Source organism: Schistocerca serialis, chromosome 4 (genome assembly GCF_023864345.2).
Source record: "Schistocerca serialis cubense isolate TAMUIC-IGC-003099 chromosome 4, iqSchSeri2.2, whole genome shotgun sequence".
NCBI lineage: Eukaryota > Metazoa > Arthropoda > Insecta > Orthoptera > Acrididae > Schistocerca > Schistocerca serialis.
Genome location: NC_064641.1, coordinates 357,502,574 through 357,646,752, shown reverse-complemented (window position 1 = coordinate 357,646,752; position 144,179 = coordinate 357,502,574). Strand labels below are relative to the sequence as shown.

At 42.0% G+C, this 144,179-nt stretch overlaps 1 protein-coding gene across 1 annotated transcript; it reads right to left on the bottom strand.

Annotated features, from left to right (window-relative positions):
* Positions 1-23,710: 23,710 nt before the first annotated feature.
* LOC126474458 (uncharacterized) lies at positions 23,711-142,031 on the bottom strand. Its single transcript, XM_050101931.1, has 3 exons — positions 142,004-142,031; positions 76,917-77,178; positions 23,711-24,407 (listed from the first exon to the last, which is right to left on the bottom strand). The coding sequence occupies exons 1-3, from the start codon at positions 142,029-142,031 to the stop codon at positions 24,170-24,172; spliced, it is 528 nt and encodes a 175-aa protein (XP_049957888.1). The 3' UTR covers positions 23,711-24,169.
* Between the last annotated feature and the right edge of the window lie 2,148 nt (positions 142,032-144,179).

Below are 144,179 nucleotides of genomic sequence, written 5' to 3'. Positions count from 1 at the left end.
TATTCTTAATTAACATGATCAGTTTAATTGGAAACTGACTGTAGGTGTTACTGTCTTACTAAATTACCACACCGTTTCTTTATCAAACATATTTTGAGCTGTCAGTTATAACGTGTAACTCAGAAATAATTACCACAAACACTGCTCAGCTGACATTTATCTACAATTAATCTGCCTGATTACATATCTGCTCTTAAAGTTATTGCAATCTTCTTACTTAAGCTAAGTCTCAATTTCCAATCCTGCCACCAGTTTCATGCCTTATCACTATTTCTGTGCCACTTCTCCACGCATCTTAATACTTTCAGTTAATCAAAAGTAAAAAAAAATAATAATTATCCAACATTTCAGCCACACGTTATTCCGTTTTCTATTTGATCATTACATATTCCATTAGGCAGTGGTCAGGTCTGAAAGCAGCTGACAGTCTTATTGACGCTCTCAATGGCTGAATTTATACTTTTCAAATCGTTCCTATTTAGTATCCGAACATTTCATATCCTCTGACACGTGCCAATTTAAATTTACCATTGTAGTTTCCGGGGGGGGGGTACGTCCCTGCTGTTTACTTCTACAGCTATATGGATAATCTTCAAATCAATTTAAATGCCTGGCAGAGGGTTCATCGAACCACATTCACAATTCTCTATTATTCCAACCTCGTAGAGTGCGCAGGAAGAACGAACACCTACATCCTTCCGTAGGAGCTCTGATTTCCCTTATCTTATCATGGTCATCTTTTCTCCCCATGCAGGTCAGGGTCAACAAAATATTTCCGCATTCGGAGCAGAAAGTTGATGACTGGAATGTCGTGAGAAGATTCCGCCGCAACGAAAAACGCCTTGGTTTTAATGATGTCCACCCAAAATCCTGTATCATTTCAGTGACACACTCTCCCTTATATCGCGATAATGCAAACGTGCTGCCCTTCTTTGAACTTTTTCGATGTATTCCGTCAGTCCTATCTGGTAAGGATCCCACACCGTGCAGCCGTGTTCTAAAAGAGGACGGACAAGCGTAGTGTAGGCAGTCTCCTTAGTAGATCTGTTACATTTTCTAAGTGACCTACCAATAAAACGCAGTCTTTGGTTAGCCTTCCCCACAACATTGTCTGTGTATTCGTTCCAATGTAAGTTGCTCGCAATTGTAATTCCTAGGTATTTAGATGAATTTACGGCCTTTAAACTTGACTGATTTATCATGAAACCGAAGTTTAACGGTTCCTTTTAGCACTCATGTGGATGACCTCACACTTTTCGTTATTTAGGGTCCATTGCCAGTTTTCGCACCATATAGATATCTTTTCTAAATCGTTTTGCTGTTTGTGATCTGATGACTTTATTAGTCGATAAACGGCAGCGTCATCTGCAAACAACCTAAGACGGCTGCTCAGATTGTCTCCCATATCGTTAATATAGATAAGGAACAGCAAAGGGCATATAACACTACCTTGGAGAACGCCAGAAATCACTTCTGTTTTACTCGATGACTTTCCGTCAATTACTACGAACTGTGGCCTCTATGACAGGAAATCACGAATCCAGTCACATAACTGAGACGATATTCCATAAGAACGTAATTTCACTACAAGCCGCTTGTGTGGTACAGTGTGAAAAGCATCCGGAAATCCAGAAATACGGAATCAATTTGAAATCCCTGTGTTTCGCAAGAACGATGTTTTCTAAATCCATGTTGACTGTGTGTTAATAGAGCGTTCGAAATCCTGCTGCATATCGACGTTAACGATATGAGCCTGTAATTTAGTGGATTCCTTCTACGACCTTTCTTGAGAACTGGTGTGAAGTGTGCAACTTTCCGGTCTTTGGGTACGGACCTTTCGTCGAGCGAACGGTTGTGTATGATTGTTAAGAATGGAGCTAATGCATGAGCATACTCTGAGAGGATCCTAACTGTTATACAGTCTGTACCAGAAGACTTGCTTTTATTAAGTGATTTAGTTGCTTCACTACTCTGTGGATATTTACTTCTACGTTACTGCTGAGGTCATCGGTCTCTAGACTTACAAAGTACTTAAAGTAACTTATGCTAAGAGCAACACACACATCCATACTCGATGGAGGAGTCGAAACTTCTGTGGGAGGGGTCGCGCAATCCGTGACAAGGCGTCTCAAACAGCACTGCCACTTCGCGCGGCGTCATCTGTTTGACCTGCCCTGTCAGTGATTACTTCTCAGGTGAAGAACATTATTTTCTGTTATGAGTCTACAATCCGTGCCATCCGCTCATTTTCTAGTTGCTTCTTGTCCTTTGCGTCAGTCGTTTCGTGTATGGAATTTCAGCGGAATGCACCTTCTGTCGCAGTATTTTCTTGCACAAAATTTGTACTTAGATCTTCTCAGATATGTTTGAAATCATTAGAGAAAGCTTTTCCCATCTCTGAAAATTTAGAATTCATGTGCCCTGTGAGCTATATCTCTCAAGGATCTGCATTGTTCTTTTACACTGCGTGTAACTTCATAAACAGTTCATTTCCTGTCAGAGTTCTGGACTGATGAGTTACCTGTATCCTGTCTCAGTCTTAAATTTCCTTCTGAACTAACCGCAGTGTAACTGATTTCAACATTTGCTTCATCTGAACTCACCTTCGTTTGTTACTGACTTTAAAAAGTCAACATCTAATTTCACTCGTTAGTTTCAATATCCTCTCCGTCAGACTAAACAACACACTCACCCTAATTTCCCCCCAAAATCAAACAGTAACGAGATCAACACAACGCTGATATGTAACGCCGCAGTGGAACAAATGACACAGAATATCAAACACAGGAGATCGCACATGAAACTGAGCTTCAAATGAAATCCACATCCGGACAATCTACAGCATACAGTCATGTATTCTGTCCACAAGTCTATTGGTAATCACTTGCCGAGCCATTACATTAATTAACGTTAATATCAAACACAAGTTCCGTTGTTTTAGGAAAACAAAGTACGGTACTTTCAGACAAAATAATCAGCAATGGGACGTTAATAAGAATGCTTGTCCCAGACTGGGTCCCATTTACGAGTTGATCAACTTTTGGCATTCATTAAATATATTAAAATGCACTTAAGTGTGCCTTTTGCATATTAAATAAAAGTATTTGGAGGGCCAGCTGCAATAATCTGAGTAGATTAGGCATAAATATTTCAAAAGGTTCTCAGACCACAGTCGCAGTGTTCCACATCCACAATGGATAAAAGTCTTATAAATATTTCATTCTATAAATAAATGTCTACTGGACCTCGGTTACATAAATACACTCATTTTCATTAAAGACAGAACATCTTGAACGACCAGAGGTAGGACCATCATATTCATAGGGCGCCTGCTGTACATTATTATGTTCTCCAGAAATGATTATCATTTGAACTACGTCGGCCCGCGTGATCAAGATCAACATCTATATCGCGGCGCAACACCACGTACCGCTAACATGTGCCTGCGGCTCTCGTTGTCGCTATAAATCGAAGGTAATGGATCGGTGCGAATGGAGCAAACGTGCTGGATGCATCGCAGACGTCTGCGTTAACCGTACCGTCAAATCAGTGAGATCGAAAGAGGTTGCATTATTGGCATCAGAGAATGTGATGCATCCATCCGGGAAATTGCTGCTCCTGTGGACGAAGAGTTTCTACAGTGCAACTGGTGTGTGCAGAGTGGTTCACAGAAAGCTGGAGACTATGATGAGATGGATCAGGTAGCAGCACCCAAACCCCCCTTCCCGAGAAGATCGACACCTCATCCGAATGGCATTGCCGGACAGATCTGCTCCTCCTCGGCTCTGGTGCAAGATTGGAACAGTGTAACACATCGCACACTATCAGTGGTTACAGTCCGTCGCCGTTTATTATGGCATGGGTTAAGTGCACGTCGTCCACTTCTGCGGCTGTCTCTGACAAATGTGCAGAAGCGTGCTAGACAGCAGTTGTGTATGGAACGACGTCGCTGGGGACAATAATGGCATTAGATGGTGTTTTCTGACGATTCCAGGTCAGAAAGTGATGGCTGCATTTTGGTTCGCAAAAAAAATGGTTCAAATGGCTCTGAGCACTATGGGACTTAACATCTATGGTCATCAGTCCCCTAGAACTTAGAACTACTTAAACCTAACTAACCTAAGGACATCACACAACACCCAGTCATCACGAGGCAGAGAAAATCCCTGAGCCGCCGGGAATCGAACCCGGGAACCCTGGCGTGGGAAGCGAGAACGCTACCGCACGACCACGAGCTGCGCAGCAGACAGGGGTGGCGGCATCAGAGTGACAGCATTAGCACAAGACATACGGCACAAACTCAAGGTCTATTGGTGCGGGGTGCTATTGGATACAACCACAGGGCACTGTGACCAGTGTGACCTACGTGAATGACATCCTGCCACCGTAGCCATACCCTGTTTGCACAACACCCCAGACGCCAGTTTGCGGCAAGACTATGCACGACCACATGTTACTGCATGAATACGTGCCTTCCTGTTGTCGCAGGATGTCAGCCTTTTGACCTGGCCCGCTAGATCACCACACTTGTTGCCAATCGTAAATTTGTGGGATATGCTGAAAAGACGGGTGCAGCGCTGTGACCCAGTGCCAACCACCATAGATGAACTTTGGAATCAGATAAATGTAGCATGGATAGCTATACCACAGGACACCATTAGCGCCTTACAGCCATCGATGCTATCACGCATGGATCAAGGTCAATGGCGGACCATGTACGTAAAAGGCAACGGAACACATGCTGATCCGAGGTGACTGAAATGCTAGTATTTTCTGCAGAACATACTAACGTACATGTCCTGTGAATTTGGATGTCCTACCTCTAGTCGTTCAAGATGTTCTGTTTTTCCTGAACATGAGTGTACAATTCACTCGTGAAAAGGAAATAATAAAGAGCCCGTTATTAATAACGAGGTTGTGAGGCTGATCACTGGGGTTTTCTATCGTGGTTGCTTTGAGATTAACGCATAATGTAATGAGAGAGTTGTAGCGTATTTTATCGGGCGGTAGTGGCGCTGTTGTCGGCGAAGCTGATGGCGTGTGGCAGTCAGCTGATCATATCCCCCGGCAGAGGCCGCGGACTCGGTGCAACGGAATGTGTGTCTTTCGGCAACAACCGGAACTGGATGTCCAGCGTGTTGACAAAAGAGGCTCGGAGGCCTTGTCACTAGCCTCTCGCCAGGAAGTGTCCGCTTTGCCGTCTCGACGACAAGTGTCCTTCGTCATTTCTGTGAAAAGTATCTCCAGGGCGATTCCTTTGTGTTCTCTGGACCTATCTCCCTTACCCATCTGGCCACCTTATGTCCGCCTTATGCCCAATCAAATTATTGTTCGAGATCCTTGTGAAATATTTTGAACCATCCACAATTCCCATAACAAAAAAGGAAGCACACACGTGTACGTTATTGCAGATTTACTGCACAAACTGCTCGTTGTCAGTTAAGAATGTATGTCCTGTGTCCTCTCGACTCGACCATTTGTCACCTTCCCCTCTGTTGACATTTCCTTCCGTTACAGCTTGACAGTGTGTTGGGTACAAACAATTCCTTCAGCAGAAGAGCACTCTCAGAGGCTAAAAACAGCGTTTATAACAATTGTCCCCTCACCTGGCAAAACGCATGTGGTCCGTTAAACACTGACATCCTGCGTCTTGCGGATAAGCTTAGTTTTCACCTTCACCACTTTATCTGACGACGTGTCCTTTCTATGCACTCTATATTTCGTCACAGACGTTACCCAAAATACCTGAAGAGAACTGAAAAACAAAACAGTGATGTGTGGACTGTGGACAGCTTGGACCACAGTGTGATATGCACTGACATGCAACAGATGAGGAAAGCTGCATGTTGAAAGAAAAAAGCATTTATGACACAGGTATAGAATATTGTGTAATGTATTGAACAAGGTAAGTAAGAAGCTGTGATTACGAGTTCCAATTGTATCTGTCGACGATACATGGAAATTTAGGAGATGGAACCCAGAAATATTCGCAGGAAGAGCGACAGCAGAAAAGATGGCAGGACCGATATGAAGGGATACTACAGTTGAAGATCAATTAAACAAAGAGGAGTCACACAAGACGACACAAGAACATCGAACTGTGGGTGTATATACACTGAAGCGCCAAAGAAACTGGTGCAGACATGCGTATTCAAATTCACAGATATGTAAACAGGCAGAATACGGCGCTGCGGTCGGCAACGCCACCTAGAATAACTCCAAAAGTATGATACTAGCTGAAAAGTTTGTGTAACAAATGTTGCATGGGACAACAGGGGCCATATTATGACGTTGCTTTTTTGTTGCTAGATGGAGTCGCGCCAGAGATATGAAGGCCCGATGAAAAAGTTTCTGTTTGAAAGCGTTGCTGCAGTGTGTACGCAACGATGCACGACTCCGATGCGGGTATATCAGCACCGACAAATAGGCAAGGGATTAGTGTGGCATTCGTGTCTTTCCAATGTGCGTACGGTAAATAAGGAAACGTGAACTACGGCGACATTATTACTGGATACGCCCAAACAGGACCAACGTGCTGTTATTTTTGTACTTGGCTGCCGAAGGATAAACACCGGTGGACATCCACAGCAGAATTAAGACTGTGTTGCAGTTAAGGTCAAATGAAGGGGAAACTGCGACAAGAGATGCTGCTGCTTCATGACAGCGCAAGTCCCCATATCGCAAATCTGGTAAAAAAAAGTTACGCAAAGTAGGATACGCTCGAGCACCCGCCCTAGAGTCCTGATCTCTCCCCATTCGATTATCACGCTTTCGGTTCAAGAAAAAAGATCTTGAAGGTTGACGATTCTTGTCGGACGAGAATGTGCAGCAGGCAATTACAGATTTCTTCACGCAGCAGGACACGGTGTTTTAGCCCACAGGGATCTTCAGCCTGGTGCGTCGGTGTAATGTTTGTCTCAGTTATATTTAGATTAAAGTTCAGTCTTGATCACGTTATGTCTGTTTTAATGAGTAACCGGTTTCGGTTTTTTCTATAAAACCATCATCAGACCCATTGGCTCCCTTGGGTTGGTAGGTGGAGCTCTCCTTGCTGCTGTGCAGTCAACTGCACAGCAGCAAGGAGAGCTCCACCTACCAATCCAAGGGAGCCAATGGGTCTGATGATGGTTTTATAGAAAAAACCGAAACCGGTTACTCATTAAAACAGACATAACGTGATCAAGACTGAACTTTAATCTAAATATAACAATTAATTGATCACTGAATTCCAAAAATGTTTACCAAAAAAGTTTGTCTCAGTGCTCATGAGCGATTATGCCTGATTGCCATACCGATTCTGGACTGCACGACCTTCGAACGCAAACTATTTGATCACCATTTACACACACATAAAAAAGTTTTGCATCACCCAAGTTCCCAGAACTCCTGAAAATAGACGTTGACTGTGGATATTGTATCACAGACACAGTCCCTTTGACAGTTCAGAGATGTCACTAAACCCAGCCGCGCGGGATTAGCCGAGCGGTCTTAGGCGCTGCAATCATGGACTGTGCGGCTGGTCCCGGCGGAGGTACGAGTCTTCCCTCGGGCATGGGTGTGTGTGTTTGTCCTTAGGATAATTTGAGTTAAGTAGTGTGTAAGCTTAGGGACTGATGACCTCAGCAGTTAAGTCCCATATGATTTCACACACGCACTAAACCCGCCCAAAGATGTAAACAACCATTCATTAGCAGCATCTATTAGACAGAGGTGGTCCGACAGGCCATCAGTTCCAGTCATTCCACCAGGAAGGAGGTACACGGCTCGTATGGTCTGTACTTGACCTAGACGGTCAATACCGCGGTTCAATCGCGTCTACATTGTTACTTTTTGCCAGGATGGGCTCTCAACAAGGGAAATGTCCAGGCATCTCGGAGTGAACCAAAGCGATGTTCTTCGGACATGGAGGAGATACAGAGAGACAGGAACGTCGAGGAAATGCCTCGCTCAGGCCGCCCAAGGGCTGCTACTGCAGTGGATGACCGCTACCTACGGATTAGGGCTCGGAGGAACCCTGACAGCAACGCCCCATGTTGAATAATGCTTTTTGTGCAGCAGCAGGACGTCGTGTTACGACTCAAACTGTGCGTAATAGGCTACATGACGCGCAACTTCACTCCCGACGTCCATGGCGAGGTCCATCTTTGCAACCACGACACCATGCAGCGCGGTACCGATGGGCCCAACAACATGCCGAATGAATTAGCATCACGTTCTCTTCACCGATGAGTGACGCTTATGCCTTCAATCATACAATCGTCGGAGACGGTTATGGAGGCAACCCGGTCAGGCTGAACGCCTTAGAGACACTGTCCAGCGAGTGCAGCAAGGTGAAGGTTCCCTTCTGTTTTGGGGTGGCAATATGTGCGGCCGACGTACGCCGCCGGTGGTCCTGGAAGGCACTGTAATTGAATGCCATCCTCCGACCGATAGTGCAACCATATCGGCAGCATATTGACGAGGCATTCGTCTTCATGAACGACAATTCGCACTCCCATAGTGCACATCTTGTGAATGACTTCCTTTAGGATAATGACGTCTCTTGACTAGAGTGGCCAGCATGTTCAGACATGAACCCTATCGAACATGCCTGCGACAGATTGAAAAGGTCTGTTTATGGACGACGTTACCCACCAACGACTCTGAGGGATCTACGCCGAATCGTGGTTGAGGAGTGGGACAATCTGCCGGCTGGTGTGGCCAAGCGGTTCTAGGCGCTGCAGTCTGGAACCGCGCGACCACTACGGTCGCAGGTTCGAATCTTGCCTTGGGAATGGATGTGTGTGATGTCCTTAGATTAGTTAGGTTTAAATAGTTCTAAGTTCTAGGGGACTGATGACCTCAGATGTTAACTCCCATAGTGCTCAGAGCCATTTGAACCATTTTTAGTGGTACAATCTGGACCAACAGTGCCTTGAAGAACTTGTGGATAGTATGCCACGACGAATACAGGCATGCATCAATGCGAGAGGAGGTTCTACTGGGTATTAGAGGTACCGGTGTGTACTGCTGTCTTGACTACCACCCAGGAAGGTCTCGCTGTTTGTTGGTACAACATGCAATGTGTGGTTTCCATGAGCAATAAAAATGGCGGAAATGATGTTTATGTTGATCTCTATTCCAATTTTCTGTACAGGTTCTGGAACTCTCGGAACAGAGGTGATGCATAACTTTTTTTGGTGAGTGTAATACGCTTTGATGCGGTAAAAAAGTTCCATATGCGTAAAATTTTGCTAACGAGGAAGTGACAAATGAAAGGAATTAGTCAGTGCAGGGAATCGACAATTTGGTGAGAGATGGATGAGAACGTGTTGTTTAATCGGTGAAAACAGAGAGATAGACGCTTTTCTTTGCAGTAAAAAGCAGAACATTGAGTGTGGAAGAGAGAATTGCGGTAGTTGATGGATGAAGCGGTTTACACATATAGAAAAGAGAAGAATGCAGATTTTTCCAGAAAACAATTGTAGCAGCATTGTTGCAGTAAAAGACAAACTTTCGAGAAGAAATACGATTTTGATATTTTCAGTGAAGAAGAGGAGTTGCACGAGGCGCCGATTACAAGAAAAGAATGCGCCATAGCTAAGATTTCAAGAATGTACAATTTTGCGATGTATCTACACAGAAGGTGAGACGATTATCTGGACATCGATTGTATCAGAGGAACTGGTCGTCACCACAGAATGATGAAGATCATGATTCAGCGCTGTCAACAGTTACCAGCTTTATGTTGGTTGAGGAGAGACTGAACTATCGTGGAAATAGGGACTTTGTTGGAAAAAGTGGCTATTATTGATTATTTGGTTTTCGAAAGAGTAACTGTGAACAGATTTGCTATCATTATTTTTATCTGATGTGAGTACTAAAGCGTTAGTATGAATGAAAATATAAATAGTGAATATATAGATAAAGCCAAAGCCACTCTGCTACAATATCTCGTTTCATAGGCGTCTAATGTGAATAAAACAGTGTTCACATTTTGGCCCTAGAACATCCCATTTCCATACCCTTCCACAAAAATTTTTAATATTTTGACTGTGAGAGTTCTACAATGCTACAGAACGTCGTAGCGGAGCGTGAATTACTTTGCTTTTATAAACTAATTTATTCATCAACAAGATAGCTCCACGCCATTTTATCTTCTTTCCGTTGATGGCCAAACATCTGCATTATGACGCCTCCAACGATTGTCAGCTACAGTTGCAGCATCCCAGGTGAGTCAAACGAAAATTGGACTGATTCATCTCTGGTGCCAGACATTGTTTTCGACCTCTTCATAAACATTTATCTCGCAGTAGACCCTCCGCTCGAAAATTAACTGAAGGTAAGGAGATGTAAAGGACAGTAAAGGTTAAAGACAGTTATGCAAAAGAATAATAATTAGGCTAAAAATACTTTGTTTTACATTCAAACCTATATTCCCTCACAGTTAAAAGTTGTTGTCACTCAACTCAACTTGACTATGACAGCACACATGCTTGACTATATAATACCAAACAGTAGAATAATTTTTTTTGCCTTTAGAGGGGTGGGTAATACTGTAATTTCGAACTAGGTTTGTAAAGACTTCCATTTGTAATTGTTCAAGATCACATAAGCTTAATGAAAATTAAGCTTGACTGACATATACACAACCACACGCAGTAGTATTTCGATGGACAGTCCCTGTTGATAACTTCGTTCAAATTTCGATATAAAGTACAGTTTGCTCCATAAATGCCAATAATTTACTTTGGGGTCGTACACTCTTAATTCCGTAAGTAAACGAAGTGCTACATATCTTGACACACAATGATTCAGTAGAACCAAAAGAAACATTTTACCTTTCCAAGTTGTTATATAACCATATGGCATTGTGATTTCATATTTGTACCTGCTCTAATGTGGATGTAAATGTGATAAGTGTGTATGTGTGTGTTACATCGCCGGTCATAGACAAAAGCAGGAGTGAGGCTAGCGGTACATAGAACGGGAAGCTATATTTAAACGAGACAGATGGAAATAATGTAAGTAAACTCAATTGTTTCAAAAGAAATCGACATAACTGTTAATATACTACTGGCCATTAAAATTGCTACACCAACAAGAAATGCAGATGATAAACTGGTATTCATTGGACAAATATATTATACTAGAACTGACATGTGATTACATTTTAATGCAATTTGGGTGCATAGATCCTGAGAAATAAGTACCCAGAACAACAACCTCTGGCGGTAAAAACGGCCTTGATACGCCTGGACATTGAGTCAAACGGAGCTTGGATGGCGTGTACAGGTACAGCTACCCATGCAGCTTCAACACGATACCACAGTTCATCAAGAGTAGTGACTGGCGTATTGTGACGAGCCAGTTGCTCGGCTACCATTGACCAGACGTTTGCAATTGGTGAGAAATCTGGAGAATGTTCTGGCCAAGGCAGCAGTCGAACATTTTCTGTATCCAGAAAGGCCCGTACAGGACCTGCAACATGCGGTCGTGCATTATCCTGCTGAAATGTAGGGTTTCGCAGGGATCGAATGAAGGGTAGAGCCACGGGTCGTAACACATCTGAAATGTAACGTCCACTGTTCAAAGTGCCGTCAATGCGAACAAGAGGTGACCGAGACGTGTACCCAATGGCACCCCATACAATCACTCCGGGTGATATGACAGTATGGCGATGACGAAAACACGCTTCCAATGTGCGTTCACCACGATGTCGCCAAACACGGATGCGACCATCATGTCCGCAGCTCGTGGTCGTGTGGTAGCGTTCTCGCTTCCCACGCCCGGGTTCCCGGGTTCGATTCCCGGCGGGGTCAGGTATTTTCTCTGCCTCGTGATGACTGGATGTTGTGTTTGATGTCCTTAGGTTAGTTAGGTTTAAGTAGTTCTAAGTTCTAGGGGACATGACCATAGATGTTAAGTCCCATAGTGCTCAGAGCCATTGAATTGCGACCATCATGATGCTGTAAACAGAACCTGGATTCAACCGAAAAAATGACGTTTTACCATTCGTGCACCCAGGTTCGTCGTTGAGGACACCATCGCAGGCGCTCCTGTCTGTGATGCAGCGACAGGGGTAACCGCAGCCATGATCTCCGAACTGATAGTCCACGCCGCTGCTAACATCGTCGAACTGTTCGTGCAGATGGTTGTTGTCTTGCAAACGTCCGCATCTGCTGACTCAGGGATCGAGACGTGGCTGCACGATCCGTTAGAGCCATGCGGATAAGATGCCTGTCATCCCGACTGCTAGTGATACGAGACCGTTGGGAACCAGCACGGCGTTCCGTATTACCCTCCTGAACCCACCGATTCCATATTCTGCTAACAGTCATTGGGTCTCAACCAACGTGAGCAGTAATGTCGTGATACGTTAAACCGCAATCGCGATAGGCTACAATCCGACCTTTATTAAAGCCGGAAACGTGATGGTACGAATTTCTCCTACTTACACGAGGCATCACAACATAGTTTCACCAGGCAAGGCTGGTCAACTGCTGTTTGTGTATGAGAAATCGGTTGGAAACTTTCCTCATGTCAGCACGTTGTAGGTGTCGCCACGGCCGCCAACCTTGTGTGAATGCTCTGCAAAGTTAATCATTTGCATATCATAGCATCTTCTTCCTGTCGGTTAAATTTCACGTCTGTAGCACGTCACCTTCGTGGTGTAGCAATTTTAATGGCCAGTAGTGTACATTTATCCGACTGTGGGATAAGACGGTCAGGGCCTTCATGGCAAAGTGCTTGCGGATGCCAGTGCAAACATAACTGTACTCAGGCGTGCAATTCTTCGTTCGAAGCAAATCGACAGCCACGAACGTCTTTCTTCAGGGCTCCAAAAACGTGGAAACCACATGGCTAGGGATTGGGAATGTATGGAGGATGTGTAACGGCTTCCGAAGGAAACTTTTGCCACGTAGTCCATACGAAATAGGCAAGTTGTGGTCCCGCTGCAGAAGTTTCTCTGGGAAGCCTTTAACCATCCTTCATACAGTCCCTATTTCTTCTCATGTGATTTACATATTTTTGGAGCTCTAAAGGAAGATATTTGTGCCCATTGATTTGCTTAGAACGAAGAGGTGCACGCAGGGGTACAGTCATGGTTGCGTGCCGGCCGCTGTGGCCAAGCTGTTCTAAGCGCTTCATTCCGGAACCGCATGACTGCTACGGTCGCAGGTTCGAATCCTGCCTCGGGCATGGATGTGTGTGATGTCCTTAGGTTAGTTAGGTTTAAGTAGTTCTAAGTCTAGGGGACTGATGACCTCAAATGTTAAGTCTCATAGTGCTCAGAACCATTTTGAACCATGGTTCCGTAACCAAACATTCTTCCATGTAGGCACTGACCGTCTGGTCTCACAGTGGGATAAATGTATTAACAATAATGGCGATTATTTCTGAAATAATGAACTGTTAACTTACATTTTTTCATCTGTCTCGTTCTAATTTAACTGCTACTTATAGTTTCAACAGAACCATTCGACTTGAATTGAATTATTTTAGTGAAACTGCAGCGAGTGATTGTTACTGACAGTGGCAACATGTAGTCGTTCTAAGATATGTCGAAGATATTCAGGCATACGAAACCAGTAGTACAAGATGCTTAGACAATCAATCGGTATCAGGTCATCATGTAACGATATTTTAATCATTTTAATTGCTATCAATAGTGACAGAGAGAGCCAGTGGTCATTATAACTCCATTAAGTTGTATTTCAGTGTTATTTAGTCGAGGTTTTACCATATTATTTGGTCCTAGTTATTTAGGCAGGCATACAGTTTCAAGTAATTATGCGTACACTTTTTTACGTTTTTCTATCTGTTTCAAACTCACAACATCATTCTATTTTGCTTCCTCCCCCTTTCTACACTTCAATGACTTTTAGTCTCATAATGCAGATACACAGAGCCCCATAGCCATGCTACTCATTCCACGTTCATCATGATCATGATCATGATCATTTACATCTACCACCCGTCTCATCATTACACCATAACCGCAGCTCGTGGTGTAGTGGCTAGCTTAGCTGCCTCTGGATCACGGGGTCCCGGGTTCGATTTCCGGCCGGCCAGATTGGGGATTTTCTCCGCCCGGCGACGCGGTGTCTGTGTTGTCCTCATCATTTCTTCATCATTCATGAAAGTAGCGAGATTGGACTGAGTAAAGATTGGAAATTTGTAAGGGCACCAATAACCGCGCAGTTGAGTGAGCCACAAACCAATCATCTTCATCATTACACCACAGAGAATTAACATTATCATAGTCATTATATTCTAATATCGTCTAAAATCTTTAAAATCACCTAAACAGTTTAAAAAATTATAAAAGTTTGATTTTTAAAAAACTTCATTTATTTTCATCTGATTTTTTAAAGTCTTATAAAAACTAATTAAGTACCAGCTATATAGGCCACATATGCGCTTTTTTATTTCCCCCTTAAAACAGTAATGCTGGGTTAATGCAGTATAGACGTTTGCCGAGTGATGGAACTGTGGCTGCAAGTTGGGGATAATCATTTTATTAACTGTTTTGGAAATCAGTTTACTGGCCAGGGGTGGAGTACGTGAGGGACGGGGTGCGAACATAGACAGCAACATAACAGTGGCCTGGGCAGCAAGATACGTACCGATAGTGTTACACGGGCGAAAAGAAGATTTAAAATAAGCTTGTAAAGCATCTTTCTTTATCTTGTGTCCTTTCCATATTAAGTTAAATCTCTATTGCGACAGGGCAGACTAATTAACATTAATTTTGAACATAACATTGTTTGACTTACATGAAGGTTATCTGGGTATCAGAGACGTAGTGAATATAAATGTACTTTTGTAATACTGTGTATCGAAAAGTTATTTTATTCAAGGAATTCATCGTTTCTGTAGATATATTGAGGACTAAGAGACTGTGTGGTATCTTCTTTACAGTTTATTACTTGCTGTGCAACTTTTTTAAAATCAGTGTTAACAGAAATGGAGAGTGATGATTTTTCCTTGATTGTGGTGGATTACTATTTACGTTATCATACACCCGGAGCGGTGGAATTTTGCTATTGTAGGAAGTAGAAAAGTATTTGCAATCAAAATTAGGCCTCTAGTAAGACAATCTTACTGTCGTTTCACTGGCACGAGTAGCTGGCATTGTCTAAACTTCACAGTTCATTGGTGGTGGTGCAGCTGCGGGGAAAAGCTTCGACAATGCCAGTCACTCCTGTTGGCGAAACGTTAGGAAAATTATCAAAGAAACATCAGCCGAAGAACCGGAGACAGAAGCCAACAGGCAATTTGAGAAGTGTCAACGACAGCCTCAAGAATTTAGTGCCCCAGTAAGACTTTATGTACTGCATCTGTTGGTATAATGGGGGAATTTCATGTTAGGCCCCTTTTTTTATCGACGATTCACTCAAGCCAGAATAGCAGAACTGATATTATAAGAGTAGTGCGTTCTCAGGTATTGGAGGCTCGACTTCTATTGTCTATCCCAGTCCATGCGTATATACGAATACCGCCACACTCGTATGTACACACGTCAACAAAAGTTTCGCGTCACCCCTTTATTTCTAAATTAATGACACAGAAAAAAGTGGTTTCGACCCATGCTTATTTATTCATTTGCATTAAGTCGAAATCACCAGATCAAAAAAGCAAACATTTATGTAACGCAAGTATCGTCTGTTTCTCATTTTTTTTCAAAGCGCTCCTAAGCAACGTCAGCACAGGCTGAACTTCCGCTTGCTCGCCTGCAGGGTTGAAACTGTCGTAGCGTAACAAAGATGAGACCACGAAGCCAGCCAGCCCTGTCCAAATTCTAACACTCTTCAATAGCGATTAACAGAAATGATTTCAAGCGTTCCCCAAGGTAATGTTATAGGCCCTTTGCTGTTCCTTATCTATATAAACGATTTGGGAGACAATCTGAGCAGCCGTCTGCAGATGACGCTGTCGTTTACCGACTAATAAAGTCATCAGACGATCAAAACAAACTGCAAAACGATTTTGAAAAAATATCTGAATGGTGCGAAAAGTTGACCCCAAATAATGAAAAGTGTGAGGTCATCCACATGAGTGCTAAAAAGAACTCGTTAATCTTCGGTTACACGATAAATTAGTCTAATTTAAAAGCCGTAAATTCAACTAAATACCTAGGTATTACAATTACGAACAAGTTAAATTGGAAAGAACACACAGAAAATGTTGTGGGGAAGGCTAACCAAGGACTGCGTTTTATTGGCAGGACACTTAGAAATCGTAACAGACCTACTAAGGAGACTGCCTACACTACGCTTGTCCGTCCTCTTTTAGAATACTGCTGCGCGATGTGGAATCCTTGCCAGGTAGGACTGATGGAGTGCATCGAAAAAGTTCAAAGAAAGGCAGCACGTTTTGTATTATGGCGAAATATGGGAGAGAGTGTCACAGAAATGATACAGGATTTGGGCTGGAAATCATTAAAATAAAGGTGTTTTTCGTTGCGACGGAATCTTCTCACGAAATTCCAATCATCAGTTTTCTCCTCCGAATGCGAAAATATTTTGTTGACACCGACCTACATAGGGCGGAACGATCACCACGATAAAATAAGAGAAATCAAAGCTTGTAGGGAAAGATATAGGTGTTCATTGTTTCCGCGCGCTATACGAGATTTTAATAATAGAGAATTGTGAAGGTGGTTCGATGAACCATCTGCCAGGCAGTTAAATGTGATTTGCAGAGTATCCATGTAGACGTAGATGTAGATTATTCGTAAGTCATGCAGACTACGTGCTCGGCTAAAGACAGCTCGTTTCAGTCGATGCCACATATGTTTGGTTGGGTCCATGTTCAGTGAACAGACAGGCTTCTCCATTCTGGTGGTGGTGGTAATTTCCTACGGGACCAAACTGCTGAGGTCATCGGTCCATAGGCTTACACCATTCTGGTGATTCTTGGTCCTAGCAATCTGAAGGTACGTTCACGAGAACAGCACAATGAGCATGCGAGTTGTCATCCATTGTCTGCAGAATCTCGTCCCTGTACCGTAGAGCAGTGACGGCTCTGAGCACTATGGAACTTAACATCTGAGGTCATCAGTCCCCCAGAACTTAGAACTGCTTAAAGCTAACTAACCTAAGGAGATCACACACAACCATGCCCGAGGCAGGACTCGAACCTGCGACCGTAGCGGTCGCGCGGTTCCAGACTGAAGCGCCTGGAACCGCTCGGCCACACTGGCCGGCCTAGAGCAGTGACATTGCCCTCAACGACGACGAGGGCGTACAGTACCCCCATATAATGCCACTCCAGAACACCACTACGCCTCCACCTTGTTGCACATTGTGGTGCACAGTGTTGGAGGCGTTCGATATTATCGGGTTGTCTCCAGACAAGTTGTCTGCGATTATCAGCGTGCATACAGATTCGAATTTCGTCTCTAATGAAAACGGAGTCCATGGTGTTATGGTGTAGGAGGTGGAGCTCGCCATTTTTGTCAGGAATGGAGACTGGTATCGAGTAACCTTCTCCTAACAGTTTAATACGACACTTGACATCCTGCAGCCTCTTTGGACGCCGAATACAGTTCTGGAAGACTCAGCCCAAAGTTCCTTTGACTCAAAAGAACGCGGGCGGTCTGTGCGGTGCTAGTCGTCAACGCTACCATCAATGGTAAATGATTCCAAGGCCTCACCACAGCTCTCTGACTCCGGTGCACACGTCCAGCAACTTCACTGGATGACAAGCCTTCTGTGCGGTATGTGATGGTGCGGACCTGATCATTGGTCGCGATTGGCCTTCCTGGCGTGATCGATGTTCACTCTATTATTCCACAGATGTCCCTAACGCATCCCTACTAAGTTTTACTTTCAATTGAAATGCTGCAACCCTTTCGAGTGCGGCATTATACCCGTAGATAGCAGTCATGGGAACTGGGGGCGCAGCCCTGAATCCTCCCGCGGTCAGAAAAATGGTACCGAATCCTCCCAAGCCCGCAAGCGTCTGAAAAACGATGGGATCGAATCCTCCCATTTGAAGCAGGCAGCAGTTCCAAACGTTATGAATACTCCAAGCAGGCAAAGGAAACCATACGAACTTACAGAAGAAGATGTAAAAAATTTCCGTGTGGATTGTATGTTTAAAAGTTTTATCTTTTATCTTATTTAGATATTTATTTTTAGAAACTGGAATCATTTATAGCCTTGATTTCTTCATAATTAATTTATTAAAATAGCAAATCATGGTTTCGCAATATATATTCTATCTCAGTGTTCATTTTATGAATTATGGCTACAAATCAAATATGTGTTATTTTCTAATAAACACTTCGTCCAGTCTGTGGTTTCCACTTTCAGCGTGTTGATAACAACATGAACACCTGCAGCGTTCGTGGGTAGTTTTGGCAGAATTTTGCGCCTAGCTTTGTAAATATATTTACGAAAATTGTTGACATCTCTCGTAGTTATATCTTGCGTATCTTCTCCTTTTAACTTCTGGTAAATTATTTTTGACGGTCTCTCACAAATATCTTCTATGGCTTTTCACTTTAGGTCAGAAATGGTTTCTTGCCTCTGAATTTTGTTATGAGGCATTTCTTCATGATTGTGCTCTTCTTGACACTCCACGACATCCAGCTCCTCAATAGAAATAGTTTTAACAAAATTTCTGCGGCCATTAATGTTGCACGTCCATCGCGCTAGACCAACTTTCAGCAGTTTTTGAAAACCGAAGGTGTTACCTTTCAGAACCAACGTTTTCCTTCCCTTCCTACTTACTGAAACTGTAAGCTCGTCTGAGGACGTGTTCACTCTACAACGATCTGCCACCAACTGCGAAGTGGCCGCAGGCAGCTGTGGTTACTAGCGCACACAATGCTCTGTCGCATTGTGTCAGTTTGGGAGGATTCGGTCCTGTTACCTGCTTACCTACCTCATTTCTGGAGGATTCGGGGCTGCGCCCGATCGGTGCAGGAACACACCTGCATGGCGGTTAGGGCTGAAGCAAAAGTTTCGTTGCTGTATGTATAAATTTTGGCCATGCAGAATCTAGGGGAAGACCTGACGCTCACGATTGAGAACAATAGCAGCGGTTTACCAGTACTGGGGCCGTCTGGGTGACAGCTGTGAGTGCGCCGGTGTAGCCTACGTAGAGCGCACGCAGTGCATTCAGATATTTCGGGAAGCCGGGAGTCCCGCTGAGCTCTGAAAACTCGGCGCCGCTGTTGGCAGTTAGCGGACAACAGGCGCTACGCGCCTCCAGGACGCCGGTTATTCCGGGCGCACTATTCTGGAGCTTCATTCACGCGTGTCCTGCCCGCTCCCATTTGGCTGGCGCCGGCGCCGCGCCACGCCGGGCCGAGCCACTGCACGCCACTGGCGCCACTGTACGCTACTGGCGCCACTGCACGCGTCTCGTGGCGCAGCATAGGTCGACACCGCAGCCACCAGCACTGCTGCAGTGCCTCCGCCGCGGGGCGCGTGAGCACTGCAGGCAGCATCTAACCAACTTACAGCTTTGGAAGCTGTCCGAAGTTGACACCACGTCCCCGGATCTACATCTGCACCCCACAAACCACCTCTCATACCCCCTTCTACCCTATTTCCTGATCCATTCATGAATGGCACGATGAGTGAATGACTGTTGGTAAACATTCTTCTAAGCTGTAGTTTTTCGTTGTAGTCATTTCGCAAGACATTTATAAGAGGAAGTAATTTGTCGCCCTACTCTTTCTGGAGCCGACCGTGATGACCGAGCGGTTCTAGGCGCTCACTCCGCAACCACACGACTGCTACGGTCGCAGGTTCGAATCCTAACTCGGGCATGGATGTGTGTGTTGTCCTTATGTTAGGTAGGTTTAAGTAGTTCTACGTTTTACGGGACTGATGACCACAGATGTTAAGTCCCGTAGTGCTCAGATCCATTTGAACCATCTTTCTGGAACGTGCTCTCGCAATTTCAATAGTAAACCAGTCCTTGATCCACTATGTCTCTGCTCCGCGGGGTACCCGCGTGGTCTAGGCGCCTTGTCACGGTTCGCTCGGCTGCCCCCGTAGGAGGTTCGAGTCCTCCCTCGGGCATGGGTGTGTATGTTGTCCTTAGCGTAAGTTAGTTTAAGTTAGATTAAGTAGTGTGTAAGCCTAGGGACCGATGACCTCAGCAGTTTGGTCCCATAGGAACTTACCACAAATTTCCAAAAAACTACCCCTCTCTTGTAACGTCTGCCACTGGATGTAGTTGAGCTCTGTTATGTTTTCGCACTCCAGTGACGAAACGTGCCTCCCTTCGTTGGATCCTCTCTATCTTTGCCGCTAATCCAACCCGGTAAGCGTCCTCGACTGACGAGCAGTACTCAAAAATCGGTCGAACGAGTGCTTTTCAAGCCACATCTTTTGTGAATGAATTACGTCAAGCTTCTTCCAGTGAATCTCAGCCTGGCATCTGCTTTTAGTATCATGTTATCATTCCATTTCCTATTGCTCCTTACGGTTACTCCTAGGTACTCTACAGAAGATAGTGCTCGAGTGATTTGTCACCAATAGTTTAATAGTACACTAGTGAATTTATTCGTTTGTGTACGCGCATTACGTTACACAGGGTGAGTCGGGAATAAAGGTACATGCTTCGAGGGGTGATAGTATTAGCGATTTTGAATGAAAAACGTCATATGAACACATGTCATGTTCCCAACAGTTTTCAAGGAAACTAATGAAAAACAACGGGAAACAGGACAAATGTAGGTGATGGTAAAAAATGAAACACTGTGATCCATTGTTTTGTTAACTTGTGTACACATCCTCGTAAAAGATGATGTTCAAAATGTCCGCCGTCAACTGCGATGCAGCTCTTGCAGACATCTGCTGTGTTGATAATCTGCGCTCATTCCTTTACTTGAGCACAAAACTATAGGCCGGCCGAAGTGGCCGTGCGGTTGAAGGCGCTGCAGTCTGGAACCGCAAGACCGCTGCGGTCGCAGGTTCGAATCCTGCCTCGGGCGTGGATGTTTGTGATGTCCTTAGGTTAGTTAGGTTTAACTAGTTCTAAGTTCTAGGGGACTAATGACCGCAGCAGTTGAGTCCCATAGTGCTCAGAGCCATTTGAACCATTTTTTTGAACAAAACTATAAAATATGAGCGAGAAATTCCTCCTTTGTGTCCACTCTGCACCTGTGGATTTCTTTCTTAGCCAACTGCACAGATAATAATCTAATGGAATAAGATCGAGTGATTTGACGTACTGTAAACACTAACGGTCCTCTCACAAAAAAATGGCTCTGAGCGCTATGGGACTTAACTTCTAACGTCATTAGTCCTCGAGAACTTAGAACTACTGAAACCTAACTAACCTAACGACATCACACATATCCATTCCCGAGGCAGGACTCGAACATGCGACTGTAGCGGTCGCGCGGTTCCAGAATGAAGCGCCTAGAACCGTTTGGCCACCCCAGCCGGCGGTCCTTTCACAAATCCTTGGGTTACCTGAGTTTGTCTCCAAGGAAGTCCTAGATTTTTTCGCTAAACAACAGTGCGAAACTGTATCAAATGCCTTCCTGAAGTCAAGGAACACGGAATCAACCTAGGCGCCGATGTTTACGGCGCTCTGGACTCGTGGACGAACAGAAAAATAAGTGTTTCGCTAAATCTCTGTTTGCAGAATCCATTTTGATTTTTATAAAGGGGACTTAGTACGGGTTGCACTAAATATCTACGGTCGGACGACTTGTCTGGAGAAGCGCTAAAACATTATACGCCCACACGTTCTCGTCAGTCAGTGCAACTGCATTAAAGACACTGCAGTAGTTCCTGAAATTAGCATTCGCAGACAGACAAAAAAATGCGGCGGGAGATTTTGATTTATGATACAGAATCTATAGAAGAGGAAGATATGTTTAGATTATGGCAATACTAATTTTGTGTGGCTCAATACCTGGTGCATGTCTTTCAATTGAACGCTGTGTGTGTGACTTGCGTGACCCTAACCTACTCTAGTATCCAATTGCGGAAAGGGAGCCTACTGTTTAACGTGGAATTCATACCACTTGTTGTTTCTGCCGAAATTGTACGTCACCTATATGTGGAAGCAAGTTTAAAAGGCAAACTGAAAAACCGGCGTTCCGATGAGAATTCTGTATCTGTAGCTTTCGTTTTTCAGACATGCACTTTACCAACCCGATCACAACCCGACTTAATATGTCTGTATGTATGAATTCAATTAGTAGATGACAATGAAATCGTTTTTGCAGAGATGGGAGAATTTAATTCATCATTGTTCAGCAAGTTTGTACGATATTTTTATAAAGTATACACACAAACATTCCTTGTGACTCAGTCTACCTATCAGTGAAAAATATACAACAATAACTAAACAAATTTCTGAGAACACGGACAAACGGAAATTACAACAGGGATTTGAATCTACGAATGGTGTTCAATAAGTAATGCAGTAATTTTTATTTCTCGACCAGTTTCAGTTTAAAAAATGCGGAATTTGTTGAGGAACACCGTGAAATATCACCGCTTCAGCCCCTATAGTTTCATGAACTTCCGATAGGTGGCGGCGCCATCGTGGCTTTCAAAATGGCGTCTGTAACAGAGGTGCGTTCCAAGCAGAGAGCTGCCACTGAGTTTCTTTTGGCGAACAACCAGAGCATCGCCGATATTCATAGGCGCTTGCAGAATCTCCACAGAGACCTGGCAGTGAACAAAGGCACGGTGAGTCGTTTGGTGCGGCGTCTGTCATCATCACAATAAGGTCGCGCAAGCTGTCCGATCTCACGAGTGACTCTTAGAAACTTGGAAAGTGCAGACACTCTCATCCGAAGTGATCCACGGATCACAGTCAAACACCTCGGTGGTCACTGGATGTCTCTGTTGGTAGAGCTGTACACTCGTCCACCAGTGGGGATACTCAAAAGTGTGTTGCCGCTGACAGAAGACCATGAGGAGCAACGAAGTTCTTCCCCACCCGCCCTACAGCCCGCATCTTGCACCTTCCGACTTCCATCTGTTTGGCTCAATGAAGAATGCACTTGGCGGGAAGCAGTATATGGATGATGGGGAAATTACTGTTGCAGCAAGACGTTGGCCCCGACGTCGACCAATAGAGTGGTACCATGCGGGCATTCAGGGCTGCCAGCAAGGTGGCGTAAAGGCGTCTGATATGCCCGCTAAACCCGCTGGGCGAAACAGGTTATTAGGATTGTGGAAAGGGCCAAATAGGTTGGGATCAGTTTCACCTTCTAGTCGTAATTTATTGTAATTTAATAACACTTTTAGAACCCAAGCGGCACATAGCCGGGCCTTTACCGAATGCAACTCTTTCGCGGCTGAAGGCCTCCAAACAAGAAATCTTAACAAATCAACAAGATAAAAATCCAGTTAAGATAGCAATAAAATAATTTAAAAGCAAACATCACAGCAACCAACATATGCAAGGTGCAATACCAAAGGCTGAATGCCACAATTTAAGTTTCAAAATTTTAGAATATATTACCATACACTTTTAAAAGTAGAAGGCCACAATGTTTAAAAACAAGAAATCTTAAAATTCAATAAGATTAAAATGCAATTAAAAGGCAAATAAAATAAATAAAAAAGATCAAGGCAAAGCAGATAGAACAAACATATGCAAGGTGCAATACCAATGGCTGAAGACCACAATTAAGTTTCAAAATTTTAAAATATATTACCATAATCTTTCAAAGGCAGAAGGCCGCAATGTTTAAGCTTGAAAGATAAATTAAAGAATTTATTTTGCAATATTTTTAAGAAAAAAAAGATAACCATAAGCCTTAAATTTTAAGCAGCTGAAAACAGTTAATTAAACACCGGTGCCACTCAGAAGCCTCCAGGGAGATCGGTCTGCCCTCGTTCACTTAGGCGAGACAGGTTGTGAGCCCAACTACACTTGATCTGTCGGAACCCAACCAGGGGACAGCCACGGACTGATCGACACAACGACTTGCTTCCCATCAATCAGTACATGAGAACTCAGACAGGAAAAATTACAAACGTGATAATCCACATTGGAGTATGTATTAGCTGTCAAAATTACACACCACGTTGGACAGCGACAACAGGTGAGGAAAGGACGCTGCCTGAAATTACGTTAGTAGCCAGGGCAGGTAACCGGAACACTAACGCCCACTAGCCAGAAAATTCCGCTGGTACACTCGAATTGTAGTCAACCAAAATAGTTAATTGCACAGCATGGCGGCTAAATTTCAGCAGCAGAAACACTCGGTGTTCCTCACAGGAAAACCTCCCCAACAGCAAACCACCGAAACGAACCACCACAGCATGAATGGACGTGGCTTGGGTAGTTGAAACCATTGCTCAACTTTGACGTCCTGGGTCGGCGAACCATGAAGCTCGTAGCGATCGGACATCTCCATACGCGCTCCGACACTGCGCAGGGACTGCCAGCGGACCCAGCCGACTGCACCGCGCGGAAGTACACTCCTGGAAATTGAAATAAGAACACCGTGAATTCATTGTCCCAGGACGGGGAAACTTTATTGACACATTCCTGGGGTCAGATACATCACATGATCACACTTACAGAACCACAGGCACATAGACACAGGCAACAGAGCATCCACAATGTCGGCACTAGTACAGTGTGTATCCACCTTTCGCAGCAATGCAGGCTGCTATTCTCCCATGGAGACGATCGTAGAGATGCTGGATGTAGTCCTGTGGAACGGCTTGCCATGCCATTTCCACCTGGCGCCTCAGTTGGACCAGCGTTCGTGCTGGACGTGCAGACCGCGTGAGAAGACGCTTCATCCAGTCCCAAACATGCTCAATGGGGGACAGATCCGGAGATCTTGCTGGCCAGGGTAGTTGACTTACACCTTCTAGAGCACGTTGGGTGGCACGGGATACATGCGGACGTGCGTTGTCCTGTTGGAACAGCAAGTTCCCTTGCCGGTCTAGGAATGGTAGAACGATGGGTTCGATGACGGTTTGGATGTACTGTGCACTATTCAGTGTCCCCTCGACGATCACCAGTGGTGTACGGCCAGTGTAGGAGATCGCTCCCCACACCATGATGCCGGGTGTTGGCCCTGTGTGCCTCGGTCGTATGCAGTCCTGATTGTGGCGCTCACCTGCACGGCGCCAAACACGCATACGACCATCATTGGCACCAAGGCAGAAGCGACTCTCATCGCTGAAGACGACACGTCTCCATTCGTCCCTCCATTCACGCCTGTCGCGACACCACTGGAGGCGGGCTGCACGATGTTGGGGCGTGAGCGGAAGACGGCCTATCGGTGTGCGGGACCGTAGCCCAGCTTCATGGAGACGGTTGCGAATGGTCCTCGCCGATACCCCAGGAGCAACAGTGTCCCTAATTTGCTGGGAAGTGACGGTGCGGTCCCCTACGGCACTGCGTAGGATCCTACGGTCTTGGCGTGCATCCGTGCGTCGCTGCGGTCCGGTCCCAGGTCGACGGGCACGTGCACCTTCCGCCGACCACTGGCGACAACATCGATGTACTGTGGAGACCTCACGCCCCACGTGTTGAGCAATTCGGCGGTACGTCCACCCGGCCTCCCGCATGCCCACTATACGCCCTCGCTCAAAGTCCGTCAACTGCACATACGGTTCACGTCCACGCTGTCGCGGCATGCTACCAGTGTTAAAGACTGCGATGGAGCTCCGTATGCCACGGCAAACTGGCTGACACTGACGGCGGCGGTGCACAAATGCTGCGCAGCTAGCGCCATTCGACGGCCAACACCGCGGTTCCTGGTGTGTCCGCTGTGCCGTGCGTGTGATCATTGCTTGTACAGCCCTCTCGCAGTGTCCGGAGCAAGTATGGTGGGTCTGACACACCGATGTCAATGTGTTCTTTTTTCCCTTTCCAGGAGTGTAACTTCACTCCTCCGCAACAACCGACCAACTGCTCTCAGAATGCCGACAACATTTAAAATAAACGTCAGTGGAACTAACGCCAACAGCACATACAACCTGACAAACACTGCACGAAAACCTGAACGATACCCAACAGTAACTAAGCACACATGAAGACAAATCGGGAGTCGATGCACACACACACAGCCGACTCATGAACGATCGGCGAGCCAAAACGCGTCGTCCGGTAGGAAGACCGGCCGACGATCCACCAAGACCGTGGCCCCGCTCAAGTGATGCGTGGTGGCAATGGTCGGACGAGCCATGTTGACGCAGAACTCACTGCTTCTCCAACCCGACTGCACTAGCGCCGCAGTGCAACTCCCCGACTGGCAGGTCCGGACTGTGCTCCAGACACGTTCCAACTGACTGGTAGCCCGATCTCGCGACTCGAACTCGCAAACCGAACTTGCTTACTACAGACAACAACCGGGAAGTAATAGCGGTCGAGCATAGATACTACGAGAGGGGATATATCGATACGCGCTGCTAGCTCCGGCCACGGTCAGGCAAAGCATCAACTCAGTGACAGTAGTAATTTAAATTAACATAGTGAGGTGGAAGTACGTTAAAAACAGGGTGTAAAATAAATGATGGCGGGAACACGAGCCACGCACGGCTCACCGTCGTATTGAACGGAGATTCTGTTGAAAAATAGGGTTTTTAAACCAAAAGACTGGAAATAATATGATGTATAGAAATCCTGAATAAAACCAACCTGCTTTCAGAAAGGAAACGTATTGCATTATTAATTTAATGCCTCTTGTATATGCGTGTAGGTAATTAGAAAACGAAAGAAGGTAAATGATTTTCATCGCCCAAAAACGTCATAATGCGGCTTTCTGGTCATTTGCGAACGGGCTCAACTTACTGGATGGAGAAAATAAATTGCCAGGTAAATCTGGGGAGATTGTGTGAAATAGAGCAAAATTATCCAGATAACCATAAGTCAGAATTGTTTAGTGGAGCTAAGTACATAAAACATCAGGCTTGTAAGTGTGTGCATTTAAAGTAATTTGCCCCAGATAATAGGGTGTGTTTCTGCGGGGAGGGGTGGGGGTCTGGGAGAAATTATTGAGAGATATTAACTTTCGACTACAGTAAACAGTGTCATTGGACGTAGGTTGCAATAATTATGTAAAGATGAAAAGACTTGTCCCTAGAGTAGCGTACAGATCTGCTTGAAACCAGACGTCACACTAAGAATTACAACAATGACAAGCGTGAACTACTACTTATATTTAACCATCAATTTGTGTTTACACAGTCCCTGTACATATCTATGCAATCTCGTCTCAGGTTGGCTCTAGTTGTATCAATCGCTAGATGATACACTACTACTGTAAAACTAAGGACTTTCTTTTGAAATAAACATATCATTTTCCTCTGTGAATGTCTTAACTAATGATTTAGGTTTTAGACTGCATATCCACTTCATGCCTATGCACAAACGATCGTTATTACAAAGTGAATGCGATCTCTGATTTTGCGATTTGATGTTTTCCCTGCTTCTTTATAACTTATGGAATTCTCCAGTGTTTGCCCACAACACGTCCAAGACGGTCTAACCAAGATGGTGGCCTACGTCTAACAAGGAGACCATCGAGCAATCGGAGTTTTATAATTTATTACATTTATGGGGCTTGAAGTTCAGAATTAAAATATGAATCGTCAAAACCTGTTCGATTCAGCTCTAAACAATTGTCGAAAAAATCGACTTTGAAGATCTGCGAAAAACTAGAGGACCTGTAATTTTCTAAATTGAAGGTGATTTTCACGATGGCTGTCCGATGCCACAAAATGAAACTGACTATGTTCATCTGTAAACTGAGGCTGATTTGTTTACCATGAACATGTTGCAAAACAGTTGTGGATATCCCACAAGTAAAAATTTATGTTATTATATTATAAAACTGACTAGTCATCGGTACTGGCAGTACTGTGGAATGTTTGACATTGCCATATAGTGAACAGTTGCTTGCTCCAAAACTGCAGGTCTATGGAAAAGGATAAAATTTAAATCAGTAAGTTTGCTACCAACGATTGTTCAGAAATAAACAACACAAAAATAATGAACATGGACGTCAAAGCTTTTCCAGCATCCAACACAAGAACATTCACATGGTTCATATGTTGTTTTATAAACAACATCTTAAACGAGAGTCCATAAATAAGTCCATAAATGACAAATGTAGGAGGAAAAACAAAAAAAATCCTCAACAGCAAATGGAAAAGAGCCGAGTCCTTACCATTTATACATGATATTTAAATACTCAGTGTAAAAGTTTGTGATTCCTGTTGCTGAATAAAATCATATTAAATTAAGTCAGTAGCATTGGGGAGTGGTAACTGGAGAATCAATGGATCGCTGGTTCGAATGTGGCTATGGTGTGAATTTCTTTTCATTATATTTTCTTCATTCATTTCGAATACCCACATAATCTAAAATAAAATTCATGAAATATGTGATAATTATCATATATATAATATCTTATGAAAAACGCACATCTTCTAGTCTTATTACACACTGCATTCAAAATTATTAATTATCGATATTATATAAGAGACTGTTAATGAAGATGTTTTAAATTTTTTAAAATCATTGTAAATTTATTGACAATCTTTCATAAGATATTGATTGAAAAGTTATACTCGTTTTTGCAATGAAAACTAGAATTTTGCACAAGGTATGTAATTAGAAACAAGAACATTAACATTTCTCGTTAAAAATAGTGATTATATACATGTTAAATAGCAAATCTTTGATGAATTTTATATTTAAATGTGTTGTAGGTATTCGAATGGAACGAAAAAAAATAATATAAAAAAGCAAAGACCATAGCCAGACTCGAATCAGCGATCCATTGCTAATCTGATATGCATTCTCCAACGCTTCTGAGTGAGACACACCCCCTGTAATGATAAAGCATTTTCATTTTAGGGCATTAAGGGGAGTTAGAATGGAAAAATTTTTTCACGTTTTTGGATTTTTATCTCATTATAAAATTTGCAATTTTCAGAATAAAATGATATATATATATTTTTTTAATATAATCTACACCGGTTGAAAATGTTACAATTTTTACGTGCGTTACTTCAAGATCTAATAAAATCGGTATTTTTTAATATAGAAGGCTGTGGACTGCTGTGTTATAAAGGTTAAATTACGTGTTGTATTGGTAGCGCTGTCAAAAACAGTATTGTATCGTTTCATAGGATAAACACGCATTGTATGTCGAAGTGCTAATGTTTTTCTGAGGAAAAGTGACGAATAGTTTGGTAAATCTCTCGAAAAGTAAAGTATGATGCCAAAACGAAGTGTTTAAGAAACGTGGGTTTCAAGGTAATAGATTTTCAAATAAAGGGAAACATTGTGTTCAACATGTGGCGTGTGAAGTTACAGACAGTGAAATACAAGCAAACTCGTCAGTATCCAGAGAAGCACCCATTACTGCTTTGAAGATTAAAATAAAACGTTGTGATACACAATTTTCTCAAAACGAAAGTGATGTATATGGTAGGTTAGGTTATATTCTGATAGATTTACACATCCTAACAAGGGTGTTTGGTGGATGTTTGTGTTGTAAAATATGCGGAAGGCCAGTTAGTTCACATGAAGACCGTGAGGTATCAAATGGACTAGCCAGGAAACTTATCATTAATTGTGCCAGTTGTAAATGTACACATTCATTTTGGAATTCTGATAAGTGTAAAGATACGAGGGCAGTTCAATAAGTAATGCAACACATTTTTTTTCTCGGCCAATTTTGGTTGAAAAAACCGGAAATTTCTTGTGGAATATTTTCAAACATTCCCGCTTCGTCTCGTATAGTTTCATTGACTTCCGACAGGTGGCAGCGCTGTACGGAGCTGTTAAAATGGTGTCTGTAACGGATGTGTGTTGCAAACAACGGGCAGTGATCGAATTTCTTTTGGCGGAAAACCAGGGCATCTCAGATATTCGTAGGCGCTTGCAGAATGTCTACGGTGATCTGGCAGTGGACAAATGCACGGTGAGTCGTTGGGCAAAGCGTGTGTCATCATCGCCGCAAGGTCAATCAAGACTGTCTGATCTCCCGCGTGCGGGCCGGCCGTGCACAGCTGTGACTCCTGCAATGGCGGAGCGTGCGAACACACTCGTTCGAGATGATCGACGGATCACCATCAAACAACTCAGTGCTCAACTTGACATCTCTGTTGGTAGTGCTGTCACAATTGTTCACCAGTTGGGATATTCAAAGGTTTGTTCCCGCTGGGTCCCTCGTTGCCTAACCGAACACCATAAAGAGCAAAGGAGAACCATCTGTGCGGAATTGCTTGCTCGTCATGTGGCTGAGGGTGACAATTTCTTGTCAAAGATTGTTACAGGCGATGAAACATGGGTTCATCACTTCGAACCTGAAACAAAACGGCAATCAATGGAGTGGCGCCACACCCACTCCCCTACCAAGAAAAAGTTTAAAGCCATACCCTCAGCCGGTAAAGTCATGGTTACAGTCTTCTGGGACGCTGAAGCGGTTATTCTGTTCGATGTCCTTCCCCATGATCAAACGATCAATTCTGAAGTGTATTGTGCTACTCTTCAGAAATTGAATAAACGACTTCAGCGTGTTCGTAGGCACAAAAATCTGAACGAACTTCTCCTTCTTCATGACAACGCAAGACCTCACACAAGTCTTCGCACCCGAGAGGAGCTCACAAAACTTCAGTGGACTGTTCTTCCTCATGCACCCTACAGCCCCGATCTCGCACCGTCGGATTTCCATATGTTTGGCCCAATGAAGGACGCAATCCGTGGGAGGCACTACGCGGATGATGAAGAAGTTATTGATGCAGTACGACGTTGGCTCAGACATCGACCAGTGGAATGGTACCGTGCAGGCATACAGGCCTCATTTCAAGGTGGCGTAAGGCCGTAGCATTGAATGGAGATTACGTTGAAAAATAGTGTTGTGTAGCTAAAAGATTGGGGAATAACCTGGTGTACTTCAATGCTGAATAAAACAACCCCTGTTTCAGAAAAAAATGCGTTGCATTACTTATTGAACTGCCCTCGTAATTATTTTGAACTGCGTGTTAGATGGTTTTACGGATTGAGAGCTACTGACAGAAACAGTGAGTGCCGTGATGAATATGCCACGCCCACTTTGTAAAATTGACAAGTATGCGGCATTTATTGGAGCTGTTGTGGAATGTGTTCCATGTGAGTCAATGAAGGATGTTGTAAACTAAGCTGTTGAAATAAATGATGGTATGACTGACATACCAGTGGCTTTTGATAGCACTTGGCAGAAGTGCGGTTACAGTTCTAAGAATTCTGTTGCTACGGTGACCTGTGTGGACATTGGAAAGGTAATAATAGATTTCCAGATTTTCATCAAACATTGTTATAAATGTAAATCAGGAACCGAAAAAGGGTATATCAATGACAGAAATTATGAAGGAACGAGTGATGGCATGGAGGCCTTTGCAGCTATTGAAAGTTTTAGTCGATCTGTGAACGGAAGGGGAGTGTGTTACACTAAGTTCTTAGGAGATGGCGACTCAAAAGCATATAACAGTGTAGTAGTCGCTCAGTCTTATGGTGAGAAGATTATCACAAAACTGGAATGAGTTGGTCATGTACAGAAGAGGATGGGCACCAGGTTGAGGAAATTGAAACAAAGTTTGAGAGACAAGAAACTTTCTGATGGTAAGACCATAAGAGACAGGCTGACAGAAAAAATGACTGATAAACTACAGCAATATTATGGGATGGCTATTAGAAATAATACTGAGGATTTGTTGACAATGAAGCAGGCAGCATGGGCTACCATCCTCCACAGACTGTCAACTGATGAAAAACCAGTACACCACCTTTGCCCTCCTAGACCGGATTCATGGTGCAATTAGCGGATTGCCCAGTAGTCAAACAGTTCATACAGCCTTAAACATTCCATCCCAGCAGCAGTCATGGATATCATAAAACCTATTTACAGAGACCTGGCAAATCCTGAATTACTGAAGAAGTGTCTGCATGGTCAGACTCAAAATCCTAATATGGACTCGCTTTTGTTGGAATGAATACACTGAAGTGGGGTCAATGATGCTGTTATTGCTTTTAATGAGGCAACATTGGTAGGGTTACAGCACGTGGTAATTAATCCTGGGGCAAACTGCATCAGAGAACTTGAAGGGATGGACAAGATTCGCATTGATAAAGCAGAGTATACAGCAAAGTTGGCCACTAAAGAGTCCAGAAAGAAGAAAACACATTGATAAAGATCAAGAAGATGATATACAGTATATTTCAGGAAACTTCTGAGTGACTAAAAATACAAAATTAAGCATATATTAAGTGAGCTACAGTCTTTTGAAACCTTAGAAGACGTTCCTGAAAATTTACATTTCTTGTTGCATTTTTCGCTAAATCTCCGAAATTATTCAACCCAACCCAACCGAAAGCCAGCCGACGAACCAACCAACAAGATCAGCAAAACGACACGACAAAAAGATGTCAGTAGCACTATGTTCTGGATATTGGTGCCCAATCCAGCCAAGTCAGAATAAACGCCCGAAACTACCAACAACACCTCAGCTGTCGAACTACACGCCATGCTGGACAGCATCAACACGACGAGGAAAATACACTGCCGGAAACTACGTCAACGACCAGGGCAGGTAACCGGAATGTCAACGGCCACAAGGCAGAAGATACCGCTGGTACACTTAATGAAGGAATGAATTAAATTAATTTAAACCCCACACAGGAAGACGGCTGCAATTCTAGCCGACTTGAATGCACACATGTTGTTGCTCGCAGGATTCTCCCAGAAAGCGACAACCAGGATCAAACGAAGAAATGTGATAGCAGTTGAGGCTTGATAGTAGGTTAAGTGAGCACTCAACTTTAGTGTCCAGGCTCGGTGGGCGACGAACTTCGTAACCCTCGCAAGAGGCGCCTCACGACTCCAACCGTGCGTGCACATCGCCAGCAGCTGCAGCCTGCCCACGCACCATGGAGACTTCCTCGCTGCTCTCGCCCAACTGACCAACTGCCACACACAGCACGCCCAGAAAACATATCCGTCACACCAAAGATAGTACAGCAGTACTAGTATCGATACACGCTGCTGCTGCCACTCACGTGGAGAAGACAGCAACATTATGGCGGTAACCGAAGAAGAAATAAGACACCATTGGACTGCAACCAATGATTAAAGAAAAGCATGATGCGAGCCAGCCACGGCTCAACATGTATCTTCTGTACCCACTTGTTACACCCAAAGGGAAGTTACGTTTAAGGGTATTTACGCAGTATTCTTTAAATGTAAATGTAAACTGCGTGCACAGGCCCTGGCAGGCCCCTTCAGTACCTTCGGATCCTTGACCAACGGCTTCATTGGGTGCAGTATGGAAGGGGTTGAGATCAGCACAAAGCTCTCGCGGCCGTAGTCAGTTCTCGTGACGTGGGACCGCTGCTCAGTTAGCATCACGAAACTGAGTGCGCCCCTCTCCACTCGTCCCACCAAAGAAAAATCAGTGGCAGTAACTGGAATCGAACCCGGATCCTGAACATGGCAGCCAGCTGTGCTGATCACTATCCTACCTAGGCGGACATTTTGTTTTGTATAAAACTATAACAATTTATTTGAATCCCTTTAGTGACGAATGTGGTGTGGAAGTCCAGTGGGTGGAGTACTGGACTGCAGCACTGGAGCTCCCCAGTTTAACCACGTCTTCCCTGGGGGTAGCAGGGACTCATCACCCCTCCTCATCCTACAATGGCTGTGTGCTGCCTACAGTCAGGTCACGGGCTTGCGCCACGCACTTAGTTACGTGCTGTGTAGATTGTTGCCTCCTCCTCTGTGTGACTTTTGTCCAGCGACTTACCGGCAGACCAAGAGTAACATAAAAAGTAGGAAATCAATAGTTCGGAAAGTGGGATACAGTTCTCACAGAAACAACTGGTGTGGTGTTACTGGCACTTGGCCTTATCCGCCGTGGCTGACTGGAAAAGCGGACCAGTTTACAACCAAGATTATGACATTTGTTTTCAAATACATTACAAAAATGTATTCCTCAAGGACTACCACCTTAACGTAAGTGGGGAGGTTTGCGTGTATCAATGATGAAATGAGCTATGCTGGCGAGAGCCATGCTCCCGGTAGGGTCACTCGTGCCAGACAGGTCATTTGGAGAGATTCCAGAGAAAGAGTAGTCCCCCCCACGGGGATCCTGTCTTGGGAGTATGTGGGTGGCAACCACATGGGCCCTTAGCTAAGTATGACATTACTTCCGCTTACTTACCCCAATGGTACTAGGTTTCGAGGCCTGAGGGTGTCTTTCATTTTTTTCTTTTCTCCAACAATCAATGGTTGTCAAAGGACCACAGAGTCTTCTCAGGCTGCCGATACCTGTTTTCAGAAAAAAAACTCTGGGAAATGTCCACTTAAATTTGATAAATCAATCAGACCTCAAGGATTTCAATGCAGCTCTGCCAACAAACACTACTCCCATATCCTAGAAGGCATGAGACCCCTAGACAATGTATGATACATAGTGGATACAGGCTACAAAGCCAGTGGGAGAGGATGATAGGCGAACTTATTTCTGGCGCCTTTAAATAACCAGAACATATAGGGTAATGGAGATGACCCCGAAAGAAAATCCTGGTCCTCCTAGAAGGGGTTGGGCAGATGGCTGGTAACCAATTCTCAGAAAACGCAGACTACTCCCAGTACCCAAACGAGCCTCGGAAACAGGACGGTCTCAAAGGTAAATGACAAGGCTATGAAAAAGAACACACGAAAATGGATAAATGGACACATCAAAGTAGAAACCTGGAATGTGAGAGGAATTTCGCGAAAGGAGGTAGAACTAGTAAATATACTAAGCGACATGAATATCGATGCTGTAGATGATTAAAAATTTTCTTTTTTTTTTTTAGATGTAATCCCCTTCCAAAATAGTACTTTTACCTAAAGTATTTTTCACTCTCAATTATATTAGCACATAAAAATCTGTTTAAATCGTTTCCCTTAAATTCAACAGTTACCAAGTTTAAGGCAAATAACAACCGAAATCTCTGGCAATACAAACAGTAAAATGTTACAGACGCTGTCTCATACCCTGAAAAATGGTTACTTTAAATGAAGACTATCTTATCCTCAGTTATTAGAATAACCCATTAAAAATGATGAGTCAAAATATCACTGTAGCAGTTCAAGAATTTCTAAAATTTGATTTCATTAACAAAACTTATCGAATCGTCGCATAACTTATAATAACTTGTTATAATAACTTGCTACATAAAGTCGTATCAGGTATTAAAACAAAACTGCTTATGAAATTATTCTCACAAGAGACAACAAAACTTCGAGAGGAGAATAACTATCACAAATAATTAAAATATAATACACTGAAAACTCATCAGATTTGCCAAATCCACAGCAACGCTTTTTTATAAACCTTCCAAACATTCTGTGAGAATCTTGATAGCCAGTGGCCCGTTTACTCGTTCATAACAACATGAGATGAGGTTCGTGGTCATACACATGTGAACACACAATTTTTTTCTTAAATGCGGATCGTTCCCTAAAACCGAATTACGTTAAACAGTGCCCAACGACGGTTCTCTCTCTCTCTCTCTCTCTCTCTCAGTCACTCACTCACTCACACACACACACTCACAGACACACACACACACACACACACACACACACACACACACAGAGCCAGCGCTTGCGCTGTAAGCACAATTCATAGCATCCCTCAGAAGGTGCACATCAGAAATTCAGTCCTTAAATAAACTGAGACAATTGCTTGATTTTTAAACTGGCAAGGCGGCATCAACCTTAAACCACTATCTTCCATTGTGCCTCACAAGCATGTTAAGTCAGTAACGTTTAGCAAGAATGTAACGTAGAAATGCAGACTCAAATGAGGGCTGTCTCACAAAAACATGTCAATGTAGGAGTGACCTGACAATCATAATACAAAAATTGTTACTTGTCGAATGCCTCTACGTCTTCCTTCCGGCAAACAAAGCCACACTTAGCAGCCCTCGGTAAAGGCTAGGCGCAAATTGAGACGCGTATAGCACGTGCCGCGCTGGTCCACCGCATATTGCGACGCGTACACCATACTTCGCACGCGCCGACTGGCGACGCTCTGCGCTGACAGAACCGAAGCGCGCGCACCCTGTTATCTTCCTCAAACGATTTCACAGAAACTATTCACTGAAAATATTTGATTTTTGCCTTACTTGTAGCGTTATATGTCAGCTTCGTGGCGAAGTGCCCACCACCATTCTTATTGTGATGTACACATTTTAATAAGACACTACGCAAAACTCAAAAGGTTTGCAACGAAAATTAGGAGTCACTGTGATTTTGCGTTTCGTGCGTATTACACCTTGTGTTGCTGCGTATGAAATTTAGCTAACATGTTGAATTTTTGTTTAGACTTGGGAGGAAGTCTCTATCTGCCTCCGATCTCGAGAAAATGGATCCTATATAGCGCACTCCCTTCCGATCTCACGCCCGCGAGAATGAAATACTCGCAACATCTTTCATATCCCCTAAAACGCTCGAGACATCGATCGAAAGTTTGTCGAATGATAGCACACAAGGAGGAGAGTGTTTTGCCATTTCTTAAACGCACGGAACTTTCTTATCTATGGCGATATATCAGTACTTTCCTTTTTATTTATTTCGCTCCAGTGACTGTAATTTTTTAAGTTATCAACTGCTAGCGAAACAAGAGCTTCCTAGTATGAAAATAAACATGAAATTTCTTCTTTTATGTTACTACAAACCGACACTATGAGGTTTTTCGTAAGCTATTGAGCTCTGTGACTGCCAATTACTTGTTTAATGAGGCTCTCCGTTTCGGAATTCTCTCACAATAGCTGCTGTGAGATGAGTTTGGCAAACGACACTGTGACAAAGGAAGTACAATTAAACCAGTCACCAAGAGAAATGTTGCCGTTACTCATAAAGCGTGATGCTGCTCCGAATGAGAAAGGGTTAACAACTCACACAAAAATAGATTGCCAATTCTGTTGGAATTTTGGTGGAATCCCCGTAACCCATTGTATTTGTAACACTAAGCGGCTGGAATGGAAACTTACCAAAGGATTTTATTCCTTCTCTTGATCGGAGCAATTTTAAAATAACGACGAGGGTTCCTTGAGGCGGAATGACAGGCACATGCCAGATACTGGTGACTCACCTCCCGCCAGTGTTGCCAACTCTAAAAAACCCGAATCGCTAGATTCAATATCAAAAGTCGCTAGAAAGTCCCTAAAACTGATTTTACTAGTAGTATACTGAAAATTTCGTGCTGTGAACGGTGCAATAAGCCAGTGGGGGGTTACTGAAATATTAATAAAAATTGTCTCATATGTAATTCCTATATTGTCTTAATTAAATGATGCATCGCTTGCAACAACATACATATAAAATACGCTAACGTTTAATTAAACATGTTATCATAATTGACACAACACATAAATTGTTGTTTCAATCACAGTAGTCAAATATACTAGAAATATACAACTATATTTGCAACAAAAGAAAGCAAGAACTCAAATTAGGTTACAAAATATATACCTACTGGTATGTGAGCTATTCATCGTCGTCACTCAGAAGATCGAATAACTCTTCTGTTTCATGCTCTGACAGAACTGTAGTTGATGTAGAGGGCTGAACGTCGCTCAAAAGATGATGTTGCAGTTCGACTGGTTTTGTCGCAAAAGAGTAACTTTTGTTCGTTCCAAAAAGCTCCAATACGTCTGACGGTATGTCAATAGATGCACAATCTTTATTTTGTTTCTTCAGCTGGTCTCTCAATATGATGAAAGCATTAATTGTCTTTAACGATAATCTGTTACGTTGTTTAGTTTTTATAATGTTCATAGAACTGAATATTCTTTCCACTTCTGTATTTGAATGCGGTAGGCATAGAACAGTCATTGCTAGCTGTGAAATCAAAGAAAAAGGATTTTCCCCTGCGGCATTTTTATACTGCAAAACCTCACTCCAAAATCGAACAGTGTTAGTAATGTTATTCCACCTAATGAAGTTGATATTATGCCATTCTTGCAGCATACCGTCTATGAAATCGCCACTAAAACCCAATTCTTTGTCTACATCCGCTACAGCATTATTTTTATTCACTTTTAGTGTTTCTTCAACATTCAGCATTGACTTTTTTTCAGGTAAGGTGGTTTGTGTTTTTTTAAATCAATTTTTTATTTATGCTTAATAGTTTTCGAATGCTTTCTAATATCATACAATTTAGCATAAAACTCTGTTGCACATACTTGGCATCTTGCCTTGGATAAGTCTCCAACGACTGGTTTCAGCCACCCATTGAATTCAGGTTCTGCTTCCCACGGCCGGCCAGGGTGGCCGAGCGGTTCTAGGCGCTACAGTCTGGCACCGCGCGACCGCTACGGTCGCAGGTTCGAATCCTGCCTCGGGCATGGATGCGTGTGATGTCCTTAGGTTAGTTAGGATTAAGTAGTTCTAAGTTCTAGGGGACTGATGATCTCAGAAGCTAAGTCCTATAGTGCTCAGAGCCATTTGAACCATTTTTTTTTTTTTGTGCTTCCCACGCATCCCGATATTTTTGAGCGTACTGCTTCTTCTTCTGCGGTAAATCCATTATGTAAGCCACCACAACATAAGTTTCACCAATTTATAATCACTGAAAATACATTAAAACTCAGGCGAACTAGAGATCATGAAACAATCTACTCATTCGGTAACTCGATATCAGTCCTATTGTTCATTGTTTAAAACGAAATAATGTTTGAGATACCCCCACCGAATTGTTCTTGCGTTACCACTGTGCATGTGGTAATAATTTGACTGCGAGTTAACATTTCGAAAAATTAGAGGTTGCTAGACAGAAATGTATTTTATTTTATATTACGTATGTTTTTTGTCAATTCGAAAAATAAAGGGGGTTCTAAAGTTGAAGAATTACAGATCGATACGCTATCGACGACAACAGGCTAGTGGGTAATGAATAATGAATTGTTCTATAGGCAAGGGGTTCTTACTCTGTAAGCAATTCCCACATTCAGGTTTACTAAATGCTGAACAATGCTACATGATCTGCTAAGAACTTAATTTAACTTAGTAACCTAGAACAAAGTCAGTGTAGTATCCATTCTATGGTTAAAATCTTAGTGTTGTTAATGAAAATACTGGCCCAAAATAGTTTTGATTTGTACTTCAAAAGTCGTCAGTACTCCAAAAGTCGCCAGATAAGTCGCTAAATAATTTTTGTCGCTAAAAAGTTTTTTTTTTCGCTAAGACGAAGGTAAAAGTCGCCATTTCTAGCGACAAAGTCGCTAAATTGGCAACACTGCCTACCGCTTGCCAAACTGACAATGTGTGATCGCGAATAAAATAGTTGTTACCGATAAAAATAAACAATTGATCTGTCGCACAACACAATGGTCAGTGTATTGTCAGCGGCGAAGGATAATGCGCGCGACAGGAATGCAGAAGCTAGCCACGTGTGCCTTGTGAGCTGGAGTTCGAAAAACGTTGTCGTGAAAGTAGATCTGCCTTTGTCAGCAGTACATTTCAACAAACTAAATATACATAATCATGACACTCACTCTTTTAGGATATTCCTACTTTCGTAATAGTACCGACCATTTTCTTCATTTGTGTAGCCTGATGTATTTATTAATGCTGATAATGTGCATGCAACAATTGAAATACTTTTTCTCATCACGGCGAACCAATTAACATTGTTATTTGTGACAGCTAGTCGACTGTTTCTAGCTTGCAGTGGAAATGTGATGTTCGCATGCGTGTAGTTCAGTGTGTCGTATTACATTACTACATCCATATCCAAGTAATCACAGTGAGACTTCTAAACTTCAGATCTTGAACGCTTTTTACCAGGAGCACAAAGGGATCACATCTGTGGAGATTATCCCTTTCCAAATTTTTGTAACAGATCGTACAGATTCGCCATCATACTAGGCAGCGATAACATAACCTTGTTTTACTTTCCTTAAATCACATGATTTATTAATATTCCTTGCTTCCTTATTCACTACTCTCTGTCCCTTCTTGCGATCTGAAAACATTGCTGACCAGTTACTGAAGTATACATTTTTCTTGACAGAAGAAATACATAACAATACAAAACTATACAGATATAACTAACAGAAAAGTATAATGTACTAACGAAGAAAGATGGAGCGTTTAAATGGCGGAAAACGAAACACTACCCAAAGGCAATAAAATTTAGTATATAGTAAGGCAATTTTTATCGTATGGGCAATACTACCACTGCTCATACGCGCCGTACCGATGTGAGCATATGGCCGGGCTACTTTTCCGCTCCCCGCCTCAAATTTCCCACGGTGCTAGCGAGGCACACGCGACGCATGGCGCGAGAAACTGTGCCCCAACCACAACGCCGCGCGACCTGGCGCAGGCTCGTGTCGCGTCCCAGTCGCGTCGCAATTTGCGCGGTCCAGTTTGAACCTGTGTAGTTACAAAAAAAAGCACGCTGCGCTGCGCCGAGCCACACGCGCTATACGCATCTCAATTTGCGCCTAGCCTATAAGACAAAGCTGCTCCCGACCGGCGAACCCTCGCGCTTCGTTCCACCAGTTATTAGCTGAGACACAGCCTAGCATGAACAACGTGCCTCCTGCCACAGTGCTGGGTAACCTCTATGTTGTTCGACTATCCCGAAGTTATGTCCCTTTCTCCAAGAGCTAATCTCTCCGCTCTACACACAACTTCAACCCTAGGCGATCTGTAATCCACAACTCCGTCACCTCAGTCCGCGTAGTATTGACTCTTTCGGCTGCCAGTCCGTAACTCCACTTCCGCTCTCTACACATGTCACGTGCCCCACCTGTCACATGACATGGCGATATCTTTGCCACAGAGGCCAGCCACCGGCACACCGGAATAGTTGGCGTAGCCTAACTAAAACACGCTGTCGTTCGGTTACAGTTTCTTGTTCCGCCAGTTAATACAAATATTTTAAACTTGTCGTTAAATAGCATGTGATCAGGCTAACTACACATTTCCATTAATTGGAAGTGATGATGCACACAACTGTCTCAGTACTCTGACAGGTGCCGAGTTTTTACGCCTCTCCCTTTAAGTGAAGAACATACAAATGAGAACAATAACTTCAGAAAAAACTCACACGTCAGCCAACCATAGGAGTGTGACGCAGACGTGAGGAAACATCCTTGGGTAAGAAAACTTGTAACATATCGTTGTGGAGCCTTTTGACTTTAAGTATCGGAGCATATTATCAGACATTTTCAATGCACCGGAAGAAACATTTTTGCCCTCCAATTCTCAATCCATCAAGAAAATTATCTATTACTGTCGGTTCCTAGACGGTACGTTGTTACTATTAAATGAAGACATCAAGGATACTAAGCAGCATTTAACAATTTGAACCAGAAAACAAAATTTACTACAGAGACAGAAAACATCAAATTCATTAATTTCTTAGATCTAAAAATAAGCTCTGATAATAACAAACACAAAATTGTAATTTACAGAAATCCTACAACTACAGACATCCTCATTAACAAAAATTCATGCCAACCCAGTTTGCATAAATATGCAAACTTTAAATTGATGACCAACAGAAAGATAAATTTACCACTGGAAGAACAAGCAATAAAAATGAAGTTACAACAGACAATACGTTGCACGAAAAAGTAATTTTGATCCACATAAAGAACTCAAAATCTGCAAAGACCATACAAAACTTAATGCAGATAACATAAATAAAGACATCACTTTGCAAATAAATGGCAAAACTCAAGCCAAACCAACACATATACCAGTAACATTATAGAGGCAATATACAGTATACTACGAAATAAACAACTTGTTAAGAAATACGAAACTACAACTAGCATTCCGCACTACCAATATCTTACAAATTTGTGACCAGGAAAAAGCGACGTTCTTACTGTAAGGCTTCCTACCCTTATTCCGTATCCTCAGCCCATAAAAATTTATTATAATTCAAACGGTCATGATGAATAAGGTGCTGAAATGAAATCTTGCTCCTTTCAGACTTAGTTTATTACAAAGTTGTATGCTAATTCCCAGAATTAGCATACAGATCAAACTAAAAAAAAAAAAAAAAATACAGTGCCAGATGATGTTGATGACTGACAAGGTTATTAACGGGGAATGAGGTCAAGCCAAAACGATCCTTCCCTGACGGTAATAGCAACAACACGTTCTAATTGTAAGTGAGGTTCTTACCGAGATGGTGAATCGCTAACTGAACGTCAATACGACATGGGTTGGGTGAAATACAGGGCTGCAGGTCAGATGAACACGCTGCAGTGAATACTAAGTCCTCAGACAAAGAATTCTAATAGGCGTGGGCTGCCAATATACTCACTCACCACTGATGTGATGAGGAGACAGGCCATAGGTTCACAACTGCAAAGGCTGCGGCCGGTGCATCCTCGAGCCCAGATGCGCAGAGAAGCACGGCTGGCGCGCCGAGAAAACCAAGACTGTCCCCCGTGGCGGCTCTCCGCCAATTTGCCGACAGCGTACCTCAGCCGAACTGCCCAGACCGTTCACTACGGTGGACATTCACCGAATGTCACGAAAATCTCTCCTCTCTTCCCACCTCGACACCAAATCCATGTGGAGTCGCCAAAAATTGCCCCCTCCTATAGCCAAGCTACTCGCGCAAACTGCGCAAATGGCACACTTATAACACCGCCCAAGAATTTTCGTGTAGACACACTCGCGGGCCGACTTCATGGCGAGAAGCGATCGCCTGCGCTCACAGGCAAAGCGGTCACACTTTTGTAGAAGCCTGGATGCTTTCCTGGAAGAGCCTACGGCTTGACTTCTGCTGCCCTGGCCACGTCTGACACAGAAAAAAGACCTGATGCAACAACTATTATTGCTAGCACAAGCCAAGTATGTCATTCTCCGTCATCGCATTCGGGAGGACGACGGTTCAATCCCGCGACCGGCCATCCTGATTTAGGTTTTCCGTGATTTCCCCAAATCGCTCCAGGCAAATGCCGGGGTGGTTCCTTTGAAAGGGAACGGTCGACTTGCTTCCGCGTCCTTCCCTAATCCGATGAGACCTATGACCTCGCTTTTTGGTCTCTTCCCCCAAACAACCCCAATCATTGTCTGTCATACCTACAATTACTCGTCCTGGTGGCTCACGACGTAGCTGAAATGGTTGCAATGCCTCTACAAGGATTGCTTAAGTGAAAGATGGTGAGCACGAAGAATCGCCACCTTTCATGTATCTTTTCTAATCTGGGTGTGTACAAAATTTCTTGCGATGACTGCAATATTTTTTTACATCAGACAAGCAGGACAGTGTTTTAGTATAAGATTTAAAGAATACATGAGAGATCATGAAAGCAACCAATCAACTTTTTACCTACACTTTGAAAATCATAGGTTGAACATAATCGAAAGCGCTCTGAAAACTCTGCATAGGATAGCAAAAGGTCAAACCTTGAACACTTTGGAATAAATGGAAATTCATGCACACACAAATAGATATCTGAATGACATCCTGAACGAATTGATGGACTTCAGATACAAAAATTACCTGGAAAACTTTGCTGACATAATAGAAAAAGAATGAACAAACATGACAAACCAAAACCAATACACAACATTAAGGTCGGACATCTACATAACGCACAATATCTCTGGCAAAACACATCTCTAACTATCGAGATATAATTTACTTGTGAACATAAATCATCATTTGAACGACCTGTCATTTTACAAAGTCAAAAAATTACACGAATTTTCACTATTATTCTTCCATAGACAGTAAGTAGGTGACTTATGTTAACAACATTGTACCTGAAAGAACTTACGTCCCAAGATGATTTATGGACGTCACTCCATCTATACGTAAGCATAAGATAAAATGTCATAGTACTATTACAGAGACGTAAAATAAAACGGTATATAACTGTAATGACAACAGGAACACTGGTTAATGGCACATTTGGTGAAACTAGCTTGTCGTGAACAAATGTCATCAATAAGACATAAACAGTTTGCACCTGATTTTGTCAAAAATATAAAAAAGCTATAAAAAGATTTAATTTGTTTTTGAGTGTGAAGCCATGTAGACAGGACCTTGGTCTTTGCTGCTAGCGATGCAGAGTTATGTTCAACAACATGCAGAATTTGGCTTCATCTGACCGCTTGGAGCTGATGGGCGGGTTGCTTCCTGATCCATGTAATGAGTGCCGCAGGAAACATAAGCTCACTGGACGAAATATTAATCGCTCCCTTAAGAGAGAACGCTGGTCACCATAGAGGACTAGATAGTGTGGAACTGATACCAGATGATCACGTGACCCTCCATTGCTGACGGAAGTCGTGGCAGTGAAATGGTGTGTGTGAGGCAGTTTATTCCATGTATCAGGCACACTTCCTTTTTTTGTTTTGTTTTTTACATTATGTCAGCTATGTAACGTGGCGGTGGCATTGACAAATATATTAATTACGTCACTGTAGTGTCTGTAATATTGTGCACTGCATTTGCTATAAGTTGGTATCTGATATTCCCAGGCAAATCAGTAAGATTTTAGGCAATTAAAGTGATGTTGCGTACCAGATTCAAGAAGTAAACAACAAAAGCCCGCGAGTCCACCAGCACGCCTTCCAATTCCGAGGAGGCGCCTCCTAGATGGCTACTTGGGACCAATTTCTGCCTCCGCCGCCACGTCCATCAGCACGTCGTGTTCGTCCGCCTGTACCGCTGCAAGCAGCCGACGATAGCGCTGTCAACAGTAGACTACCTAGCTTCCACCTAGTACTGGCGGGGATGGAGATCCTTCCACCGGCAGGCAGAAAATACGATGCAGCACAGATACTCCCTCATTTCAGCGCCTGCAGCAATCTCTACGGAGCAACAGATACAGTCAAACGTGTGTCTGCATAATTACTTTGAATCATAGTGACTACGTCACAGACTGCCAAGAGGCAGCCAAGCTATTTACATTTCACTATATTAGGTACAGGAAATCAAGTGCCTTGATCAAACTGTTATTATAAGTCTAGCGAAGTTTGTATCATAACTTTTTATTTTTGAATCTTCTGACTGGTTTGTTGCGACCTGCCATGAGTTCCTCTTCTATGCCAACGTCTTCATCGGAGAGTAGCACGTGCAATCTACGCCCTCAATTATTTGCTGGATGTATACCAATCTCTATCGTCCTCTACAGTTTTTACCCTCTACAGCTTCCCCTAGTTCATGAAAGTTATTCCGTCATGTCTTAACAGAGGCTCTACCGCCCTGTCCCTTCTTCTTCTCAGTTTTTTTCCATATATTCCTTTCCTCGCCAATTCTCTGGAGAACCTTCTTATTCCGTACCTCTTAATAGACGTTTTTGGTTACTTCTTAATGTGTTTCGATATTTGTGTTCTAGTGTTTCCCAATCAAGAAAGCCTTTAATTAGAAATACTACCGGCCGGGGTGGACGAGCGGTTCTAGGCGCTACAGTCTGGAACCACGCGACCGCTACGGTCGCAGGTTCGAATCCTGCCTCGGGCATGGATGTGTCTGATGTCCTTAGGTTAGTTAGGTTTAAGTAGTTCTAAGTTCTAGGGGACTGATGACCTCAGAAGTAAAGTCGCATAGTGCTCAGAACCATTTGAACCATTTTTTAGAAATGCTAGCATGAGAGGTGCCACCTATATTAATGAACCATAGTAGAAAGAACTTTTCTGCTACCGTGGAACCGAGCGAGGTGGCACAGTGGCTAGCACCCTGGACTCGCATTCGGGAGGACGACGGTTCAATCCCGCGTCCGGCCATCCTGATTTAGGTTTTCCATGATTTCCCTAAATCGCTCCAGGCAAATTCCGGGATGGTTCCTTTGAAAGGGCACGGCCGACTTCCTTCCCTAATCCGATGAGACCGAAGACCTCGCTGTTTGGTTCAGATGGTTCAAATGGCCCTGAGCACTATGGGACTTAACTGCTGAGGTCATCAGTCCCCTAGAACTTAGAACTACTTAAACCTAACTAACCTAAGGACATCACACACATCCATGGCCGAGGCAGGATTCGAACCTGCGACCGTAGCGGTCGCGCGGTTCCAGACTGTAGCGCCTAGAACCGCTCGGTCACTCTGACCGGCAGCAGTTTGGTCTCCTCCCTCACACAACGAACCGAACCGAACTACCGTGGATGTTTGGGCTGAATTAATAGTAACATTAGGTTACAACATCCCACCAGATGGTTTTTTCCCAATAATCTTAAATTAAACTTACAGCTCTGGAGTGATAACCGCTCAATGCCACTAGGATAAATAATTCAGATTTTTATGGTTTCACTAATGGAATACACCCTCCTTTCACCAACGAATTGAACCCAATGAACGTGATGCCATACCGCATGGGGACGTGAATATCTGACTCCATCCCACTTACAGGTGTGAATCACGCATTCACTTTGAACAATGATTAAACAAAGCTTATCATGAGGCTGTAGATAAACAGGAAGGGCAGTGACACAGTCCTAAGAATGAGAGGATCCTGAACTGGAATCCTTGATAGGGATATATCGTGCATTCAAGATTTACAAAGCAACAGAAAACGAATATTATGCAATGAAATCGGCAGGAAATAGTGCACTAGAGTTCACTATCAAATTCACATTTTATCAAGCATAAATTAATATAATTAGAATTATATTAATACCTTCAGCTGCTAACGGGCGTTGATATATATCAACGGGAACAGGTGAAAATGTGTGCCCCAACCGGGACTCGAACCTTTTTTTTTGTAACCACATATATTTATTTAAATATATTAACAACGATACATTAAAAAAAACATTTTATTCTATTAACCTATTATATTCCTTGTGTTGGTTAACATTACTGTCATTTTATAGGTTTTCGTTTTTATATTCTCTCCTTTTTCGTTTCCCTCTTATTGTTGTTCCTTGAACCCTTTTACATGGCCATTTGTCTTTTTTTTTTTTTTTTTTTGGTTAAAACTTTGCAGGGCAGGCATAATAATTTATGAGTATCATCGGCACATTGATTTTGAGTTCATGTTTCTGTATGTGATGCACTTGTGATGCCACAGGCACATTATGCCTTCTGGTTTATCTCTTCCTCTAGTTTGCACTGTTAGGTGGAACAGTACGAGGGGAACATCGGCATGATAGATGGAACAGAAATGGAAGAAACATTTTTACATATACTACAGATTATACATAAATTGAAGAAGAGAGAAAATTTTGTCGTATTGTATAAGAGAAGAAGAAAGGAAAGTGTGAGTAAACAATATAAATTTTATATGGCACATAGTAAAGGAAATCATTTTAAAAAAATATGAGTAGTTGGCACTTTCCACTAAGTAATGCTTGTATCCTAGACAATATAGTACAAATAATGAAAAAAATAAAAAAACTGGTAGTACTACTGGGCATACTTTTGACACTGATTTGGCTGCTAACATGACAGATGTTTGATGAGAAGCACTTTGTATCACTGATTTCACTAAGAAGAAACGCTTTATACTACTATACTTCACTATTTGAGGCGAGAGGAGAAAGCACTTTATCTTTTCTGTTGCACTTATTCACTATCACTGCACAAGTTCTTCTTGTGGTGAGGTGGCTGGTGGCGGTGCTGAGGGTCACAGGCTGGGGAGGACTCTGTCGATCGCTGTCTGTAGTGGAATCTGCAGGAAGTTTCTGAAGTCGTCGCGGTAGCGCCTGTGCTGCTGGGACGTCTTGTTCTCCTCCCAGAGGTCCATCAGGAAGGCCAGCTGGTCGGTCTGCATCCTCGCTATGATGGCGTGTGCCGTTGTGGCGGGGATCCAGAGAGTCGCCAGTCGCTTGGGTCGTGGAAATGGGTTGCAGTCTGGGGCGGTGATTGCTTCCACTGTGATGCTTCGCGGCGCCGTTCTGTTGATGTGGGCCGCCATCTGCTGGCACGCTTCCCATATGCTGGTGGCTTTCCCGCAGGTGAATCGGTGCTCGAGGGTGTCGGTCATGGCACATACGTCGTACTTGTCACTTGCGACGAGTTTTATCTCCGCCAGTCTTTGGTTGGTTGGTACCGTTCTGTTAACTATTGTGTACCATGTCTCCTTCGCATGTATAGGCAACACGTTTTCCGAGACGTTTCTCCATATTTGTTTACAATTGTATTGAGGGAGTTTGTGTTCAACTTTGTTTTTTGCCGGCTTTCCCCTGAGGACCCAGTATATTCTCTTGGCTGTTCTGCGGCTGGGGTTCGCCACGGTGTCCAGAACGTAACTTTTGTTGGCGTAGTGCAGCCTGACGTGTCGCATTCTGAAGGGAGTGTGCCTCGTGTCGACCAGCGCTTCTTCTGATGCGGGCTTGTATCCGTCAGTTATCTTGGCTGTGACGCTGTCAGGGTTTTTGTCCTGGATGGCGAGCGTTCGTTTTAGTAGAAGGGCTGCACGTTTGGTCTTTATATCAACTAGACCTAGTACCCCTTCTTTCGTTGGCAGCGAGCACGTTGCTTGCGCCACTTTGAATATATTTCGACGCCACAACAGGTAGTACACTGCGCTCGTTAGTGCTCGCGCAATTTCGGCCGGGGTGCTTAGGATTTGCGTCAGGTACCACGCTTTCGACAGGATCGTCGTGTTTATCAGATCTATTTTCTGGTGGATCGTTAGTTTCCGGTTCGCGTGCTGTCTGGAGAGACCTCTTATGGTGTGTAGCACGTCCCTCCAGTTGTATGCGGCCATTCTAAGTGGACAAGACTGTATAAATATTCCAAGAACTTTATGGCTTTCTGCTATTTTGTACCACTGCCTGTTTGGTTTGAGTCTTTGATTCCCTATCGGCAGTAGCACTGTTTTTCTGGGGTTGGTTTGGGCGCCTGACACTTTTTGGAATGTGTTCATGATTGTTTCTACTCTCCCAATATCTTCCTGATCTTCAATAAAGATGCCTAGGTCGTCAGCGTAGGCTATACATGCTATTGCTTTGCCTCCTACGGAGAATCCTCTGATGTCATTTGTGAGTTTCCGCAGCAGCGGGTGCAGTGCTATAGCGAATAGAGCCATTGACAATGGACAGCCTTGCCTCACGGATCTGTCCAGTTTTATCTGTTTTTTTTTTTTTTCCCCGGGATCTCCTGCTTACATGGCAGACGCTCTATCCATCTGAGCCACGGAGGGCACGGAGGATAGCGCGACTGCAGGGACTATCTGGCCACGCCTCCCACGAAACCGACATACTCACCTTGTATGTCCACACACTACATTAGTAGCATCCCACCCCAAGACACTCATTACTCGTGGAAGACATTCTTACCAAGTCTCATAATTCGGACATGTCCGAAAGAACAGACGCCATATCCATATAAATAAGTTAATGTGGTATCGTTCGAAGCGCTAGGTGCCAAGGCAAGTAAACATAATCGCTGCCAGAAGCAACGTTGAATGAGAGACGGTGGCGTAGACACGGCCAGAAGAGCCTCCATTCGCCACCGCATCAGATCGCTTGCTTTAACGTCTGAGCGCAGCGCCGCCCAGCCTCAGTCAGCAATCACCTCCGAAGACGGCAGCGTTTTGTCTCTACCGAGCCCGCAGCTCGATAGGTGTATTATGCAAAAATCTGCATAAAAGTTTATGATCAGTTGTACTCTGTACCTTGTTCTGTATCAAGTGATAGTTTAATGCTAAACGACTGTAAAAATTAGTTGTGACATTCCTGTGGGCATGTATTGTAACAAAGTTGAGTGTTTCATCTTGTTTAAGTCATAATGAAGTGGTCTAACATTTTAAATCTTGCAGAATCGTCTCGGCCCTCTCCAAGAGTGAAGCTGGGAACGCATCACAGCACACACAACTGTTGTTTCATCCGGTACAACAGTTAAAATAAAAGTAACAAAAATGTAATCAACGAAATCCATATGACTTTAAGATGGTGCACGATTTCGCATCTCGTCGTGTTGTGCCGACGGCGGCTGGCGGTTGTCCACGAGGTCCTCTGGAATGGACACAGGCGGTACGTGTTGACTGCTCCAGGATACCGACGACACTCAGGCCTAGGCAACTCTCAAGTTCTTTTAGTGGCTAGTCCTAACTGCCAGTTACCTCCAAGGAATGTCTCCCTGTGCTCCTGGCGTCCTTCTTCAAACCAAGAAGTAATCAAAACTGGCCCAAAGTATTCCTGCATAAAGGGAATGATTTTTAAGTAACTTCCACCTCACTCTCGTCTGCGGGACATATAGCAAATCAGGAGGCAGGGTTTTTTTATTTTAAGTTGTAGCTTAACTCCCCAGTAAGTAAAAGCAGACAAATAACAATTATAATAGCAGTTTTGCATAAAACAGATGACAGGGTAAAGTAAGAACGATATAATGTTATAACTTACTTCGATACGCACAGTCATGATCGTATTTAAGTTTACCTTTATTTTTATTTTTAGATGATTTTTTCCATCTTCTATGAGATCATCTTCAGATCGTACATTCCTTGATGACCGTAGGAAACGTTTGCGTGGAGCAGGTCGATCTGCGCAGACTTGGAGAAAACTACAATGCGTAACTGATCATCTAAAAATAAATATAAACAACTTAAATGCAGTCACTACTTGTGTACTGAAATAAGTTATGATATTATACAGTTTTAAACATGGGTGTCTTCAGCAATCGTACACAAGTTTCAACGTAGGTGTCACACAGCCAAACGGTTGCAAATAACTGTTTGGCACGTTGACCTAGGTTTCGACAACTCTAAGGATGTCTTGATCAGAATGAAATTAAAAAAAAAACCGTAAAGCTACATTGCAAGAGGACAATGATCAAAGTTTAAAGCAAATATGCTGAGCTCAAAAATTAAAATTAAACATGTTCCAGCTTTTGCCGTTTATGCCTTGCTAGGAGCAACATCAGTATACGTCATACTTGAGCATATCTGCACTAAACTGTGGCCATTGTCCTCTTGAAAATGTAACTTTACGGTTTCTTAAAATTTAAATCTGGTGAGGACTTCCTTTTTTTCTTTTTTTTTTCTTTTTGAGTCATCACTCTTCTTATTGGTTTGATGCAGCCCGCCACAAATTTGTCTCCTGTGCCAACCTCTTCATCTCAGAGTAGCACTTGCAACTGGTGTCCTCAGTTACTTGCTGGAGGTATTCCAATCTCTGCCTTCCTCTATAGTTTTTGCTCTCTACAGCTTCCTGTAGTACCATGGAAGTCATTCCCTTATTTCTTAACAGATCCTATCCACATATTCCTTTCCTTTCCGATTCTGCGCAGAACCTCCTTATTCCTTACCTTACTAGTCCACCTGACTTTCAATATTACTCTGCAGCACTACATCTCAAATGCTTCGATTCTATTCTGTTCCGGTTTTCCAACTTCTCTTCTCCAGTAATGCCCTATTTGCCAGTGCTAGGCTGCTTTTGATATCCTCCTTGCTCCGTCCTTCATTTACTTTGCTGCCTAGGTAATACCATTCCTTAACTTCATCTACTTCGTGACCATAAATCATTATGTTAAGTTTCTCGCTACTTCTCATTACTTTCGTCTTTCTTCGATTTACTCTCAGTCCATTTTCGGGACTCATTAGATCGTTGATTCCATTCAGCAGATCGTATAACTCTTCTCCACTTTCTCTCAGGATAGCAATGTCATCAGCGAATCATATCATTGATATCCTTTCACCTTGAATTTTATTTCCATTCCTGAACCTTTCTTTTATTTAAAAAAAATGGTTCAAATGGCTCTAAGCACTATGGGACTTAACATCTGAGGTCATCAGTCCCCTAGACTTAGAACTACTTAAACCTAACTAACCTAAGGACATCACACACATCCATGCTCGAGGCACGATTCGAACCTGCGACCGTAGCAGCAGCGCGGTTCCGGACTGAAGCGCCTAGAACCGCACGGCCACAATGGCCGGCTCTTTTATTTCCATCTTTGCTTCTTCGATGTATAGATTCAACAGTTGGAGCGAAAAAATTCGTCCTGTCTTACACCCTTTTTAAACCGAGCACTTCGTTCTAGGTCGTCCACTCTTACTATTCCTTCTTGGCTGTTGTACATATTATACAGTATATTTCCCATCCTTAGAGTTGTCGAAACCTCGGTCGGTGTACCAAACAGTTATTTGCAACCAATTGCCTGTGTGACTCCTATGCTGTTATAATATTATAAATATTGCTATTTTTCCTGTAACAACGTTCCAAAGAATTTTGAACAATGTACTTACTTAATGGAACAACCCGTTGCTCTTAATGTAAATATTTTAAAAGTTATAGCGATGATTGATTACATATTGCTGTAAGCAAACCACAATTCTTAGCTCCATTTTTAATTTTGTTTCACAATGTATCGTATAAAACTCCGAAAACTATATGCTAACATCATAGGTGATACACAGTGGTCACCTGTAGTGTCATGGCTGTTGAGAGAAAGTGACATACAATAAAGCTCCTTTCATGAAAAAGAAGTTTTAACATTAAATTTAAGCCAGATATTTGAACGAAGGGCATTTTCAATCTTGTTTAGTCAATCTGACTCACTTCATATGGTATCTTATTTGTCATGAAGTCTCTAGTTCTGTATGAAACTGTGGTACAGATTTCTTGTTATTTCTTATACGAGACCGTGTTGAAAAATAATGTCTCCGAATTTTTTATTCTCTTCTCAATATCGATCGAGATATTAGATATCATGTATGTTAATCGGTCGACTTTCCTGCTTCGGTGACACAAGTTGCAACACTCTCCCACCAGAGGGTCTCGATTTGCAACATATAACGTCACTGTGTGTTACGTAATCGTGTCGGTGCGTGAGAAACAGCGTGCTGTAATAAAGTTTCGAATTCTAAGAATTGCCCCACACATGGAGTACCCTCTCCTTCAACGTGACAATGCCAGACTACAAACGAGCCCTACCACAGTGACAACAACTGTTCGCATGATTTCACTTCATTGAGCATCCTCCATACAGTCCCGACATGGCTCCATCCGATTTTCATCTTTTTCCTAAACTTAAAGAACACTTTCGAGGACTTCACTTCGATAGTGATGAAGCGATGCAAGCACAGGTGAGGTTGTGGCTACGTCAACACATATTTTACAGTGACGATATCAACAAAGCGGTCTCTCGATGCGAGAAATGTGTTAATCGCCATGGTGACTATGTTGAAAGACAAATATATAGACATGAAGAATAAAGATGAAGAATGTAAATAAAGTTTGTTATATTTAAAAAACTTGAAGAGTTTTCACATAAAAACATCGTAAGCATTACCTTTCAGTAAGCCCTCGTATTTTCTAGCACTGATGGTAGCTATCCTGTAGCTGAAATCTGGGGAAGGGCTATAAATTGTAATGGAATAAAATAAAAATTATTTGTGACTCTTTTTCTTTGCTATCAGTGTAATGTAATGGAATGAATATGAGCCGTGACTTACATAAAAAAGAAACACACATTAATGCAATGGCTCAGCATAAAAGAGAAATAACTAATGTAGGAATATTATTGACAGTGTCATATGTCGTTTATTTAGCCCGACGCGTATAAGCACTCAATAAACTAGCTCAGTTCTCAGGATAGTTACGTAATCGTCGATAGTTAATTGTCCTCTTCTTATTTACCCAACACTGCAGATATTATTCCAGGCTCGTGAGAAGTCGTGTGCTTATTGCACCAGAGAATATTTGCCAAGTCTGTTCGATGTACACTACTGCAATACATAACTTAACATCGTGGCTTCGTCTCGATTCTCCAATATAACAAGAGTAGCATCTACAAATGAAATCCTATAATGGAACAGGAATCCTGTGACCAGACCTTTTCCGCCCGGCATGTTATCTCATTGTGTAAAGAAAATCTGTAAGTAAAATTGTTAAATTATTAGTAGTTGCCTCCGGTCTCGTAGGATCTGAAATAAAGTTAATTGTCCTAACCGACGGCACGTGTCGAAGATGAGCTAATAGAAAAATGTTAAAGATTTTTCTAAGATGGCGCATAACAATGAAAATTCTTTGTTAAGCCCCATATCTACTTAAGACAATCCAGGTATCAGACTACCAATTGACTGACCACATACACAAATTCTTTTGACAAAATAACCATTATATTTTTCGGGTTTTAAGTACAACTTACATTATCAGCTGGTACAGCAAGATGAGCTTTACACAAGAACGTCCTCTTAGGTCCGAATCCAAATAGATAAGATAAGTGAAAGACAAAGGAAAGATAGTTCATGCATATAAGCTAAGAGTCCATGGAATAACATGTCCATTGTAGTTCTCTCTCTTCTACCTTGGCGTACTTGTCGATTATTTATAAAATTTATCGTAATATTTAGTTTACATTTTTTTAAAATCCAAGTCCACCCAGGAGAAACAGTACAAAATGATGAAGCGCAGATAGCAAATATAATAATCATTTCTTAAATATAGTAGCAACTATAGAGACAAAGAGTTTAAGAGAGAAATCACAGCGGTATGTTAAAAAGTAACTCTTATAAAATTCAGTCACTTAAATGTATCAGCAACTTCTCATTCTGAATGTAAGAAAATCATACATTCTCTCAAAAATAAAAACTCATCTGGTTTTGATGGGGTTTCCAATAGCGTACTAGAGATTTTCTTCCATGTAATAAGCCCGATCTTATCTGAAATACGTAGTGCATCACTAGTTCAGGGCATTTTCCAGAAAGACTGAAATATACCGTTGTTAAACGCCTCCCTGATAATGCTGATAAAAGAGTATCTCACCTTAACCACAAGAATATCTTCAGCAATTCACAGTTCGTGTTTCAGAAGAGATGCTCTGCTGATAATGCCGTTTACGTGTTCACTAACACACTCACCAAGTTTTACAAGCATTAAATAATAAAACAGCGCCGGTTGGTATTTTCTGTGACCTATCTAAGGCATTTGAGTGTGTGAATCACAGTATTCTCCTCGATAAACTGAAGTTTTATGGGATAAAGAATTCAAAGAATTCAAAAAGCTGTGCTCAGTAATTCAATCAGTATAGTCCAGGGACGTAATTCTGATTGGTGAGAAATCATGTATGTGGTTCCCCAAGGCTCGACCTTGTGGTCACTATCGTTTCTCCTATATGTAAACGATCTTCCGTCTAATATACAACAAAGAGAATTTTTTTTTTTTGCAGATGACACTAGTGTCGTAATTAATCGAAACATAAATACCGGAACCGAAGAAACAGTCAAAAAATTTCTTAAAAGTATCATTGACTGGTTTTCTGCGAATTGTCTCACCCTCTATTTTGAAAAGACACATGATATTCAGTTCTGCACAACTAGGAGTACCACACCAATGAGAAGTGTAACACACAGCGAAGAAATAATAAACAGAGCGGAAACTTCATAATTCATAGATGCCCATATTGATGACAATTTAAACTCGAAGAAGGGCATTTAGCAACTCCTAAAACAGCTTAGTTCCGCCACATTTCCACTTAGAATGACTGAAAATCTTGGGGAGAGACATATCAGTAAGGTGACATGTTTTTCATATTTTCATTCAATAATTTCATATGGAATAACGTTCTGCGGTAACTCATCTTCAAGAAAGTATGCATTGCTCAAACACGTGCTGTAAGAATAATATGTGGTGCTCACCCACGATCCTTTGTAGACATATGTTTAAAGAGCTAGGTATTTTGACTACTGCTTCAAAGTATATTTATTCCTCCATAAAGTTTGTTGTAAATGATCCTCTCCAGTTCAAAACAAACAATGATGTACATAATTACAATAACAAAAGGAAAAATGACATTCATTACTCTACACTGAGGTTGTCCGCAACACAAAAAGGCGTGCGCAATGCTGGTACAAAAATTTTTGGTCACTTATCCAGTTACGTAGAATGTCTGACAAACAGAAAAGTAAAATTTAAAAACAAACTGTAAATGTGTCTTCTTGAGAACTGTTTCTATTCCGTAGAAGAATTTCTGTTATTATAATGGGTAAATGGTAGTGGGTAGGAATGAATAACTCACATCTATATAATGAAAAAAAAAAACTTAGAAGTGTTCAGCGTGTAACTACATTCATAAACTACACTCCTGGCCATTAAAATTGCTACACCACGAAGATGACGTGCTACAGAAGCGAATTAACCGACAGGAAGAAGATGCTGTGATATGCATATGATTAGCTTTTCAGAGCATTCACATAAGGTTGGCGCCGGTGGCGATACCTACAACGTGCTGACATCAGGAAAGTTTCCAACCGATTTCTCATACACAAACAGCAGTTGACCGGCGTTGCCTGCTGAAACGTTGTTGTGATGCCTCGTGTAAGGAGGAGAAATGCGTACCATCACGTTTCCGACTTTGATAAAGGTCGGATTGTAGCCTATCGCGATTGCGGTTTATCGTATCGCGACATTGCTGCTCGCGTTTGTCGAGATCCAACGAGTGTTACCAGAATATGGAATCGGTGGGTTCAGGAGAGTAATACGGAACGCCGTGCTGGATCCCAACGGCCTCGTATCACTAGCAGTCGAGATGACAGGAATCTTATCCGCATGGTTGTAACGGATCGTGCAACCACGTCTCGATCCCTGAGTCAACAGATAGGGACGTTTGCAAGACAACAACCATCTGCAAGAACAATTCGACGACGTTTGCAGCAGCATGGACTATCAGCTCGGAGACATGGCTGCGGTTACCCTTGACGCTGCATCACAGACAGGAGTGCCTGCAATGGTGTACTCAACGACGAACCTGAGTGCACGAATGGCAAAACGTAATTTTTTCGGATGAATCCAGGTTCTGTTTACAGCATCATGATGGTCGCATCCGTGTTTGGCGACATCGCGGTAAACGCACATTGGAAGCGTGTATTCGTCATCGCCATACTGGTGTATCAGCCGGCGTGACGGTATGGGGTGCCATTGATTACACGTCCCGGTCACCTCTTGTTCGCGTTGATGGCAATTTGAACAGTGGGCGTTACGTTTCAGATATGTTACGACCCATGGCTCTACCCTTCATTCGATCCCTGCGAAACCCTACATTTCATCAGGATAATGGACGACCGCATGTTGCAGGTCCTGTACGAGAATTTTGGATGCAGAAAATGTTCGACTGCTGCCCTGGCCAGCACATTCTCCAGATTTCTCACCAATTGAAAACGTCTGGTCAATGGTGGCCGAGCAGCTGGCTCGTCACAATACGCCAGTCACTACTCTTGATGAACTGTGGTGTTGAAGCTGCATGGGCGGCTGTACCTGTACACGCCATCCAAGCTCTGTTTGACTCAATGCCCAGGCGTATCAAGGCCGTTATTACGGCCAGAGGTGGCTGTTCTGGGTACTGATTTCTCAGGATCTATGCACCCAAATTGCGTGAAAATGTAAGCACATGTCAGTTCTAGTATAATATATTTGTCCAATGAATACCCGTTTATCATCTGCATTTCTTCTTGCAATATTAATGGCCAGTAGTGTACTTTGCGATACGGTGTAAAATAACTCGTTCGACATCACCACGATTTATGGTGCAAAATGATCCGTAGAACACGAAACTAGCTCTAGTTCTGCAACAAAGTACATACTGATTCGTGACTGATTGCTGATTTCCATCCTGTTTGGACGATAATACGCTGCTTGCATAACAGGCGGACCTTGTTAATCAACGGAACAGTATGATTCCGCGCGAGGACGAGACTAGGCAACGATTCAAAATGAGGATTTAGATTTTCAACATCCCGTTAGGCACCCCAGTAGTAAAACACGAGTTTGTGTTGAGGACACTCGTGGCACTGCATTTGCAGTGAGTGACTTTGCTCGCGGCCGGAGCGGCAGCGCAGGCGGTAAGCCGCCGGCCACCCGCAGCCACCCAGCAGCTCCCAGCTCCCGTCGCCCGGTGCCTATCGCTTCGCCGCGCCGTGCCACCACGCGACCTACTCGAGTTGGCCGGCGCGGTGCGTAGCGGCGGCTGCTGCTATATTTACCGGCTAGGCCCGGGCGCCGCGACGCCGCGCAGGAATCCGCCTCCAGCCTCCGCCGCAGCTCCCGAATGGTCCCCTCAGAGCGCCGTTACTTCTGCCCTTAGACATTCTGCCACCCTCGTCCTAATCACTGTCGATTTCTTATCACAAGAGTGCTGACTACTTTCTACCACAAAGTGAAGCAGATACGAAATTCTTTAAAAGCTATATGCACTGAAGCGCCAAAAAAATTGGTATAGACATGCGTTTTCAAATACAAAGATATGTAAACAAGCACAAAACGACGTTACGGTAGGCAATGCCTATACAGGGTGGTCCGTCGATCGTGACCGGGCCAAATATCTCACGAAATAAGCGTCAAACGAAAAAACTACAAGGAACGAAACTTGTCTAACTTGAAGGGGGAAACCAGATGGCGCTACGGTTGGCCCGCTAGATGGCGCTGCCATAGGTCAAACGGATATCAACTGCGTTTTTTTAAAAATAGGAACACCCATTTTTTATTACATATTCGTGTTGTACGTAAACAAATATGAATGTTTTAGTTGGACCACTTTTTCGCTTTGTCATAGATGGCGCTGTAATAGCCACAAACATATGGCTCACAATTTTAGACGAACAGTTGTTAACAGGTAGGTTTTTTAAATTAAAATACAGAACGTAGGTACGTTTGGACATTTTATTTCGGTTGCTCCAATGTAATGCATGTGCCCTTGTGAACTTATCATGCTGTTAGAGCGTGATTACCTGTAAATACCACATTAATGCAATAAATGCCGGCCGTTGTGGCCGACGGGTCTAGGCGCTTCAGTCAGGAACCGCGCCGCTGCTACGGTCGCAGGTTCGATCCTGCCTCGGGCATGGATATGTGTGATGTCCTTAGGTTAGTTAGGTTTAAGTAGTTCTAAGTCTGGGGGGACTGATGACCTCAAATGTTAAGTACAATAGTGCTTAGAGCCATTTGAACCATTTTTTGCAATAAATGCTCAAAATGATGTCCGTCAACCTCAATGCATTTAGCAATACTTCTTATTTCCTTCAATAACGTAACTATCCGGCTAGCGGTCCGGACACTTGGATGACGTCGTCCAGGATACCGAGCAGCATACATAGCACACGCCCGTTGGCCATTTTGATCACAATAGCCATACATCAACACGACATTCCTCTCAACAGCGAGTAGTTCGCCTTCCGTAATGTTCGCACATGCATTGACAATGCGCTCACGCATGTTGTCAGGCGTTGTCGGTGGATCACGATAGCAAATATCCTTCAACTTTTGCCACAGAAAGAAATTAGGGGACGTCAGATCCAGTGAACGTGCGGGCCATGGTATGGTGCTGCGACGACCAATCCACCTGTCATGAAATATGCTATTCACTACCGCTTCAACCGCACGCGAGCTATGTGCCGGACATCGATCATGTTGCAAGTACATCGCCATTCTGTCATGCAGTGAAACATCTTATAGTAACATCGGTAGAATATTACGTAGGAAATCAGCATACATTGCACCATTTAGATTGCCATCGATAAAATGGAGGCCAGTTATCCTTCCTCCCATATTGCCACACCATACATTAACCCGCCAAGGTCGCTGATGTTCCACTTGTCGCAGCCATCGTGGATTTTCCGTTGCCCAATAGTGAATATTATGCCGGTTTTCGTTACAGCTGTTGGTGAATGACACTACGTCGCTAAATAGAACACGTGCAACAAATCTGTCATCGTCCCGTAATCTCTCTTGTTGGGTTGGGGTTGTTTAGGGGAAGAGACCAAACAGCGAGGTCATCGGTCTCATCGGATAAGGGAAGTACGGGGAAGGAAGTCGGCCGTGCCCTTTCAAAGGAACCATCCCTGCATTTGCCTGGAGCGATTTAGGGAAATCACGGAAAACCTAAATCAGGATGGCCGGACGCGGAATTGAACAATCTCTCTTGTACCCGGTGGCAGAACTGTACACGACGTTCAAAGTCGTCGCCCTGCAATCCCTGGTGCATAGAAATATGGCACGGGTGCAATCGATGTTGATGTAGCATTCTCAACACCGACGTTTTTGAGATTCCCGATTCTCGCGCAATTTGTCTGCTACTGATGTGCGGATTAGCCACGACAGCAGCTAAAACACCTACTTGGGCTTCATCATTTGTTGCAGGTCGTGGTTGACGGTTCACATGTGGCTGAACACTTCCTGTTTCCTTAAATAACGTAACTATCCGGCTAACGGTCCGGACACTTTGATGATGTCGTCCAGGATACCGAGCAGCATACATAGCACACGCCCGTTGGCTATTTTGATCACAATAGCCATACATCAACACGACATCGACCTTTTCCGCAATTGGTAAACGGTCCATTTTAACACGGCTAATGTATCAAGAAGCAAATACCGTCCGAACTGGCGGAATGTTACGTGATACCACGTACTTATACGTTTGTGACTATTACAGCCCCATCTATCACAAAGCGAAAAAAGTGGTCCAACTAAAACATTCATATTTTTTTACGTACTACACGAATATGTAATAAAAAATGGGGGTTCCTACTTTAAAAAACGCAGTTGATATACGTTTGACCTATGGCAGCGCCATCTAGCGGGCCAACCATAATGCCATCTGGTTTGCCCCTTAAAGCTAGATGAGTTTCGTTCTTTATAGTTTTTTCGCTTGATGCTTATTTCGTGAGATATTTGGCGCGCTCACTATCAATGGACCAGCCTATATAAGACAAGTAGTGTCTGGCGCAATTGTTATGCGTTTAAGTGAGTTTGAACGTGGTGTTATAGTCGGCGCACGAGCGATGTGACACATCATCTCCGAGGTAGTGATGAAGTGGGGACTCTCCCGTACGACCATTTCACGAGTGCACCGTGAATATCAGGAATCCGGCAAAACATTAAATTTCCGACATCGCTAAGACCGGAAAAAGATCCTGCAAGAACTGGACCAATGGCGACTGAAGAGAATCGTTCAACGTGACAGAAGTGCAACCCTTCCGAAAATTGTTGCAGATTTCAATGCTGGTCCATCAACAAGTGTCAGAGTGCGAACCGATCAACGAAACATCATCGCTATGGGCTTTCGGAGCCGGAGGCCCACTCGTGTACCCTTGATGACTTGACGGACTCATCAGCACCGACGTTAGGCTGTTGATGACTGGAAACATGTTGCCTAGACGGACGAGTCTAGTTTCAAATTGTATCGAGTGGATGGACGTGTGCGGACATGGAGAGAGTCTCAAGAATCCATGAACCTGGCATGTCAGCAGGGGACTGTTGAAGCGGGTGGTGGCTCTATAATGGTTTGGGGCCTATGCAATTGGAGTGAAATGGGAACCCTGATACGTCTAGATACGGCTCTGGCAGGTGACACATACGTAAGCATCCTGTCTGATCACCTGCATCCTGACACTGAGGCCCGAGCTGAGGTCACTGTGAGTACAGTTATAGAACACGTAGAGAACTGTCTATGTATGTAATCGATCTCTTCCGGCCATGGCTGCTGCCAAATGTAAATTCCTGGGACGTTGGTATTCTGGATCGAATGAAAGAAGATGGGAATTCGATTGTGGACATAGGCCACAGCCTACGTCCAGTTAGTTCTGTGCCTCTACATTGTTACACGTGATATGGGCCAATAGACAATCACATAGACACGATAAACCCATCTGTTTTTGCATTACGCTAGACATAGTAGTACTTTATGACCATAAGGTAACACTTCGATTGTGATTTGGATCTCCCATGTGATACTTCCCCGCAACGCACTAGAATCGAGACAAGAGCTCGCCAACTCTCATGAAATGGAGCTCAAACGCAAATGTGGGACAAACAGTCGGAGTTTTCATTTGTAGTATGTCCAGGCTTCACACTCACAATCAGTCCATCACACAGTGACATGAAAGCATTTTAATAACGGAAACTTATACAACAAATATAGTGAAACTTTACTTATCCGAAAAAAGTGGGATCGTGGGTTGTTCGGATGATCAAAAACGGAATAATCTAGAAATTCAGAACAAAAACTTATAATGCCAAAAAAAATTAACTATATTTCAAGTTACCTTACAAATAACACATTATTTTTAAATAAGTTTGAACAAATGTTGAAAAAATAAAATGAGTTTTATAAGTTGAAGCAATCAGTTTCATTGCGACACTTTAGTATTTTTGTCAAGCGCTATTTTTTATTTAAAAATCACCGTTTTCGAGCAATATCTCCGTTTTCAGATCATATGTAGTCGTTACAGAGTAACGTCGGTATGTGACAATCACTGGTAGTTCCGTTGGGACAGGTTGTTCTGTAGCTACGAGATATGATCTGAAGACGGACGACTTTTCTCGAAAACGAACGTTTTAAAATAAAAACCAGCGATCCATTATCTTGTCCAGCAGCAATGTGGTCTCTGTGTGTGTCAGAACGTGTTCCGATTGGAGCCAACATCGTCATGTAACCGATCATCACTAGTGTCATTGTCTCCAGTGGCGACAATTTCGTAATCAGAAATATTGCCGTAGGCAGTGTCATCGTCATTTATGTCATTAACACCAATACTTACATATTTTTATGGTAGACTGTGGATTTGTTTGAGTATTGGTCCTCTGTTTTTGTTCTTCTATTCGTTGAGAGTATTTTCAGTTTTATTTATGACCTTCTGTGTGAAATATTCTTCCTGTGGAGTGAACATTCTCTTTGCTTTGTTGTTATGGGATTTTATTATTAGATGTTGGGCATATTTGGGGAGGATACATCCACTCAACAGTGCCCTTATTTGTACCTAGTGTTAAAATTTCTTGGAATCATCTCAGTATATTTATAATCGTAGCTGTTGTTGTTGTTGTGGTCTTCAGTCCTGAGACTGGTTTGATGCAGCTCTCCATGCTACTCTATGCTGTGCAAGCTTCTTCATTTCCCAGTACTTACTGCAACCTACATTCTTCTGAATCTGCTTAGTGTATTCATCTCTTGGTCTCCCTCTACGATTTTTACCCTCCACGCTGCCCTCCAATGCTAAATTTGTGATCCCTTGATGCCTCAGGACATGTCCTACCAACCGGTCCCTTCTTCTTGTCAAGTTGTGCCACAAACTCCTCTTCTCCCCAATTCTATTCAATACCTCCTCATTAGTTATGTGATCTACCCATCTAATCTTCAGCATTCTTCTGTAGCACCACATTTCGAAAGCTTCTATTCTCTTCTTGTCCAAACTATTTATCATCCATGTTTCACTTCCATACATGGCTACACTCCATACAAATACTTTCAGAAACGACTTCCTGACACTTAAATCTATGCTCGATGTTAACAAATTTCTCTTCTTCAGAAACGCTTTCCTTGCCATTGGAGTCTACATTTTATATCCTCTCTACTTCGACCATCATCGGTTATTTTGCTCCCCAAACAGCAAAACTCCTTTACTACTTTAAGTGTCTCATTTATTAATCAAATTCCCTCAGCATCACCCGACTTAATTCGACTACATTCCATTATCCTCGTTTTGCTTTTGTTGATGTTTATCTTATATCCTCCTTTCAAGACATTGTCCATTCCGTTCAACAGATCTTCCAAGTCCTTTGCTGTCTCTGACAGAATTACAATGTCATCGGCGAACCCCAAAGTTGTAGTTATTACATGTAAATTCATATATTTCTGAACTGTTGTAACTATCTTTCACTTATATCACTGCTTTTAGTTTCTTTTGTACTGTCCTATTTGTATTGCAGAATACATTAATTTTATGTTTTTAAAGATACTAATTTTGTTTCTGAGTTAGTTTTAATGTCATGGTGTGCCATTTTTTGTTGATATGTGTGTTTTCTGGTGTAAGTATGCTTTGTGTGTCATTCTTATTTATTGGTATTATTAGATTGTATTTAATTTGCTGTCTTTTGTCTGTACGCCCTTTTTAACAATTCCATGTAGTTTGTGTGCCGGCCGGAGTGGCCGTGCGGTTCTCGGCGCTACAGTCTGGAACCGCGTGACCGCTACGGTCGCAGGTTCGAATCCTGCCTCGGGTATGGGTGTGTGTGATGTCCTTAGGTTAGTTAGGTTTAAGTAGTTCTAAGTTCTAGGGGACTGATGACCACAGCAGTTAAGTCCCATAGTGCTCAGAGCCATTTGAACCATTTTTGTAGTTTGTGTCCTATGTCACTGCTGTATCACTGTTTTGCTCTATGTTAATAGTCATGTTCAGTTCTTCTTGACAGCTCTTGCTGCTCAGAGATATTCTGCATAGTACCTTAGCCATATAGTACGGTACTAAAGAATAAATTACAGTTGCAAAATACGGAAGTTTTCTTACCTTTATGATAAATTTTAATTGAAATTTAATGATTTTCTTCACCAGTTGTTGCTGTTGTTTTGTCCGGACCATCATACGAAGATCCGGATTAACCAGAGATCCGGATGAGCCAGAGATTCGGATTAATGATAGCCGTAAATGAAACATTATGTCATTTTGTAGAAATGTGTTTTAAATGTAAGTTTTTCCATTATTTTCGTATCTAGCTGAGTTCAAATTGCGCCCATGGTTCATGGTAGAAAAATGTGGGTGATGCACGCTGGGATACTGGCATTTTAGCTGTGTAGTTAGGCGACATCTAATGCGCCGATATCATCCAGCATGGGTAGATCAACCAGGGCCTGCATCTCGACCAATTCCTTTGATGTGTTTTTTTAGAGTTGTGAGGTTACAAGAGATACTGTAACAGTATAACTAATTTGCTGGATGTGGTAATGTTTACTGTGGAAGAACAATTGGGGTGTAGCAAGCACTAGTCAATATATTTATGGAGTCACTTTCTTGATAAAGAGAGGAGGCAGCATATAACAGTTTCACATTGAATTACTTAGTTACATAATTGCCTATGTCTCAGTGCATAACTTGGTACATATGTTAATAATGTAAGGTGTGCTTGTCTTGCTAATCATTGGATTTGCTAGGTATCTGATAACTGAAATAGGAGTACTCCATAAACATAAGAGCTCTTCAAAATAGTTCAAAACTCAAATTTAAAGCATAGTAGCAGGGATAATATTTTGGACATTAAAGAACATGTTTTATATAAAAATTACGTTGTAAGGGTGTTTGAGAACCTCTGCATAATAAGTTATAGTCTTTTATTGTGAAGGTACTGTTCAGTTTTCGATCTATGTAGAGCAAAATGAGTATTTCGTATGCCACACCTTTTACGCAAAGACGTGATTACACAGAAGAAGAGGGGTGAAACTGTCAAAATGTGGAGTGTCCTTAAATATGTAAATAATCTGATGATTGTCTACAAAATAATATAAGGTATTTAGTTTTACGTATTTTAATATTGTAACATTGTAAATGCATGATGGGCATGTTTAGAAATAATATATTTGACTAATGTAGTGTCACGTGAACGGACACAGGACAGAGGATAGTGGACAAAGGTCGTGGTCTTTTGATCGTGGTCCGTCGGTGCGGTAAGGTCGGTGCGGCTAGGCGCCGCCGACATAGTATCACGTGGCCATCAGTTTGTTTTGTGGATGTGATTTAGTAAAATAAAAACGTTTTCATTCTAAACTGTTGTCGGTTTAAATCATTTGTAAACGATCGTGATTTAGACAAATACTTGAATTCATTCACTGCTGTACTTAGGCTGACTATTTACTCAATATACGGCACAAATGCAACTGTGCACAACCGAACCCCTTTTGCAGACGAGTCATGATAAAAGGTTGTGTACAAGCCCGAGTGAAGTTGCAGAGTTATCTCAATATCCGTTTGACCTATGGCAGCGCCATCTAGTGGGCCAACCACAGCGCCATCTGGTTTCCCCTTCAAGCTAGATAACTTTCGTTCTTTGTAGTTCTTTTGTTGGACGCTTATTTCGTGAGATATTTGGCCCGGTCACGATCAATGGACCACCCTGTATATACACAATGAAGCGACGAAGGAGAATTTGTACCAAGGTCAGGATTCGAACCCGCGTCTCCTGCTATGCTAACTACTACATCGCCACGGCATACCGGCTTTGCATTACTGTACAATCTATCCTAGTGCACCTCCCTCGTCAATCCAAATTCTGATTCATGTCTCAGCCCATTTGGCATTCCCCCTAAACACGAACAGCATTGGAGAGGCTCTCCAGGCGTATTGGAATAGCATCTCAGCATCCAACGTAACGGGGATCCTGCCCACAACCCAGTTATAGGTGCTATAATCAAATGAAACTATATGGTTCAAAAATCAAATGGTTCAAATGGCCCTGAGCACTATGGGACTTAACTTCTGAGGTCATCAGTCCTCTAGAACTTAGAACTACTTAAACCTAACTAACCTAAGGACATCACACATATCCATGCCCGAGGCCGGATTCGAACCTGCGACCGTAGCGGTCGCACAGTTCCAGACTGTAGCGCGTAGAACCACTCGGCCACCCCAGCCGGCTCTATATGGTTCCAGAGATCTTTTCAGCTCTTAAACATCTATGATGTACGTATATATGCAAACGACGAATGAAAATTTGTACCGAAGTCAGGATTCGAACCCGGATCTCCTGCTCACTAGACAGATGTGCTAATCAATCAATACCACACCGTCGCACTGTGGCTTTGCACAACTCCACGTACTACTCTAGTACGATTCACTCCTCAATCCAAATTCCTATATAGTTTCATGCATTCCTATGGAGACATTTCAGGCAATACCCCCATTTTGTTCGGTGATGAGGTGCTGTTGCAATAGAGTTGGAGAGCCTCTGCAGTGCTGGTCGAATTTAGAGGGATTACGAAATGGGCTGAGACGTGAATGGGAATTTGGACTGAGCAGGGAGGGGTGGTAGAGTAGATTGTGCAGCTGTGCAAAGCCACTGTGCGAGAGTGGCATAGTGCTTAGCGCATCTGCCTAGTGATCAGAAGCCTCAAGTGTGAATCCCGGCCTTATTACACATGTTCATTCGTCGCTTCAGTCTGCAAACATACAGTTTTAAGTGTGGTACAAGAAAGAAGAAGTATTACGGCATCGTGAGGACAAGAAATATAATAACAGGCATAGATTTCGGAACATATGGTCTGAAATCTATGCTTTATTAGAAACCACAGGTTAAGAACAACTTACAAATTTAATAAAAATTTATTGAACGTTATCTTACATCACAGTACGCACGTTGTGCACCTGTCTAACCATCCCACCCTCATGTCTATACATAATGCGGCATGTCATTTGCAACATAGGCAAAATATCTATAGGAAATTTTAGGCCGAGATTATAACACGAAAAAATTATGTGTTCATGTGTGAAAGGTGGCGTATGTTCATATTGCTGATTAGAGTTTGGATCTTTTTTGAGTTGTAGTAGGCGGGCATTAACTGACTACAAATTATTGTTAGAACCTACAGGAATTTGGATGCCAGTGGGCTGGTGATTCTATCGCACGATATGCTTTGCAAATTTGGTGTCTGTTTTTCCACTTATAAGTGCTTTAGGTGTTCAGAGGATCTTATTCTAAAATTTTTGTTTGTCTTTCACATGGAAGGTATGTGACAGTCACTGTAAGTTACTGCGATATGTCTTTGTTGAATTTTTTTGGAAAGTGTGCGGCGTGTTTGTAACCTTACTTTTCAATTATCTCGAGCATGTAAAAGAACGTTTCTTTCTTCATGTCCTATAACCTCCTTGATCGAATAGATTGCAACCTATTTTCCTTGCTCCCGCCAAAGACTGAGGAAGGAGACGGACGTACTGTGACCAAGCTGTCGGCCGATGCTGTCGGGCGACCTCTGGCGACCGGCATCGTCGGCGCTGTGAGCCCTGGGCGCCCCGGCACGGCCGACTGCGGAGCGTGGTGTCGGCGGCACCACCACGCCAGATGAGACGGGATTCCTCCGCCTAATCCGGTTCCGTCGGCCACTGGTTCCATTAGTGCGTCACACGTGGCCGTATCGTCATCTCTGTTTCGTACGCACGTGTCTGCGTGGACACGTCAACGTTCGATGCTCTGCAAGTGTAATCTCGGTGAGCCGTCGCGTCCTCTTGCACAGGAGGCGTACCGACAGTTGTCTCACAGAAGGAGAGCGAGCTGCCAGGCAGCGGGCACTCAACAGCTTACTGTGTCTTGGTTCACGAAGGGATTGGCTGATATATCCTCAGCCACAGACCGGAACGCTCATTTCCCGCTCTCGTCTACAGAGGTGTGCTCCTAGGTGTGGAGAGACTTATCTACGACTACATCCATACTCAGCAAGCCACCTGACGGTATGTGACGGAGGGTACCTTGAGTACCTCTATCGGTTCTCCCTTCTATTCCAGTCTCGTATTGTTAGTGGAAAGAAAGATTGTCGGTATGCCTCTGTGTGGGTTCTAATCTCTCTGATTTTATCCTAGTGGTCTCTTCGTGAGATATACGTAGGAGGGAGCAATATACTGCTTGACTCTTCGGTGAAGGTATGTAATCGAAACTTCAACAAAAGCCCGTACCGAGCTAATGACCGTCTCTCTTGCAGAGTCTTCCACTGGAGTTTATCTACCATCTCCGTGATGCTTTCGCGATTACTAGATGATCCTGTAACGAAGCGCGCTGGTCTCCGTTGGATCTTCTCTATCTCTTCTATCAACCCTATCTGGTACGAACCCCACACCGGTGAGCAGTATTCAAGCAGTGAGCGAACAAGTGTACTGTAACCTACTTCCTTTGCTTTCGGACTGCATGTCCTTAGGATTCTTCCAATGAATCTCAGTCGGGAATCTGCTTTATCGACGATTAATTTTATATGGTCATTCCATTTTAAATCACTCCTAATGCCTATCCCCAGATAATTTATGGAATTAACTGCTTGCGGTTGCTGACGTACTATATTGTAGCTAAATGACAAAGGATCTTTCTTTCTATGTATTCGCAGCACATTACACTTGTCTACATTGAGATTCAATTGCTATTCCCTGCACCATGCGTCAATTCGCTGAAGATCCTCCTGCATTTCAGTACAATTTTCCATTGTTACAACCTCTCGATATACCACAGCACCATCCGCAAAAAGCCTCAGTGAACTTCCAAAGTTATCCACAAGGTCATTTATATATGTTGTGAATAGCAACGGTCCCACGATACTCCCCTGCGGCACACCTGAAATTACTCTTACTTCGGAGGACTTCTCTCCATTGAGAATGACATGCTGCGTTCTGTTAACTAGGAACTCTTCAATCCAATCACACAATTGGTCTGATAGTCCATATGAACTAACAATCTATGCATAGCACGCCCTTTTTTTCAGCGTTTGTGGGTGGCTCGTAGCAAGCAGGCGTATTTATCAACGTACAGAAAAAAGTAAGCCACGGAACTGATCGCCGGCCGGAGTGGCCGAGCGGTTCTAGGCGCTTCAGTCCGCAACCGCGCTGCTGCTACGGTCGCAGGTTCCAATCCTGCCTCGGGCATGGATTAGGTTTAAGTAGTTCTAAGTCTAGGGGACTGATGACCTCAGATGTTAAGTCCCACAGTGCTTACGGCCATTTGAACCGTGGCACTGATCGGATCAGAGAAATGAATTTGGTTGGAGCAGCCGCAGCCCTGGCATTTGCTCACGATGTTGTGGTTCTTGGTGACGCCTTCGAGCAAGTGTGTGCTGATACTCCCCGACTTCTCTACAATGCGAAGAAAATTGGGCTGGTGCTGAATGATGATAAAATCAGATATGTCGTTCTATCACGCCGGCAAGCTCTCCTTCCTTCCATTGTCTTTGCGAGGCATATCTTTGAACGAGTTCAAGAATTCAAGTGCCTAAGTTCTATGCTGACAAGTAGAAGTGAATTGACGAAAGGATTGCATCATCAATAAATTCAGACTGAAGGAGATGCGATAATCGTTTACCAACGTTTATCAACGATTATCGCACCTCCTTCAGTCTGAATTTATTCAGATCATTACTGACATCGTAGGAGTATAAGATCCAGCAGTATGGTTGTGAAACTTTGGCGACATCAGCAACAACTCAAGATGCAATCTGTGCCTTCGAGAGTGAGGTACTTCGAAAGATATAAGGACACTTCTACAACACCACGGAAAGTAAATGTGAACGAAGAACAAAAGATCTTATGTTTGGAAAGCAACATATTGGCCGAATGGTACGTTTCAAGAGTTTTCAGTGGTTTGGACACATCCTTCGCGCTAATACTTCCCTCCCATACCGAGTCCTGACGAGATGAAAGGATCGAGTATTAACAATCCTCAAACAAATGGAGCCGACAGCGGTGGAAGATGAAGCTAGAGACCGGCAATGACGGACTACTACATTCAGTAGGTATCTACTCTGTTGTGACTGATTGACTTCTTTTTTAGCGTGCTTCTTTTAATGCGTTGTTTTACAATTTTTATATACAGGGTGGTCCATTGATCGTGACCGGGCCAAATATCTTACGAAATAAGCGTCAAACGATAAAACTACAAAGAACGAAACTTGTCTAGCTTGAAGGGGGTTGGCCCGCTAGATGGCGCTGCCATAGGTCAAACGGATATCAACTGCGTTTTTTTAAATAGTGAATTTAGTTGGACCACTTTTTTCGCTTTGTGATAGATGGCGCTGTAATAGTCACAAACGTATAACTACGTGGTATCCCATAACATTCCGCCAGTGCGGACGGTATTTGATCTCCAGCCCCCGCCCCCCCCCCCCCCCTTTCTCCCGAGGACTATCTATGCTGGTTCTAATCGATAGTGTGTCTGAATATTTCCCTCGACTACTCATAAGAAAACTGCATGCCTTTAATGCTGGGCGTTGCGGTTCTGGCCTCCACCGCAGAGGTGTCAAAAGAAGGAGCGAAATGTGTAACGCCCCGCCCGTCCCTTGTCCGATTTTTGCGTGTGTTCGCCCCTGACAAACAACTTACATAGAAATTGGGAGTGGAACTGTACGCAAAAATGGATAATGCTAGATCTAAATGTGGCCCTATCACCTCTAATTAATCTGCGATGGTAGTGTTGACGATAAATCACACCTATTTTTACTTCCAAACATGAACGATCACGAACACTTACGGTGTTCAATGACATCAATTACATACACAAAAATAAAGTAAAGCAAAAGGGTGAATTCAGGATCGACTACTGAAGGTAAAGGCTCTACTGAATCACAATAATTTTATTATAACTTTCAGATCAATGCTGAATAAAACACAATGAACAATTTACAAATTATCCTCCTAACTGGCACTGGCAGTAACAGTATTAAAATCGGTCCAAAACGCGATCTCTTATAACATATATACGAAGAACCACTACACTCCAAAGTGTCGTGAAACCTCTGTGGAAACAGAAATCGCAATTGATCCAAATATTTAACGTTACTCCTGACAGAGGCCGAAGCTGGAGCGATCTCACCGTAATATTACTGTTGTAGTGGCGGTCTCCGACGGCAACGGCGCGGCCGAGCGGTCGGCGTGTGGCATCTCGGAAAGTACAATCCTACAGTATTCAAACACCAGACTGCTGTCCGTAAACTTCTCTAATTGCGACAGTGTTTCCGTCAGCAATGAGCTGGCGCGGCTAACGTCCCCTCACAACGAAAGATCAAGAGGGGAGACGACTTGGGTAACGTCCTCTCAGTACGGGAGTCCAGAACGGAAGACCTCTACCGAGAGACCAGCAAAATCGCTCTTCACCTTTGTTTTCTCACCTCAACTTTTACCAAGCAAATCACATCACTAGAAGCTCTCAAAATACCCAGTTTGCCAGTGTCGACCAATGTACGGCCTGGGAACAGAACTCTTTTCCACCATTCTTTTATATTTCTACAAAATTTCACAAGTAGATTCCACCCTCGCTGGCTGGGAAGAACCACAGCTGTGGGCAATAACACGTTTACTGGAAGTTTTCTCCCAAGACACCACTCGAGATTTTCCCGGCAAGATTCCCCGTTGTAGCGAACACAGATTCTTGCATTGAAAGTTTGTTATTCGGAACTCCTGGCCTGCCCCACTTGAGTTACTCGACGGCGTAAAATAAGTGGGACATAGGCGAGAGCACGCACAGAAAAGCTCATCCAGCTATCCACTGCTCTGTTTTGGTAAACACTTGAACACCTGCAGCCGCGCGTCCCTCAGAGGTTGGCGGCTGCTGTGGCCTCTCTAAACGGATTACAGAAATCCCCCAGTTCACCATTCATACCATCGGGCTGTGGCCTTCGGCGGCTACGCGGAAACGTAGCCGAGCTCTGTCTCGCGTACTGCCTTTCCGCAAAATCTTATAATTACAAAATCGAGGAATTCTCGCGTGCCGATGCGTTTTCACATAAATTTCCTACACCATAATTTAGAGTATTACTCCAAGAGAACCTAAAGTGTCACGTTAAAAGGACTCATGTAAGGTGCAAGGCCGTTGCCACCTTACAAATGTATAAGTACATTAGAGGGGGTGTGACGACCTTCCCATCATCTGACGCGTCCACGGTGGCGTCGGTCAGAATTTCGATGGAATTTGTAGCCAATGTGACATCATTACTCCACCATACACGTCACATGAACTTCTTAACTGTGGCCTTTTTTCACCTGTGTCCGCACATTGCTGTTTGTAGCGTCGTCCAGCCCGAGGGCGACGTCGCAGGCCACCACGCTTTTGCATCATTACAGAGGAAGGTTGTATGCGGCTTTGAGTCAAATTTCAAAGTTATGCCAGCAATGGGAGGCAGTTACGGGATTTCAAGAAAGTGAACCTTCGATTCTGTTATGAAGTATAGGAATGTTCTGCTGACTGGGGAAGGTATCCACAAAAGAAGCAGGCCGATGTTTAGCGATTGTCTACGGGACTCCTAGTGGGTAGTAGATGCACTCTGGATATCTTGTATACGTACTACATATTGTGGAGACGTTAGTGCTACTTCGAGAACGCGGTGCCATCTGTGCCAGAGGGATTACGTGACGCAGGTCGTACTGGTGCTGTCTGGGTCAAATATTAGCCCGTATTCCACGCTAACTAACACTAATTTACTACCTAAAATGTGCTACGTTCACGTACACAGAGTAAGATAAGCGTAAATGTTGTTTACTTTGTAGGTACTTTTTCTTTCGTAACTAATTTTTATTTAGCTTCTTAACCTTATCAAGTTGCTTTACGGATCTCTGGAGAGTTATACCATAAATATTTTCTTCAATTTATTGTCCTCCTGCAGTATCCAGTCTTCATTTTTGTCGATGAACCAACGTTGGCAGTCGGCATAAAAAGTCTCTGATAAATTTGTAACATACTCTGTGCATTTAAGTTGTCGGTAAACACCTGCAACTTACCGAAACCCAATTTTAAGAAATACCTTCAAATATGCTTTATGCACATTGTATGAAGGATAAAAGGTTCCTCTACTGAACTGTGAAACGACTAAGACGATATCTTTTACCATCTATGTGTAATGCCAATCACGCTTTTACTTAACAGACTGTAGTTTTATCACTCCTTTCTGGTGTAATTATAGATAGGCTGTTGGGCTTGTTCTTTGGGGCGCAAGACTATGATACCACCTCGCTTCAATACAGAACGTACAATTGTATACCATTTCATTGATCTATTTCTGTTTGTGTGATTAGTTGAAATGTAAATAGTTTAGATTTTAACTTACAATCAGTCGGAGTGGCCGAGCGGTTCTAGGCGCTTCAGCCTGGAACCGCGCGACCGCAACGGTCGCAGGTTCGAATCCTGCCTCGGGCATGGATGTGTGTGATGTCCTTAGGTTAGCTAGATTTAAGTAGTTCTAAGTTCTAGGGGACTGATGACCTCAGAAGTTAAGTCCCATAGTGCTCAGAGCCATTTGAACCATTTTATAATCAGTCATAATCAATGTCTATGTCAGCTGAAGCCTGAGGTCTAAGTTTTATTACATTCATGATTTATCATTTACCTGTAATGCAGATCCATATTTTATATACAATAATTTCCTGATATGCTTTTTCTATAATTGTAAAATCTTTTGGTCTCATATACAAAGTGGTTCACCTCCGTCTCTAGCTTTCAATGTTTGCGGTATAACTTTTTTTATTTAACGACTGTGTTACTTAATAGTTCAGTTATGGATTTAATGGCGACCCGACCGTAATATTCACTCAGTTTCACTAGGCATTTGGTATGTTACTTGCAATTTGTTGGTGAGAGGAATGGCACAAGACATTGCATCTTAATATGGAATTATTTCATTGTCTTACTTGGATGGCAAGCTCATTGCTTGTAATTACTACCTACAGATGTCTTTGTATATTACTATCATACTAAAAAATATGTATCTTACAGGACATCATTTTTACGATGCACCATTTATTTGGTTGCCATATTTCGAGATGTGGCGTCATCTAGACTCGTTCTCCTTATGCCACACTTGTTATATTTTTCGTTATTTTCGTCTGTCTATACTTCATATGTATTTTTCTGTTTTCGTTGTTTAGTCTTCCAGTGATCATGGACGTAAAACCCGAAACCGGTAAAGAATAAAGGTGACTTTGTAGCCAGTGGTCATAAAAATGCTTTTCTTCAAACTACTTAATCTTTTCCGTTGTTTACAAATTAACTCCTGCTTGATGTAAATGGGCATTCGACTTTGTAAAACTTTAATTTAAGGAATCTCAACTACCGGTTCGTCTAAGACGTTAACTATTTTAAGATAACGTTCTGCAGAAGTGTTCCCAGTTCATGTATTTATTCATATTCAGTACTCACCATACAGCTGCTCCACCCTGTAAATATCTTAAAGCATATCAAATCTTTTGCCTGTCATCCCAAGTTCTGGGAAAATCCCGTCAAATGCTCTTAAAAAGTGTTAGATGTAGCACTCCTACAGGTACAAACTTCAAGAATTGGTCTGACATACCACTGCAATTGTCATTCCTCCCAGACTCACGAGGTGTGTGGAAAGCTGATCCCTCATTATCAAACACCATGTTCCCCCACACGTTAACCCTATTGTCATGGCAAGACCTGTTACTCGAACTCAGTCTTTGCTGCTTACACACCAATTTCAAAAGTCACAATTATCGTTACCAGTATGATTCTTTCTCAACCACTCTCTAAAGTGGATTAGGATTTCCGTTCTGTTTAATTATTACCGTCTAAAGCTTTAAACTTATTTCCAAGGCGGCGTTCACGAGTTTGCAGTTGCTCAAAACATTTATACATACCTACACGGACGTCAGAATGATCATCCTCTAAGTATTCCTTTGTATTTTCGTTTTGTAATTAATAAACACCTTTTTTGTTGCAAAGGATAATTATTGTATAATTGTTTATAATTATTAATATCTTCACTTATAGTTCATTTCAGTGTTTCAAAGTCATATCATAGATTTTTACCCTTATCCTTCAAATCGCATTTTACGGACTGATTTTCCTTAATATGGGTGTTAACTTCTTCTTTTCAGTTGTGATATTTTATCATATCGAGGCCTACATTTTCCACTATTTTATATCGAAGTTTATCTTCAAACCGAATTACTCTCTCTTCTATTCCATGATTAGTGTATTGAATCTTTGATTGTCTGTGTGAATATCCAACAGTTCATTATCAGTCCTTAACAAACTACTATCATGTTGTTCAAATTTATAATCCAAATCTGCCTTCAAATCAGTCTCCTGTTGATCAAATCTACGATATTAATCAGTCTTCCGCTGGTCGGCCGTGCTATTCTGTTCGTAAATGTTACATTTTAGATGCTATAAGAATTCCTTCAAAGTTTCATACTTGCCTCCCTCCATTTTGAAAATTGTTCACTATAAATTTTTCCCACTATGTTAGAACGAGGCGTCTTCCAAAACTAATGTCTGTGGCCAATATTTAACTAATGGTGGGCCAGAATGAACTTCCACGCATGCAGTGCTGTTTACCGGCTCTTTAGGAAACTACTGCAGTGTAGGTTTGATTCAGTAGTCCTTTGCCGTTCGGTGGGAGCAGATCGCAATGGCCGAGACAGTCGTAGATCCTGCCAGTTGTGAAGTGTACGGCGTGATTACATTTTTGCTGATAAAATGATCTTCAGCCGTTGAAATCCATCGTGAGTTATGTCTAGGCTATGGATCTGAAATAATGAGTAACAAAAAACTTCGAAAATGGCGTCGAGAATTTCAAAACGGCCGCACAAATGTTCACGATGAACGGCGGAGTGGCAGGTTCAGTATTCGGACCGACGACACCGTTGATCAAGTGAACCAGAAACTTCGAGGTGATCGGCGATTGACGATTAGTGGTCTGGCCAATGAATACCAAAATGTTATTCGAGCCTCATTTTGCTGGAACAGCTTATATATCACAAACTCTGTGTAAGATGGGTTCCAGAAATGCTCACTGATCAGCGCAAACAGCAAATAAAGAAGGCGTCCTGCACGACAGTTTCTGGAACGCTACAGATTAGATGGAAATTATTTGTTTCCCACATTGTTACAGACGAAGAGACGTGGATATCGTACATCAAAGCAGTATCGAAACAAGAGTCAATGCCGTGGCGCCATTCAAGTGTACCCAAACCAAGAAACTTAAAGCAATATCCGCTCTCAAATCTGAAAACGACGACTACCTTTTTTTCTACTCAAAGAGTGTCCTTTTGATAGATTGCATGGACTGTGGATCAACAAATACAGATGTCGCCTACTGTGAAACGCCAATCAAACTGAGAAGTGGGATCCAAAATCGACGCTGCTAAAACCAAGGAGAAGATTTGAGATTTCCGTGGGGAATTTTTTGAACATCCTCTGTACAGTCTCAACCTTGCACCAAGCTTCTATTTTCTCTTCATACATTTGAGAAAGTGGCTGGGTGGACATCGATTTGGAAACGACGATGAATTCAAGGCTGGTGTTACCATCTGGTTCAATTCCCAGGCGACAGACCTCTGTGCAAAGGAATTAATAACGCTCGTCCAGCGCTCCAGATAGTGTATAGGTGTGAATGGCGAGTATGTGGAAAAATAAAGTAGTTATGTAGATAAATATTACTGTTAATGAAAACCTTTTCTCATGAGCGTATTTTATATTACTAAATGGACCTTAGTTTTGGAATACACCTCGTATTAACGTTTTCCACACAGTTACCACTAGACACTGTCTAAAATCCTTACACTTACTAAAACGTAATCACTCCCCAGCCACATAGCAGAACATTTACCGGATGTGTGGCTGTCTACTGGTATCGGCAGACAATGCGTCGGCGTCTGTGGCAGCGTCAACGGCGACGTCGTGGGCGGCGTTGGAGGCAGCGTCGGTTATGGTGCGGGTGGCTAGTGGGGTGGCAACGGCTGGGGAGGCGGCACCAGCAGCTGCTACTACGGTAACGGCTGCAGCGGTCGATGAAGTGGCACCGACTGCGAGTTCAGCTGTGTCGACAGCTGGTAGTGGACTGCGGAACTGGTGAAGCCCACTGGTTTTATCTGGGTTAATCAGAAAAATTTCCTTTCATTACTATCTTTTTCTCTGATCTATATGTACATCTAGAAGACCACTGTGCAATTCACAATTAAGTGCCTGGCAGACTGTAAATCGAACCACCTTCAGACCATATCTCTATCCAGCTTTTTGATTTGCAGCTCCTCGTATTGGCCGTGTTTTTGCAGTTAAAATTTTTGGATGTGAGGTCGGCCAGTTATGCAAAACACCGTTTTCCTCAGTACCCAAACATGTTTCGGCACCACTGTGCCATCATCAGTGGGTTTTCGTTTTTATTTACTCCCGAACGTGAACATTTTTGTTAAATGATTATAAAATTATGTGCATTTTTAGTTCAAACAACAGATCATTTCTTTTTGTAAATACCTTTACATTTAGTGTGCATGAATTTTCTGGATCACTTTTGTGTTAATTACGACAGGTAGCTTGTCATCTGCAACCAAACGATGTTGATGAGAAAGTTTTTTGCTGGGAGTTAACCTATCTTCTAGAATGTAATTTAGTTTTTCGCGATGTTTTCGCACCTATTTTCGTATTTACTTACGTTTTGGTGTGGCAGGCACTTCCATTTTCCACATCATGCTGAGATGTTGTGATGCATACGTAACTATAACAAGTATTTTCCACAAATAACGTAGTAAAACACTTTTTCACTACACCAGAACACAGTGTGATTGTGGTTTGTTATGTGTCTCAGCCCAGTCAGTGTTCATTTGTTCACCAGAGAGTTCGGCGCCAAATTTGAATTTTGTTTGCATTTTATCTTTGTGTGTGTGTGTGTGTGTGTGTGTGTGTGTGTGCGTCTGTGTGTGTGTTTTCTGTGTGCTTCTTGGCTGTGTGTGTTGTCTTTTATATGGTATTCCTTTTGTGTGTAAATGGTGCGTCTTTGTAGATATTAGTGTATCTATTTTCCGTGTGTGTGTGTGTGTGTGCGTGTGTGTGTGTGTGTGTGTGTGTGTGTGTGTGTGTGTGTGTGTGTAAACCCGTGAACAAACAGAACTACACACAAGAAGTTTGTGATGGCTTTATTACAAGGTAAACGACAGCATAATTTGCGGACAATCTAAGAAGGCTGTTCAAGTTGTCTCCTAAATCGTTTATATAGATTAGGAACAGCAAGGAACGTATAACACTTTCTTGGGGAACGCCAGATATGACTTCTGTTTTACTCGATGACTTCCTGTCAATTACTACGAACTTACCGAGCGAGGTGGCGCAGTGGTTACAACACTGGACTCGCATTCGGTAGGACGACGATTCAAACCCGCGTCCGGCCATCCTGATTTAGGTTTTCTTGATTTCCCTAAATCACTTCAAGCAATGCCGGAATGATTCCTTCGAAAGGGATCGATGACCTTGAGAGGCACCCACATGCCTTGCTCATAATGTGGCATCAAGCAGTCAGGCCTGCAAGATGAGTGGTCTGCCAAGCGAGTGGATTCATTCTTATTTATGGAGTAACATGAACTCTCGTACTCACAACTAAGTTACAAATTATCCTCCTATATGAATAATACGCAACGGAAATGCACATCTGACTATCAGTAATTTACAGAACTCTGACTGTTCACTACGCACTGGCAATACCACATTTTCTTTTTTTTTATTTAACAGCTTTTATCAACACGTGGCCATCGCACTGAATATGAATGGCGCACACATTATAAATTGTGGATATCATGACAACATACAAGTCGAAGGAAAAGGCCACCAATCTTTTTCTTTTCACTATCTTATTTATTCCGATAAATTCTATAACCTAAACACACAAATTCTATAACCTACAACAATAACACATGAGAAATTCCGCCCAGTGGGCATAGCTTACATTGGTGATTCTCTACCTTATGGTCTCGTAATTATTTAACGCTACAGTGCACTTTCTGGATAGGATGGTGGATCTTTTATTATATCTCACACTTCGACTCTCACAATCATCATCTCGAAACTTTCCTCCAGACTGAGCGGTACAAAAGGAACACGCATAACCCACTACCTCTGAAACTACCTTGCTACTCTCCTATGCAAACCACACATACTTAAATTACATGACATACACCACACTACAACATGAAATACAACACAGGGAATAGTCACAACATTATCACTTTCAGGTTTCCCACTTCAATTAATATTTATCCCAGTTTCACACGACACTGCCCCACTTCGTAATTCTACTTTCCTACTATGAACTCTGGAGATATATGCACGTCTTCCTGTGCAATGCAAGCCAAGTGGCGTTGCTGGATAGACGGCTGACTCACCTTGCTTCTCTTTCAGAGAACGGTTCAAAAATAATATATATCTTCTCTCTTAAAATTGTCTTCATGTGCCTAAATAATTCAACAACCTTTTGTCACATGTCCCACAGAGTCCTCTTCAGGCTACAATGTATTAAAAAATTAAAATATCCGTATATTGTTCTGATAAAATTAATTTCCGTGTTCTCCATAAAATTAAATAGATTAAAATTCATAGCAACTATTTCTTTAGCTTTCAGTGTCAATAAAAATTTGTTGATGTTATGAGCTTCACACATTAAAATGAACAATTCTATCGGATAAACTGGACTCGACTCTGTCCAATTCCGTAAACGTAACGCAACGATTATTGGATATAGGTTACAACTTTTACGCAGAACCCTGCTGTTTCTTGTTACCCAGACGTGTTTTGGTACCTCTGCGCCATCATCAGTTGGTTTTATTTATTGGAAAAGTGAATATATTTTAGGTTGTAACTGACCTAACAAAATAATACCTCAAGACAATTTTTGTTCGTTTCTGTCCTTACCTTTATTTTGCATTATAAGGTTTTTAGGGCCATATTTATTCAGTCCTGCACTAATAGCTTGTACCTGCAAACCAAATTATGTAACTGTGAATTTTATCAGCGAATTAACACCTCCCTTGAGTAATAACAAATATATATGCAAAACATTTTGCCACACCAATGTCACGTTTTTAAAAATTAAGGGAGGTGTTAACTCGCTGATAAAATTCACATTTACATCGTTCGGCTTGCATATGACAAGCTATCAGTGCAGGACAGAGCACAAATGGTCCTGCAAAACCGTGTAATGCAAAATCAAGGTAAGAACAAAAAAGAACAAAAACTCTCTTTAGGCCTCATTTTGTTAGATCGGTTACAACCTAAGATATGTTAACTTTTTACAGTTTTACAATACATAAAATCCACTAAATATTGTACAGAGTTGCCGAAACATGTTTTTGTAACAAGAAAAACAGCGTATTGCATAAAATGAGGAACCTATATCCAATAACTTCAACTGCAAAGTCGGAAAAAGTACAAGAGCTGTAAATACAAAAGATGAATATAAAGTAATGAATTATGATAAAAGTTTGGCGGAAAAACAGGGACAATAAGAGCCCTTAGCTCTGCGGGTCGATGGCTTCGGTGCGTTACAGCTCGCGATCAGACGTTCGACAGTGAGGCCGGTCTGCAAAGGCGGAACGCACTCTCCCCAATATCACCCGTGGCACGAAAAGCAGAAAAATACCATTTTCGTGCACACAAAACAAACACATATTTCTATTTCATATTATTAATTAATTGTTCGACAAAAGCTGCTTTGTGGTAGAATTTGATTTCGACGGACTTGTTTCGGGCGTTGTCGATCATCAGCGGTGTCTTACATGTAATATTATCTAGCGCATCCCAGTGACAATACTTCGTAACGTTTATGTAATGTAATAATACGATTATATGATCGACATTCATGTATATGTAACCACCATAATGAATTTTTTAAGAAATATATGCAGTTGTCATTGGATATGCTAGAGAACATTACATATGAGATACCGGTAATGATGGGCAATCCCCGAAATTAGACGGGTGAAATAAAATACTACCGCAAAACAGCTTTTGTGGAACAATTAATTAATTACTTTACAATTTCTACAAGCTCCAGAGCACGAATGTACAAGATATACGTATTTTAAAACTACAGTACGTTACGGAAGGGGGAAGGTAGTGAAGAGACAGTAGCAGTGACAACAACCCCCCCCCCCCCCCCCTCCTCCTGCCCCAGGCCCCCAACCAAACCCTGTGATAGATCACGTACAAATATAAATAAATGAGTTGATGTATCAAAGTCCTGAAGAATAATGCAGAAGCTCTGCTTTATGTCAGAATACGGCGTGGAAAAGAATTTCAATCATGAGAACTTCGGAACGTGTTTAGTGTGAGGATATTTGCTTATTTATTTACCGTCGCTTAGCAGTTGAAGTTTTGCCAACACGTTTCTCTAAGATGAAGCTCAACATATTTCACATTTCTGGTTGTAGCGTTGGACCGTTACATCGACTGTAGTTGCCTGGCGAATGCGGCAGAGGGCGTTGGCGCGTAGAGTTTAGTGTCGGGAAAACGGGGAGCGGTGGTGGCAGGCGCGCATGCAGAAGAGCCGCGCCGGATGCGTGTGAATGTGAATGTGAACGTGGACGTGACGGCGCGGCCTTGCCTGCACCAGCTGACGAGTACCGCTGCTGCGGGCCCAACCTGCGGCTCCCGCCGCACTACACACCTTCAGACACTACATTGCTTGATAATTTTATAACTTTGGTTTCTTTGTTGTCACTGACTACTAAAATATCCACCAGTAAAGCTTTACAAAATTTAGAAGCAGGTTTTACAAGCGTCAAAAAAATCTATAAAATTAGCATACATACGCACACCACTCTTCATAAATTTTGTAGATTTTTTAAAAAACTACTTTGTTTCTTGGTATATACTTCGGGTGTATGGTGTTGGAGCAACAAAAAATAAAAGGTCGTTATAAAATCAGTCAATTTCGGAACAATGTTTTCTTTCAGAAAATTCATACTGACTGAACCCACGAGAAGGGAAATTACAAAATACCTTATATGCAGAGTCGTATTTAGCTCCAAGTTTTTTTTTTTTCAATCTAGCCACTTTTAATATTATTTTGCGAGGGAAACTGGCAAAATAATCGTCATTTAGTCGTTAAGAAACAAATTTTTACTGTATTCATGTTAAAGCTACAACCTTGTGATGCAAAAGTACTTATCGTAAAGGTGAACGAGGATATGTGTACACTAGTCGTAAAACTCTGACGCCAAAGACCTTAAACGTAAAGGAAGGACGTGTAGAAACTCCATATCGTATTCTGAAACACTTTGATGGCAATCATATTCTCTTGTTGAAGATTAGTTGGCTCTGAGCACTATGGGACTTAACATCTTAGGTCATCAGTCCCCTAGAACTTAGAACTACTTAAACCTAACTAACCTAAGGACATCACACACATCCATGCCCGAGGCAGGATTCGAACCTGCGACCGTAGCAGTCTCACGCCCAGAACCGCACGACCACCGCGGCCGGCCGAAGATTAGTTGATCACGTCTATACGGATAGCGAAACAAGTACGATTTTAAACCACCAGTAGTAGTATTCACCGGAGGAGGAAAAAATTTCACGAGGTTTAAGAAACAGTGTGTACATTTTGATGCCATTTAGAAAACCTAACATCGTCATCTCGTAAACTGTACTTACTTATAAAAGAATTAGAAGCTCATACCTTGATAATACGAGTGATCTGTTTTTCTAAACCAAATGTCTACTATTGCTGTAACCGGCATATCTACTAGATTATTTAGTACTGGAAGTTCAGCTTCAGCACAGTCTAATAAGAGAACTAGCTTATAAAACAGTTGCCAACGGTGTCTTGGTAATTTCGCATATTCTTCAGGGTTTATGTCACCCAAACTGGAATTACAAAATAGTGGAAGACACAAGCGCACACTCACAATCCTTAGATGCACTTGGTTATATAACAAACGAACACTGAACGTTCAGTATTTGCTTAGAATAAAACCAAATGGACCTAAATATTGTGTGTGTGTGTGTGTGTGTGTGTGTGTGCGTGCGGGCGCGTGCGCGCAAGCTGGCTGAAATGTACAGCATTGACATAAATTTGTCACACAATATTTAGATATACTTTGTTTTACAGGAAACGGACTCTGAACCTCCAGTTAAATCAACTTCTCTATCAGTTTTAATTACGGAGCTAAAAATGTGTTAAGTTATATTGGTGGATGTGACATGGAGTACATTAGAGGATGTCTTTAGATGTATGTTCTGGTGGCGAAATGTTCATTTACTTGAGATGGCCAAACGAGTGCCCATTTTCCTGACTGGAAATGGAGAAAGCAACAACCCGAAAATACCCAACATAAGCAGCCACAAGACCTGTCGAACAGGAAACTCATTTAAATAAACAGTCGAGATTCTCCATACGCGAAAGTGAGTACCGTATTATGACTAATGTGTAATAACATATCATTTTTAATGATAAATAATGAAACAGCACGTAAACGTTTCCAGGATGTAAAATGGATAATACTAAAAAATCCAAAACTGGGAACAAAATACAATTCATTCATACACCCAATCGTATACAAACATGAACAAGGACATATATCAATGGTAATCCCAACAGTGTAAAGAAACGTCATTTCAACTAATTTCTAAAATAAGAGAGCTTTATGTTTAATATATACAGAACTCACTCAGCCGCAGAAGACAATTTAGGTTAACAATTTCAAAATACAGAAAAAGTGACAACTGAGACTTATACATATGCTAGATCACAACGACTCGGCTATCATTTCACGTTCCATTACTTTAATGTTTTAATCAGTCGCAGTAAGTTTCTAACACATAAGTTATAAAAAATTTTCTTTCTTTTTAAATATTTCACGACCTATTTATGTAAATGGAAGATTTATTCGTTATGAAGAAGAGAAGTTGTACTTCGTAAAGTTGTAATTCCAGTAAAAGAACGATTATAATTGTATCAGGATATGTTACATTTAATTTACTTCATAAGGAAATACCGTTTTTCTTTATTAATCCATTTCTAAAAGAACACAGGTAATTGAAAAGAAATGTTCTGACAGTAAATATCGAAAATTTATGTTCTGAAAAAAAAAAAAAATGTTGGGGTGCCAGACTATGGATCCAAATGTCTCGCGCGGCACCCTCCGTGGGAGCTTCGAGTCTTCCCTCGGGCATGGGTGTGTGTGTTGTCCTTAGCGTAAGTTACGCTAAGTTAGATTAAGTAGTATGTAAGCTTAGGGACCGATGACCTTAGCAGTTTGGTCCCATAAGATCTTACCACAAATTTTCAATTTTCCAAATGTCTCGCGTTCGATCACCAATCTTTTTTAGGAATTCTATGTATAACTTACCACTTCCTACACCTGTAGCAATGTTAACTCACGACAAAGATGCTGATTTGCACCGTCTTTCGGAATACAAGTTAAACTATGGCGCCCGCTGTAACAAGCTCGACAAGTCAGTTCAGATTTGGAAGGAAGGCAATGGCCTACCACCTGCGTTAGGACCATGCCCAGTGAAGCACTGGCTGCTTTGCTTTACAATCTTTCCATATTTATGTCACAATCTCATCACCTTGATTTTCTGAAAAAAGTTTTCAGCGTTACCTGATAATTTTTAAGTTTGTCATTACTGTTTCTGATCTGAAGTCGAACTATCACCCGTGTAAATGAGGCTATTCATCTACCTTTGTTCATTTTCTAGTACAGCTAAGTATTAATTCTTCTGCAGAGGCAGTATTGTGTTTTTAGGAGTCAATTTCTTTCTCTGCAATGATGATCTCTCTGTCTCTGTAAACAGGAGGGATTTTGAAATGCTGGATCTCTTGCACGTATCTTGCCTACTGCATGGACATCACTGCATTCATTTTCACTCATTAGCAAATTCTTGGTGGTCACTAATACGATTATGATCCACTGTGACGAGGAGACGTTATAGCGCATGAGATTTTGGGATATTTGTTGCTGTGGTCTTCAGTTCGAAGACTGGCTGGGCGCAGATTTCCACGTTAATCTTGTGCAAGTTCCTTCATCCCCGAGTAACTATTGCAGATTATATGCCTTTGAACAAGGTTACTGCTTACTCTAAAGTTTTCGCCCCCACACTTCAAGTCGATACTAAACTGACGATTCCTTCAATCCTAGGGATGTGTCCTACCAATCGATCCCTTCTTTTAGTTAAGTTGTTCCATGTACTTCTTTTCTCCTAATTTGATTCAGTACCTCCACATTAGCTGCTCGAACTACCCATACAATCTTCAGTATTCTTCAGTAGCACCACATTTCAAAATTATATTCTCTTCTTGTCTGAACTGCGTATCGCCCAAGTGTCAGTTTCATTCAAATACTGTACCTTCAGAAAATACGTCCTAAGATTTAAATCTTTCCATTTTTCATTTTAAGAAAGGCTTCTCTTGCTCTTGTCAGTCTGCAGTCTATATCCTCTCTGTACTTTGGCCATCATCAGCTATTTTGCTGCCCAAGTAACTGAACTCGACCGCCAATTTTAGAGTATCATTTTCTAGTCTAATTTCATAAACAATACCTGATGTTAATCGACTACATTCCATTACCTTTGTTTTATTTTCCTTGATGTTATAACCTCTTTTCAAGACACTGTCCATTGTGTTCAACTGCAGACCTCTAACTTTTTATTCCTTCTCCCTGAATTTTAATTCCCTTTCCAAATTTCTCCTTGCTTTCCTTTACTGCTTATTCGGTGTACAGACAATAACATCGAGGACAGACTACACCCCTATCTCACTCCCTTCTTAACCACAGCAGGTTTCTGGAAACGCAAATGCCACCAGTTACGACAAGATTGGGCAGAAATTGCCTAAGAAACCCAATACACCATAGTAGTGTATACAACACTGAATGTGTCGAATGCGATTGTTTTTATATAGGTCCAATAGGGAAGTCATTTGAGATCATATTCAAGGAACACATTACAGCATTAAGAAACTAAAGAATACCATACATTACCGGTACTCGCACAAGTGTATGAAACAAAACAGAATGTTAATAACACAAATATCAGATTTCTCCATATCTACCACAAAGGCAGTAAACTAGACATTTTAGAAACACCTGAAGGATGCAGACACCAAAGAAAACAACCCGAGTACGTCCTAATTGGCAAAAGAGTCAACTTCTGCAAAATTATCCTACCTGTATTTTCCAGTAGTCTCATAATTAAATTCTCATCTACACAAAAACATACACACACACACTGTCTCTTTATCTCTCTGTGTTACACACTCACACACACACGCACACACACACACACACACACAGACACGCGCGCTTTACAACTGACTGGGATAATTCACAAAACCCAACAGATCATTCAACACACCATATATTTCATATTGTTAAGAGTATTTCTGTCTGTACATATTAGTTAAATCATAATCCTTGTATTTCGTCAGCCACTGCTTATCTATTACAAGTAATAGATATAACCTAAATTACCCACAGCTCTCTAATAATCAAAATTGTGTTCTCGCTCAAACAATGCTTAGATGCAGCATGTAGAAGATGGAATCTTAACAACACACTGCTCTGTCACATCAAAACTGTGTTTCTCTTCTCTCATTCCTTTCATCCTCTATTTCTCAACCCCACCCTCACACAAAAGCACACACACACTCGTGAGCCTCAAACTACCAATGAAACATGTTAAAAGTAGATTGTTAAGTTTTGCCACTGTTGGCAACATCATTATGTTCTTTACACATAATGTTTCTAGCATGCCATATGCTTACTGAAATGTGTATAGCCTGTTCATCTATGTAATCTAAGATTTCCACAATATTTTGACACACATTCCAAAATATTTTTTTGGTTTTGTTACATAGGGTGTATGAAAAGGTACGTTAAAAGTCGTGGTGGTTGAAAGATGAGTATCATGTGAGCATATTGCGCTGTAAACGTATTGAAACGTCCCCTTAGAAAAATTATACATGACTGTGCTTAAACTGTCACACAATATTTTTAGCGCAACGCAATCTGACTTTCAATAGTCCCTACAAAAGAATGGCCCTGACTAACATTAACCTATACCTTTCACAAATCACTTACCTCACAAAAATCTTCGTTACTCGAACTACTGCAATATAGCGAGCGCCACTACTGCCAGCTAAATAAAAGATTCTAACTACTGAAGGCACTAACTACTGATAGGCATAGTTAGCAAATGAAAGATTTTGATAGAGAACAAACGATGTATTTACCTTAATAGTCATAATATATACAGCAGTTCATGACATCCAGTCTTACAAATTTCAAAACTCCGCCATTTGTCTCCCCACATCCACCACTGCTGGCGGCTCACCTCCAACTGCCGAACGCTATGCGCTGTTAACATCCAGCTCCCCAACACTACAATGGCAGACAACAATGCAAACTAGCCACAGATTGCACACCGCACAGCCAGTGATTTTCATACAGAGCGCTACGTGGCGTTACCAATAAGAAAACCTAAACCGCCTACTTACATAGCCCCCATGCTCCCCACAAAAAAATTTACAAATTGTTTTGGGCAGTGGCCAATAGCGATTTGATAAAATTTTTCATAATTACAATAACAAAGATATCAAATGCACACACTTATTGATACAATGTTGGTCAAAAGCTAAAATTTTCTCACAGTCCATAAAGACAGTCCTGATCATTCATCACAGTAAAATTGCAGTGTTTTTCTCAAAGTCTGAGCAGTAAAAGAAAATGCACATGGAAGTAGTGGATTTCCATGCAGTCTTTAAGAAACAGTGTTGTCCTTCCAATGGAAAGACAGTGCTGACTCTCGACATGCAGAAAGGTAATGGGCCACAACAGAGCAAACCCACAGCAGAGTCATTCGAAGTTTTGAAGAATATTGGTAGGTAGGTCATCACAGAGTAGACCCACTGTAGTCCTGGTAGAGATTACGGTATTGATGGGCCACTAGAGGTGCAGAGCCACTGCGGTCCTTGTAGAGATTGTGGTATTGGTGGGCCACCAGAGGTGCAGACCCACTGCAGTCCTTGTGGAAATAATGGTACAGGTGAGTCAGCAAAGGTGTAGACCCACTGTAGTCCTTGTAGAAATAATGGTATTAGTGGGTCATCAAAGATGCAAACCCACTGTAGTCCTTGTAGAGATGGCCAGCAGCCATCTGTTGTGACTGTGCAGGTGCACAATCACCATTGAAGAGTCTTGCGGATAATATAGCAAGTCCATAACCGCCACTTGTGCACTCACAAAGTTTTTGGAATTGTCCTTAGAACCAGCAATGCTGTTATCCAGTCCCTTGCTGAATTATTAACACACGTCCAAACACTAACAGTCCCTACTTCTCACATATTGTCCATATACTATGACCAACAGAAATGTATGCAGTGAAATGGAACTTACAAGTTAATAATATGATGAACTGGTGTCAATTACAATTTTATAACATAAGAGTACAATTACAAAGGTACAAAATACATCATTAAAGAACATAACAATACAGATAACATTTGTAGTACAGGCTTTACAAAAGAATAAAAATAAAAATGTACATCACTGTTACAAGAATTATGACATAAGTACATACATAAAAGATCAGAATAACTTTTGAAACATCAACTTCACACATGAGCATTAAAACAAAACAGAACAAATAATGTCTAAACATCTTTACAAAGTAAATAACCTAGTATTAGAAAAATTCTACAACATAACAACATCAGCTAAACACATAAAGACAGGAAAAACACAAATACACAAGGGTACACAAACACATAGAGGGATAAGACAAAAGGAAAGGACAGGGTTTGTTTTACTGCAGTATTTTGCATGGAGATCTCCCTCCGTTCATCATTATTCTCAAAAAGTCCTATCTAAGCCTGCTTTCTGTATTCTGTTCACATACTCTTTCAAAAATAGTTTTTCTCCACTGTTCACTACTTTTTTGGCCAACCATTTTCTTATAGATTCTCAATGCATTCATCATAGTTAGTTTCTTATATAGTCTACCCCCTCTTAAGCTAAATTAAATCTACTGAGCTCAGATATATATACTAAGGGATGAGGCAATGCAGCAGCACAGAACAAATTAACACAAACAGCAATGACAAAAAATGCCAATTTGCAAAGCAAGCAGCAGTAAATCTAAATTAACAGATAAAATGCAAAATTACAACTAATATGAGCCAATGTGCAGCAACAAGAAAAATAAATCAGTAGTAAAACTGACTTAACAGAGTAATACAAAGTCAAATTCAGTAACACTATGCCTGGCAAACAGCAGCAGCAAACGCAATAACTTATATCTAAACATGACATAGCTCAAGCAGAAAAAATATTACAGTAAAAATGGCCATGTTTAATACCCATGTCACATCTTAACACTAGGGTGATGCATCACGAGAACTTACGCTAGCAGATAAGTTACCAAATCGTAAAAAAATTATTTATGCAATTCCTGTGAAGGGAAATGTCTATTTATGTGCCCTCTTTTTCTTGGAAGTAGATCATAAATTTATAATTGACTGGATCTGCAGGCATAAAATAACTATACTACTACATCTATTAAATTTTATTTTAACCAATGCTGCAGTGTTGCTAGAAACTAGATATTAAACAAAATGAGTAAATAAATACATAAAGCAAGCCATATGGCATTTCTCTCAACTAACAAGACAATAGCCGTGAAATGTTTCTCATCGTTTCATTAGGCATTTTAGTAAATATCATAAATTAAGAGCTCCACAGTATAATCATATGTTTTCAAGTTCGAGTGTGTCGTATTTGCGATGCTTTCTACAAAGGAATGTCAATAGCGAGGATAATCGCCTCTTTTTTTTTCCTCCACCTGTGCCTCTGAAAGGCACACACTAATGGCTTTTTCCCAGGCGACTGTCACGCAGCTGGGTGCCCATGACTCATTACGTGAAGGTGATCACTTAACTTTGTTACTGAAATATTTACGACACCAGTTTTTATTACAGTGACAGTCTCATATAAAAAATTTCACAGGTCGAGAATTTGCATTGCAAATGTGTAGAAACAAAATCCTATGAATATAACAGTGTTCAAAAAGTTTTTGTCGGCATTGTGATACATTCACGCATTTACACACATTTCATAACTCTTAAAGTACGATTCTTGGTTTCCAACATCCTTTTCCACAAATCAGAGTCCCTAAACACTACTCATTATTCATATACGTATTCGTTGACACTTCTTCAATATTTCATCATAATAATAACGTAGCATAATCAAATTCCTCATATACGGTAGCATCATCTTATTGATCATAAACATATCTCAACAGCATAACACACATCGTCGTCATAAAAATAACATCATAACACCTCAGTCAAATCTCGTAGCTTCCTACAACAATTTCAAACCTTAAAAAATATTCTCTGCTCATTTCAATAGTGTCATCTAACTCAAACGTACTTTAAAATCATGCTCCCTTACCAAATACATCATTCAACACTCTCATAGTATCACAATGGTTCCAAAAAAATATGAACAGTTCAGAAAGTACAGGCAAAATACAATTTCGTAAGTGTGAAGTAATCCAACTCTGTAATTGCGTAAAAATGTGTCACTGACGTAGCAAAAAAAATGTTTATCTCTCAATTACATGATCAGATAGCTGTGTAATTTGTGTGTTAGAGAAGTATCGTACCGATGTGTAAAGTTGTATAAGCAAATACCATATTAGCTAGGGCTCCTTGTGCTTGCCAAACACATGGTACACAAAGTAAGTGTGTACCCCCCCTGAGGATAAATGAATAATACCCTCAGGTGTTACAGATTACAGCAATGGAATGAAATGTATCACGGAAAACCTTTGTATCATTGTACTTCAAATATCTTTAAAAATAAATGTTTTAAGTACAAAATTAATCACTCAAATACGTGTACTGTAGCGCTGAACTGTGCGTCTTGTAAGATAATCTCTGTGGAAGTGTCGTAGTTATCGTCCTCCGAAAGCTAAGTTCCGCAAAAGTTAATGTACTTACCTCATGATAAACAAAAGTGAAATGCTTTGCGTATAGATATCGTAGTTATTACGCTTATTGCCGTGATGAAAAAAGTACTGTGCTGTAATGTATTGTTGTGCTACGGAAAAGGCTGTCTCATTGTAGCTATACCACAAAAGTTACTACTAAAACATGATTTGCTTTCCAGAATAATACAGAAAAACTGTACAGATATAAAACAGAAACACTGCAAAAGCAACATTGTAAATTGTCACTCATTAGTAGCGTCGTGATAAAATCGTGTAGCTGTCACATAAACTAACCACTGTGTCATCTGGTATCTCACTGAACGTACTTTAAATCCAGAATGTATTTCAGGTAAACCAAAATGTTGCATTAAAATCTCATTAGCAGTGCCAGTATATGTTCAAAGTATGTGAGCCTTATATTCGTTACGTAAACGTGCAACTAACAAGGAAGAATGTACAAATACAACACTGTGTCGTCTGTTCACTATAACAATGCATTCGTAATTACTTGTCTAAGTGCCCTAGGTTCTTGACAGGATATTTAACTTTAAAACATAGTTGCATGTTAACAGTTTCTATGATTGAAAAAGAGTACTAGTTCCTAGTATGCAGAGTTTCAACTTAAACGCAATTATCATGTGGTATACGTCGGTAAAGAATACTGGAATTTTTCTCAAGGTTAGCGTCTATGTTATCTTTCCCTGAGCCAGCGGGCGCACGTGGCTACCTGCGGTGCGAGTCATTGTCTGTTTCTTTGTTGGCGCGCATCGTTACTGGGATTAGGACACCTAACTTCTACAAATTCACGTTGTCGAGAGTGCCCTGCTCTGTTTGAATCTCGCCAGTTCTGATGCAATTCAAGTCTGTCGTTACGATTATACCGTCTGTCGTCATGTCGGTAGTACCTGTAGTTTCTTTCTTGTCGGTTAAGTGGTGGAGAATTTCTCCCTGAATTATCACTGCACGGTGGACCGTTGCGTCTTGAGTTATTCTGTCTCCCGTGATAATAATAGTTCTGGTTGCCATATTGTCTGTTTCTATGATTGTCTCTGTCATATTCATTACTATGGAAATGCAAATTTTCTGTAACTATTACTCTGCCAGTGGTTGTCATACGGGTGATTTCTGTTTTGGTCACGATTTACGTTGTAAGAATAGCCTTGTGTGCAGTTATTATTTCTTTCATCGTGGAATTGTGACGGATGTGACCTGCAATTGTTGTGTTCATGTTTTCGCGTTCCGCGATTGTCAGTGTCAATTTCTAATTCTTGTAAGAGGCCCTGAAAAACTTCAGTGTCGTCTTTGCAACGTCCTGCCAAAATAATATGTCGTAAATATTCAGGTAATTTGATTAAGCAAATGCGGATGAGTTCTGAAGGGCTGTATGGGTTTGACAGGTACTGATTCTTGTGCAACATGTCTTCAAAATATTTGACAAGACTGGAAAATTCAGATTGTTCGAAATGTTTCATCATTATGATGCTATGTTTTACTCGGTCTTGTGTAGCTTGAGACCAATATGCTGAGACGAAGGCATGGTAAAATTCTCCTTCACTGTGACAATCGTGAATGACCAATCACATTCTTACAGCTGGTTCATTCTCTAAATAGCCACACATAAATTCTAATCTGTGCTGCAATGACCAGTTGGGAGGAAAACAATGAGAGAATTGATGAAGCCATGCTCGTGGATGAATGTCGTTTCCAGAATTCTTAAATGTTTTGGATTTACGTGTAGTAATGATCAGCTTACAGTCAAAATCATCGTGTCGTCAAGTCGCACAACGCTCATTGTTACGTCGTTACGGCGGTTCCATCTCAAAATACAATGCGCCTTGCCAATTTCTTTCATAATTTCCGAAGTCATTATTTTGTGGTTGTTCCGTATTTCTATGTCCCTCTTCCCGTACTGGAGCGTGAGTGCCCTCTGAAATATGTAATTCTTGTATTACTTGTGCCAACTGATCTTGTACTTCCCGTATTTCTCTTTTGTACAGTGTATTGATTTGATTTTGATTTTGTTTGTATTTTCTAATTTGTTCATACTCTTCAGTGTCATTAAAGACTACCGGTTTTGTGTCATTCAGATTATCATCTACCTTCGTAGATAAATTATTTAGCTGATCCGAAAGTTCAACTACTTTCTCTGATAATGAACTAATTTCCTCCATGTGTCTTTCTGAACCAATTTTCAGAGTATCTACTGTGTCCTTTAAGTTTTCTTGAGTTTTTGCAAGTTGTGTAACCGAATCGGTAGATGCAACTGAGTCGATTTTAGCTTGCAAGGTCTCATGATTTTCATGAACAATAGTTTGCAGTTCTTTTATGGCTGCTTCGTGATTCTGTAATGCATTTTCATGCCGCGAAAAAATAGGTTGGAAATGCTCACAAATTTGTGTTTTTACATCATTACAGACTTTTTGACATTTCGCTTCGATTTTATGTAACTCAGTAGTTAAATCTTCACGCGTTTGTTCAAGCGTGGTGTCTAACTTCCGAAGATTTTGTTCCATTGTGTCTAACTTTTGAAGCTTTTGCTGTGTTTGTCTCTGATTTTGTTCCATTGTGTCTAACTTTTAAAGATTTTGTCCCATTTGTTTCTGATTTTGTTCAAGCGTTGTGTCTAACTTTTGTAGCCTTTGTCCCATTTGTTGCATTAACTGTAATAACAGTGCACTGGTGTCTGAAACATGTTCCTCAGTGCTATTCAGCAGTGCATTTGAGCTGACAATATTCGCATTTTGAAAAGCAGAAAATGTGTCTTGATTTATTTGAGAAAACGGTGAGGACGCAAAACCGGAATCTACAGTATTTGCAAGATTATGTCCTGTCATTTCGGAATCCTGAGGCGAGCTGTTGCCGACCGATCGATCGATAATGCTTCCCTGTTCACTAATTGTTTCACTGCCTACACCATTATTTGCAGCCCGCTCCATTTCCCTATGCACAATTACCAAATTACTACTTTGAACATTAGTTAATTCATTACATGGTGGCGCTAACACAATGCTTTCGTCTTCACTGTCATTTCTCAGTTTACTTTGGAGCCTAGTATTATGTTTTTCACACGCCGTTATTGTCACAATATTTCACACAACACAGAAAAACACAATTTGAAGAGCAAAAATAAGAGAACACATTAACATAGCACTGAAAATAATATCTCGTTAATTGCAATGGCAGCTGCGAAATACTTGGTGCAAATTTACATGCGTGCCACACCTGTTTTACTGTACAACAATGAAAGACTGCACTTACAAAGGGGATTCTCTCTACAGTTACGTGCTAGCAATAAACAATAGTTACACTAATTACACAAGCTACAAGAAAAAATCAGAATATTCCAGTGAGGTATCCTCGGCTAAGGGTCGACATATGAAACATCCCTTTAGAAAAATTATACATGACTGTCCTTAAACTGACATACAATATTTTTAGCGCAACGCAATCTGACTTTCAATAATTCCTACAAAAGAATGGCCCTGACTAACATTAACCTATACCTTTCACAAATCACTTACCTCACAAAAATCTTCGTTACTCGAACTACTGCAATACAGCGAGCGCCACTACTGCCAGCTAAATAAAAGATTCAAAGTACGGAAGGCACTAACTACTGATAGGCATAGTTAGCAAATGAAAGATTTTAATAGAGAACAAACAATGTATGTACCTTAATAGTGTTGAAAAATCATAATATACATAGCAGTTCATGACATCCAGTCTTTCAAATTTCAAAACTCCGCCATTTCTCTCCCCACATCCACCACTGCTGGCGGCTCACCTCCAACTGCGCAACGCTACGCGCTGTTCATATCCAGCTGCCCAACACTACAATGGCAGACAACAATGCAAACTAGCCACAGACTGCACACCGCACAGCCAGTGATTTTCATACAGAGCGCTACGTAACGTTGCCAATAAGAAAACATAAACAACCTACTTACACTTTGTCCTCTTCCACTACACTGCACCGCAGGTTACTCCAGAGTCATAACGCAACATATACACTCACCTTCATCATTTTGTGCAGTTTTCGGCCACTGGCTGGGTTTGTGTTGAACATTAGTCTCTGCATCGTCTCCTGCCTTCTCACCACCTCTCCGTCTCCATCTTCATCCAGGCTTACCCTTTCTTCTGAGAGCAGTGCTTCACTCTTTTGAGCAATCTGTATACTCGACCTCCCCTTTGTTGTTTTTGTCTTCCGTTTTATTTCGAGATCTTTCTGGGTGTCCTCTCCACCCGTATTCGCTTAATATGTCCATTCCATTTAAGCCTTGATTCATCTATTCTATGCTGCAATGGCTCGCCCTTCAGTAATTCTCTGATCCTCTCATTTCTTAAACTATCCATCTTTGTCACTCCATTATTTCATCTCATCAGATTTTATTTTTCTTCTTTCTCTTCGCATCATTTTCCATTTCTCTTCCCATCATTTCCCAGGTTTCCGCAAAACAGTTTACAGGATATATGATCAGGATGAATATCTACAGAATGACGGAAAACAGCAGAAAGGACAAAAGTAAAGATAGGAAGAGGGTCGTTCAACTCAGAAAGGATGGGTCTGAATCGCGGATCAAATTGGAAGGGAAGTAAAATAGGAGGAGGAAGCAGACACCGACCAATTTGCCAGAGATCAACGTCAGAGAACCCTATGGGAAAAGCATGAGTCGCCAGTGTGGAGCAGACAAGGGAAGAGGACACTGAAGATCTCGGAAAAACAGTGAGAGAACAGGACAGAAAACATGAAGAGGTTCTGGGACGACAAGAAGAAAATGCAGTCCATGACGAGTTCTACAGAGGCTCAAACACAAGAATAAGTCGAAGAAGAAGGACAGAGAATGAGCTTTTACATTTGGGGCAAGGCGCTTTTCGTAAGCCAAGTAGAGTTTTGAAAATTAAGCTACCGATAGGTGCGAAAAGGTTAGTTCAAAAGCAGCATGTATTACCAGTTCTGCGATGATGATGGAAGGCAGCTCAAGGTACGTTTCCATTACTACAAATCTGTCCTGCAATATGTTACGTGTCATGTGTTGACAGGTGTCCCCGATATTCGTTGAAATGGAATCAGTCTGCAACCCGTTGCGACACAACTGATAGCAGAAATGTCCCTAGCGACTGCAGCACTCAACATGGCTGCAACTTGTGCCACCAGCAATGGAAACAGAGTGCAACGTGTCCACGGAATTGTCTGTAATCGCAATGCAATCCCTGCGAGTATAATCTGAAAGGTGCTTTCTTGTTTGGAGTTGCGGTATTTCAGTCTTGTGTTGGTGATAGTGTTTGTGTTGCCATGGAATGGTCTAAGTGGCGAAACTTACTGAACTGTATGAACCTGAGGCAGTGCCATAGAACAGAACAAATTCAAGCCATAATAATTCCAACATGCTCTGACGTTATGCTTGACGTAACCTATCTTTCCGTTTCGGGTTGCAGCAACGTTGCTTTTTGGAGAACTCCAAATACTCTGCTCGTTATTCCGAAGACATTTTCAGTTACCCTGCTAGCTGTTGAATGTCTATAGTTAAAAGCTCTTTCAATTGAACCTTTAAGATGTCTTGCCACAAATGGTGTCAAAGCACGCTCTGAAACAGCAAATGCATCGCCAGAAACTATTACAAATTGCATGTCCAGGTCTCTTTCTGGTGAAAGCCGTTTAGGTGGTATTTGCAGCCCATTTTACTCAACAGCAGCGTGTAAATCAATGTCTAAAAATAAACCTGCATCACACTCACGTGCTTGCACGTCAACATAAACAAACTGCACTCTGTGTCTCACAACGCCGTGAGCACAATATTGAAAGTTCCTTTGTAATTGTAGTATAAACTACCGCTGTCTACTGGACGTTGGAGAACAACGTACTTTCCACAAAGTGCGCCATTGCAACATCATACCTTTCTATTTCATTGTTTTGTACCTAAAACGTAAGGTACTGTTGTTAAAATATTGTACAAGTATAAAAAAACTATTCATTTCTTTAATTCCAATTTTCACCACACAATAAAACTCTGCAGTTGTTAAAAAGCATAGAAAACATAAGCCAGTGGAAATACATATACTCCTAGTTCTTATATTTGTTTCTAATAATGGTTGCGTATTGCTATAATTCCTTTGCTTTTCCTCTCCCCCCCCCCCTTTTTTTTTGTTTGTTTAATTTCTGCACCATGCGCCCCAAGCAGGCGTTGAAGAGAACAACCCTAACGACCCACCTACAGAACATACAGGAAATAACAGGGAGGCTGAAAAAACATAGATAATGTAATATCAGAACCTGCTTCTGTACCAGTTCCATTCACGAACTCAACACAAAAATCAGCACCTATTCACAAAAAACGTCAGAACAAACGTTCTCCACCGGATTCAAAATATTCTGCTCTTGAAAAAATAAAATTGAACCACGCAAGCTATGTGTTCACATCAACTATGAACAAAAGCAGGGATGAGGATATATGTTTTTGGAGAGTATGTACATGAGTCATTAAAAAGGATTCAATATAGGAAAACTAAGGGTTGGATTCCCCACATCATTTCAACCATACTTTATCAAGTTGAATTATTTCATTCAGGATTTATAATTTATGCTGGTTCACAACGAGCAGTTGAATACCCTGCTCCTCGTGTATATAATCAGCCTGTTCCCAGCAACTCGTCCGCTTGTAATTGTCAGTAAATTAGTCCACAGGGTTCCTACCCTCCTCCTCAAACAAACAACAGCGAGCCTCAATAGTACCCCGTGCAAGAGTAAATAAATCAAGAAGGTTAAAAATGAACACGAGCAGTCACAACCGCAAGAAACTTCTTTCTTTATGAGGTTACCGCCTTGTGTCTGTTTTAGACCATCTTCAGACCTCACACCATGATGATAGACCGTGGCTGTGAACGGGGCAGGCGTTACGACTCCACAAACGCTAAATTCTCAGTTTCTTGTACTTTTGACTGTTCATGTTCACTTTTAAGTACAAAAAAAAAAAAAAAAAAAAAAAAACCGCTGTACTCCAACAGAAATGTTCTCAAAAATCACTAAATCGACTTATAATTCATTTTCTCAATATTAACGTTGATGTTGACCTAATTTTAGGAACTGTATGAAACCTCACTTGATAAAGACAAGTTACAACTTTATTGTCCGCCTGCTTAACTGAGTGGCAACGTGCTCGCTCCCATGCAAGCAGACCCGGGTTCGATTCCCGGCTGAGTAGATTTTCTTCGCTCGGGGACTGGGTGTTGTGTTGTCCACATCATCATTTCATACTCATCACCGGCGCGCAAGTCGCCCAATGTGGCGTCGAATGCCCAATGTGGCGTCGAATGAAATAAGACTTGCTCTTGGCGGCCGAATTTCCCCGTATAGGGGCGTCCCGGCAAACGATGCCATACGTTCATTTCATTTTCCACCACTTTATTAAACGTAAACAGTTATGAATAAATCATTTTATAAAGAAAGTTTCTTGTTAACAGTTCCTACCTTAATGCAAACCCGCAAAGCCGCAACAATGGGCTCGCGTGCATCCGGTATGAATTCTGAAATGGCGGATTTGGAGATTCTGTGTATGTACATTAAAGAACTATAGCTATCATCTGTCGCAAAGAAACGAAAAGTAGTCGCTATCACTTCACCATGCGATATTGCATCTCCATATTTCCTGTTTTTTGGAATATCTGCTCCAACAAAGTTTAGTAAAAACTGTAAATCACATGCCATCATTCTAACAAAATTCTCGCATCCACTTTGGAGATGTAAGCCTCGCATTAACGAGTTACAGGCCCCTTTTGAATGTCTCCTCGCTCGAAAGCTTCTAATCCAGCATCTTGGTCGTTTTCGCCTTCTTATAGCAATTGATGGTATGCTTATGCCATTACCGCAAAAGCTGCAGGAGGTGAGCTGTCCATATTCGGTCAAATTTGACAGAAACACTGAAAAACACTGCATTTTATACACTGTACGAACCGACTTGCACTCCAGACTTCTACAAAAATGTTGCAGATGTCACAGGCAACTGGAAACAACATACAAAATGACACGCAACGAGCGCCCAGCACATGTTTCGCAATATGTGCCTGGAACTTGTCAGGATGGAAATGTACCTGACTAAATAAAACATGAGAACGAGGGACCAATAGTATGGCAGTAACCTCGGAAGTGCAAACACAATAGACAGAAGTTGCAGTACCCACCACCCACGCCAAACTGTTCCCAGGCCACCAGCAGCTTCTTCATTAGTTCCGCTGCTGGGGATAATTTTCTCATGCACCGTGCGGCGCATTTCTCTTCCTTTCGACACCTCTTTTAGATGAGATCACAAGCCTGCCGACCCCTTGTGTACCTAAATGCGAACCACTTTGTTCTAAAAATGACAGGAAGTGCACAGTTTTGTTTTTCAGCCAGCGTAGCTTTCAAGGTCGTTCTATTCAGAAGCTGTCACGCACCAGCTCACATACCTATTAATTAACAGTAGTTAAATTTGCACGCTTATTTTGTACTATTTAATATTTCTGTGGGTCTGAGTCAAAAGAACTTGTAATGTACTAAAATCAGTCCATTAATCCCGCTGACGTTGACACCCTCGGTTGGGATTTTTTATAGCATTGAACTAATTACATGTATATTAACAGAAATTAAATCTGTAACTGTCGTGGGCCACTCGGAAGGAATGGGAACATAAGTAAGGGAAGTAAACGCAAGAGTATTCACAGTCTAAGAGTACGCAGTTTAAGTCTTTCTGCGTTGGCTGCTCGTGACGGGAAACACACTACCCAGCTTTCGTAGCGGTCTGTACTGAGATAAAAAAAAAAAAAAAAAAAAAAAAAAAAAAAAAAAAAAAAAAAAAAACAGACGTTAGCTATCGTTCCTCTGTACTTTTTCAATACTAGGATTAAGAAAGCGTTTGTACTAGACTCGAATGCAACACACGAAGATCACAAGTCTTACAGTTTTAATCAAATAGTCACTGCAGCTCCATTTATTGGCTGGCTCTGAGCACTATGGGACTTAACAGCTGTGGTCATCAGTCCCCTAGAACTAAGAACTACTTAAACCTAACTAACCTAAGGACATCACACACATCCATGCCCGAGGCAGGATTCGAACCTGCGACCGTAGCAGTCGCGCGGTTCCGGACTGCGCGCCTAGAACCGCGAGACCACCGCGACCGGCTCCATTTTTTTTGCATTGGCTTTTAAGTCTAGGCGACGAAACTAGAGTTAAGATGAGTGAGTATAACAACGCGGTTGGAGATGTTAGTGCTAGAACTTAGTGCCAGTTTGTGACATGCCCTCTGCCGCAATTGTCCTCTGACAGGAGGAAGCAGATACCTCAAAAATCGGAAATGCTCTCCTCATCACCAGTCATGAATGTCCTCAAACAGAAACATAAGAATATGGACAGGAAGGATGCCGAAGACGGGAAAAGAGAACAGGAACTTCAGGAACAAAAAAAAACTTTGGTCTGCAAAAAGAAAACTAATCATAGCTTCTCAGATTCCGGGGAAAAATGCATTGCACAGAGTAAAGAAGTGATTTTGATGATAATGGTGCAGTGTGATGAATATATCAGTCACGACCAGAGGACTGTACGTATTATGAAGACGAAGACGTTATGTATGTCATCACTGCTGAAGAATTTCACGTATGAATAGTTGCCATACTGAATGCGTACTCTTACCTGCCTGTGCGCCTGCGAATACTACCCGATTGTTGTTTAACAATCAAGCATGACAATGTACAGTACTAGTCTTTGTAACAGATGGTGCGCTTATATGGTGAAAATTGGCGATTCATGAAAACGTTATGGTTCATATGACTTGTTTACCTCAAGCATTACATAGAGTTGCAGAAGAAAAATGGTTCAAATGGCTCTGAGCACTATGGGGCTTAACATCTGAGGTCAGCAGTCCCCTAGAACTTAGAACTACTTACACCTAGTCAACCTAAGGACATCACACACATCCATGCCCGAGACAGGATTCGAACCTGCGACCGTAGCGGTCGAACGGTTCCAGACTGAAGTACCTAGAACCGCTCGGCCACACCGCCCGACGTTGCAGAAGAGATTCGTAGCAAAATCAGTGCGCATGACAAATGCATTGGTTATGTTAAAGCGGTACAATTGAAAACCCCTTCACGTGTCGTAGCATTTAAGCTGTTAGCTCCAGAAATACCCTTGCCATCATCTCCCATTTTGACAAGACTGGGGCCCTGAATTGATGCCTGCGACTGTAAGTGCCAGAACTTCAACGTTTTGAAAAGCATCATTGATTAATTCCATAGCAGTAAAGCTACTTCACTTAGGCTAGCCCACGAATTAATATCTAATGCTGAAATTTCAGCAACCTTTCTATATAAAATCAAATTTTCATTCACGCCTGCTACGGTAGGTACTTTCGAGCAGTTGAAGTCACACTAGTGAAGCAGACAGAAGAAATGCAAAGATTTATTGAATAAAGTATAAGCTGTTTGTGGTAAAGTGATTAAAGAAGAATCAAGGAAATGGAAAAGTTGTTATAAAAGAAGAAAGTGTATCGTACACTGTTCCATCTCAGTGATTTTGTTGAGTGAAAGGTTCTCTCTTAGTGATTTGCTTCCAGATTCAAATGATACAGTCTATTTTACATATGCTTCTCTTGTGTCAGCTGAAGCAGAAAGAAGTTTTTCGAAGTGCAAAGAGTTTTTGGTTGATAATAAGAAATCTTATTTTTTTGAAAATTTCCACAAAATATTCATTGTACATCGGAACTCAGAGCTCATGAACTGAGTAAAAATGAGGATGTAAAAAAAAAGCATCATAATTATGATAGCTCTATTCTAACAACGTTAATAAAAAGCGTACTACAACATCAAATCCCATAATCTAGCTTGCTTCCCATGTGCATTTTATTCTTAAATAAATAGTTCATTATCAAAATCTGAGTTAATAATTAATTTTACAAGAGAAAACATTTGCCATTGTTACATCATATTTATTATGTAATTGTACATGTTTTTGTAAATTTTTCTTTCCTGAAGGCACACTTTTTGCGTATATTATTATGACTTTTATGTCATAAATATCCTAGCCCAGTCAGTGTAGTGTCATAAATTTTACACAACGTGCGCGTCTGTTATAGATGCAGCATGTAGATATCGTAAAATGCACTAATTGCAAACTTTGTAAGATAGTTTTATTGACTAAAGACTTATGTATGGTCTTTAAAATTTTTTGTGATATGTCAGTAGTACATGAATAGTCAATAGCTCACCACAGGATAACTCTTATATGCAGGTTAACCCATTTACACTGAACATTCCCAATTACAGTTTGTCCAGAAGGAAAATAAACAATTTACCAAGCAAATGTTGTTTAGGTACCTTAATCAGCACTACTGCCTTTATTGTAACTGAGTTCATAGCGAAGATACGTTCATTAGTATGTATTCTTTAAATAGCACCTCATGGTTCTCATTCACTCCGCTTCTGCAAAATTTTCAAAAGCATATTACATTGTATCAATCACGTAAATATGACGTTATTAAAAATGTAACACAAAAGTTGCTGTGACTCTTGCGTACTAGCACACTGTGCAGGTACCTGGGGTAACGCAAGTGCCGCGGGGGATTAGCTGAGCGGTCTTAGGCGCTGCAGTCACGGACTGTGTGGCTGATCCCGGCGGAGGTTCGAGTCTTCCCTCGGGCATGGGTGTGTGTGTTTGTCCTTAGGATAATTTAGGTTAAGTAGTGTGTAAGCTTAGGGACTGATGACCTTAGCAGTTAAGTCCCAGAAGATTTCACACACATTTGAACATTTTTTTGGTAACGCAAGTGCCCTACTTGCTGGAGTTGACAGGAAACAAATTGAAACACAAAGGAAATGGATACTGGTCATTCAATGAAACGTCTTCATTAGAAGGCTTGTTTGAGTCCAATGTACACCAACGAAGAGAAGGTAGAAATGCTGTTCAGCTATGGAGATTGTAAGTTAACATGAGAGTAACTGAAATAATGTTTTCTTATGTGCAAATCAAGTATATATGGTATAGTACAGCAGAATATTTGAACGGTGTGTTCCAAACTTTTGTCTTCAAATTTAATGCATTCATAGTAAACTTGTTTTATTTTAGAAGGGATTTATTCGCATGTCCTTCAGCGATGACTCTAATGCGCTTCTTATTTATCTTTTGTTATACAAATTTCCTTCCGATGCTCGCTTACTAATATTAAGTTAATACGCTTCTCAATATAATGTGATTAAATGTAAACTGTCTTCATACAAACAACACATTTTATCAAACGCAAAAACAGAAACTATTGTTTCGTGCTTAGCTGCTTTGGCTTTTTGATATCCAGGCTAGAGTTTCTTACATATAGACAAGCAGCTCTACTTTTTATGATTTATTAAGCATCCTAGAACTCACCGAATCTTAACTGAATTCTGTTCCAGTTAAAGTTAGTAGTATAGTAAGGTTTAAAATATAGTGCCTAATTGCAAAGTTTCGAGGATACAAATAAATGTGATGCCGTTATTCTCGCAGGCTGATTTGCACACCATGGTGCTACACTAGGCATGGTCCTACAAGGAGCTGTATGCCGTTGCCTTCCTCCTACCTTTGAACTGAAGTACCCAGGGTGACGAGCCACAGTGCAACTCGGCATTTTCCACATTTACAAACATTGCCAGAAGTGATAAATTTGTGCTTTCACAATTTTCAAACGGCAAACATACTGACTTCCCGAGCAAAATATCTCCAAAGGTGTTGCAACTAACTACTTTTATGCTCGCACTTCCTATGTAGTCCACTTTTTCCACTTTTTACGGTTGAGTTTGAGGTAAAGAATACAGGATACCTAAGATACATAGTAAAGCACAATATGGATCAAGTAGCTTTGTGTACCATAAAAAGATAAGAGTAAGGGCTTCATGACATGTTTCGTACAAACGTCTTTTAAATGAATTATTCAGCATACAAAATTAACTTCAGAGTCAGTTATTTTGGTATTATAACAATGGACAATCAATTAAAAGCTTTATACGAATGTTATATATGAGTACAAAACTAGCTTATTATATGGTGTTCCAGGAGGAATTATCTAAATTCAGGGATATCACAGGAACGATCATTCGATGCAAAATAAGTTTGGTCAAACTGGAATCATAAAATCATACCTTAAGAGCTATGAGCACTTGTTCATCGTCGCTGCTGTAAAACAAGTCTTTTCTATTGAACAAGAACTCATAGCTCTTAACTGACTCACTTTAGAGTGCATGTTTACTGCACTTTTTGCTTCCAGTGATCGTTGCTGTCATATCTCTTAATACTGATCATTCCTTCTGAAACATCAGTGGCGTGTTTAAGAAATTTTTATTCCATAAATGTCTTGTCTGTAGTCCTCCATACTTATGAAAAAAGACCTTAATTTGAAAAAAAAACTCTCTCACAATCGTTACTGCCTACAGCTTGGTGCAATATACATGTAAGTACGACAGTTTTATAAACTGCTCAGAAAAAGTTTTGCGCCGCCCACATGAGTTTCATAAGCTGGTATTTTTATTTTAATCAGAAGCTTGTTTTTCGATACTGTTTTCTATACATGCAATGAGCTCGTTCATCCATTTATTAAAGGGAGATAAAAGTAAAACTGAATTTTCCGTGCTGTTCAGTAGAGTTCGCTGTGTCTCCAGTCGTGAACGAGACAACGCGTACACTTGGTATGCCACCAGGCAGCGAAGGGTCATCTCAAACTTAGCCCGTTTGAAACCATCCCATCATCTACCAAACGGTCGAGGAAAACTCTCAGGCTCGTCGGTGTACCAGACAAAACGGCTGCTACTCTAGCAGGCGGTTTCGATCTGGTTCTGGCTCACCTCCCAATCTCGGAAGATAGGGCGCTGCGCAGTAGGCTATAGGAGTAGGTCGAAAAACATCGACTGATGACTGCTACCTACAAATTATGACTCAAAGACACCCCGTAGAAAATGCAGTGGGAATGCGCGCTACCTTTTGGGAAGCAACTGAGAGGACTGTATCGAACCAGAGAGTATGCAACTCGTTGATTGCAACACTCACTTCCTCATTTTACGAAAATTTTCTCCCAGCGAGGCAAAATTTCAAGTTAGGCAACAGGAAGAAGTCACTTGGGGCTAAGTCTGGTGAACAGGGTGCATGAAGAACCAGTTCAAAGCCCATTTCATGCGCTTTCAGTATGGTTATCGCTGATGTATGTAATGGTGCATTATTCTGGCGAAAGAGCACTTTTTTGTGTGTCAACTGGTCGTTTTTTTCGGCCAGCGCAAGTGTCAAACCATTCAACAATGAAGCATAATAGGGTCCAGTTATCGTTCTGCTTTTTTCCAGGTAATATATAAGATTATTTCTGTGGAATCCCACAAAACGATAGCCATTACCTTACCAGTTGACAAAATGATCTTTATCTTTCTCAGTGCTCTTTCATCAGCTTTTGTCAATTGTTTTCACTCTAACGTGTAAAAATGGATCCCGGTTTCATCAATAGTCAGATATCGGCGCAAAAAGTTTTGCGGGTTACGAGTAAACATTGCCAGACATTGTGTTCCGATGTTGTGCCGCATGCACTTTTGTCGACTGTGAGCAATCCCAGCGCCCACCTCATAGTCAGTTCCCCATGCAAGATATTATGCAATCATTCAGTTGAGATGCCTACAGTATCAGCAATGCCACCAATTATTATTCGGCGGTGTTGCATTATCATATGATGGGTTTTGTCAATATCATTAATTGGATGGCCAGAGTGCGAATCGCCTTCGGTGCTTATCCGACCAAGTTCAAATTCATTAATCGAAAATAAACTGGTTTTCAATGATGGTGCAGACTCTGCACGAACTTCATCCAGTTCTGCTTTGATCTGGGTGGCAGTCCAACACTTCAAATGAAAAAGTTGTACAACAGCACAAAACTCGGTTTTCTCCATTCACAGCCACAGTTGACATACTGACCATTTCATATAGCTATCAACAATGAATTGTAAGCTGTATACAGTTGAAACTGTTTTTATTCCGTGGAATAATCAAGTTTACCAACCATGAAGGAACCACAAAAATGTCACATTCTTTCTTGAAAATTTACCAGACTTGTGAAGCCACCCGAGTATATACATATATACGTACATTTCTACTTCCTTATTTACAGTATGTATGCATTTGTCGGATTACAGAGAGAGCTGGCTCTTTCGCGGATGGAAACTGAGCCGGACAGCGTTTGAATGACAAATAAGAGCACGTCATTCCATGCTGGCTTCATGAGTCATAGTGGCTGACGAGTGCTGGCGTGACGGTCTCTTAGCAACACATAATCAGATTTTTTCCGGGCAATGCTATATCTCCTTTACCATCAAACAAGAAAATCACTTTTCAGTTTCTAGCCATAAAGGCTAAGAATAGTGATAATTTGTTTGATAATCTTTCTGCAAACAGCGTAATGCAGTTGGACTTACATCATTTGTTTATGGAAGAAATTTTACTAGAATACAGGACCTCTGTATTTTTATTAAATGTACCTGGTTAAATGGGCCTTGTTATGTTGAGATTCCTTATTTAAATTTGATGTTAACTGGTTTTCATGAAAATCATTTGGAAGAGATTTTATATTTCTTTTATATCAAATATTTAGTGGATCACTTAACCACTACTGTATGAATGACTACGCTAGGTTTCAGCTTTTGACGTATTTCAAATTGATAGGTAACTGTATTTTATGAAGGTGATCTTCAACAAAAACTTTTTAATTTTTTACATTTATAATTTGCAAAATGATGTAATAATTTTACATAGGACAGCTGTATGAACTTATTAATGATCCTTTGCATAGGTATTGCTGAATCACTCCTCCACTAGGATATGAAAAAACAAGCTGTAGGTTGGCATTTCTCGAATATTTAAAAGGGAAATGCTCTGCTTTTTGATTTTAGATATTAAAACAAAAGTAACAAAGGGTTTTAAACTACTGTATTGAAATGAAACTGTGTTAGTTGCTTTGTGAGGCCGTTACTCGCACTATATGACGTCAGTTTCCTTCTGTCTATATACCAGTAAGATCGTATGGCGACAAGAACTCCCGCGAGTTTATTGGATTGTAACTCAAATGGTACGTTGATCAGAACGTATAGCCGCTATTGGATAACATGGTGTTGTACGTGTTCTTATGTGCAAAGTAAATTAAGCATGATTCTGTAATTCCCTAGTATTTTATCACTGAAGGTGGATATCGATAGCTGAAATCTAGCTATGCAAGAGCAAGGAAAACTCTTGGGATTGCGACTGAGTGCTGTGTGCCTCTCCTTCCTTACAGTCTACAGTCGCTGCACTCAAGAGCTCCTTATGGAATCAAAATTGTTGCAAGGAGACGCAACGGATACCTCGAAGACAGGACACAGCCCCCAGTTTTTACACATCAGAAATGTAGCAGCTACTATCCAAATTACCAACTATGCGAATGTAGTTGAGCATGGCACCCCACACCGTCATGCATAGTGTCGGTCGCATATCACCATGACGAATGCAGTGTTGTCCTCGGAACATTCACACACAGGTACACAGGTACGTCCATCATGGAGCTGCATGCAGAACCGTGATTCTCTGAAATGACGACGTGGTGCCGGAGCTGTGCCCAGTCTTCTCAATGGACGCAGCAATATGTCGGAGTGTCTTCCTCTACTGCCTCATCAAGAAGAGCCGCAACAGTGGTCGCCGTGCTGACAATACGCGGTGCTCCAGACGTAACAGACAACCCCATTTCCTCTCTCAAGGTACGTGACGTGACTGTAATGCCGAGTAAACAGTAATTCTGTCCTCTCTGGTGGAAGTCGAAACCGACACTTTTTGCTGGTACACGTTTCTCCTTCCTACACAAGGCACAACACGATCTGCTCACAAATAACCGACCTTTCAATGAAATTTCTGCATGAGAAATCCGCTGTGTAATATTTTCGCATATGCAGATGAAGACTGCGTTATTGTTACCTACTTTGTATGGTTGCTAGGAAATGATAATGTATATAAATAAAAATGTAAATGTTCTTTTGTTCAAACTCGTTAATCTCCGAAAGTTCTTGACCAATTACTTTGAAACTTTGACACAACATTGCTTTGTAATAAAATGGGAAACATTGTAAAAATGTAAATGTTGGTTTGTTCAAGATCATTAATCTCCCAAAGTTCTTGACCAATTTCTTTGAAATACAGGTTTGTTTTATAAATATAACACACCTGTATTTCATATATATATATATATATATATATATATATATATATATATATATATATGCTACTCAACAGTCGAAAGCGAGAAGGTGCTTAAAACATCAATGTAGGCTTGTGCTGTGACAGTACCACGCAAAAAAATAACGGGTGCAAGCTCCCTCCATGAAAAACACGACCACATCATAACACCACCACCTCTGAATTTTACTGTTGGCACTACACACGCTGGCAAATGACGTTCACCGGGCATTCGCCATAACCACACCCTGCCTCCGGATCGCCACATTGTGTACCGTGATTCGTCACTCCACACAACGTTTTTCCACTGTTAAATCGTTCAACGTTTACGTTCTTTATACCAAGTGAGGCGTCGTTTGGCATTTACCGGCGTGATATGTGGCTTATGAGCAGCCGCTCAACCATGAAATCCAAGTTTTCTCACTTCCCGCCTAACTGTCTAAGTACGTGCTGGATCCTGATGCAGTTTGGAACTCCTGTGAGATGGTCTGGGTAAATGTCTGACTGTTACCCATTACGACCCTCTTCAACTGTCAGCTGTCTCTGTCAGCCAACAGACGAGGTAGGTCTGTACACTTTTGTGTTGTACGTGTCCCTTCACGTTTCCACTTCACTATCACATAGGAAACAGTGGACCTAGGGATGTTTAGGAGTCTGGAAATCTCGCGTACAGACGTATGACACAAGTGACCTGACCTTGTTCGAAGTTCGAGAGTTCCGCGAAGCGATTCTGCTCTCTCACGACGTCTAATGACTACCGAGGTCGCTGATATGGAGTTCTTGGCAATAGGTGGTGGCACAATGCACCTAATATGAAAAATGTATGTCGTGGAGTGTGTGTGTGTGTGTGTTTGCGTGTGTGTGAAGGGAAATCACTGTTGCGAAAAGTTCCAGAATGTGCTATTTCGATTTATATCAAATTTTTACACTTTACTGTAATAAAGGTTTAGCCAGACATAGGCCATATACTCTGCTGTGCAAGTGCAATTTGCCTGGCACTTGGGTGTGGAGTCAGCCAAGTACTAATGAATGTTTGAGTCCCGTAGTCCTAAAGGTTCAGTGAGGTGGTGACTCTGGTTCATTTTGGAACCAGTGTCAGGTATGGATGTCGGACGGTTCTCAGCCTTATCAAGGGTAATAATAGTGAAACGTTGTTAGCAAACGGAATGTGGTATTTATGGCTTAATCGTTGATGATTAGAATGTTATTACAGAATCTGAATTTCCAACAATAATAAACAAGGCTAAAGGTCAGAGAAGGGGGTGAAGAGGAGATAGACGATGGAATGGGAGGAAATGGACATAGAAAATGGGAAGGTGGGGACGTACACAGGGAGCGGGCTGGAGGAGATGAAGAGACAGGGAGAGGAGAAGATGGGCAGAGAAAAGGGAGGGGAGATGATGGACAGCGAGAGGGGGAGAGAGGGGGACAGGAAGGGATGGATGGAGATGCTGCTGTATTAGATCATATTGTTTATTAGAACAGGCCTACTTCAACATGATTGCCATCTTAAGATTATCTGTGGTAAGTAAATAGTTTGGTACAATATTTCAGAGTTCCAAGTAGATAATTTAACCTATTATAGAATTGCAGTTTGCTGTGTACATCAGGTGATCTTAAGATCCATATGACAACGATGTCTCAATTGCTATCACACTACTTTATAAATTGGCGCATTTCATGCTGTTTGTGCTATAGCAGATGTTAAATTTTTGTTGGAATAGTTATTTATGTAATTCTCGAATTATGAAAGGCTATTTTATATTGAGGTTTCGCGGCAGCTATATTGACAATCCTTCCCCCATGAACCATGGACCTTGCCGTTGGTGGGGAGGCTTGCGTGTCTCAGCGATTCAGATGGCCGTACCGTAGGTGCAACCACAACGGAGGGGTATCTGTTGAGAGGCAAGATAAACGTGTGGTTCCTGAAGAGGGGCAGCAGCCTTTTCAGTAGTTGCAGGGGCATCAGTCTGGATGATTGACTGATCTGGCCTTGCAACACTAACCAAAACGGCCTTGCTGCGCTGGTACTGCGAATGGCTGAAAGCAAGGGGAAACTACAGCCGTAATTTTTCCCGAGGGCATGCAGCTGTACTGTGTGGTTAAATGATGATGGCGTCCTCATGGGTAAAAGATTCCGGAGGTAAAATAGTCCCCCGTTCGAATCTCGGGGCGGAGACTACTCGACACGAAGCCCATGCCTACTACAGTAGTACAAGTTTATATGCCAACTAGCTCTGCAGATGAAGAAATCGATGAAATGTATGATGCGATAAAAGAAATTATTCAGGTAGTGAAGGGAGACGAAAATTTAATAGTCGTGGGTGACTGGAATTCTAGAGTAGGAAAAGGAAGAGAAGGAAACATAGTGGATGAATATGGATTGGGGGAGAGAAATGAAAGAGGAAACCATCTGGTAGAATTTTGCACAGAGCATAACTTAATCATAGCTAACACTTGGTTCAAGAACCATAAAAGAAGGTTGTATACATGGAAGAATCCTGGAGATACTAGAAGGTATCATATAGATTATATAATGGTAAGACAGAGATTTAGGAACCAGGTTTTAAATTGTAAGACATTTCCAGGGGCAGATGTGGACTCTGACCACAATCTATTGGTCATGAACTGTAGATTAAAACTGAAGAAACTGCAAAAATGTGGGAATTTAAGGAGATGGGACCTTGATAAACTGACTAAACCACAGGTTGTACAGAGTTTTAGGGAGAGCATAAGGGAACAATTGACAGGAATGGGGGAAAGAAATACAGTAGAAGAAGAATGGGTAGGCATGAAGTAGTGAAGGCAGCAGAGGATCAAGTCGGTAAAAAGACGAGGGTTAGTAGAAATCCTTGGGTAACAGAAGAAATATTGAATTTAATTGATGAAAGGAGAAAATATAAAAATGCAGTAAATGAAGCAGGCAAAAGGGAATACAAACGTCTCAAAAATGAGATCGACAGGAAGTGCAAAATGGCTAAGCAGGGATGGCTAGAGGACAGATGTAAGGATGTAGAGGCTTATCTCACTAGGGGTAAGATATATACTGCCCACAGGAAAATTAAAGAGACCTTTGGAGAAAAGAGAGCCACTTGTATGAATATCAAGAGCTCAGATGGAAACCCAGTTCTAAGCAAAGAAGGGAAAGCAGAAAGGTGGAAGGAGTATATAGAGGGTCTATACAGGGGCGATGTTCTTGAGGACAATATTATGGAAATGGAAGAGGATGTAGATGAAGATGAAATGGGATATACGATACTGCGTGAAGAGTTTGACAGACGCGAATTCTTTACAGACGAATGGAAAAAACTGGTAGAAGCCGACCTCGGCGAAGATCAATTTGGATTCCGCAGAAATGTTGGAACACGTGAGGCAATACTGACCCTACGACTTATCTTAGAAAATAGATTAAGGAAAGGCAAACCTACATTTCTAGCAATTATGGACTGAGAGAAAGCTTTTGACAAAGTTGACTGGAATACTCTCTTTCAAATTCTGAAGGTGGCAGGAGTAAAATACAGGGAGCGAATGGCTATTTACAATTTGTACAGAAACCAGATGGTAGTTATAAGAGTCGAGGGACATGAAAGGGAAGCAGCGGTTGGGAAGGGAGTGAGACAGGGTTGTAGCCTCTCCCCGGTGTTATTCAATCTGTATACTGAGGAAGCAGTAAAGGAAACAAAAGAAAAATTCGGAGTAGGTATTAAAGTCCATGGAGAAGAAATAAAAACGTTGAGGTTCGCCGATGACATTGCAATTCTGTCAGACACAGCAAAGGACTTGGAAGAGCAGTTGAACGGAATGGACAGTGTCTTGAAAGGAGGATATAAGATTAACATCAACAAAAGCAAAACGAGGATAATGGAATGTAGTCGAATTAAGTCGGGAGATGCTGAGGGAATTGGATTAGGAAATGAGACACTTAAAGAAGTAACGGAGTTTTGCTATTTGGGGAGCAAAATAACTGATGATGGTCGAAGTAGAGAGGATATAAAATGTAGACTGGCAATGGCAAGGAAAGCGTTTCTGAAGAAGAGAAATTTGTTAACATCGAGTATAGATTTAAGTGTCAGGAAGTCGTTGCTGAAAGTATGTGTATGGAGTGTAGCCATGTATGGAAGTGAAACATGGACGATAAATAGTTTGGACAAGAAGAGAATAGAAACTTTCGAAGTGTGGTGCTACAGAAGAATGCTCAAGATTACATGGGTAGATCACATAACTAATGAGGAGGTATTGATTAGAATTGGGGAGAAGAGGAGTTTGTGGCACAACTTGACAGGAAGAAGAGACCGGGTGGTAGGACATGTTCTGAGGCATCAAGGGATCACAAATTTAGCATTGGAGGGCAGCGTGGATGGTAAAAATCGCAGAGGGAGACCAAGAGATGAATACACTAAGCAGATTCAGAAGGAAGTAGGTTGCAGTAAGTAATGGGAGATGAAGAAGCTTGCACAGGATAGAGTAGCATAGAGAGCTGCATCAAACCAGTCTCAGGACTGAGGACAACAACAATAACAACAACATATTGACAATTGAGTGAGTTGTTACATGGCTACCTGCAGTTTACTTCTTTGTTATTGTCTACGTCCTATCTTTGTTCTTATCAGCTATATATCACCTATATTATACCGCCTGTATGATTCGTATATATGTGTTTCTACGATCTATGTAATTTACTCTAATTCTATAAAAACAACTGGAGCCGGCCGGCGTGGCCGTGTGGTTCTAGGCGCTTCAGTCTGGAACCGCGTGACCGTTACGGTCGCAGGTTCGAATCCTGCCTCAGGCATGGATATGTGTGATGTCCTTAGGTTAGTTAGGTTTAAGTAGTTCTAAGTTCTAGGGGACTGATGACTACAGATGTTAAGTCCCATAGTGCTCAGAGCCATATGAACCATAAAAACAACTGGATTAAATTACGTATTATCGTGGCACCACATACACACCAAAATTCTTGGTTAGAGTTGCTCGTTTCTTTTGTCTCGTATATACAAACAGCTTCTTCCCAAAACAGGAAGCAGTGCAGCCGTCATGGTTTCTTCGTCGCCATGTCAACGTTTGAACTACTAAAGTGCGATATTTCTTACGCTCTCTTCAGATGCATGAACACAGCGGGAGAACTGCTCTACGACAATAAATGAAAGAAAGTTTATCTCCCTCTGTCCTAAAACGGGAGCCTACTGTGTGACATTATTCAGGCCGTAGAAACGGCCTTCCCTAAGTTGATATCGGCAGCCCAGGTTGGCCCGCGTTGCTAAGGCGGGGCGTGGGAAAGAAGTAAAAGCGAGATGGATTTTCCGGCGCATCAATATTCTTCCGCAAGGTCTTCGGGCGGCGGTATCGAACGTGGCACTCCACCATCGCTCGTGGAGGCCAGTTTGGCTTGACTGTGAAAAGGAAAGGCTGCCATTACACACAAACCCCCACGCGTGGCTTCAGTTACTGTAATCTACCGACAGCGTAAGTCTTCTCATAACTAGGTGAGTAATATTTCGTTCAACTATTCATAGCACGGGGCTGACGAGAATTTACGCTCCTGAAGGGATCAAACAACCCATCCTGTATTTCCAAAGACTTTATGCTAATTTCAAAAAGTTAGTGTATGACAACAGAGTCAGAGAGCCATCGCGTGCGTTTTATATACCAAGGCGTGCTGAAAATTAATGCCTCCGAATTTTTATGTAAAAACTCTTACAGATTTTTAAATAAAACGAACTTCATTAATTTTTCACTTCTTCAATCTTCGTATCTACATATTTATTTTTTAACATAGTCATCACAGCAACGAACGAATTTGTTCCAACAAGACACCAATTTCTTGATCTCGAAACTGTAGAATGTTTGCTTTGTTAACGGAACTACAACCTCACCTCTGCTTGCATCGCTTCATCACTGTCAAGGTGAAGCTCTCGAAGGCGTTCTTCTTAGTTTTGGAACCATATGAAGATGAGAACTGTATGGAGGATTGTCGATGACAGTGAACAAAAGGAAATTAGAATCATCTTAATACCGTCAGCTGCTGACGGGCATTGACATATATCAACGGGGACAGATGAAAATGCGTGCCCCGACCGGGAGTCGAACCCGGGATCTCCTGCTTACATGGCAGACGCTCTATCCATGTCATTCCAAGCATGTGTGTCAATTTGTACCTCTCTATCTACATTATTCCGTGATTTATTCAGTTTTCAAATTTATACTGACTTTTTGATCACCCGGTATATACTTATATGGATATGGTGTCTGTTCTTTTGGACACGAAGATAAGGCGAAGGATTGTTGCAGAGGCCGCAGCGCTCGTGTGTGGCCTGGCATTGTCATACTGAAAGAGCGGTGCTTCCATGTGTGGAAGCACTCTTCGAATTTGTGCTTTCAGTTTTCACATCGCCGTATTGCACACTACAATTCGGAGCCCTCTAACGACAGAGGGTTGCTGCAACTTGCGTCAGCGAGGCCGTAAAGTATGTCGTTTCATTCCCTGAGGAGTACGTGGAACCATTACTCAGCACTGGCTTTCTTGTTCTTCTTAGCTCCCCAAAACTTCCTAATCACTTCACTATAGGCATGTCGCCGTTCTTGCGTCGATGCCTTTTTAGATTTCAAATTCCTTGGTGCTGGGTTCTTGGATACCAAGTTATGCGTATTAATGTTCTGCTTGTACAGGGTGGCGCAGGGAAACGGGAAATTTCGAAATAACGTCATTTCCATGAATAAATTCATAAAACTAGTAATTTATTAACGAAAGTGAATGTATTCAGTATGCCATTATTCAGTATGTCTTTACAATCAAAATGTCCAAAAGTGTCTCTTTACTTCTTAAAGATGACATCGGAAGGATGTGCTCCCATTCGGCGTTCGCACTCTAACAGCCTGTTATGAAAACTCTGGAATGCGCGGTGTAGCAAATCTTGGAGAATGGCAGTGATTTCGTTTTCAATGTTCTCCTTCAGTTCATGGATTGTTGCAGGAATTGCCTTTAAGATATCCCCACAGGAAGAAGTCGCACACACTAAGATCAGGGGATCTCGCAGGCCATGCAATGTCACCGTTACGTGAAATAATGCGTCTTCCAAACAATTGACGAACTGCTGCCATCGATTGTCGAGCAGTGTGTGACGTGGCTCCGTCCTGCTGAAACCACATGTTTTCGACGTTAAGATTAAGCTCGTACAGTCTCGGTGTAAAGAATGTTTGAAGCATTTCAACATATCGAGTGGATGTTACTGTCACTGCACTACCATCCTCACGTTCAAAAAAATAAGGGCCGATAACACCATGACATGATACAGCACACCATATTGTGACCTTGGCGCTATGTAGTGGTCGCTGGTGATACTTACAAGGATTGTCCTGTGCTCAATAACGAAAATTCTGTTTGTTCACGAATCCGTTCAGGTGGAAATGGGCTTCGTCTGATATCCATAAGTTACCAAGGAAATTCGCGTCCTCGTTGATTTTAGCCAATATCTGGCTACTAAACTCCATACGTGACGCTGGGTCTCGTTCATGTAAGTGTTGCACAATCTGCAACGTCTAGGGATGGAAGCCTAATTCATGCAGTATTCTTTGTAAGCTTCGTCACTTAATACCTAGCGAAGATACATGCTGTCGAACGAAGCGGCGAGGATTTCTCTCGATTGCAGCTCTAGCAACTGCAATGTTCTCTGGGGTACGTACCGTTGGAATACCACCTGGAGGTTTCTTTTTCAAGGCAGATCCTGTTTCTTCAAAATTACGCACCCACGTTGTAATCGCATGCGCAGTTGGGACACGTCCATGACGTCCAAGCTAGTAATGCTGTCGAAATGTTCTCTGCGCGGCAGTCGCACTATCACCATTTTTGTAAAACGCTCTCACAGCTACTGCACGTTCCGCACCAGTCCAATTCTCCATGATTACTAAATGGCAATGCGTTCACATCAATTGTGCAAAGTTTCGAACATCTGCCGGCGCTACAGTGCTGCCAACTGTAACGTTCAAAATTTCCCGTTCCCCTGCGCCACCCTGTACGTATTCTGTGTAGCTATCAGTGGGTCAATACATATTTCTATGATGCCACTTTGAGTGTCTAACAGCCAGCATATTTTGGATTGGCGGGTTCCGATCTGGTAGATTTTGTTGATCAAGAGAGAGTCGTCGTTTCGTGCCATACTACCTTAAAATTTCACACGTCTTTTCCGTGCAACTGAGGTGAATCGTTCTTTTAGCGCACACAATTTTTCTGTGCCTTCGCGCAGCCATATACCGTCTTGAATTTTGGATCGAAATAATTTCTCAGTATTTATCGTCCTAATTTTCCGTGTCTTTGACGCTGATACTTGATAATTACGTCTCCGTTTAATTACATGGTATAGAGTAATAGATGGAACTAAACTGTATCTTTTTGCTTGCTGGAGTCAAGTGCAGCGTCATTCCATACGACGAGTGCGTTTAATTAACGTAAGATAATTTACTTCCCTAACATAATACGCAGATCGCACTTACAATCTTAAAAGATAAGAGTAAGTCGGAAATGGAACAAAAAAAATGTAATGTGTGACTCGGCCACAACATTTTGAACAAAAAAATATATGGAATAGTGCTCGTGGATGTCTGCTGAAAAGCAGGGCGCAGTGTAAAATCCTCTCCCATCGAACTGATCGCTAATATTTATTGTTTAATTTTCCAAACACGTTGCACTGTATTAAGCAGTGGTAATATGATATATTGCTGATGAAGGTATTTTCTCAGACGCAGTGTTCGGGAGCTCCGTTAGTGGTCTTCGATAGAAACAGGTTAGCTAAATGAATCTACGTGGACTCACCACAGCTATTTACTCTGACCAATTACACTTGACGACCCATTACTCTGTGCACGCAAAGCAGAGATACCTGAGTGTGCAAATCCCACACTACTGTTTCTTTCAAATTAACTTGGGCAGTGAGCTGCGTGAAATAATTACACATAGTTAGTTTCGTCCTCTGCCGTGCAGTAGATGTAAGGAGCAGCTTGTACTATCACTGATAAGAACCACCTCGCCACGTGAGAGAACTAAAGGCCAAACCTCGCAACAGGCTTTGTCGTTGCTGTATTTGACAGAAAGTAGGAGGCGTATTTTCACTCTCTGTTACATAAAGCTGGTGTCGAGGCAAGCAATCACGGTACGGCAGACACAGCAGCATTCTCAGATAAATGAGCAACAGTCGCGGTTCTAAGATGCCGGAGCGGTACTGCATTCCAGCTGACTGGGATTCGATCACAAGGGCGGCCTTTCACGTTGAGTTCCGTGATAGCGTATTTAGATCAGTTAAGGCGATTATGAGACATTACTCAGGAAAAAAAAAGTGTTCGTCATAAAGGCAGCTATTTTCTAGTTGGTACTCGGAGACAAGACTTAACTCAGGCACTATCAATTCAAGGAAGCAACGGAAAAGTGATTTAACCCAGTTTCGCCTTAAGAACTCCGCGATTGTTGTACTAGGAGAATGCATACTTAAATAATGTGACACCAATCAGACTTATTTTCGGGAAACTTCATTTCGTGCCATTTCATCTTTCGGGTTTAAACGTACGTAGTTGTGCAGCACCGCCCGGGGAAAGAACAATGTTTTCTTGACATAAATTGGCGAAACATGTTCTCTAATTATAGACTTCTTTCGAAACATGAATATTCTTATAACCTTGTGGACCAATAACAAAATACAACAACGTCCTCTATAAATCATGGAAATTTATAAGTTCATAAATGACAACTGTTTCAGTTTCTGTCCGTGTCACACAGCTCAGCGATCCAAGATCTAAACAATTCCTCCTACCATCATATATAATTCCTCATTGGTTTCAATCAAAAAAGCCTCAAAAGAATTCTTTTATATGCACCTATCAACAAACAGTCACTCGCTTAATCACAGAGGACAGAAATGATTCCCCTAGAATAATTCGAAATATACATCAATTCTGGCACGTCATCGTAAGCCGTCGACGAAAAATGAAGTTATATCGTAACAGAGATCTTTATCTTTCTATAAAAAAAAACTTAACAATAGAATACTTCTGTAACATACATCAGCAATCCGAAACTGTAGTCAGTGACTAGCTGAAAGTCCATAATCATCTCTCTGATTACCAACACCTACAATCATGCACACATTCACCTTAGGAAAGCCACAAGCCCGACAGAGACCAAGGCGACTTGCAACAAATTTTTCCGAGCCTGTGAACGTGTTGCTGGATTTTCCGCACAAGTCCTATCGGGCTTTTCCTCCGATTCTACCATCACTTTGCAACGGGGCTGCGGTTTCCTCAAGTTTACTGCCTTCCTCGAATCTCCACCAAGCAGAAAGGTTGCAGTTCCTGGAATACTGGGCACACCTACTGGTCACGGTTGTAATTTAGCCAGAAAACAATGAAGCTGAAGTCACACTTCTCTGCCTCGTGATGACTGGGTGTTGTGTGCTGTCCTTAGGTTAGTTAAGTTTAAGTAGTTCTAAGTTCTAGGGGACTGATGGTCATAGCTGTTAAGTCCCATAGTGCTCAGAGCCATTTTTTTGAAGTCACACCTCTGACTGACTGAAAGATCGAAATGTTAAATAGTTTTATAGAACTGTTATGAAATCAGGAAAATCAAGAAGTTAGTGCAGAACACTCTTCGACAGTAGAATTCACATGCGGGACAGACCACCGGGTGGTCGTTTTTGGCGGTTTTCCATTTCCTTAAGACAAAAGCTGTGATCCACGAGGATAGATACTTTAACAAGTGCAGAGAGTTATAGTGAAACAGCGATAAAGCTCCCTTTCGCCGTCGCAGAGTGTTATCAGCGGCTCTAATGACCGAAGGTTCTTGATCATCCCGTCTTGTGTACATCAAGGAACTAAACAGATTGCTGTAGGAACTACTGGCCGCAGAAACGATCCAGGTGATGCATGCTGAACTGTTTGTTCCTCACAGTTCGATTTCTCTCCCACCTAATGTTACTTGCAGCGTTAATTTCTGTTCCCGCCACGCGCCATCTTTGTTTACTAGCGATTCCTATGGGGCGCTGTGTGCCCTGTGCAGAGCGGTTCCTCGTTGCACGCGCAGCAGGGGGTGACTGGAATGCCGGCAGTGGGGAGTGGTCGCGAGTAGTGCGACCGTTGTCGACGCTCTATGCCTAGTGTGGGCGTGGCCTCGATAAGGTTACTGGCGTCGGGACGTAATAGTGGTGTCTGATTCAAGACGGTTGGGAAATTCTATCAGTTCTATTTCCTCTGTGTTGCCGGTGTGGAAGCAAGACTGTGTCCTGGTACCGGTAGTTATTCATCGAAGTGTGCATCAGTCAAAGTAAGAACGATCATACACCTTTGTTTAGCGGTGGTTGACATTCACATTCCGCTAAAGCGGTGATTCAGTAACCCGGCCAATTGCCGAAGTTATTCGTCGTGGCTACTGTTGACTGTTCTTATCAGACGCTTTAGTATTTTCTTCCGTTTCTTCCGCTGTGTGCTGTTGAGTTCATTTCAGTGTTAATATTCAGCCCAATGTATTAGAAATGAATTCTTGTTGTCTTGTGGTTGAGTCCTGGTTTTTTTGTGAATCGATAACCACGACGTCCCATACCACTCACGATGTACGTCAAGCAACCAAAATAAATGTAATTTAAATTTGTATTTATGTAACTTGTTTATCCAGTTTTCTATGAGGTTTTAGTTAATTAGTTAAATAACTGTTTTATACTTTAAATTATGTAAAACTTGGTCCGCCCATGAAATGGGGTTTTGAAATGCGATGTTCTCTTTTTTTTTGGGTTCTGGTCAAGTCCACGTTATGTCATCTTAATGGTCTGTTAAGTGCCTCAGCACTCGCAACAGTCATATGGGGTATATCTAATTTACTACTTATGTTAATTAATAGTAATTTTATTCGGTTCATTCCAATCCTCTCATTTCCTGAGTCAGTACAAGGTCTTCTATTTTCTACCCTTATTCTAGAAGTGTGAATGCCCGTAATCTGCAAATATTTGCTGGCGGGTCTCTTCCTATATGCCGTTACAGATGTCCAGCTCTTGGTGGCTGTTACGATTTCTATCGTGACTTGTTTGTTTTTCAGTCATTCGCTTCAATTAATGAGTTTAGCACTTTGTGGAGGTCAATATTACCCGTTCTTTACATGCCTCAGCCTTAGGGAGGGGTTTAATTCGTCATGGTAGTTTTAGGCCAGTGTGCTGGTCCAAATGGTTCAAATGGCTCTGAGCACTATGAGACTTAACATCTGTGGTCATCAGTCCCCTAGAACTTAGAACTACGTAAACCTAACTAACCTAAGGACATCACACACATCCATGCCCGAGGCAGGATTCGAACCTGCGACCGTAGCGGTCACGCGGTTCCAGGCTGAAGCACATAGAACCGCACGGCCACACCGGCCGGCCAGCGCTGGTCCATTAGGATTCCTTTCATCTTATGATAGTTTTATATAGCTCTAGAGAGTAACTTATTGTGGTCGAGTTTATTATGTTGATTTTACACGGCCAGTGTGATCTCAAAGTGATGGTTTTAAGAATAATTTGTAACCCCTTTTATATGCTGAATTGTTCAAGGTGACACAGAGTTGTGTTAGAAGCCTGTTTATATACATTCATGATATCTTTAAATTTACTGTGTTATTTCCATGATTTAATGTATATGCCCCTTTTAATGGATGCTAGATTTATCCTGTCTTATTTAGTGTTTAAGTAAGCCCACTGAAATATCACTCTCAAATTAAAGTAGCTGATCCGGTTTCCTATAACACGTGAACTTGCTTAGTTCTCTGTGTTCTACGATTTATCTCGTCGAAAAGTGTTTCAGTGCTATAATGTATACCAGTCAAATCTGAACTAAGTTGTTCTCCAGTTTCACGGTTTATTCCCTAATTTTTGTGGAATTTAAAGTTTCTAAATTTGCAACCGTTGTTTAAATTGTCAGTATAGTTGTCAGTATAGCGGTGACCTACCTAATCAATTGCAACACGTAATTGTTGATGTTTTAACTGGTTGTGTTGCAATAAATGCAAACTTAAAGTGAAGCTTGTGGGTGATTCATATTCTCCGGTTCCTCATCCTCAGTAATGCTAGAATTAATTTTTTTTTATTAAAGCTCGTGTTAAGATTTTTCGGTGAGTTACTGGGAGAAAAGAAAAGGAGGCGCTACACATGCTAAGCTGGAAATAAACTTTTGTTTCTAAAGAAACTGTAGTCAGTTTTTCCATTATTAAAATTTACAGTTATTGTCTTAAATTTCATTTTTCTAGATTCCGATATTGTGCAAAGATCGAGGAAAAACTGTTTTACAACCGAATTTCTACAAGTTTCATTACACTACATGAGTCGTATTCCATGGAATCCTCAGATAGGAGTCTCTGCAATACAGAGGGCAGGATGTACATTTTACTGAAGTGGCGTACCACAAATTAATTCAGCTTTATCAAAGATTACGCACTCATCAATGGAATGCAAGGTCTTGTCCTACAGAGCGTTCTTTCACTTAGCCTTAAACGTCACTCCACCATACACCTGAAATTACGAGGGCGTACTGAAAAGCAATGCCCCCTAATTTTCGGTTGCGGTATTACATGTCACGCATATTACTCGGTCGACTTTTCCGCTTCGCTGACGTAAGTTTCAACCCTCTGCCGCTAGAGGGCTCCGAGTTGTAGCGTGTGACGCGGCGGTGTGTAACGTGGCCACGCCGGTGCGTGAGAAACAGCGCGCTGTAATACGTCAGAAAACTGAAAGCACGGATTTGCAGAGTTCATCCACACATGGAGCACCCTCTGCTTCAGCATGGCAATCACAGATCACACGAGCACCGTGACATCTTCAACAATCCGATGCCATTTGTCCGCTGTCAACGATCAGCCTCCATACTCTCCCGACTTGGCTCCATCCGATTTTCATCTGTTTCCAAACCTTAAAGCACATCTTCGAGGACATAATGAAGCGGTGCAAGCAGAGTTGAGGTTGTGATTCCGTCAAAAAAGTCAAACATTCTACAGTGACGGTATCAACAAAACGGTCTCCCGCTGGGAAAACTGTGTTCGTCGCCAGTGTGACTATATTGAGAAACAAATATGTAGAATTAAGAATAAAGATATAGAATGTTAATAAAGTATTTTTTATTTAAAAAGCTTCAGGAGTTTTGACATAAAGAATTCGGAAGCACTACTTTTAAGCACGGCTTCATAATTGTGTTGTGGCAAATTGCTGAATGCGTGTGTACTCATGTATCTGACATCTAATAGTGGTCAGCACTTGATGTTTAGTAGAGACCCTTTATGGTGTTAATATTATTACTTTCATGCACTGTATTATTTTTTTAAACAAGAGAAACACTTGCATTTACAAAGGTAATTAAGTAATACATTCGTTGTGAAACAGTTGTGTAGACAACAAGTTGCATTTTTTTAAATGTATCCTCAGGATTGTTCTAAGGTTATAATGCTTACATCAAATTTGTGAATTATGGAAATATTATGCCTGCCAATGGATTTTCCTCAAGAAATCATTCATTAAATTAACATTGAACAGTAACAGGTACAACGTTCTAATTTCTTCACTTTTAAATCGCCAACAGCTGTAATTATGATGCGTACTGAAAATGTAACTGAACTAAGCCGTTTCACTAATTTTATGGTAAAACTTTTGCTATTACGGCTGTAACATATCTTTAGTTCCACTGAAAACTACCTACTTCTGGCATTTAATGATTCACATGGACTATTTTATAGTATTGTACGTGTAGTTCTGTGAGAAGTACTGCATTGCATGGCTCATATCAGTGTTGCTATTTAACCTTGTAACACGGGTCAGAGCGAGGCTGACAACCTTTATCACAGACATAGATGGACAACAAGTAGATCAGGGTCGGCCGAGTAGTGTTTATTTCACCGATGGAGGCGTTATTATGTCACGTATGGCGACTCGCGTAAAGTCTGGATTAAATGGAAATCTCTATCGCAACGACAGCAGAAGAAAGGAAAGAACTTTTTATACTGTGTGACGTTGAAATTCTGCATTGTTCCTTTACTTGTTTACGTACATTCCTTAGAAAAAAAAAAGGTCGCGTTCAAAGTTTCCTGCCTACGAGAATACAACATGAATTTGGCCCTGTTCTATAATCTTCTTAAACATGTGTAAACTGATTAAATCCTTAAATTTAGTATTAATCTTTTATGTGACCAAAGTGATCCCTGTGCGTTAATAATCTGCCTAATAACGCCATTCATGAAAGGGATCCTGTGCGTTGATAATTGTCGTAGACAACTGATCCTGACCTCGCAACGTAATTGCTCGGAAAGGCGATGTTTGCTGCTCTCTGTGTGACAGCCACAAATTTCTAGCTGCAGTTGCTGAGGGCTTAGTGCAAAGCTCCAGACAATAAGTAAACTATTTTATACACATACAGAGTGAGACACACTTTAAATAAAAATGAGTTGGATCGAGGATGTGGATAGTGCTCTTAGATGAAATATTTCTTTAACAAATTGTTTTTAAATTATCCGATATATTATTACTTGTATGAAATTCCGGAATCTTTCACATGGAGAGACATACCATGTACTACTTGGGAATGTAATGTGGTAGTTTCCCGTTACTTTCCACATAGGCAGTAGGATGCCCAGCCTAAAGTCAGCCACTCACCATGAGTCAGACGCTGTCTGTAGCCGCCCTTCTGGGGTTCAGTCGCTACTTGTACTCTTTTTGTACCCAAAGAGAAAAGGTGCCTCTTCCGTCAGCTCCGCCGTACCCAAGCCCATCTTCTCCGCCTTCGCTGCCGTTGAGGTCGTCACCAGAAAGTAAGGATAAGGACTGGAAATGAAATGTCAGAAGGAAGCAGCATTGGTCGAGGTGTTAGACAAGGTTGTTGCCTTTCCCCACTGTTGTTTAACGTATACCTTGAAGAGATTATTGTGAAAAGTTTAGATGGGAAAAGAGGAATATGTATTGGTGGAAAGAGAATAGAATGTGTAAGATTTGCTGATGACGTGATATTCGGACAGTGAATAACATGCTCAAAGATCTAAATGAAGCTTGTGTGGATTATGGGATGCAAATAAACACATCAAAAACAAAGAGTATGGTCATCAGTACAAGGAGCAGACTGTCCAATATTAAAATAGGACAATCTACCATTAGCCAGGCAAGTGAATTTAAATATCTCTGAAGCACAATAACTGAAGACTTGAGACGTCACCAGGAGGTGAAAACTCAAATTGACATAGCGAAGGAGGCATTTAACAGAAAGAGGAGACCCTTATGTGGCAAATTAGATAAAGGACTAAAGAAAAGGTTTGGCAAATGTTTTGTCTGGAGTGTGGCACTATATGGGGTAGAAACATGGACACTGAGACGAGAGGACGAAAAAAGGTTAGAAGCATTTGAGATGTGGATGTGGAGGAGAATGGAGAGAATAAGCTGGATGGAAAGAGTGAGTAATGAAAGAGTATTGGAAAGGATTGGTGAGAGAAGATGTCTGCTGAAGGTTGTAAGAGAAAGGAAAAAGAACTGGTTGGCACATTCGTTGAGAAGGGAATGCTTGCTAGTAGATGCTTTGGAAGGATTGGTTTGTGGGAGAAGACTGAGAGGAAGAAGGAGATACAAGGTGATAGACGACATAAAGGGAAGAGGAAATTATGCAGACCTGAAGAGGATGGCAGAAGACCGGACAGCCTGGAGAACTACCATGTGAAAACCTGCCTTTAGGCAGAACACTGATGATGATGATGATGATGATGTATGAAATTCATGTTGTGACGCTCATTAACATTGACAAAGAGCAACATTGATATCAAATTCTTACTCTCACAAATGTTACCGAGCGAGGTGGCGCAGTGGTTAGCACACTGGACTCGCATTCGGGGAGGACGACTATTCAATCCCGCGTCCTACCACCCTGATTTAGGTTTTCTGTGATTTCCCTAAATCGCTTCAGGCAAATGCCGGAATGGTTCCTTTGAAAGGGCACAGCCGACTTCCTTTATAATTCGATGAGACCGATGACCTCGCAGTTTGGTCTCCTCCTCAAATCAACCCAACCCCTCTCACAAATGTTAGACAAATACTTAATAAACATGAAAAATATCTTACAGTGAAAATTATTCAATCTTTAACGAGACACTTAAAGTTCCCTGATATGGACGTCTGATTCAACAATTGTTCCAAACTACGCACGACTGCAATGCAGCTAAATAAAAACTATTACATTCATTTCTCTTCACATGCTTTTCTAATCTCATTACATCTTCTCTCTCTCTCTCCCTCTCTCTCTCTCTCTCTCTCTCTCTCTCTATTCGTTTAGTCGGTTCCGATTCTTCTTGACCCCATGAACCAAATCACGCCACTTTTTCCTGTCATGCACTTTCTCCCGTAGACCTTCCAGGTTGGAACACATTGCTTCTGTGATGCCATCGATCCATCTCATCCTCTGGCGTCCTCTTCTTCTAGTTCCTTCAATCTTCCCCAGCATTAATGTTTTTTCCAGCGAGGCATGCCTTCCCATTGTGTGTCCAAAGTAGGTCAGCTTTTGTTTTAACGTTAGACCTTCCAGGGAGAAATCTGGTTTAATTTGCTCCGATATTGATCTGTTGGTTCTCTTTGTAGTCCATGGAACTCTAAGAAGTTTCCTCCAACACCACAATTCGAAGGAGTCAATTCTTCGCCGTTCAGCCTTTCTAATGGTCCAGGTCTCACATCCATACATCACAACTGGAAAGACCATAGCCCTCACAATACGGATCTTTGTTGCTAGTGTTATATCTCTGGACCTTACAACCTTGTCAAGGTTTGATATCGCCTGTCTACCGAGCAACAGGCGTCTCCGGATTTCATGGCTGCAGTCACCGTCAGCAGAGATCTGGGAACCGAGGTAAATGAATGTGGTCACTACCTCCATGGTTTCTCCTGCTATATCCCACGAATTGGTAGGTGTAGTTGCCATAATTTTCGTTTTCTTCACATTCAGCATTAGACCGGCCTTTTCACTTTCGTCTTTCACCTTCAGTAAGAGTGTTCTCAATTCTTCTTCACTTTCTGCCAACAGGATCGTATCATCCGCGTACCTGAGGTTGTTTACATTTATTCCAGCTATTTTAATTCCTGTTTCTCCTTCATCTAGCCTCGCATTCCTCATAACATATTCTGCATACAGATTGAATAAGTACGGTGACAGTATGCAGCCTTGCCGGACCCCTTTCTGAATCTTTATCCATTTCGTTGTTCCATACATAGTTCTCACCGTGGCTTCTTGGTCAAGGTATAAACTCCGTATCAGATGAATGAGGTGATCTGGTACACCCATGTTTTTCAGTACGTTCCATAATTTGTTGTGATCGACGCAGTCAAAGGCTTTGGCGTAGTCAATAAAGCAGAGGTACACATCTTTCTGGAATTCTCTCGCTTTTTCCATAATCCACCGTATGTTAGCAATTTGATCTCTAGTTCCTCTTCCTTTCCTAAATCCAGCTTGTTCTTCTGGTAGCTCTCGATCTAGATATTGGCGAAGTCTATTTTGTAAGATTTTCAACATAACTTTGCTAGCATGTGAAATAAGTGCGATTGTTCGGTAATCTGAGCATTCTTTAGAGCTTTTCTTCTTTGGAATGGGGATGAATACTGATCTTTTCCAGTCTTCTGGCCACTGCTGCGTGATCCATATTTTTTGACATATTGAGTGCAGCACTTTCACTGCATCCTTTCCAGTGACTTTAAACAATTCTGCTGGTATTTCATCATGTCCACTAGTTTTGTTATCAGCCATATTTTCAAGGGCCCACGGGATTTCGCTCTCCAAAATATCTGGCTCTAGTTCTAAATTAACATTAACATCAGCAGTAGGAGCCCTGTCATGATGCAGTTCTTTCTTGTATAGGTCTTCTACATATTCTGCCCATCTTTCCTTAACATCCTCTGCTTCACTCAGATCTTGCCCGTTTCTACCTTTTATCATTCCAATTTTTGCCTGGAATTTTCCTTTAATTTCTCTAATTTTCTTATAAAGATCTCTTGTCTTCCCCATTCCGTTACTATCTTCAACTTCCTTGCACTGTTCATTAAAGAATATATTTTTATCTCTTCTAGCTAACTTCTGAAAATCTTTATTTAATTCAAACATAGCTGATCTATATCCCTTGATTTTTGCTTTCCTTCATTCTTCTGCAACTTGCAGTGCCTCAACTGATAGCCATCTAGCCTTCTTATTGTTCCTTTTCTTGGGAATGTGTTTCTCTGCGGCCTCCTTGACAGTATTAGTTACTTCTGTCCATATCTCTTGCGAGCTTTTGTCCTCCAGCTGTAATACATTAAATCTGTTTTGTACCTCTACAGCATAGTCGGAGGGTATAGAGTTAAGGTCGTATCTGTAAGCTGGGATACTTTTTGCTACATTCTGAAGTTTCAGCCGAAATTTTGCAATCAGCTCATGATCTGATCCGCAGTCAGCCCCAGGTCTTGTTGTAGCTGACTGAACCGCGCTCTTCCACTTCTGATTACAAAGTATGTAATCAATTTGGTTCCGGTGTTGGCCATCTGGCGAAGTCCAGGTATATAGGCGTCGTTTTGGTAGTTGAAACAGTGTATTAGTAATTATAAATGAATTTTCTTGGCAGAATTCTAGGAGTCTCTGTCCAGCTTCATTTGTTGTACCAAGACCATATTTCCTTGTTATACCTTCTACAGCTTCATTTCCCACTTTTGCATTCCAATCTCCAACTATGAAGACGATATCCTTTTTTGGTGTTGACAGTAGTAATTCTTGTAAATCTCCATAGAACTGGTAAATAATTTTCTTTTCAGCATCGGTTGTTGGTGCATAAACTTGAATTACTGTGATGTTGAGGGGCTGACCTTGAAGTCTGATGGACATCATTCTATCATTTTTATATTTGCATCCCATTACAGCTTTTCTCACTTTATCACTAACTATGAAGGCTACTCCATTACTTCTGTTGTTATCGTGCCCAGAATAATACACCATATGGCCATCCGAAGCAAATTCTCCCCTGTCAGTCCACCTCATTTCACTTATTCCCAATATGTCGATGTTAATTTTTTCCATTTCTCTTTTCACTATGTCTAGTTTTCCTTGATACATGGATCTTACATTCCATGTTCCTATGCAGTGCTTCTCTTTGCACCATCTTACTCTTCGTGAAGCTCCTCTCAACCTGGTTCCCCCCGGAGATCCGGTCGGGGAACTTGAAACTCCGGAACATTTTGAGCTGAGCGAAGCCATGGGGTTTTCTTGGGATAGTTCAGTGGTGGTTTCCCGTTGCCTTCCACTGTCCTCCAACTCCTATCTGCTCACCGACTCAGTTTCCCGCTGGGGTTGGTTACCCAACCTTCCGCTGAGTTGCTCGGCTTAACAGGGGCACCACGTGTAGGTAGGAAGTTGGAGAATTGAGGTGACAGAGGCTGTGAGAACTCTCTTGCTGAGTTTTTGTAATCGCGTATCACCCCCATTTTATGCCAGAGTCTCATGATGTCTGCAGAGACCCCCCCCCCCCCCCAGGTCATTTCCTGGGCCCCATTACATCTTATTTCATTCTAAATTACTAATCGAAAAAAATGGCTCTGAGCACTATGGGACTTAACTTCTGAGGTCATCAGTCTCCCAGAACTTAGAACTACTTAATCCTAACTAAGCTAAGGACATCACACACATCCATGCCCAAGGCAGGATTCGAACCTGCGACCGTAGCGGTCGCGTGGTTCCAGAGTGTAGCGCCTAGAACCGCTCGGCCACACCGGCCGGCTTACTAACCGAATCTTCTCCTCTGTTTCATAATATTCAAACACAAATCGCAGGAGAGCTTTTGTGAAGTTTGGAAAGTAGGGAACAAGGTACTGGAAGAAGTAAAGCTGTGAGGACAGGGCGTGAGTCGTGCATGGATAGCTCAGATGGTAGCCGGCACGGTAACAAGTGTGTTCGGTTAGAGGGTTAGCTGCCCTCTGTAATAAAAAAACTGATTTAATGGAACACCGACGAACTGAAGTGGATGTCTTGCGACGTCCACCGTGAGCAGATACAACGAACGAAAACGAGCAAATATCGCCGGCACGGTAGCTCAGCGTGTTCAGTCAGAGGGTTAGCTGCCTTCCGTAATAAAAAAAAAAAAAAACTGAGTTAATCGATCAACAACGAACTTAAACGGATATCTTACGATGTCCGCCCCGACCAGATGCAACGAACAAAAGCGAAAAAACTGGAATTTAAAAAAAAATGTAAAGCACTTGCCCACCAAAGCAAAGGTCTCGAGATCGAGTATCGGTCCGGCACACAGTTTTAATCTGCTAGCAAGTTTCATATCAGCGCACACTCCGCTGCAGAGTGAAAATCTCATTCTGGAAATATCCCCCAGGCTGTGGCTGAGCCATGTCTCCGCAATATCCTTTCAATCTGCCAGGAAGTTTCATATCCTCGCACACTCCACTGCAGAGTGAAAATCTCATTCTACAAATCATTTTACTTAAACACAGATTCACTAAACTTTACGTCTACATTGCCACGTGTCGTCCGCTCGGCGTCTGTCTCACAACCCCTCTAACAGAGAACTTCCGCGCTCCCCGCTGCCAGGCAGCGATGACAAAACAAGCATATCGTCCAGCGACACAACTACTCTGACCAAAGACTGGGCACGAGTAATAAGCAATTCAAAACTGTCGCTTAGCGTTTGAGATAGCGATGACAAAACAAGCATAACGTCCAGAGACACAACTACTCTGACCAAAGACTACGCACATATAATAAGCAATTCAAAACTGTCGCTTAGCGTTTGAGATATCCATTCCAGAAATGGAAATAACAAACTCCCAATAGACCTGTTTCAGTGTGTAGGCAGAGAACAGCCACCCGAATTGCGACATGGCTACTTTTGAGTCAGAGATACCAACAGATTATCGAGCGGTGATGAAAGAAATGTTAGTTGTAGAAGGTTCCAATTTCAGGAAGATGTCGGGCCATTTAAGGAAAACGGTGTTGCAAGACAAGGAAGGCTGAAAGACTGGGGTTTGACGTACCGTCAACGAGGTCATCAGAGACAAGCACATTGTCGGGTTGGTGAAGGGAGGTGGGGGGAGTTGGAAGGCAGGGTCAAAGGAACAACTTCGGCATTAACCTTAACCGATCTAGGGAAATCAGGGAGAGCCTATATACGGATGGTCGGACCGGGATTTGCACAGCCCCCCCCCCCCCCCCCCCCGAGTAGGTATCTAGTCTGCGCCAGATATCTCGGCTATGTTACAAGAGCAGAATACACTGTCAAGTCACATTGACTTAACGACCTGTCAAAAGTGTGAATAACCACCTTTTACAGTGTGGAACGCTGTGAGACGTGCAGAAAGAGCCCATGAGCTTCTGGACCATGCCGCTCCAGTGCCGTGGTCAGCTGTGTGCTGTAGCGACGACCACTGTGTCCAGGTGGCATGGTGGTCAGAGCATCTGCCTAGTGAGCGGGAGACCTGGGCTCGAATCCCAGTGCGGCACAAATTTTCAATTTTCCTCATTGATGTAAATCAGCGTCCACTAGCATCTACATGTCACTAATTGCTTTGTGTCTAGGTTCCTCGGATGAGGATCCTAGACCCAAATAGTCCGATCGAGGTAGTCCACAGGTCACAGATTCTCGAGTGGGTTTAAATCTGGGGAGTTTGGTGGCCAGAGGAGTATAAGAAACACATCCTGATGCTCTTCGAGCCATGCACATACACTGCGAGTTGTGTGACGCGTTGCATTTTCCTGCTGGTTGATGCCACCGTGCCGAAAAAAGCATACATGTAGCGGGCACATGGTCCCCAAGGATAGATGCATGATTGTGTCGACCCACTGCACCTTTCAGAATGACTAGTGCACCAAGGAGATGCCACGAAAACATTCCCCAGACCACAACGCTCTCTCCTCTTGCCTCAACCCTTCCGACGACTGTTGCAGGATTTCATATATTTCGCTTCGTACATGCCAAAGGCCATCTGTCCAATGGAGTATAAAATGTGATTCATCTGAAAAGGCTACCTGTCACCGATCGGAAGATGTCCACTGGTGGCGTTAGCGTGCAAATTCCAGCCTTCGCCGCCGATGGACAGCGGTCAGCATGGGTGCGTGAACAAGGTGACCGCTTCGGAGGCCTGTACGCAGCGGCGTTCACGGAACGGTAGTTGAGGAGACACTGTTGGTAAAGAGTGTTCAACTTCGGCAACTTTGACAGTTACATCTTAAAGTTACATCTTAGTCTTGTTTACCTGCTTTGTACTGTCTTAACAGATATGTCATAACAATGGTCTAACAACTTCTAGCACTGCATTTGATTATGGAGTGAAAGCCGAAAACTATATAGTACGGCCGGCCGCTGTGGCCGAGCGGTTCTAGGCGCTTCAGTCCGAAACCGCGCTGCTGCTACGGTTGCAGGTTCGAATCCTGCCTCGGGCATGGATGTGAATGATGTCTTCAGGTTGGTTAGGTTTAAGTAGTTCCAAGTCTGGGGGACTGACGACCTCAGATGTTAAGTCCCATAGTGGTTAGAGCCATTTGAACCATTTATATAGTACAGGAGATAAATTAGTAATACACAGTCAAATGGCGATTTACTCTTCGTTTTTTTTTTTTAAAAAAAGAGAAAAGCACACTGTTTGCAGGCCGTTGGTTCATCTGGCTGGTCTGTTGCTCAACGGTTCCACGTCTATTCTCCCGTACACATATCGCAACCGTCGTTAATCCCTGTCACCTGTAGCCCGTGGTGCACCAGGTTTGCCTCGGCATCGGTTTTGGGTAGCGCCATTTTGCCATGCACGGTATTCGTTAACCAAGGCGGCACGCGAGCAGTTCGCAGTCTAAGCCGTTTCGCAAATGGTTCCACCCTTGGCCCGAGAGCCAACGACCATGCCATTTTGGACGTAAGAGGAATCGCTCCGTTTCGGCATTACGACAACTACTACACTGTTTTCAGCGTACGCTGCCCCTCCACCCCCGCTCTCCACCCACGCGCTTTATATACTCTCCACTATTAGTGATGCCATATACCGTCTGTGAGTCGTTAATGCACACTGACGTCGGACGTAGGCGGTAGTCACATTAATGTGACTGAACAGTGTAAGTCCCACGCGCTAGGACGAATCACCTGTTAAGTAAGAAAAGGCTCTACCATGAGCAACCGCAAGTTTGTTCCAGATTATCGTGTCTCACCTTGTCATCAATAACGTGATCGTCTGATTTCTAAGACTATTTTCAATTCATCTTCAAGATCATCTTAATTGGCGAAGACAGGAAGCCTGACAGCTATTAATCTGATAGAATATCTCAGGCTTCTATGTTATGGGCCGCGTGGAGGACTTAAAATTAGACTACATGCTTCCTACGGACACGGAGCGCAGATTTCTCGAACCTGTGCCGCAGAGCGGAGCTTGTAACGTTGCCTACTGTGTGGTTTGCATACGGACCGTTTTTAAATTAGGCAAGGCTCCAACATTCCAGTCATTCCAGAAAAGCCAATTAAAACTGATGAGTGATGATGCGCTGAAAACGAGCAAAGACCAGTAATTAACTATGTAAACAACGCGTCGCAAAGTCACAGAACTCATCTCACTCCAACAAAGCAGTCGAGCGTTCCTAAGGGATGGTTCACTCTTGGGATAAAAAATGAGAAAACTTTCTTTTACCTAGAAGGCAGATCTGCTTTATCGGGAGGTGCAGAAATATTTAGGACTAACAAATTTGCATATAAATCTGACTGGGAATTTATATGATCGTGAGTAATACCCGAGAGAGGGCTTAGATTCATAATTTTCTGTTTCTACTGGCAACCACATACATCAGTCTTGGAGTAATTTGAAGACGGCCTTATTTCCATAGCCAGAAATACGTAGATCATATGATAGTTGCAAGTACAGTATATGATTTTCATTCCCTTCGTATCTGCAACGATAACTAAGATACATTAATCGCGGTAAAGATAAGTAGGCTTGTAAACTAATGCTAGAAATGTTATTATCAAAAACCTCAAATCTGATCTCAAATAAACGAGAAGCTTAAACTAGTCAAAAATGAGAAACGGACATCCGGATTCAAGGTTCGCGCGTGAATGGGTTTATTGACTGACTATATCTGAAATCTAGACGCCACCTTTCCTCACTTCAGTTTTTACAAAGTGATGACGTGTGTGGTGCAACACGACAGAGAAAGGAGCCTGAGACCACTGGAGGCAGTGCCACAGGTTATTCCAATGTCGTAAACACAACACGTGCATGTACTGATTCACATAAATCCATGATAAAATGAATTGCGACTGGCAGCAGCAAACATACGGCTTCAGTCGGAAGGCTATCACAAAGAGCGCGGTGGATAAACCGAGTGAAAATAGTAGTTTCCACCTAATACCTGTGAAATACAGGGTGTCCCGAAATAATGTATACGCTCTTTGAAACAGAGTATCTCTTTAATTAAAGGAGAGAGAAATACAATTTTTATGGGTAATAATTTAGAAGGTGGTGAAAAACATAACAACGCTTTCTTTTGATGAATTCTTCTCGGGTTATCAGCCGAATGGTGGTGTCGTCTTGTCGCAACGTTTCAATGAGTTTCGTACCCATCACTTCGCCAGAAGATGATGGGTACGAAACTCATTGAAACGTTGCTATAAGACGACGCCACCACTCGGCTGATAACCCGATAATAATTCATCGGTGGAATACGCCGAGAAAGACTGCAATCGCAACGCTTTCTTTTGTTTCAGGGTTGTGAGCAAACATGGCGATATCGTTTGAACAACGGAAATGCGTGCAAAATTGTTACTGGCAACAGAGAATGTGAGTGCGGTACGCCGACGTTGGAGAGTTGAATGTGGGCCACCACCTCCGACTAGAGTAACAATTACAAGACTCAGAGACAAGTTTGAAGTAGAAGGAATGGTACACGATATGAAGAAGGGACATAGCGGATGAAAGAGAAGTTCAACAGACAATGAGAGTGTTGATGCAGTAATCCAGGCATACACACGATCCCCGCAGAAATGTATGAGGCAATGCTCTCGTGAGACTGGGATCTGCAGAAGCAGAGTTCATAGAATTTTGCGGTCTCAGAATTTTAAGCCTTACATTCCAAGACTTCTCCATGCTCTTAACGAGGATGATCCTGAAAGGCGAAGCTACTTTTGTGAGTGGTTCATTAACAGATGTGAAGAACAGCAATGTTTCTAAGAACGAATTCTTTGGTCAGATGACGCGACGTTTAAACTTGATGGAACAATTAACCGCCGTAATTTCGTGTACTAGGCCAGGGAGAATCCATACGTAACTGAACAAGGGCTTGTTAATCTACCAGGAGTAACAGTATGGTGTGGTCTGTCTTCTAGAGGGTTAATCGGGCCGTACTTCTTTGACAATACTGTCACGGGCGACTCGTACTTGGAAATGTTGGAAATGATAACTCCTGGTCTTAGCGTAGTGTCAGCAGGATGGAGCGCCATCTCACCGTCACCTGGCATTTTTCAGTCGTACATTCCTTGCCAGATGGATAGGACGAAGAGGGAGTGTGGAGTATCCCGCCCGATCTCCAGATTTAAATCCTCTAGACTTCTTTCTGTGGGGTACTCTCAAGAATACTGCGAGACCACACACACTGGATGATCTTAGAGAGCAAATTGAGCAAGCCTGTGATGCTATTCCGTTGGAAACAATAAAGTTGGCATGTCGCTCAGTCGTAAGTCGTTGTCGACGGTGTATTGCGATGGACGGACATCAGTTTGAACATTTACCACCTTAAGTCGAACCATGAGACACCTAATACCGCTAAAATTGTATTTCTAATCCCTTTTATTAAAGAGACGTTCAGTTTCAAAGAGTGTATACTTTATTTTGGGACACCCTGTGTATTTCATGTTAAGCTATGGAACGTCAACGACTGGTTCAAATATTACGAAGGAAATCAGGCGATAGAACTGCTTTTCATCAAGAAAAAATAATTACTCTTCACCTATGTTCATAGGGAAAATGTGTCGTAAGTTTGATACCAGTTTTCTTTGGTAGGAAGGAAATTCGAGCAGTGTATTTCCTTTATTGATACGAAATCACAAGAGGTACAACGTTCAATAAAATAAGCATCCCTCTAAGAGATGAACTGAGAGTGCGAGTATCAAACTCTCTGGGGCGTACACGTTGCACATGTTGTTGGGAGTGACCAGATATTTGGTGTAAAAGAATATTTGGCAGCCAAGATCGTCTGTTATAATATTTTTATTCTAATTTTATTTCCGCAATGGCCGGTTACGACAGAGTCTAGCAGTCACCTGCGATTTATTAACAGTATTTCCAGAAGATGACAGCTAGACTCTATCGAAACCGGTCATTGAAGAAATAAAAAATATTATAACACGCGATCTTAGCTTACAAATGTCCTTATTTGTTGGGACAGGTGTAGAAGAGTGTTTGAAAGCTCAAACACCTTATAAACCGCTTTCTGCAAAGATGTGCGCCAAGTACAGCAATATAAGGCCATAAAAGTTCACCTAGGAGAATGTTGAAAAGCCAGAGTGTTTCTGCGAAGCAGAAAGTAGACAAAAACTAAAAGCAGCTCACACAAGTGCAAGCAAGAGCTAAGCGTGAATTGTAGTCGAAAGAGCTTATAGAAAATTCTAGGAACTTGTGGTCTTATTTCAAAAAATTGTAGGAACTTGGGGTTTTATGTAAAGTCGATTAACGGTTCAAAATCATACAACCAGAGCCTCGTGATGTAGACAAAGAAGACAAGAGACTGAAATCCGAAATTTTTAAGCCAACGTTCGAAACTGCGTTAATTCAAGAATAACATACCGCCACAACGAGTCTACTCGCTTTGCCACTGATGTACTAAGTTTTGATCGCCGCGCATACTCGCCAATGAACTGATACTGAAATAAGCACCTCTGCTGTTAAAAACAACAGATATCAGACAAATTGGACGAGGTGCGCCAATAATATTCTTAGATTTTACACTGAGGGCTGTTCTTTCTCTAGCTCAGTTATCGACAAAAGTTCGCGCACTGAATGGTCCCGCGTGAACGGAAAACAGCGCAGGTGAATCCAGTTTTCAAAAAGTGTGAGAGAACAGCTGCAGAAAACTTCAGATTAATTGTCCCAATGTTTGTCTATTGCAAGACTGAAGTATATTCTAGACAGGAACAGGGGAACAGGCAGATACAGTCTGCTTACGTTCCAGAATGGCATTTTATGCTATGTGGCATTGTCGACTGATAAAATACGACCGTACGGGATATATCTGCAAATACGTGACTAGATCGAAGATATAACCTGGTACGTTATGCTGTTCGGTAAACATTTCACAAAAACGAAATTAACTTCGGACGTTCTTCATGGAAACATTGTAGCACCGCTAATGCAGGTGATTGCAAGGGGATGGAGAGAGTGGTTTTCATTAGTTTTACTGGCTATCTAGACTCCTTAATTATTAATAAACGCAGTATAAAGCACATAAACAAGAGAAAGAACCCAACAGTATTTGCCTTAGTGGTTAACTTACATCGTTGTAATATTTAGGGGACTACGAAGCGATACAAAATGAAATGACCATACGAATTGAGTATTAGGGAAGGCAAATTGAGTATTTAGATTTGTTGGAATTACTATGGGAAATCGCATACTGATAAGAGATTAGTGCTGTCTACACGGATGATCCAAAACGTTATGACCAACGTCCGTTGCCAGATAGGGTACTGCCTCAGTGCTACCGTAGGCACGTGATGCGGTGAAAAGCATATAAACGACGTACTGATGAATGGGGAATCATTCTAGAGATTCTAGAGACGATAAGTGCCCCAAACAGGGTAAACCACCGACATAAGCGGCACCATTCAGCACTCCAAGCTTCCATGGCCGGTATTTGTGTTGTTGGTGATGTTTGTTTTATGGGCATTAGACCGTGGATCAAGGCATAGCTTTCTGTCTAACGTTTTGTCTTCCGTTGCTGGAGACATCATCAGAGGCTATAACCGCTCAGAAAGCAGTTATAATCTCAGCAATACGAAGTGTTTTAGGTATCCATGCGACGGTCGGTTCATGGGGTCAGCAGACTGCTGCCTCATGAGGAGGACACGGCAAGTTCAAATGAGTCAAATGGCTCTAAGCACTATGGAACTTAACATCTGAGGTCATCAGTCCCCTAGACTTAGAACTACTTAAACCTGACTAACCTAAGGACATCACACACATCCATGCCCGGGGCAGGATTCGAACCTGCGACCGTAGCAGTCGCGCGGTTCCGGACGGGAGCGTGCGTGGCTTGCCCTGCAATTACAGCCAACGTCCGAAATCTTCAGCGGCGTTAACGACGTTTCTTTCTTTAGTGAGATTCATACAAATAAATGTCACTGTGCCAAAGTTGGCTTTGTGTGATACTACTGCTGTTCGGAATTTCTACGTTGGAATCTTTCTACGATCGGTATCACGCAAGGGAATGTCCCAGATCTCCCTGAAGCATAAACACAAGAAAAAATGTAATAATTAAGAACGAAATATGAATGTAACCCCTGAAAATACCACACACACATCCAATAAAATTCTTCTGGGTTTGAGGCTGCATTGTCATCTATAGAATTCCGATGAAACATTCGTGTGGTAACCTTCTACAGATATGTGTAGATAAATGAAAAAAATAAAACAAAAACAGTAATCGGGTTTCGAACACGGTATGCAAAGTGAAAGGCCGCGACGCTAGCCACTGCTCCACCAGTTGAATGAAGCAAGCGCTAACAGCCATCCAAATTACGTCGAAAACTATGACGGCCGTTGTCTCAGAAACTGTTGAATATTTACGGATCAGCCAACACACTTGTTCGCTTATTTTGACCCCTCTTCCACTCAGCGAAGTTGCAAGTCATATGTGTCCAAATGATGCTAAATGTTATTACCTTTACATAAAGAAAAGTATTGTCTACTCATCAATCTTGAAATAGTGAGCTACACCCCAAATTTTAATATGTGAAATTAGTGAATTTACTCATGACATTTTTGTTGCCTATGTCTACAGTCACTTTTAAGGCTCAAATTAATCATCAAATTAATTAATTTAGTGCCTAAATTGCTAGTGTATCCATGTATCATCACAATAAAATAAAAACAGTAAATGATTGGAGGAGTATGAATGAGGACAGTGGCATCATTAAGATCACAAAAATAATAAGATTTTGTTCATCTATTTACAACTACAATCGAGCTGATAAATGTTACAAAAAATTAAAACAATATATCAGGAAAGGGTTGGTGCTTGATTGGCAAAGCATTCATTAGTGTGAAAACTATACAAAGTCTCCCCTGAATTAATCCATTTTACAAGGCAATCCGACTTTGTTTACATGAATCCACTGTGAGGCCGAATACTATTCAGAAGGTATCATCTATGACCAAGTACACCTCAAACTATGGTTCACAGAGAACATGGAGCTGTCAATATTATTTAACAACCCTACGCCAGTGCAGCAGTACTTTACACTTTACCCTTCCAGGGGTCAACAGAAAAGAGCAAGCTGTGGGTGAGGTGTGTAGCGTGCAGCCAGCTATAATGTTCTCATGCATCCAGAAAACTTGCAAAATACGCGGGCTGGCGTTATCACTATTAGAACTCGGGAAACATCCCTATCAGAGCCCTGAAATCCCGGCAGATTTCAGTGAGAGGTGCATCCGTTCACTGGTCTGGCCAACCAATTTCACTTACAAGCATGAAGGCGCGTGCTGGAATTGTCAAACGTTTGACAGCCGAATCAGGATGAGTAAGTTCACCTTCACAACACACGGTATGTTCAAGATGAATGCAATTCCACTGTTGGTACAGTTGGAAAGTGCCACTGGCTCTTAGTCCACCACAAGTTGCGGACCACAAGTGTAACCCTCTAGGGAAAGACCTGAAGTTCTCCACCAGAAGATGAAGAAGATAAAGAACCACAATCACTTTCCACCAAGCCTCGATACAACAGCCAAATTAGCAGAAAAAAACCACGTTCACGTTGTACAAACCAATCGAACTGTCCTCCGCTCATTGAATCTCCCCTCTTGACTGTTCTGCTGGCCTGACAGCTAATACAGACAGAGCACTGGGGTCCCATGCTGGGGAAGCAAATCTCTACTTTGCTTATCTTGAGGGGAGCCAATCAGCGACTCAGAATCTCTCTGCTCTGAAAAAAAGGGGATTTTAGACTAGGGAGGCTTCTCATGGTAAGCATGTCATGTTTCGGCAAAAAAGTCTACCTAGGCCAGACCACAGTCCCTCATTTATGAAGAGATATAATCTTTCCAGGCCAACAATTTCCTGATTCTGAAAGAAGTCTGTTAACCTTCTCAGAGAGTAATGCCCATGAAATATATGTTTTTGCCGCTCGCTAAAAGAACCTGACGACTTCTTGACGTCAGTGTATCTACAGTCTTGCTTCCACTAAATACGTGCACCAGACACTCTGTCCGTATCGTCCTACCTTCTAACATAAGAATGTTTGTAGTTTTATGACCATCCTACCATTTGCACAAAAGCTCAGATTACAACGGTCTCTTTTAAATGGCTTCCTCCACCCACTTTCTGCCTACTGTCCACCTTAGCAACAGTCTGTCACTTGGCCCAGGTAAAATGTTTTGCGAGCTGGTGCCCACCTACTACTTACCTAAGTGGGAGGACTGAAGTGCCACAGCCTGAAGTCCTTCTGAAAGTACAATTCACAGCATGCTGCTTCCCCAAATTACTCAAACAGCCAGGTCACTGGACACAACATTTACGGTCTGCAATCCATTTTTCTCCCCGCTCTCTGTCACCTCATGGCCTCTCGGGTACAAGTTCTCTACAGGCTACACATGCGGTTATATGGAACTTCTATCCACAACTTCCCAGTGTAAAAAGATCATAAACCACACATACCAAAGGTAGTACTGGGGAACACGGAGATCATGACCTAAAATGTGAATATTAATCTGACTGACAGTGTAGTTAAAGTGAGAGAGTGGTGTGCCACCTCTCACTATCTCCCCATCATCTAATAATTTCTGCTTGGGGAGTGCCACACTTCAAAAAGCGTTAGTGTGACATGAGGCCGAAGAAATTACGACACTGTAACTGGGTCTTTGAGAATAACATGCCAGACCATGATAGCCCTGCCAACCAAAAAAAAAAAAACCTATCCTGTCTTGTCCTCATTCAACCAGGGATCATGCACATATTCAATGCTGCATGCCTGCAAAAGTTTCGTTATTTGCTGGGTGTTAGAATTGTTCCTGTAGTCCCTCACTCCTGTGACGTACACCCATGACCTTAAATACAATGACTGAATGGTTAAAAGGTTTTGCAGACATTTAACTAACCCAGTCACACCATAGCTGAGGTCAGAGATGATTGGTTTCCCTGACCACAATTCAATATCATTGAGCATTGAGCATTCTCTACCTCAGAGGTTTGTTACCACTGCCGAAGCATTCACAATGACTCAATATTCGATAGAAATCATAACATGGTAAATTGTATCCAAGCATTCAGCAAAACTTGTTCTTTCAGTACACCAAAGTAAATTGTGTTAACACAAAATAAACAAAATGTAAATGACATGTATAATATAATGAGACTTTACACAAATGACAAAGACAAAAGCCGGCCGGTATGGCCGAGCGGTTCTAGGCGCTACAGTCTGGAACTGCGCGACCGCTACAGTCGCAGGTTAGAATCCTGCCTCGGGCATGGATGTGTGTCATGTCCTTAGGTTAGTTAGGTTTAAGTAGTTCTAAGCTCTAGGGGACTGATGACCTCAGCAGTTAAGTCCCATAGTGCTCAGAGCCATTTGAACCATTTGAACAAAGACAAAATAAATACATGAGTCAGTTTCGAAAAGTGATTTGAATATTAGGGTATTAGTTTTGCATGATCTTTTGTCAATCTTAGATTTTAGATGAGAGTGGCCTTGTACTCCAGTGTGCTTCTAAAAATGGTGTCGCCCCTTAAGTGATTCCTGTAACCTAATAAAATAAATACAGTGAAGCACACATGAATAATAACTAAAAAACACAAACATTTTTAAGTCTCCAGCTGCTCCATTCTCAAGTGTCTTTAGGTAGTCCAAAAATTAACATTAGACAGACATATAAACACAGCACTATGTCAAGAGGTGTATAGCAGTTTGGATACGGCAGGTGTAGCAGGTGAGTTGCAGGGGTGTCAGGGCAAGACCTGTCTCAAGTCTATGGCAGCAACAGGTAGGCATCTGTACTTTTAACAGACCAGGGATAGGGTGGCAGATAACAGATGGTTGCTCTTGTTAAAGATAGTCCTCCAGTAGCAGTTGTTAGTGTCATGGCAAGTGACCAGAGACACTCGGTCCAACACTCTCCAGTCTCTCCTTTCTAGTAGGCAGTGGTCTTATGTTTGGGTCAGGTCTCACGAGACTCTTGCATCAGACTGCGGTGGTCCCAGGTGGTCGTGTTATGTCAGGGGGTGAGCCTCCGTTAACTGCTGGCTGCAGGTAAGGCACCCCTGCGGTTCCTTTCACTCTACATTGGCACAAGTGAAAGGGAGGAACAGGTCTGCGTCGACACCTCTGCCCCCCTTGAACTGTCCCAGTGTCATTACATCCACCATGGCTGCTTGTGCTGCCGCCACAGGATGGGGGACAGGTTGTCTGCAGGCAAGTGCTCATGTGACATCAGGGGCGGGCCTCCGTTACCTGCTGGCTACAGGTGAGGCACCCCTGTGGTGACATAATGTCAGTTGGTCTCTCACCAGGGACGTCGCCCTGCAGTGACTTCATGCTGGTACCTGCGCCCAAGGTCCCACTATGACACCTGAGCCCTGCCTGCCACATTGTGATACGTGCACCTGCACTGCGCCGAACCACGTCCAGCCGCGGCCTTCTACTTGGTCTCTGTTTGGAACGCTGTAGTTCTCTGCACAATCTTTAGCACATGTCTTAGTGCCATGTTTTTACAATAATGTTTACATAAACACATACATAGAAAACCATAAGAAATATATGAACTGATGGTCGTTAAACTTTACAGTATTATTAATAGTGGAGAAAAGTGCCTTGCTGCTATTTTTCTTTAAAATAAAGAACGAAACAACGATAATTAATCTCTTATCTAGAAAAACACCTAAACAATCATTTTCTAGTTCTGAAGTCGTTGCTGTTGTGTATGCCAGTGTCATTTTAGTTTCCTAACACCCCTCATGCACCCCAATGAGCTAAGCCGGCACAGCCTGCACATTCATTCTTCAAGCACTCTCACACCATGGAACACATACTTCTAATTATTCTGCCCATTATCAAGTTTAGCTACCTCTGGACTTTGATACTTCTCCTGATGCCACGATATTGGATGGTGACACTGATGCGGATATCTGGCTCAGAATCTGGAATGAATACTGCTCATCGGCATCTATACACTCCTCTCTGTGCTGTCAGCATAGATCAGACATCAGCACGAATTCACCTTTTCCTCTGAAACTGGCCAATAACTCTCAAAAATCGGCGTACAAATATCATCAAATAACATCTGTTGCAATGATATATAAATGGCAGGTCTTCTTAAGAATTTTTTTAGAGCAGAACGATTATTATCTTCTGTTTTCATCTGGTCCCATTCTCCACTTTCTTCCTATCCATCTAAGAATATACTAGCGTGACTCGAACTCCACCTCCTGACGCCATGTAATAGTAATATTTGCCGATAACGCACCTCTGGCACTGGCGGATCCACAATCGAAACACCTCAACATGAACATCATCACAATCCTGTCCGCCCCCGGTAGCTGAGTGGTCAGCGCGACAGAATGTCAATCCTAAGGGCCCGGGTTCGATTTCCGGCTGGGTCGGAGATTTCCTCCACTCAGGGACTGGGTGTTGTGTTGTCCGAATCATCATCATTTCATCCCCATCGACGCGCAAGTCGCCGAAGAGGTGTCAAATCGAAAGACTTGCACCCGGCGAACGGTCTACCCGACGGGAGGCCCTAGTCACACGACATTATTATTATTATTATTATTATTACTGTCATCACACTCCTGGCCATAATCCATAAGTGATAACCACAGACGAAAAAGTACCTCCAGCGAGAAACATCGCACCTTAGGCGAATATCCATAAGTGTAAGTGCACTCGAAAACCACCAATGAGAACACGTCGCTCTACTGGCGATAATCCTAACCAAACTAGAGCGAGAAAAATAACCATACTCGGACTTTAACTCGCCTCTGGCGTTGGCAACCCACGTCCATCTGGCAAGATGCCGCCACCGGTATCGGTCGCATGATCCACATCACGCCAAGATCCACTATCGGACCACAAATCAACTTCTGTGGCACCACTATCGCCTCCTCACTCCGAATGGTGGAACAGACCGTGCATATGCCCCACCGGCAATGCACACAATGTCAACCGAAGAAACCAAATCATTACTACATTTCAAGAGGCATTCTGAGAAGAGTTGTGTCTCCAAGACTCGTGCAATTATTCCTGAACCAAAAAATGCAACTTTCATGCTGTTCCAACACATACCTTTACTGTAGCGTGACAAACTACTAATACAGCAATGTTCAAGTGTTGAACCACCAGGTTTGTCATAAACCCGAGATGTTTCCGCCGAGAAATCGGCACGTTCCTAGACATGAAATTAATTTCTATCAGAGAAACATGAGAGGATACCAGTACGTCACAAATTTGCTGTACATCACCAAAGTGAGAATGCTGGACAGAAAACTACGAACGCCAAACTTACTGATCAGATGTCACAGGAGAAGATCTTATCCTCTGGTTATAATAATAAATCATAGAAAAAGTGCAAGTGCTAAAAAATAAAAAACTATACACTAAATAGCTACATAAATGAATCGGAAACAAATGATTCTTAACACTAACTTAATGATCTAACTGTACAAGTTTTATTCTATGAGGTGTTTG

Bases quoted from the DNA above. Each gene is read 5' to 3' on its own strand.
- LOC126474458 (XM_050101931.1), bottom strand. From the start codon at position 142,031: ATGAAGTCACTGCAGGGCGACGTCCCTG. The intron at 77,179-142,003 runs GTGAGAGACCAA...TGATTAACCCAG, and splicing joins ACTGCAGGGCGACGTCCCTG to ATAAAACCAGTGGGCTTCAC. The intron at 24,408-76,916 runs GTAAATGTTCTG...TTCAATTTCCAG, and splicing joins AGTAGACAGCCACACATCCG to GAGTGTACTTCCGCGCGGTG.